The 113,275-nt window shown below is 38.2% G+C and overlaps 1 protein-coding gene across 6 annotated transcripts; it reads left to right on the top strand.

The window, feature by feature from the left end:
• Positions 1-4,283: 4,283 nt before the first annotated feature.
• NSD3 (nuclear receptor binding SET domain protein 3) lies at positions 4,284-111,763 on the top strand. Of its 6 annotated transcripts, none has more exons than XM_064272800.1 (24): positions 4,284-4,723; positions 42,062-42,780; positions 55,443-55,514; positions 55,821-55,983; positions 63,052-63,206; positions 65,006-65,521; positions 67,379-67,505; positions 71,236-71,336; positions 73,663-73,708; positions 76,592-76,722; positions 77,108-77,236; positions 78,040-78,166; positions 84,193-84,390; positions 84,825-84,998; positions 89,395-89,541; positions 92,865-93,048; positions 96,550-96,752; positions 97,422-97,534; positions 98,150-98,419; positions 105,079-105,195; positions 106,928-107,069; positions 108,292-108,398; positions 108,903-109,107; positions 109,536-111,763. In XM_064272800.1, the coding sequence occupies exons 2-24, from the start codon at positions 42,106-42,108 to the stop codon at positions 109,775-109,777; spliced, it is 4,344 nt and encodes a 1,447-aa protein (XP_064128870.1). In that variant the 5' UTR covers positions 4,284-4,723; positions 42,062-42,105; the 3' UTR covers positions 109,778-111,763. The 6 variants fall into 6 exon arrangements, with proteins under 6 accessions (XP_064128870.1, XP_064128872.1, XP_064128871.1 ...); XM_064272802.1 differs by having other exon boundaries at positions 105,079-105,162; XM_064272801.1 differs by having other exon boundaries at positions 92,892-93,048.
• Positions 111,764-113,275: the final 1,512 nt, after the last annotated feature.

Consider the following 113,275-nt stretch of genomic DNA (forward strand, 5'->3'; position numbering starts at 1 on the left):
GTGTTGTTTATGATTAGTAGTTTCTGTAGAAATTTCAAAATCTCAACATTACATATGTTATATAATATATATATTATATATTTATAACGACTGCAAGTTTGGAGGCGCTTCAGTTCCTAGAGGCGTTTCCTAGTTACCAAAAAAAAAAAAAAAAAAAACCATTTTGGCGGAGTCAGTTTCGACTCATAGCAACCCTACAGGGCGAAGTAGAATGGCCCTATATGGTTCCCAAGGAGCGGCTGGTGGATTCAAACTGACCTCTTGGTTAGCAGCTGTAGCTCTTAACCACTGCACCACCAGGGCTCCCTTAGTCATCTAGTGCTACTATAACAAAAATACCACAAGTGGATGGCTTTAACAAACAAATTTATTCTCTCACAGCTTAGGAGACTAGACATCCAAATTCAGGGCGCCAGATTCAGAGGAAGGCTTCCTCTGTTAGCTCTGGGGGAAGGTCCTGGTCATCAGTCTTTACCTGGTCTAGAAGTTTCTCAGTGCAGAGACCCTGGGTAAAAAGATGCACTCTGCTCCGGGTTCTTCTTTCTTGGTGGTAATGAGGTCCTTCTCCGTTTGCTTTTCTGTCCTTTCATCTCTTGTAAGATAAAAGGTGATGCAGGCCACGCCCCAGAGAAACTCCCCTTACATCAGGTTAGGGCTGTGACCTGAGTAATGGTGTTGCATCCCACCCTAATCCTCTTTAACATAACCTAATCTCATCTCATTACCCACAGGCAGAGATTAGGATTTACAACACATAAAACAATTACATCAGATCACAAAATGAACAACCACACAATACTGGAAATCATGGCCTAGCCAAGTTGACACGCATTTTGGGGAGACACAATTCAATCCATGACAGATGGCAACTGAACCATCTTGGGAAAGTGAAAGATTTAGAAATATCCCTGTTCCCCAGTTATCTTTTTCCATCCATTTTATCTGGCATTAGAAGGAAGACAAAGATGTTAATGTCTCTACCCTAAGCCCAGACAGCAAGAAATCACTTTCTCAGGGAGAATACTTCTCTTAACATGTGCGCTGACCACAACCTTACTCATCTGGGCTGTACATTTCCAAGAATGAAAGATGGAAGGTATTAAATTTCAGTAAGAATTGCAGACTGCTTTTAATCCATAAAGCATCCGTCAGCTAATAACCAATGGGTAAACTGTTAAATAGGCAAAACTTTTCAGTTTGGCCACTAGAGGTCTCTTTGTGCATGTCTGATGCACAACTTTCCACATACAGGTTTCACTTCACCTTCCATGTTTACCAGAATTAACAAAATCTACAAAGCCTTGGTCTCTTTATCTTTCCCTCCCTGAAAATTCTCAATGGTAAATTCTGAGCTCTAAAAGCCTAGGTATAATTTTCACATTAATCTTATTTTTATAAAATCACTGCACTACCAAGTACCTTTGCTTTCCTGGAAAAAATCATAAAGGACACAAAAATATTCCTCTCAGTTCCCTGGAAGACATTTTATAGCAGGAAATATTCATGTATTGTATTCACTTACAACCAGGCACAGTGAAGATCATTAAGTATTCATACACCAGATGAACGAGCCCATGCTCGGTATTTGGAAAGAGATGGGCTAGGTTTTCTACCACAGCCATATGTCAGCAATCATATTCCGAAAGAAGAGTTAAGAACCCTTCCTTAGTAAAATCCATTTGTTCAAAGCCAAGTCTTCCACCTCCTGTTAACAGGTCTGGCAATTTTTTCACTGTCAGGATGAGTGACTTATCCTGTAAGCAGTTTTGGGAAGTAATCTTTAGAAGAGCCACAAACAAGCAAAAAAATTTCGTCTTTATAATCCTGTCCCCAAGAATTGTGCTAGATTGCTGTCTTAATACACTGCTTTTTGATAGATAAGAGAAAGCCTGTTCTGGATCTCAAGATGTTAGTTTTTGAAAATGTATGTCATTATTTCTAACAGCCATTTCCTTACACATAAGGAACCTGGTGGTGCAGTGGTTAAAGCAATTGACTGCTAACTGAAAGGTCGGTGGTTTGAAACCACAAACCACTCTGTGGCTGCAGGAGAAAGATGGGGCAGTCTGCTTCCCTAGAGATTTACAGCCTTGGAAAACTTATGGGGTCGCTATGAGTCCAGCACTAGTGGGTGGTTATGAGTTGGAATTGACTTGATGCTACTGGGTTTGGTTCCTTACATATGGCTACAATTCAATATTATTAGCACTGTATTTTCTAGTGTTTTGCAGGAATGGGCTGTGCATCTACTTGATATAACTTCAATTTTAAACTCTTATTGTGAACGTAACTACTCCCCATGGCCGTGCAGTCAATTCTGACTCATAGGACCCTATAGAAGTAGCTAAAATAAAATCCTTGGGGACAACTTATCAGATTCTCCTCAAGAGGAAAATCCAAATGCCAGGTCAAGGCAACAGTTTATCAACAAAGCAAGGAGGGTGGAAGAAGGATAGAGGTATAAAGGATGATAAGAAGAAAGGATCTAATTTAATCACTCTTTCAAGGAGATAGGATCAAACAAACTGGCTTAGGTGACCCCTTTTGGCTGTGTTCTAAAAAGACATTTATAATAAAAACTGTGCTTTTGTTGATTCTCTTAACTTTTGGAACTACACCAGGATAGGTTTAAAAATATTTAATGATTATAGTAATAAACAAACAAAAAAAATCAGACGCACTGCCTTCCTGTCATAGCGACCCTATAGGACAGAGAACTGCTCCACAGGATTTCCAAGGCTTTAAATCTTTAGGGACGCAGACTGCACATCTTTCTCCCACGGAACAGCTGGTGGGTTCCAACCACGACCTTTTGGTTCGCAAGCGAGTGCTTAACCACTGCGCCACAGGGCACAGGATTATAGTAATTGGAACTTTCAATTTTCAAGATCATATTTTGTGTCATTAACAAGATCATGTTAAACACGAATACATAACTAGTAATAAGTTAAAATAACTGCTCCCCAGGAATCTTAATTTCGTGTTTGAGTGGTATTTAAAAAGAAAAATATCTGGAATTTCTTGTAACAGAAATAAATGGATCCAGTAATATCAAGTCTACTGAGAGGATAACGTTTACAAGCGATACGGTTCTACTATTCTCAAAACAGAGCAGAGCGTGCGTTTTCTTCATCTGATTGCTGCCCATTTTTTCCTTTGTAAATTCTCGTATCTGTGCTGCAACGTTCCAAGTCACTGCCACCAAACCCCACCAAATAGGATCAAATCTGTACCCTCCTACAAGGCGAGTTCACTGCATCACACACCTAGGGCCTTCTGTTGTGTTACATGAATTTCCTAGGATGCGAGGGCTAAAGGGTTATGGAGATTTTTGAGTCCCTCTTCCTTGCGTGATCTCTGTCTAGGACAAATGCCCTCATATTCCTCGATGCGAAGGTCTGGCAGCGAGAGCAGCAGAGGGCCCGGGCACGTGACCGGCACGGAGTCCTCTGGTCCCTCGCGGTCCTGGATGCAGTCGGCGATGACGTACTCCGTTACCCACAAGCCTCTGGGCCCGCAGTGCGAGCAGGAAGAGACCCCGCGAGCCGAGCTGGGTGCCTGCAACAGAGGTCGGGGCGCTTCCTGAAAGAGGCTGAGTTGCCGCCCCGGCCTACTAATACTTGCCATCGGGGGAGCCATCCAACATTTACTTCCAAGGCTGAAAGGGAACTGCCCCCCAGGGCTTAAGTCTTAAATTGCTACAATAGTTTCCAGATGTAGACCGATGTGGAATAGGGAGCCCATCTCTGACAGCTGTCGGACAGAAGACAGCCAAGGAGGCTCACAAATTCTTCTTTCCTGGTCGTCTTAACAGATTACCCGTTTGTAGGTTATTTCAAACACCTAGGAATTGTATAGCAGTGCCACTCTGAGTAGCATATGGTGTTTAATATGTGCTGTTATGTAATAAGAGCACAGAACACGCGCGAGCACAGTTTTACCTCACAGGCCCAACCTTTAGCCTGTCTTTTCTCTCGTCTGGTTTGTTTCTGTTTTGTTTCTCTCCTTAGCCTAGTTCTCTCCTCTTGCCTTTATCGCCTGCGGTCTCGTTTCGCGTCTAGACTGGGGCGGCTCACATTTCTGGTTCTCGCTCTGCCCCGCCTCCCCGCCTCGCTGACTAGCCTCTTCCTCCTTTCGCCACCTCCGCCCCAAGCCCAGGACTGCATTTCCCGGCAGGCGCCGCGGCCAGCGGCCAATGAGGGGCTGAGGATTTGGCGGCGGCGGCGGCGCCCCGAGAGCCCGGGCGGGGGAGCTTTGTGCGCGGCGGCGGTGGCGGCGGGAGCGGGCGGCGGCCAAGACGGAGGCGGAGGCTGAGGGGGGCTACCCACGGGTCGCCGCGGAGAGTCGTGCGAAGGCGGAGTCGAGCCCTGGGGACCCTGCTGTCCCGGTCCGACCGCTAGCGACGGGCTCCTCCTTGGCAGTAGCGGTTGCGCGCGACCCCTCATCCCGCCACCTCCCCTTCCCACCCCACCTCCGCAGCTTTCCTTCTCCCGCTCCACGCCTGGCCCGGTCCGGCCGTGGCCCTCCTCGGTGCCGGCCGCCATGGCTGAGGCATCCGGCGCGGGGGAAATCTAGCCCAGGGATTTCATGCGGCCTAGCTTGATTCCGTCTCGTTCCCCCGCGGCCCCGGCGGCTCCCAGCAACCCAGCCCCACTCCGGGCCTCCGTGTCTCTCCTGTGATCGTACTGACACGGCCGGGGGGTTAGAATGGAACAAACTGAAGGTAAAGTGCGTGTGCGTGTGTGTGTGTGTGTGTGTGTGTGTGCGTGTGTGTGTACGTACCTACTGGAAGGAAGAGCTGAGGAGGGAACGACAGGGAGGGGGCGACCTAGGGATGGGGCACAGGGAGGGAGAGAGACCCTGGCGAGGATGGGAGGGGAAGCGGGTGGCCCGAAAGGTTTAGGGGGGAGTCTAGAGAGAGGAGCAGATGTCGAGGTGGTGGGGGCGGGGGGGGGCAGGGGAGGTAGGATTGGGGTAAGAGATGGAGTGGTGTTTAGCTGGGAATTGGGAGTAGAGGTGAGATGGGGGCGGGGATAAAGATAGGAAAGGGGGAGGGACAGGGAAAGGGGAGAAGAGGAGTTAGGTTTGAAGAAGATTAGAGATCTGGGTGGACAGAAACGGGAGTTTTGGTAGTGGGGTATGGAAACTAGAAGAGCCTGAGAGAAGGGTATAGAATTTGATGGAGAAATGGGGTTTCTAATGGGAATCATTAATGGGGCATCTCATGGCAGACACGAGGGGATGGAAGTGGAGGGGAAGGTGGATTAGGAAAAGGAATGAGGAACGATTGAGAGGATGCAATACGAAGATAGGAATTAGACTCAGGAAACTGGAAGGCATAGGATTGGGATAAGGAAGGAAATTAACTGAACCACGAGAGGAATGAGAACGATTGACCAAGCATCAAAAGAAGGGAGAAAAGAAGGGGATGGGGGCTGTTAAAGAGTTAGGAAGGGAAAGCCTTTTGTTCCCGTATTTGTGTGTATTCTCTGCCTTTTCTTTCCAAGGCTAAAGAATAGAGAAGCTAGTGGTTATGGTGTTATGATTGTTGTGAAATGGGGAGGTGTGGGTTTTACTGCTTGGAGGGAGGAGGAGATGTGTTTGTGTTATGGTAGGGAGATAGGGAGAGACATGGCCATAATTTGATGGTTTTGGTGAGGGAGTGAAGAATATTCCGATTTAAAGGGGGCAGGGGCAGCCATGTTTGCTGCCAGGCACTGCAGTGTAAATAAATTCCGTCTCCTCTCCGACATCAGTGTGAATCTGGAAGGGGCCCCTTTCTTTCTGTTCACGAACTCTTCCCTTTACGTTTTATGTCATTTAAAATTATTCTTAACCACCAAAGGAGGTAGTGATGTTTTCCATCTTGTATATTTTGCAGCCCCCCCCATCTTTTTTTTCTTTTTTCTTTCTGGTTGCAAACAAGGCATGCTGGTGAACAGTGTAAAATTTAACCCTTTTTATAAAATTAAAACGAGATTTTATTACTAGCTGAAGGAATCATTTCCTATTCAAATATTTCAAACATGATCATAAAAAGTCTTTTACATATTGGAAATTTATTTGTTTCAGAAACCTCAGAAGCAGTCAACATGTTTTCTGCAATTCTTTAAGTAAACAAGGAAATTGCATGGGTTATTTTACTTGGGCTTGTGTCTTGGCGGAGCGTCGTACGGGGATGAGAAGGGGTAGGAAGACTTGCCTGTGGTAGATTATCTGCGTGTTTTATTTTGAGTGTTGGAAGATTAGATAGGTGTGCATTTTAAAAATGGAGTTTCTGATGGCTCTTGCTTGTAGGTGATGGGTGTGTTAAGAATAATGTTTTCTTTTTTTATAAACGCTCACCCTCCCTTATCCTTTTTGCTTTCATTTGGCTAGCTCAGTACAGACTCCAAATGCTAGTTTAACACAGTGCAATGATCTATGAAGTAGGCATGCAGTCCTTAGAGCCTCATTGAGGTGCCAATGACTTTTTAGTGGGAACTTCAGGTCACTCTCAGGAAAACTACAATAACTTCTTAATGTGTCCAAATGGAACTGCTTGTGTGACTTGAAATACTCTTCTAAAGGCTTCAGTCCTGACAAACTTAGCAGATAAATTGTTATTAAATGTTTTAAACATTAAAGGAATTAAATGTGTTTATGTGAACTTTTGGTTTTGATTTATGATTTTATTTGGGGTAATCCAAACTTTAATCCATCATATTGGTATTAAAAGTGTTCTCTAACCAAGAAGGCCTGTTAAAAATATGATGAAAACCGGTTGTACTACATATTGATTTAATCTGCCTTAGTGGCCACATCCTCTCAGTTGTAAAGAAGCTTAGGATGTGTTCTTGATCTGTTGGAAAAAGTAAATGGAGTAAAGTTAGAGTGCTTTTAGTGTAGTCTAGATTTAAAATTTGGAGTATTTTGATTTAATAATATCTAGCCTGAATTTTTTTGAAATTTCGTGAGAGAAAATTCCATTCAGAAATAATAGAGATTTCATTTTTGTATCTCCCACTTGATTGACATGCTATTTGTAGTTAATTGGTAAATTATGGCCGTGAAGTATCTGTGCCATAATATTTTAGAAAAATGGGATGTATATTAAAATAGAAGAAAAATAACATTGGAGGACTGAATTACTAAAAAAAGAGGTAGTCTTATGTATTCAACATTCTGTAGAGATCGGGGTTCCCTTCTCAGCTGTCCTGAGTGTTCTGGTTCTTGGACAAATATCTGTATAATGCAGAAGGCTACTCTAGTCAGATAATTTTCTTAAAACCCAAACTTTGACTACCATGTTCATCAGCCCATTCTCTACCTGTGATAGCTTTCTTTGAACCTTAAATTAACAAGTGCTCTCTCTTGTACTGATCAGATTGAATGAGTTTTAGGTAGAGGAAATTGTGAGATGATAGTTTCTGAATGAACTCTCAAGCCTCTGATTCTAAGTACATCAGTTTTTGGAGTTTATAGTAATATTAAAAACCATACAAATAGCTACTAATAGTTATTGTGCTTTTACAATGTGCTGTGCTAGGTATCTTCATGGTCTTTTTCCCTCCCAGCAGTTTTATGAAGTTGGTACTCTTATCTCCTTTTTACACATGGAGAAACTGGGTCTGTATGTTTACAGATGAAGAAACTGAAGTTAAGTAACTTGCTAAAATCACACGGATGGTATTTGAACCCAGGTCTTTTCTAATTACAGATCCTGGGTTAGCAGACCTTTACTTTTAGTTTCTTAAAAATTTCCTAAAAGTAATATGTGTTCATTATTTAAATTTCTTTTGAAATATTTATAGAAGGCAAAGAAGTAAAAAAAAAAATTAACTCCCCCATCCCACTGTGACAGCCACTGGGAAGTTTCTTGTGTGTCTTAGAAATTTTCTGTGCTTAAATATGTACATCTTTCTTAAAATATGTATATAAATGGAGTTATAAATGCATTTTTGCTTAATTTGCCTTAACAGGCTCTCTGTGAAATGTTTTCAAACCGGCACCTATTTTCTTAAGGGCCGTATAGTATCCCATTGTTTGGAATATTGACATTTAGGTTGTTTCCAGGTTTTTGCTATTATAAGTAATATAGTAGGTCCTGAGATAAGTCTCTAACATCCTGTTTACCTGGAAGAGATATTGTCCAACTACTTTATTTTACCAGAGAGAAAGCCAAGGCCTAGAGAAGTTCAGTCCCAGGTTTTGATGACAGACCTGTTACTTGGCTTTTTACACCATGTCACATTACCTCCTTACTATGAAAGTATTTGATTTTTTTCTGTGAAAGCTCAAAGTGAAGGGGAATACTCAAGGTTAGGGATATTTAGTTTGAGCTCGAGGAGAGTAAATTGCAGTGAAGCAAGGGCTCTTGTTTGTATTTTTCATGCCTTGTCCACTATGTTGTACAGATATACGGACAAAATGTTTTTACATGCCTAAATGAATCATGTGGAAGTTATCCTGAAGTTTGTGTTTTGTGTAATGAAGTGGTTTTTGGCAGAAATTTTCCTGTTTTAATAAAATTAGCAATGAAATAAAAAACAAGAGCTTCATCATAGTCTTAGAAAACAACTTGGAAAGAAGATCGAGACACTGCTACTTAACGTTTTTTAAAATGAGCTAAATATACCTCGTTGAAAAAACCAACAACAAAAATTTTAGCAGGCACTGTTGATTATTTTGTTTATTTAAATTATCTTTGCCTATCAAGAAGAAAATGAGTTACCATGGATTCTTTTTTTTTTTTAAACAAAAAGATAGTCTTGTTTATTTACACACATAAAATCATTAGTTTTTTTAAAAAATTAGAATCTGGTATCTATCCATAGAATCTATTTCTCAGTGTGATGGTTTCAGTTTTGTTTTTGTTTAAGCAGTCTTTGTTATTTTTTGAAAGAGCAACTAAGATGATTTATACCTTTGTTAATAAACTACATGTCCAGCATTTGAGCATTTCAATGAATGGTGAGCGTTATTTCTGCAGGCTAATCTTATTATAAATATTATTAAGCATAAATTTAAGAAATTGATTATGACTAACACATTTTCTAAAACGCTTATGAAGTTTTGTTTGTTTTAGATTTTTAGCGTTGACCTTAGTACCTTGATAAGTACTTTTAAACACTTCTTTATTACGTCATATCTGTATAGTGTGGCATGAAAAGAAGGTAAAGGCATATTTTAAATTTTACAAATTTAGAAATGCTCAGTTTTTACTAGATGGATGTGTGTTGTTATTTCTAAAGTATGTCTGCTTATTGACAAGATCTTGAATTTGAAAAAGCTTTTGGAAGAAGAATTCTTAGCCTGTTTTTAAATTTTAGAAGCGAATCTGTCGTTGACGGATCAACTGTGATAACTCTTTTTCCCTTCTAATATTTTCTTACTAGGATCCCTTTTCCATCTGGAATTAGGGCTATATTGAGGAGAAAGGGAGTAAGAAAAGATAAACTTTAACGTTTATATAGCTTCCGTTTTAATAATATGTAAAAAGAGAAAGCATATCTAATAATACCTTGGATTTATTTATATGTCCCCTTCTGAGATGCTTGGAAAACTTCTCACACAATAACTTGACTTTCCTGTTTTCTTTCTTTTTTAAAAATATAAAGTTGGAAAGTACAAGAATTGTTTAACACAATTTACAGATGGGAAAATCGAGATTTCAGGGACTCCTCTGGCTGTCCTTGAAAAAGACATTAAAAGACATGTTAAGTAGATAAGGCCTTCAGATTTTAGTCTGATTACTTTTGTTTTGTTTTTTTAAAACTACAGGGTCGCTATGAGTCGGAATCGACTGGACAGCCTTGGGGTTATGTGTGTATGTGTCCTGATTTTTTCCTTGCAGCTCGCATTATCCTTATTATAATAATTAAGCATTAAATAACAAAGTATTTTTCTACCATAGGATATACTTTTTTCTTATTTTGGTGTAAGTTATGGGCACACTTCCTGAAATATATAGGTAGATATTTTATTTTAGGGGATATTTGGGAATTTTTATTGTTGCTGTTGTTGTTGAGGATATGCACAGCAGAACATACACCCATTCGACAGTTTCTATGTGTACAGTTCAGTGACACTGATGACATTCTTCTAGCTGCGCAGCCATTCTCACCCTCCTTATCTGAGTTGCTCCTCCCCCATTAACAGAAACTCACTGCCTATCTGATCTTTTTTTTTTTAATATTTTTTTAGATTTCTTTCTTTTATTGTGCTTTAAGTGAAAGTTTACAAATCAAGTCAGTCTCTTATACAAAAACTTACGTACACCTTGCTATGTACGCTTAGTTGCTCTCCCCGTGATGAGACAGCACACTCCTCATCTCCACCCTGTATTCCCCATGTCCATTCAGCCAGCACCTGTCCCCCTCTGCCTTCTCATCTTGCCTCCAGACAAGAGCTGCCCATGTAGTCTCACATGTCTACTTGAGCCAAGAAGTTCACCCCTTACCAGTATCATTTTCTACCTTATCGTCCAGCCCAACCCCTGTCTGAAGAGTTGGCTTTAGGAATGGTTCCAGTCTTGGGCTAACAGACGGTCCGGGGACCATGACCTCCAGGGTCCTTCTAGGCTCAGTCAGACCACTAAGTCTGGTCTTTTTACAAGAATTTGAGGTCTGCATCCCACTGTTCTCCTGCTCCATCAGGGATTCTCTGTTGTGTTCTCTGCCAGGGCAGTCATTGCATGTAGCCAGGCACCACCTAGTTCTTCTGGTCTCAGGCTCATGGGTCTCAGGTTTATGTGGCCTTTTCTGTCACATGGGCTAATAATTACTTTGTATCTTTGGTGTTCTTCATTCTCCTTTGCTTCAGGTGGGTTGAGACCAATTGATGCATCTTAGATGGCCGCTTGCTAGCATTTAAATTTAAGAGATGGACAAGTTGCTGGGATTTTGTGGGTGAAACAAAATTTAGTTTATCAAATTGATTTGAGATTAAGAGGATCTTAGAATAGTTAGAAAGTGAACATCATGTAACTACCACTCAGGTAAAAGGCCCTTTTAAGTAAAGCTGCAGGGGTAGCTTCATTGGTTTACTGGTACTGCCCTGGTGGTCACTGGACCTTATGCTAATGTCTTTTTTATCATGAGAGCCTAAAAAATTCATAACCGTAAAGGGTCAGTGAATGTAAAAATGGAATGTTGTTGTTGTGTACCATCAAGTCAATTCTGACTCATCGTGACCCTATATGACAGAGTAGAAGTGCCCCATAGGGTTTCCTTGGCTGTAATTTTTATGGGAGCAGATCACTGGGTCTTATCTCACACCGAGCAAGCAGTTAACCATTGTACCACCAGGGCTCCTTAAAAAAAAGTAAGAAGGAAAATGGAATAGCCAGTTTTTATTTGTTATTGTCAAAAGGGATATCTAGATAATGAAAAACAGCCTCCTAACCTTTAGTGTAAAGCATTTAATGATTTGAAATCTTGGTGCCTTATTAACAAATGTGGAAGACAAAATAATATTAAGTCCTGTAAGAATTATGCCATTGTATACAAATTCGTTTATTTTTTGTTCATCTCTGTTGCAATTTTTGGCAGGATTCAATGACTATCAGTTTTAAAGTGCAAACGCTAAACAGTGACTTTTGCTGAGAAAATGTCAACTTGCTTATATTGTTATTAATCTCCTAACTTAAGTATTTTATTTAAGAAAAATTAGTTTGGCACTTTTGCTTTGATGGTAATGTAACCACTCACTAAGTATTAACCTAAAAAATAGTCAGTAGTGACAATCTACATTTGGCCCTTCATCCTTTGTGCCTTTTGTATATTACCATTTCTGTATTTTGGCCAGGTAGACCAAATTTCTTTTGAAGCTGGAGAAACTTAACTTGATTGTGCTTCCTGGCCTTCTAGGCAATTTTTTTACTTGTTGAAACCTAAAGCAAAAAAAAAAAGGAAAGGTTAAATGTTGACTCTTAATGGTGGCAGCAGAGAAATTTGAATTTTTTTTTCCCATTGACTCCCTGCTGAATACTTTGAGAAAGACAGTTGTACAACACATCTGCATACATAAATGAAAGCCTTTATTTGTTACTAAAATTTTGCCACTTAAGCTGTCTGCCTTTTTTGATGATCTCTGTAGGAGCCAAACGCGTTACAATATAGTATTTCGTGTTTGATTGTGGTTAAGAGCTTTTCACTGTGCTTTAGTGTATCCTTGAATTCCTTCCTATAATGCAATAACATTCTTTACTCCCACTGAAGATTAAATATATTCCTTGCTAATTTTTGCTCTGCAAAGATGATAAGCAGTGATTTTAAATCTTGAACATATGTATTGAATTTTCTCAGATGTGGAAGCAAAAATGACTTGAGATCGTTATTTAAAAAGCAAAAGTTAACAATTGGCTTTGTATATGAAGTAGAGTTAATATGCTTTTGGTTGCTTCGTGGTTTCTGTATTGTTACCAACTGAAAATTAGCAACTTGCCAATGTACAGTTAGCCTTGATCATTAGAATTTGGTTTATTGTGTAGTAGAATCAGTTAAGATATGAGGTGTATATATGCAGGCACACATATACACACATGCACACACATAATACCCCTAAGAAATGCCGATGGGCCTTGTTAATTTTTACTTGTTAATGAGAAACTCGAACGTTTCCAAAGTGACTGCTGGTTTTAGAATAACTTTTATTTAAGTTATGAAAGAATTGTTAATTGTAGAGAAATTGAAAGCCTTGAAGGTATAAAGAAAATTAAAATGACTTGAAATTATACCAGCTGGAAGTAGCTACCATTAATATTTTGTTCCGTGTTCTTCTGGTATTTTTTTTCTTATGTGTACGTGTTGTTTTTTTGTTTTGGTTTGGTTTTTACAAAATTTGAATTGTTTACCATTCCCCCTGTTGGTAGTTAGGCAGTTGGCAATTTTTGGATACAATTTGATAAACATCCTTACACACTTTTAAAAATCTTTATGACTGAATTTACTGCAGTAAAATCTTAGATATTAAGAAATAAAATTTCAAAAACTTTTGATACATATTTCCAAATGGTTCTCCAGTAAAGGTTTTTTTTTTATAACGGCTTTATTGAGATACAATTCAGACACCATATTATTTGCCCTTTTAAAGTGTATAAGTGATTTTTAGTACATTTACAAGGTTGTGCAGCCATTAACACAATCAATTTTAGAATATTTCCAGAAAGATTTTAATCAGTTTAAATCCCAGAAATATCAGAAAAGCTTTGTTTTTAAAAAATTGCACTTATTTGTGACTTTTAAAAGTATAGTACAAATGTACAAGAACACAGTAGTTTGTGTGATACATGCTTTATTTTCATTTATGAATGAGATTTTAGAGAGTCGTGCATGAAAATAACATACTCATATGTTCCATGTTAGGAAGCCTGACAAAAAGTTTATGGAACAGAAGTATGAGGAATTATAAAATCATTTGCCTGTCTAGTCAGGTACCTTTATCCAGAGAGCATTGTATGTGATTTAAAATACCTTTCTTTTAATTCAACTTTTATTTAGAAACACTTTATTTTAGAAAATGTCTACGGAAAGTGTGATTTGCCCCTATAGTTATTGTAGTGAGCTTGTCACATCATGGGAAGTATGATTTTCTTTTTATTAAGAGAGGTTTGCCTTACCCTAACTGCTCTTCACCCCTAAAGTTGTTCTGTGTGCCTTAAGCCATTTAGCAAAACTTTTTTTTTTTTTTAAATAGATGGGCAATAGAGTGTACGGGAGTGTTAAGGAGACTTGAGCTCCTGACCTCCTTCACCTCTTACCACTGAGCTTCAGTCTTATTTCTGAATGGAGATGAAAATTACTATTTCTTGGAGTTACAGGGATTCAATTTAGAAGTGTTGGAGTGTGCCTAGAACTGTACCAAGCATGTGGTTGATAATACATGAATTTTTTAATGTAAGAAAAGGGAAGTATGCAAAATTAACTAGTTGCCTGTTTAATGAATGAAAAAATGAACTCAGTTGGCCTACACTCACGTTGGTAAAAGTTAAATGCTAACTAGTACTTGGACAGCATCTTTGCACGGAGGATTCATGCTTGTACACGTATGAACATGAAGTGCCCTTTCCCATCTAAATTTGCTTCTGCTGTTGTTATTATGGAACCCTGGTGGCGCAGTGATTAAGAGCTCTGGTACTAAGCAAAAAGACCAGCAGTTCGAATCCACCAGCCACCCCTTGGAAACCCAATGGGGCAGTTCTACTCTGTCCTATGTGGTCACTATTGTGGGAATCAGCTCGATGGCAGTGGGTTTGGTTTGGTTTGAGTTTGTTGTCATTACAAATTTGTGATGGCTGTAGCTTCAGCAAAGATTACTATTATGATTAAGCAAATAGGTAATAATGTAAAATTTGAATATATGGTGCGAAGTTCCTAATGTCCTAATTTTTATTGCTTATTTTAAAAACTAAATGTTGAAAACATTTGGACCTAAAATACCAAAGTGATAAACCTGCTGAACCAAACAAACTGATCTTTATAGCAAAGATAAGCTTATTGAATAATTATTTTAAATATTATTATTAATTTCTTAGTACTTTTAAAACTGTACATATAATCTCTTTCATAATTCTCTTTTTACTTTGCTATGGAGAATGGAGAATACAAGGTAAGTAAAGGTGAAATTTGAACATTTGCAAAATTTTAAGAACCAGTGTCAGAAACCATTTTCTTTTACTGTAACTTTAAAGCCTGTTGAATAAAAAGGTAGGAGAACAAGTGGAAGAACTTGTTAGTTTACTAGATTTCGTAGTGTATGAAACAAGATGACTGAGAGAAATTATGAGTCTGTAAAAATGAGTCTGTAGCTTGTCTTAATTTTCAGTCAGTACTCTTGCCGTAAGGGATTGGAAAATAATTTAATGTAAATTTTTTTCAAGTGGTAATGCCAAGTCTGTTGTTGCTGGGTGTGGTCAAGGAAGAAGTAAAGACTGTTGAGGTTAAACCAAAAAAAAAAAAAGAGCAAATAGATAAGGGAAATAGGGTGTTTTACTAGTGAGTTTTGTATTGGTAACAGGTGGTTCAATAGTAATGTGGTTTAGTCAGGAAAAAATAAGAACTACAAAGCCACCTAAAATGTCATGTAATTTATTGGAGTCAGTCAAGTGAAAATTGTGCCATTAAGTTTAGTGACTGGGTTTATGGTCATGTTAAATAAGATGTAGTTATTAGTATTTCGTTAACTAGATATGTTCCAGTTTATGCAGGTCACTTCCTAATCCAGGAGGGACTGTCGTCTTTCTCTTAACACATTTTTAATGGGAAATTTTAAGTGAAAGTTGTAGAAAATATTTGGGGTAAGCCAACACTAAGTGTGGATTAGTAACAGTTATAGTTTTTAAAATAGTTTTGCTTAGCAGTATAAACACAGAAAAACTAAAAAATAAAAATTAGAAGAAAATGTAGAACTTCTCTACTACACCTTGATTACTTAGTTTGAGAATTTTGTAGAGAGAAATATGGAGATCATGCTGATTTTACTGCCTAAAATCTTTTTTATGTAGAAAAGTGTTGGTTGTGAATTTCATGTAATTATTTGATATTACAGGTCATGAACATCTTTAAGTAATGCTAAGTATTATATGTAGGACTTTAATGTTAATTTTTTAGGTCATATATATTCATGTTGGAATGAAAATCCAAGCCATACATTTATGTATTGGTAGTTAGGAATTGCAGCCCACGTCCCCGTTGTTTGGGGTCGTTTCACGTGTCTGGATCACCTGATTTAGCTCCCACATGGGGTATAGATGAATAAACGAAAGCCCAAAGAAGTCACATCTCCTCAGAATTTATGCAGTTAAGTTAGAGGCAGAATCAGAACTAAAATTCAAGTCTCATGATAGCCAGCAGAACGTCAGAGTACATGCATCTGCTTTGTGGGCATTTTACTTGCCGCTGGATTTATTTGAGTTGTCCTATTGTAGCATGCGGGTCTGGTTGCTGAACTGTCCCTCTTCTGTGACTTTCTAATGCCAGTTTTACTCTTTATAGCATCAGCACTATTCACTAATTTCTAAAAAGATTTTATGATTAACCTGATTTTTTATGAGCTTTAATTATTGTTTGGGTCAAATTTGGAAAATAATTTGAATCAGTACTGTTCAATAGAATTTTCTGTCTGTACTTTCTAGTATGGTAGCTACTAGCCACATACGGCTGTTGAACAGTTGAAATGTGACTAGCGTGACTGAAGAATTTAATTTTAATTCATTTAAATGTAAGTAACCACATGTGGCTCGTACAGATTTAGATACTCTTTGGTGAAGGGAAAGAAGTAGAGGTAGATGTTATTTTCACATTCTTTGCATTTGTGATTACTGTACAGTATTTGTGTGTGTGTGTTGGGTTGGGTTTTTAAAAATCTCATTTTTTGAAAATACTCAGTGTCTTAGATAGTGAATAAATCCATTCACAGGAAACAACATCAGCAGTAGTTGCTTGAAAGCTAGAGTATTTTAAAGAATTCTTTTAACTGATGCAGTTATTAATAGTCTGTAGACTCCTGACCAACAAAATGATTTAAATATGGAATGTATTGCCATCATTTCAGTAGTATTCTGGACTAGTTATGTATGGGTAAACAGTACTTAAGGCTTAAAATTTTATACTACATGGAATACTTGACTCAACTTTTTGTTTAAATCTTTTAACTGTAGCTGTATCTCAGAAGCCACTGAAACAAAATGAACTCAGAAGGAAATAAAAGATACCACCTGATAAACATCTCTTCTCTTGCCTTCCTCCATCTTTTCTGTATGACTAATTCCTGGTTTTCATTCCATCATTGTTGTTATTCTTAGGTTCTGTCCGACTCATAGCAGCCTCATGTGACAAAGTAAAATTGTTCCCTGTAGTCTTTACAGGAGCAGATCGCCAGGCCTTTCTCCTGCAGAGTTGCTTGGTGGGTTCGAACCGCCTACCTTTCGGTTAGCAGCTGAGCACTTAACTGTTGCACCACCAGGGCTCCTTTTGATTCCATTATAGTAGTCCTTCTTACAAGCCCGCAGGCACTATATCATATTTTCCTGTTTTATAGTAGCTTATCACTATCTGAAATTTTCTTGTCTGTTTCAGCTCCATGAAACCTGAATCTTATTTTCTTTGATTTCCCAAAACCTAGAATTGGAGCCCTGGTGGTGCAGTGGTTAAGAGCTTGGCTGCTCACCAAAAGGTTGGCAGTTCGAATCTACTAGCTGCTCTTTGGAAACCCTATGGGGCAGTTCTACTCTATCCTGTAGGTTCGTTCTGAGTCGAAATCCACTCAAAGGCAACAGGTTTAGAATAGGGCCTGGTACATAATTGGTGTACATTCTGAGCCGTATCAAGAGTCCCTGGGTGGTACAAATGGTTAAGCACTTGACGACTAGCGGAAAGGTTGGTGGTTCAAACCCACCCAGAGGCACTTTGGTAGACAGGCCTTATAATCTGCTTCGGAAAGGTCACAGCCTCGAAAGTCCTGTGGAGCAATTCTACTGTGCTACATGCGGTTGCCAGGAATTGGAATTAACTCAATGGCAACTAACTACAACAAACCAAAACCAAAAAACCAAACCCAGTGCCATTACAACAACAACGTACATTATTTACCTTTACAAAATAAATTTCCACTTAGAAGTTATTCATTAGAAAAAAATATTGGCTTCGTATAGTTCTTTGAGAGGCGTTCCTTTTTTTCTTCTTAACTGTGACTTATATATATATTTGGAGCCCTGGTGTTTAAGAGCTCATCGCTAACCAAAAGGTTGGCAGTTCAAGTCCGTCCGCCATTCCTTGGAAACCCTATGGGTCATTTTCTACTCTGCTCTCTAGGGTCGCTATGAGTCAGAATTGACTCAACAGCAATTTTTTTTTTTTAATATATATATTTAAATTAACGGATTTTAAAAATTGGTTAGTATACTACTGCAAGTTTTCTTTCTCTCTATACATAGTTTTGCAAAAATCAGCCACAAAATCCATTGTGGGCTGGAGATTTTGGTAGTCAGAAATTAAAAATCTTAAGTACAGTGAGCATCTTAGGAATTAAAGACCCAATAACGTATTATTGTATTGTGTTCTGCATGATAACGGTTTTACTGCCATTGCATTACTTGCATCAGATCTAACTAGAATGAAAGTAAACTCCAGAGCATAGACAGCAGCTGGTGACTGCCGAAACAACAGAAACCATTTACATTTCTTCTGCATGCGTAAAAGGTGACAGCAACACCCCATCGCAGTTAAAATCTAATGGGTTTTCCTGGCTGTCCAGGGAGAAATTGTAGGTCATATGAGCATGTTCGTATTCATCCAAGCCCAAAGCCCAGTGCCATCGAGTCGATTCCTAGATAGGATTATTTATGGGACTCGGGTAAGACTTCTTTTTTAAGTAATCATTTCTGTTTTAACCCTGTTGCCATCGAGTGGATTCCAACTCATAGTGCCCCTATAGGACAGAGTAGAACTGCCCCATAGGGCTTCCAAGGCTGTAAATCTTTACGAAAGCAAACTGAACGTCTTTCTCTTGCAGAGCAGATGTTGGGTTCGAGCCGCAGACTTTTTGGTTAGCTACTGTGTGACCAGGGCTTTTAGGTTCCCCAAATCTTAGGTTAACAAACCTAAGGGAATTCCCCTCTGCCCTGTTACATGCTTTATAGGAATGTTAGTGAAACTAAAGAAGACAAAGCGAGTGTTTGGAAATGGTTTCAGAAGAGCCTCCATATTTGGTTCCTGTTGCTAATGCAACAAATTACCGCAAACTTAATGGCTTTAAAAGCACAAATTTATTCTTTTGCAATTAAGAGGTCAGAAGTCTTAACACACGTCTCACTGGGCTAAAATCAGGATGTCGGCAGAGCTGTGTTCCTTTTGGAGTCTCTAGGGGTGAATATGTTTCCTTGCCTTTTCCAGCTTCTAGAGGCCATCCACATTCCTTGGCTCACGATCCCTTCTTCCATCATCAGAGCCAGCAGCATAGCATCTTCAGATCTCTCTCTGACTCTGATCTTCCTGCTCTTCACTTATGAGGACCCTTGAGATTACACTGGGTTCACCCAGATAATCCAGGATAATCTTTCCATCTCAAGATCCTTAATCACAAACGCTAAATTCAGTTTGCTATATAAAATCCAAAAACCAACTCCATTGCCATTGAGTCGCTTTTGACTCAGTGACCCTTTAAGATAGAGCAGAACTGCCCTGTAGGGTTTCCAAGGCCATAATCTGTATGGAAGCAGACTGCCACATCTTTCTCTCGTGGAGCAGCTTGGGGTTCCAGCCGCCAGCCTTTCGATTAGCAGCTGAGTGCTTAACCACTGTGCCACCAGGGCTCATTTTTGCTATATAAAGTAACATATTCACAGGTTCTAGGTAATCCTAGACACCTCTTGGGGGGGTGCACATTATTCTACTACAGCCTTTATACAAATTGAAGGTGCTAGTTAATTAATTGTAATAATAGGGATGTTTTCTGAAGCAGTAAGAATTGTTTTTTCTAAGTTAATAGAAATGACATAAAAGTAGTTCAGTGGTCAGTGACTGTATAGCATGTGGTAAAGGTCATAAAGCAAGACTGCCTGGGTTTGAATCTTGGCCCTGCCACCTGTTATATGTGTGACAAGTCATCAAACTTTCCTCATCTAGAAAATGGAGATCCTAATGACCTACCTGTAAGGGTTTGTCTGAGGACGGCATGAGGTAATACTTGTGAAGCACTTGGAACGTCACATCAAAAGTGCTCAAGAGATTGCTTTAATTGAAATATCTTTATTTTCCCTTTGAAATTTCAGAGACATATGCAGATTAAATCTACATCAAAAAAAAAAAAAGAACCAAACCCAGTGCCGTCGAGTTGATTCTGACTCATAGCAACCCTGTAGGACAGAGCGGAACTGGCCCATAGAGTTTCCAAGGAGCGCCTGGTGGATTCGAACTGCTGACCTTTTGGTTAGCAGCTGTAGCTCTTAACCACTATGCCACCAGGGTTTCCTAAATCTACACATATAGGTTAAAACCTGGCTGTATTCCGAGTTGTTGCAGGGTTTTTTTGTTTGTTTGTTTAACATTTTGAATACTCGGGCAAATGTACCTATTAGCCAATAAAAACAGGGTACAAGCGGAATGAATATTTCCTTAGTTTATAATTAATGAATTGCTTTTTTTCTTTTAGAGAAAAACTTTTAAACAAAGTATATGTTCGTTATAGAATCTACAGAGAAGCAAAAGACAAAGCAAAAATAAGACAACAGAAATTACCCATAATCCTGTTCAAGATAGCCTTCCTTTACATTTTAGTGAACATTGTTCTAGGGCAGTGGTTCTCAGCTTGGGGTGATTTGGCAGTGTCTAGAGACTGTCACAACTGGCGAGTGATGCTGCTGGCATCTAGTGGGTAGAGGCCAGGGATGCTGCTAAACATCGTGCACCAGACATACGTTGGCCACAAAGAAGTATCTGACCCTAAACAGTAGTAGTGCTGAGGTTGAGAAATGTGTTCTAGGGAATGAGCTCACTGATAAGTGTGTTACCTGCTTTATCGAGTTCTCAGTCGTCTCTTTGAATCATGGATCGCCTACCTCTTGCTTAGTGGGGTTACATAAATTCCAGACACTGAAGACCAAGTTTGATTTTGGTAACTCATTTTGGCTCTTGAGAAATTTTAGTAATTTTAGAGATTGGTATGACACAACAGTTTGATGGGGTTTCCAAAACAGTTTTCACACTGAGATTGCATAATTTTAGATGATGAAGTTGGTCCTATAGTGGCTAGTACTGTGAGGTGGCTTTTGACAAAGCATGTTTTCTTGTGCCTTCGTTATTTTGTTGGAAATGAAAAACGAGTAAAACAGCAGCAATTAATTTCCTTTTGTTTTTTTCTTAATGTTACTCAGAGATGCCACAGATACAGAAAGGCTTCTCATATAAATTGATTTTGTGTTTAGCATAGATTTTCTCTTAGTCTATGAATGATACAAAAAAGGAAGTCATTTTGTTAGAGTTCCAGAGTCGTCTTATCATGCATTATGTTCGACAGTGAGAATGTTGTGTGACGGTTTCTCTTTCACCCCATTAGTAGTGACTGTAGCTTTTATCCACTGAAACAAAAGACAAAGCTTCATTTCATAATATACCCACTGTTTTGGAAAATATGAATCATAACATGTTGTCAATAGTTTATATATGCGTGTAGGATTATTATTAAATTCATGGTAGTGAGCTTCATATTAATTATGGTTATGTAAATGTTTAAAGTTTTCCTGGAAAAAATTTTTTGTAGTCAGCCTATGACTCTTTTGGGTGATGTGTTTATAGTCTGTATTTCCAGCGCTGGATAAAATATCTTCTACTAATTTTTTTTTCTCTGATGGAGAGTACTTGCTAAAATAATAATAAAAAAAAAAATTACTGAATTTTTGAAAAAGTTGGAGCAAATGTCATTTTGTTGTGTTTTCCTGCTAGTGAGCTGATTGATTGTCTGCTGCTGGTTCAGTTTTGTGTTGGACGTGTAAATAATCACACTGCAGATATTTTTAATCCTTATCCATGAGCTCTTTGTTAGGAAGGAAAAGACAAATCTGTAGTCAGTTCTAAATGCGAGCTGCTAAGAAACAGCCCGTGTCTTTTCAGTATTAGTTATTTAATGGTATTGACATATATTTAAATTGTTAATTCAATCCTGTTTAAGATTGATTTGCTCTTTGATAACATACCAGGCACTGTAGATGGCTCTGGGGGTACAGAGATGAACTAATCCCATTTCTCAGCATAAACTTCCAGTCTTTCCATATTCTCTGACAGCTAAGCTATATTTATTTCCCTGAATTATGCAGCGTGCTTTCATTAAATGCTCATGATTGGTTTTGTAATATATCAAGAAATGCACTTCCAGTTATCTAGATCATGTGAAAGTTGTGATATTAAGAAACCAAAAATGTTTGTAACTGAAACTCTTTTGAGTGTTGATTTACTGTAGGTCTTTGGGAAGGAGCTTCTTTCCCTTCTACTACAGGTGGCCACGGTAAGTCGGAATGGACTCGATGGCATGCAGCGATAGCAACACCGTAGTTCAGGAGTTGTTTTCTAAGCTTAGAAATATCTGAGATTTTGCTGTATCCTCTTCCTGTTCCTGCATCCCCTAGCTCTCAACCCTGGATATTTTCCTTTGTCGTGCAAGGCACTTGTCCCTTTCTGTCAGCAGGGACTCTTGTCTTGCTGTCTGTAGTACTTAGAACTTGAGATAACATAGGCACTCAGAATGAGATGAATAAATGAATCTTATCAAGAGCAATTTCTTGACCTCATCTCCAGCACTTTCGCTTTATTGACTTTCTCTCTTCAGTAATAATGTAATCACATTGCAGGGATCTTGTCTGAGTTTTCATCCCTATAACTTTAGTCCCCAAGCCCATTGCCGTCGAGTTGATTCCAACTCACAGCAACCCTATAGGACAGGGTAGAACTGCCCCATAGGGTTTCCAAGGAGTGGCTGGTGGATTACATGCTCAATAAATATTTGTGTATCAGGGAGGGTTGTCTGGGTTGGAGTAGGGATGACCTGGCTGTAACGTTTGGTCTCCTTCCCATTGTAGCAGCAGCAGAATGGGAAGGAAGGAGGAACTGGCATGAACCTCTGCCCAACCTTGTCTCAGCCTACAGAGGGCAATTAACAGACAGCAGCTGGTATCCAGAGTTGGTGTAATAAAGTATTTTACATTATTTCTTAGACAGATGTTTTGAGATCATGTTCACTTAAACACACACGCATATCTATCCATCCATACACATACACATGTACACCCACATCCTTCCTTAGGTCGGGACGGCCCTGTACACTGTATTAAGAGCCGTGGTAGAAGTATAGGTAGGGTGCTATGCCAGCAGAAGGAGTTTCTTGGCCCAGCTTCAGAAGGTGTGCGAGGGGTGGTCTGTAAAAACTTTTTGGAGTATTTTATATTTTAACACATCTATATAGAATCTTTTTAAGAAATTTATTGTGATGAAAATATACATAAGAAAACATTCGCCACCTCAGCAATTCTTGCATGTACGATTCGGAGACATTGAGCACATTCCTCAAGTTATGCATCTATTCCCACTCTCCTTTGCCAAATCACTCTGCCAGTGTTAACATAAACTCAGGGCCCCCTAAGCAGAAATTTCCCCTTCTTCCCTCCCTTCCCCCCATAGTAAGCACTGATAATCTTTGGTTTCTATATATTTGCTTTTTTTGTATGAGTGCGATCATACAGTATTTGTCCTTTTGTGACTGACTGATTTCACTCAGCATGATGTTTTCAAGGTAAATAGAATCTTAAAGGACGAGAGAAGATGGAGGAAATGCTAAAATGGTGGAGGGCAAGGCGGGGGAAACTGGAAGCAGCAGGACAGAAAGCTGGAGAAGTAGTCAGGGACCAAGTCATGAAGGGCCTGCTTTTTGGATTTTATCCTAAAACGCTGGGGAGCCGTGGGAGGTTCTTAAATTGAGGGATTTTTTGTTTTATTTTTAAGTACCATCAATGCCGTAGAGTATGGATTGGAGGTGGACAAGATTAGAAGCAGGAAGAACAGTTAGGAAGTTGTTCCTCAAATCCAAATGAGAAATGATAAGGCAAAGCCACTGAACGTAGCAAGAACTGGGCAGATTTGGAAGAAAGTTGGAGGGTAGAACCCAGCTTTGTTTTGTGTACTTCAGTTATCTTTTCCCAGTCTGAGGGCTTTTCTTTTCACTTGTTTATGGTGTCTTTTGGCGTACCACTTTTTAAATTAATATTTTTCTCAATATTTCCTTTATGTTTTGTACTTTGTGTGTTGTTTAAGAAATACTTCCTCACCCTGAGTTCCTAAAGATCCCCTCCTGTTTTTGCTGTTTTTCCTAAAAGCTTTTAAATTTTACTTTTTGTATATGGTCTTTATGCCACCTGGAATTGGTTTACTGTATGGTGAGGATCTAACTGTGAAGAAGCAGTTGTCCCAGCACCATTCACTGAGTTGTCTCTCCTTTCCTCACTGATCTGCAGTGCTGTTTCTGTTGTATACCGAGTTCCCAGACAGGGTAGCCTGGGGTCTGTGTGTAGGCTCTCATTCTATTTCATTGTCTATCCCTTTGCCAGTGCCTCACCTTATATTACTTAGAGCCTGGTGGTGCAGTGGTTAAGCATAAGATGCTAACCGAAAGGTCTACAGTTCAGATCCACCAGTCACTTCTTGGAAGCCCCATGGGGCAGTTCTACCCTGTCCTGTAGGGTTGCTATGAGTTGGAATTGACTCGACGGCAACAGGTTTGGTTTAATAAGTATAGAGGTTTTCTTTTTTAAAAAAAAAAAAAAAACCACATTTAAAATGTGTAGACAAACCAGGAGTTCTTCGAGTGGATATTATAGACTTTATTGTTGAGAAGCATACATAAATGCTTCCTTGGTTTCCTGTAGAGCCTTCTTATTTTTTTATTGAGAGGGAATTCACATACCATGAAATTAACCGTTTTGAAGTGTACAATTCAGTGGTTTTTTAGTATATTCACAAGGTTGTACAACCATCACCACTGTCTAATTCTAGAACATTTTACCACTCCAAGGAGCCCAGTGGCATAGTTAAGTGCTCTGCTGCAAACCAGAAGCTCTGTGGTTCGAACCCACCAGCTGCTCCCTGGGAGAAAAATGTGACAGTCTGTTTCTGTAAAGATTACAGCCTTGGAAACCCTATGAGGCAGTTCTACCCTGTCCTTTAGGGTCACTATGAGTCAGAATCGACTTGACAGCAGCAGGTGAACGGGTTCATCACTCTGAAAGAAACATTGTGCCTGTTATCAGTCATCTTCCATTCCACTCTTCCCCTAGCCCTTGGCAGCCACTCATCTTTCTGTCTGGATTTGCCTGTTCTGGATGTTTCACATAAATGGACTCATGTACTGTGTGGCCTTTGTGAGAATCTACTTTTATTTAAATTGAGTAAAAATAATAAATTACCAGGACATTCTATAGGATTATTGTGTCTTTAAGATAATACGACCACAAAAAAAAAAAAACTGTACCTCAGTGGGGAGGTTGTTGTTCGTTGTTGTTAGGTGCCATCGAGTCGGTTCCGACTCATAGCGACCCTCTGCACAACAGAACGAAACACTGCCCAGTCCTGTGCCATCCTTACAATCGTTGTTGTGCTTGAATTCAGCACTTTGTTGCGGCCACTGTGTTAATCCACCTTGTTGGACGTCTTCCTCTTTTCCGCTGACCCTGTACTCCGCCAAGCGTGATGTCCTTCTCCAGGCACTGATCCCTCCTGACAACATGTCCAAAGTATGTAAGACACAGCCTTGCCATCCTTGCCTCTAAGGAGCATTCTGGTTGTACTTCTTCCAAGACAGATTTGTTCATTCTTTTTTGGCAGTCCATGGTATATTCAATATTCTTTGCCAGCACCACCATTCAAAAGTATCAACTCTTCTTCTGTCTTCCTTATTCATTGTCCAGCTTTCACATGCATATGACGTGATTGAAAATACCATGGCTTGGGTCAGGTGCGCCTAAGTCTTCAGGGTGACATCTTTGCTCTTCAACACTTTAAAGAGGTCCTTTGCAGCAGATTTGGCCGATGCAATGCGTCTTTTGATTTCTTGACTACTACTTCCATGGCTGTTGATTGTGGATCCAAGTAAAACGAAATCCTTGACAACTTCAACCTTTTCTCCGTTTATCATGATGTTGCTCATTGGTCCAGTTGTGAGGATTTTTGTTTTCTTTATGTTGAGATGTAATCCATACTGAAGGCTGTGGTCTTTGATCTTCATTAGTAAGTGCTTCAAGTCCTCTTCACTTTCAGCAAGCAAGGTTGTGTCATCTGCATAATGCAGGTTGTTAATGAGTCTTCCTCCAATCCTGATACCCTGTTCTTCATATAGTCCAGCTTCTCGTGTTATTTGCTCAGCATACAGATTAAATAGGTATGGTGAAAGAATACAGCCCTGACGCACACCTTTCCTGACTTTAAACCAATCAGTATCCCCTTGTTCTGTCCGAACAACTGCTTCTTGATCTATGTAAAGGTTCCTCATGAGCACAATTAAGTGTTCTGGAATTCCCATTCTTAGTAAGGAGGAAGAAGAGAAAATCACCAGTATTTATTTCTGTTTTGTTTTTATTGTTCAAGTACCAAATTCACATTTTATTTCTCCCTCATTTATTGAAAAGTCACCAATTTTATATCTTTGCTTACTTAATGAATAAATGTCATATGGCAAGTCCTGTTCTAGACGGGTAAACTCTGTTCATTTCTCCTAAGTTTATTTATATATACATGGAACAAGATTACTTTGATTGAGATATACGTTGTCAGTAACTGTTTAAAAATGACATGATTTGCTTTGTATCTTGGTTGATAAGTGAGTAAAATCATGTGAAAGTATAAAGGAATATATTCTCTCCTGAACTGTGTATTTTTTAAAGCAAGTAGATTTTCCACTTTAACCCAGAAATTAGTCAGCAGTCTAGAGTTCTTTTTAAAAGGCTACCTTGGAAAGTACCTTTCAGTCAAGATACCCTGAGAAGGTTAACTAATACAGAACATTTATTTTACACACTAAAATTCTGTAAGCCCTTCGTGTCATTTGGAGAGTTGGTGTTTTGTTAGTATAATTGCTGAAAACAGTGCAGAAAAGAAAATGTTTTCCCCTAAATCATAGCCTTAAACTTTCAAAGAGTCCACCTTAACCAGAATGGTAGTAAAGCTCTTCAGATGATTCAGGATTTTGACCAGGAGCCTTTTCAAATGTTATAATTTTGACAGCCTCATGTTTTTAATTTAAAAAGAAGTCATAGGAAAGCTAAGAATTCCTTAGGTACCTACAGAGTTAATGGGGTCCACGGTCACGTAAATGGTTAGCGTGCTTGGCTGCTAACCGAGAGGTTGGAGGTTTGAGTCCCCCCAGAAGTGTCTTGGAAGAAAGTCCTAGTGACCTGCTTCCAGAAGCAGCCCTGGAACCCCTGTGGCTGACAGTTCTGCTCTGACAGACGTGGCGTCGTAGTGGGTCGGAGTCAGCTTGACAGCAGCTGGCTTGTTTTTTAAACTCATTTTATGGAATTAAATATTCTATAATGGCCTTAAAGTCCGAGCGGTCCAAGTGTTTATATTACCTTGGAAATTTAAACAAAACGCCCAAACTTCAGCCAGAAATAATTAGCCTCTTTTTATACTGTGGTTAAAACTTAAATGTATAGATATAACTACTAAGTGTATAACACTTGAGTGCTATTCAAAAGTACTTTATTTTTTGTGGATAAAATAGTAAATTTTATAATTTGTTGTGGAGGGAACCAGGAGAATCTAAAGACAACCATTTCCATTTGTAATTTGTATTTCCTTGAGAAAAAATTTCAAGCAGGATCCATTTTGTTTGCAAGATTGACGTTGAATTATGCAGTCACTGTACCAAATTCAGTTATTGTTTTTTGTTTATAACAAGGGCAGCCTGTTAGATTAAAAAAAAGAAAAAAAAGCCAAACCAGTTGCCATAAAGTTGATTCTGACTCATAGCGATTCTAGCTGCTTTTAGTGAATAAAAGGTAAACATTGTTACTTATTTCCTTTTTGATGCTGTAGAGGTGTGGTCAGGTTCTTAGAACCAGGTGGTTGGTTTTCTTTTTTTTTTGCCCACCACCTCTCCTCACCCCTCTGCTTTTTGTTGTCGTTTGTTTGTTTTGTTTAGTTTCTTTGTGAAGTTAAAATAGCTTTCAAAGAAAGAGTACTCTTCATTTTTGGTGTGATTTGCCTCCTATTTAGAGGGTTGTTGTTAGCTGCCGTCAGATGGCTTCGACTCAGGGCACAGCAGACCCACACGCACAACAGAACAGAATGCTGCCTGGTCCTTTGCCATCCCCATGATCGGTTGTAGGTCAGACCATTGTGATCCATAGGGTTTTCATTAGCTGATATTTGGACATAGATTGCCAGGCCATTCTTCCTAGTCCATCTTTGTCTGGAGGCTTCACTGAAACCTGTTCAGCATCATAGCAACACATAAACCTCCCCCAACAGAGAGGTGGTAGCTGCATAGGAGGAGCACTGGTTGGAATCGAACCTGGGTCTCCCTCACGGAAGGCAGGAATGCTGCGACTGAACTACCACTGCTCGCTCGCTCTCCTTTTTTTTTTTTTGCTGAGTTATAAAGGTGTATGTTTGAGCTATTTAAAAATGTTTATCTCCTGCTTACTTCCAAAAAGGATGAGTGGCTTACAGTTTTAAAATAGATTTAAGAAAACAAAGATAATATGCCTCTATCATTTATTATTATATTACTGAAAATTAAATAATTTTGAAATTATGAAAGCCACAACTTGCAATACAAAATTAATAGTTTATAGTCAAAGGGTCACTCTGACGATATGATTAGATTAAAATATGAATAGAAAGCAGCACCAAAAAGAACAGAATCTCTTTTAAAATACTGGCATAAGGGGATCTTAGTGTTCTTCTTACAGGTTAAGCATGTTTTCTCGAGGCTTTACTTTATAAAGGCTCTGGTGTCACTCTAGCAAATCCGTATACAGAAAATAATGGACTATATTCTTTCAAAAATTAACTTCCCCTCCCCCCATTTTCTTCTTGGTATAGATTTGGAAAAAAAATAGTAAAATGAAAATCTCCCTTGATCCTGTTACCCAGAGATCTTTACATTTGATTAGTGAGTATGAGTCATATTCTAAAGAGGCTTTTGGGGGGGTATGTGTATATGTATTAAGTTGATCTCAAATACAGGATTTGATTTTCAAATATTACATGTTAGAAATCAGTATATTAATATATTTAATAGCTTTCTTTTGTTAAACCTCAGAGAATCCATATTTAAGCTTGCCTTTATGTACTGCTTTTTGTTTTTTGGCTTTAAAACAAAATGAACCTCTAGTTTGTCAACATCTTGTGTCTTAAAAAAAAAATTGTAATGTTCTTGCTGTAGAAATTGCCGGGTTTTCAAGAAGCCAGCATGGTTGGTTCATGACTGTAGACTGTCTGCATGCACTCTATTCCTGTTACTATGGAAACACATTCAGACTGGATTTATCATAAACCTTGAGAAATGCTCCTTGCAACAGTTTACATAAAGAAACATCTGGGTCCCTTGTTTATCCTGGGGTAACGGAAGACCACCCTCTTCCTCTGTGCTCTGAAAATCATGTTATATTCTACCGTGTTTCTCTAGCTGTAGAATTCTAATGTGGAAGTATACAGTATGTGTAGTTTCTTAGTATGGTTGATTCTGTTTACCAGAACACCTTTGGAAAATAAAGATTGATGTTCATGTCGATTCATTTCACTATGAATATGAAAATTGTATTTTGAGAGCTTCCACATTCTGAATTTCAGATATACAGTATTAATAAAAATAAGGTTTTAAATTGTATTTTGATAGGAGTTTTTGGTACATTTTGGTCTTTGGTTGGGTTAATAGACTTCCCCCGAAAGTTCATTTGACTTCATGCCCGTCTCTTGGGGCTTTAAACTTTGCAGGCAAGTCTAGCTCAGAACTAAGGAGAATCCCAGTATTGGCTAGGTAAAGCAGTTGTCAGTCAGATTTTGCTGAGGGTATTACCTGTGCAGGCTAACTGCGTTTATTATTCTGAGTCTCCATGGGAAGATCTTCAATAGCTCTTTAAAGCATTTCATTTATATGTAATAACTCCTTTAAGTTTACACAATTCACTGTAAAAGATTTATTAAGCCCCTCCTGAAATGTGGCTTTGGGTGCTAAGATCATATATAAAGGAATAAATTACTTCCTGATCTTAAGAAAACTCACAAAAACAAATTGTTTTATGATTAATTCTAAGGGTGTCTTAGAAACACGGAGAAAAGTTACTCAGACTAGCTTAGAGCTTAAGTGACCACTTCTTGGAAATGATTTTCTGAGCACAAAAGATGGTTAACAGTCAACCAAAAAAAGCAAACCCGAAAAACAATAGGTACAAAGGGCACATTTGCCATATTGTTATTAGGTGCTGCTGAGTCAGTTCCAACTCATAGTTGACCCTATGTGACAGAGTAGAACTGCCCCATAGTGTTTTGTAGGTTTTGGAAAGAATATGGCCTGTTATTTTCTGTATATGGATTTATAGAAACCAGAGCCTCTATAAAAACTTGAGAAAACATGCTTAACCTATAAGAACGCTAAAATCCCTTTATGCCAGTGTTTGAAAAGAGACTCCTTTCCGGTGCTGCTTCCTATTCGTATTTTATTCTGATCACATCATCAGAGTGATCCTCCGACTATAAGCTGTTAATTTTGTGTCGTACATCCAGACCAAAACAAACCTGGTGCCGTTGAGTCAATTCCGACTCATAGCAACCCAGTAGGACAGAGTAGAACTGCCCCATAAAGTTTCCCGGAATGACTGGAGGATTTGAACTCTTGATCTTTTGGTTAGGAGCCGAACTCTTAACCACTGCACCACCAGGGCTCTGTATTGCACATAGGGTTTTCTAGTTTTTATGGGAATAAGTCTCCAGGTCTTTCTCCTATGGAGCCACTTGGGTGGGCTCTACCTGTCAACCTTTCAGCTAGCAGCTGAGCTCTAACAGTTGCATCACCAGGGCTCCTTTCACATTTGGCACAGAAGATAACATAAGAAAGGTACAGCGGTATGAAGTCATAATGTATACAGTAATTCCCAGTAATTTGACATTAAACAAAACAAAAAACCCCACTGACGTCGAGTCATTTCCGACTCACAGCAACCCTGTAGGACAGGGTGGAATTACCCCATAGGGTTTCCAAGGCTGTAAACCTTGAAGGAAGCACACTTGCCACATCTTTGTCCGGCAGTGTAGCTGGGGCATTCGAACCCCTGACCTTTCTGTTAGGGACCGGGTGCTTTAACCACTGCATCCCCAGAGCCTCTAATTTGACGTTACCAGAGTTCAAAGTGATTGGAGGTTGGAGAGGTAGATGGGGACCTTGCCTGGAGGGCCTTATGTGTTCTCTGTCTGGTAAAGTGCTTGGGCTTGTTCTAGGCAGTGTTGGGGTGGGGCACCATTAAAAGATTTTAATCAGGAAAGCCACATGATTAGGTTTACAAAATAAGTAACCTAGGAATGTATTTAAGGGATAGTTGGGTCTGAAAACAGAAATGGGTAATTTATGTGACACCTTAGAACCACTTCTGATCCCTAAAGATCTAAATCTACATGAAGAATTTTGTAGTATAATAAATACAATGTTTTCCTTTTGTTATTGAGAAGAGGCTGATGTTTAAATATAGAAAAATGAGCATATAAGTTTACCAAGTAGAATCCAGCGATATGTAGGTTCTACCAAAGAGAATTGTTCATCTTAGGAATTTGTTACAGTAAATTATTCAAACTGTATGTTAAACAGGTATTTATAGACTCGAGCTGTTCCTTTAAAACAGGTGACATGATTCCTCTCCCCTTATTTATTTATTTTTTGCTCTTCCCAGATTTAAGGATTCTGTAAACTTTTCTATTATCTCTCCCACCATGAATAAGTTGGTAAATAAGTAAAAAGCCTGAAAGCTTTAGCTGATAATGTTTAACTTTCTCCCCTTTTAAAACTGTCAGTGGACAGCTTCAATGAAATTAAGGGAAAAGTCCTCATTGATTGATTTAGTTTATTTATTTATTTTTTGACCCAGAAGATTTGGTCAGAAGAAAAGTCCAGCAGAAATTAGTGTTTTCTTGTGGTGATTTAATTCATTTGGAATTAAAGATTAGAATGGGTTAAAAACTAGAATCCTTACTTAGTCTCCTACCAAATTGTTAACTCTGGGGAGTGGGAGTGGGGAGCTGTGAAGTGTGTTTTGGCTTTGGTTTGATTTTGCTGGTATTCACTTCACGTGCTTAGGGACTGTAGGAAATGAGCCTACTTGTTAAGAGCCAGTGCGTGGAGCACAGGGCCTGTGTTGGAAGCCTTCGTTTACTACAGGTGTGACTGTGGGCAAGTTACTTAATCATGCTGGCCTTGACTTTTGTTTGTGAAATGGGGGTAGTAATACTTCCTCAGAAGGGTGTTAATAAGGAGCCCTGGTGGCCCAGTGGTTAAAGTACTTGACTGCTAACCGAAAGGTCAGCAGTTTGAACTTACCAGCAGCTCCATGGGAGGGTGATGTGGCAGTCTACTTCCTTAAAGATTTACAGCCTTGGAAACCCTATGGGGCAGTTCTACTCCGTCCTGTAGGGCCGCTGTGAGTCACGTTCAACTTGACACAGTGGGCTTTTGGAATACTGATGCATGGTAAGCTCTCAAACATTAGCACCATTATTATTATTACTTTAGTAATAAAAACTAAAAACATAACCATCTTTATCAGGGATCTTTAAAGGACAAAGATGTTGAACTTTTGGTGGCTTGTACTGAGTGGTTTCAAAAGCAGTGGATGAAAAACACCTCACTTCCACATCCTCCCTGCCTTTCGTGGCTTAAACGCCTCCTGCATAGTATTGTTCTTTTCTCTTCAACTGTCTGTTGTAATTGTAGTGGCAACGCAATTTAATTCTTAGTCACCTTCTGTTTCACATTGTTTACTATTTTATAAGTGTTTATCTTGTTTTAATAAATACATTGTAAGTGCCCTGGCCAGAGATCATGTTTTTCATAGGTTCTGTGTCCAACATAGCACTGAGTGATAATAATAGCTAACAGTTGTTGAGCTCTAACTATATGCCAGGCACTTGTAACTGTATTTCGTGGATCAACTGTTAATTCTTACAACAACCATATACAAGCGTGCACAGTTTCTGGATAATGAAACTGAGGTTTAGGGAGATTGAATAAGTTGCCTGACGCAGCTAACAAGCCTCGGACGGGTTTGAACCCAGCAGTTGGGTTCTGAGCTTATACTCTCAACCACAGTGCTCACTAGACAGCATCCTAATCCCCTAAGGTCTTAACCATTATATCTTTTTTTTAATTACCAGAACCATTTTCTTGATTATATTATTAGGATATTGGAGGCAAAATATGAAAAAAAGTTGCCCTGTTTACTCTTAGGCTTTCTAGAAAATATAACAATGTGGATCATTTAGCTTAGTTGGTCAGAATAACGTTGCCAAGATTTATCGCAGGTTCTTATGCCTTAGGAAGCAGTAGCTTTTTATTTTCAGTGCTCCTACTGTACATACCTCAGCCAAATTATTTGTTTTTATTTTTCCCCAGTTTTTTATTTTTAAAAATTTCCAACTTTCAGAAAGGCTGAAAGAATGTCAGTACTTAGATGAAACAATTGTTAATATTTTGCTTCATTTGCTTTAGGTATATATATGTATTTTTTTATTCTGAACCATTAGGAGTTGTAAACTCTATGACACTTTATCTCTAAATATTCCAGCATGGATCTCCTAAGAATAAATACATTTTCTTATATAGACACAACCGTTATCATGCCCTTGATAATCGACAACAGCTCTGTCGTTTAACAGCCAGTCCATATTTAAATGCCGCCAGTTGTCTCTAAATGTCATTTTTATACTATATGATTTTATTTATTTTGTTGTTATTGTTGAGAATGCACAGCAAAACACACCAATCCAACAGTTTCTACTTGTGCAATTCAGTGGCATTGCTTCCATTCTTGGAGTAGTGCAACCATTCCCACCCTCCTTCTTTGAATTGTTCTTCCCTCGTTGACGTAAACTCACTGCTCCCTAAGGTTCCTGTCAGATCTTTCTAGTTGCTGTTGTCAGCGTGATCCCATATAGATAGTTCTTAAGAGCACATAATGCTTAAGGCAGACTTTTTTACTGGTTAAGCAATTGACCTGATGGCAGTGGGTATTGTTTGGTTTTAAGAAGACTTCAGGGTAAATTTTTGGTTTAAGATTTAAAGATTATCTCAGGGCAATAGTTGCAGGGGTTTTCCAGCCTTTGTGGCTTCAGGAAGCCTGGAGCCATGGGAATTTAAAATCCTATTCTGCATTTTCTCCCTTTTGATCAGGATTCTTCTATGGAATCTTTGATCAAAATGTTCAGTAATGCTAGCTGAGCACCATCCAATTCTTCTGGTGTCATGGCAAAGGAGGCAGTTGTTCATGGAGACAGTCACACATTCCGTGTCCTTCTCCTATTCCTGACTCCCTTTCTTTGTCTGTTGGTCCGGGTGAGTGAGTAGAGACCAATTGTTGTGCCTTAGATGGCTGCTTGCAAACTTTTAAGACCCGAGATGCTATGCATCGAATTAGAAATATTTCTGTCACTATTAGTACCTCTTTTCCCCCTCCCCCCACCCCTGGTAACTGCTAATAAACTTTGGTCTCTATACATGTGCCTTTTCTTGTCTGTTTATATAAGTGAGGTCATACAATATTTGTCCTTTTGTGGCTGACTGATTTCACTCAGCATAATGTCTTCCAGCCCCATCCATATTATAGCGTGTATCAAGACTTCATTTCTCCTCCTGGCTGAATAGTATTACATTGTATGTACGTACCACATTTTGTTTATCCATCTATTGATGGGCATTTAGGTGGTTTCCACCTTTTGGCTAATGTGAATAGTGCTGCAGTGAACATTGTTGTACAAGTCTCTGAGTCTCTGCTTTCAAGCCTTGGATATATACCGAGGAGTGGAATTGCTGGGTCACATGGTAATTCTATTTTTAGTTTTTTGAGGAACCACCACATTGTTTTCTACAATTGCTGTACCATTTTGCATTCCCACTGGCATTGGGTAAGGGTTCCAATTTTCCCACATCCAATATGCCTTTTTTATCTGTGTGTGTTTAAATCCAGGGTTCAAAGTTCATGCATTGCTTAGGTTGTTAAATCTTTTTTTGTCTCTTTTAATCTGTAGTAATCCCCCCCTCCCCCCTTTTTAAATGACATTAGCTTTTTTGAAGCACCCAGGCCACTTTCTTAGGGAATGTCCCATCTTCTGGATTTGTCTGATTATTTCCTCGTTTTGAGATTCAGTTTAAATATTGAGAAGAATACTTCAGAGATGGTGATGTGATAATGTATCTCATCATGAGGTACGTAATGCCAGGTTGTCCCACTATTGATAATGCCACATTTAAGGAGTTCTTTAAACTGGTGACTGCCAGACCTCTCCATTGTCCATATTTTGTTTATAGTTAGTAAGTAATCTGTGGGGTAACAGGTATTTAAACTGTCATTTCTCGTGTCTCATTTTTTGCTCAACAACCTTATAGTGAGTCCCCGTTTTCTACAGATGAATGTTTAAGAATATAAGAATGTTCTTGCCGTTATATCCTTGATATAACCCTTTTTGTTAGATATGTGTTTTGCAAATACTTTCTTCCTGCCCATACCTGCCTTTCTATTTTCTTAGTGGTCTTTCGAAAAGCAAAAGTTTTTAATTTAGAAGTCTGTGTTATCAGTCTTTTTCTTTTGTAGTTCATGGTATTTGTGTCCTGTTTTAAAAATCTTTTGCCTAACCCAGTGTAGTAAAGATTTTCTCCTGTGTTTTCTTCTAAGAATTTTATAGTTTTGGCTTTTATATTTAGGTCTGTGAACTATTTTTAGGTTTTTGTGTGTGTGTGTACATGTGTGTTTGTGTGTACCCAGTACCCAGTGCCGTCGAGTCGATTCCAACTCATAGCGACCCTGTAGGACAGAGTAGAACTGCCCTATATGTTTGTGTGTGTATAATGTAAAATAAGAGTTAAAGGCCAGCCTCATTTGTTGAAAATATTATCCTTTCCCATTGCATTACCTTGCTGCCTTTGTGGAAGATCAGTTGACCACATAACTGTGATTGTTGATGTTTTATTTACTGGTTTGTTTATTTAGCAGACAAATGGAGGCATACTAGTTATGAGCTCCTTGAGACAAGGATTCTTTTATTAGTTTATTAACTGAACAATATTGAATGTCTAGCATTGAATAAGACACACTTGGTTCCTGCTCATACAGAGCATGCAGTTGAGTAGGGGAAACAAGTGAAAAATGCGAACACATATTTGTATAATTACATATTGTCGTAAATACTGTAAAGGAAAAAAAAAAGCCTTAGTGAAGAGAATGAGCAGGGGACTTGGGAAGGCCTCTCAAGGGATTACGTGTGTTCTAGGTAGTGGCAGCAGCACATGTGAAAATGCTGATTGCAAGAAGGAAGTTGGCACATCTGAGAAACTGAAAAGAAGCCAGTGTGGTTAGAGAGCAGTGAGTGCCTCAGAGAGTGTTGTTAGATGGTTTCAGAAATGTAAGCTGAGGCCTGCCCATGCAGAGGCTTGCTGAGTATGATAAGTAGTTTGGAGTTTATTTGTGTACAGAGTATGGGGAAACAGACTATAGTAGGCAGGAGAAGAAACATGGAGACTGAGAAGGTAGCTATGAAGCAGACTAAGTGGGATTTTGTTATGGCTTGGACTGGAGAGAGGAACCGAAGAGATGGAATGAAATAAACAAATTTGAGCTTCATACTTTTGAGATAGAACTTAGGCGATTTACCCATGGATGAGATACGAGTGGGAGTGAGAGAAAGGGGCGATGTATCAGATGATTTCCAGGTTTTGGGCTTGGGCAGCTGGACAGATGGAGGTTCCATTTTTTTCAAATGGGGAAGACTGGAGGAAGGACACTTTTAAGTAGAACAAAATTTAAAAGTTCATTATTAGGCATTTTTTTTCTTAGTTTATTTCTTATTTATTTATTTTATCGTACTTTAGATGAAGGTTTACAGAACAAACTAGTTTCTAGTCAAGGAGTTAGTAAACACATATTGTTATATGACATTGGTTAACAATCCCATGATATGTCAACATTCTCCCTCCTCAACCCTGGGTTCCCTATTACCAGCTTTCCTGTTCCCTCCTGCCTTCCAGTCCCTGCCCCAGGGCTGGTGTACCCCTTTAGCCTTGTCTAAACATTGCTTTCTTTAATACTTCCTCCATTCCTCTCTGGTTAAGAAATTGCTGAGGTGCAGAAAGAACCTTTACTACAAGGCTAGAGAGACAGTGGTTTCAGGGGTTCGAAGAGTGCTTTGGAAGAATTAGAAGATTCCCTTTGAGCTCTGGAAATTCGCAGTGACTTAATCCCACTCTCCTTTCTGATGGTGACTTTGGATGACCTCGAGCCATTTCGCTGGGCTTAAGAACCACGAGAGCTGCTGAGATGTTGGTCAGTCTCCTTGAACACATAAATGTGCTATTACCGAGTCCTGAGGTTTCACAGAAGCACAAGGCGAGAGGATTTTTTTTTTTTTTTGAAAGTGGAATGATATTGCCGACTCCTTTTTATTTCCTTCCATTTTCTGAGTTGACTGCTATTAGATTGTTTTTGATTTCTGTACTCCTCAAGTCAGTCTTTTTTTGTGTTGATAGAAGTTTCAGGACCTCTTTCCTTTTCTTTGCTTCCCCTATTTCTTTGTTCACTCAACAAATGTTTGTAGCGGTCTGAGGATGTGCCAGGCACTTTTCTAGACTCTGAGGATACAGCAGTGTCTAGACAAACATCCCCATTCTCATGGAGCTGATATTCTAGTGTAGGTGGAGGCAGATTATAAACAAATAAATAAATACACAGAGTGTCAAATGCAGTAAGTGTTCAGCAAATAGCACGAACAGCATGTGCAAAGGCCCTGAGGCAGGTGCATGTCAGATGTGTTTAAGCATCAGCCAGAAGGCCAGCATGGATGCAGCTGAGTGAGTCAGGAGCACTGGGAGATGAGCTCTGAGAAGTCATGGGGAGCCATGGAGGGGATGCGGCTTTAACTCTGAGGTGGGAGCCAGAGGACGGTTCGGAGCAGAGCTGGGCACGGCATTATTAGGCATTTTAAGATGCTTGTAAGGTACGAAGGGAGCTGCCAAACAGGCTTTTGTAGATTACAAAAATGGGGCATATTGGAAAAAAGTGGGCAGTTTGGATAATTTTCAAGTTATGAGGCAGCTACCATGCCAGGAGCACTGTATTGTAGTTAGAAGATCTGAGTTTTACTCTTCTGTTCCACTTTATTGGCTAAAGGGCGATAAAAGTGACTAAAGGTGAATCATTTGATCTTTTTGAGCTCCATTCTTTCTCATTTATAAAATGGGAATAATGTTTTGCTTCATAGGATTAAACTAAGTGTAATATATGAGCGAGACCACATTTTATGGATATTTGGTCCAGTGAATACTCAGAAAAGTTCATTTGTGCACATGTAGTTTTGGTTGATAAGAAAGCGTCAGATTATGGAAAACCTTGAAATGCATGGAGGGGATTTGGTGTAAGAGAGAGCATTAGAGTTGCTTAGTAGGGGAATAGATTTGTCGAAGCTCCATTTTAGGAAGCACCATCGTACTGCTTTGCAGGAAGAAGCTGGAGGCAAGAAATAACTGAAAAATTGGTTGTTGTAGGCAAGGGTGGATGTTGACTTGGGGGTAGAAATGAAAGAACAAATCAGAAGGATTTCAAAAGGAGAAACTACAGTTTGCTCAACAACCAGTTTTATGACTTGACAGAGAGGTTTTCTAACCTGGGAAGCTAGAAAAATGGTATGGGAAATGACAAATTTGAGATAGTTGAAAAAGCTGAGGTAGGGAAGGGATGGTATGTTCAGTTTTGACTATATGATTCTGTAAGTTATGGTGCGATTGTCCTTAGGTAGTTGAATATTCTCTGATATTGGGGTATTATGGAAAAGAGCACAGGATTGGAAGTCAGGAGGCTGATTCTTTTTCAGACTTCATCACTAATTAGCTTCGTGGTCTTGGGAACAGCAGCATCTCAAGGGTGCACTGTACTTAAATGAAGCTAACACCTGTCCTGTCAGCCTTACAGGGTTGTTTTAGGATCAAATAAGAATGTGCATGAAAATACTCTGTGGTTGGGAACTCCTATATAATTGTAAAATAGTAATATATTTACTTTCTTAGTTCAAATTAAAATGTAATATTTGGTCCTAGGGCTGGGGAAGAGAGGAAAAGAGGGAAAATATCAAACTTCTTGAAGGTTTGTGTTTGGAACTAAATAAAAACATCAGAAACCTCAGTCTGAATGAATATATTTGCCTGAAAACCCCTGTAGACTATAATTTGGGAAACTAATCTGGAAGCTGGTCTTGTATATGACAGTTATGTAAACCAAAAACACAGGTTGCGTCTTGTTAGATCTCAGTACTTAACTTGCCTTCAACTTAGAAATATAAATGAAAACATTTGAATTTTACCTATTAGTTGTTCCATGTGTGTTACAGAATTTTAGAACATTCCCTCTTATGTCTGTTGCTATGAGCTATACATTTTTGCCAAGGGTCAAATTAGGGTAATATTTTAATTCTTAAGCTATATAGAGAAAAATGATCCCTATAACATTTATCAGTATTGACCAACCAAACCAAACCCGTTGCTGTCGAGTCAGTCCTGACTCATAGTGAACCCTATAAGACAGAGTAGAACTGCCCCGTAGGGCTTCCAAGGAGTGGCTGGTGGATTCTAGCTGCCGACCTTCTGGTTAGCAGCCTTAGCTCTTAACTGCTGTACCACCAGGGCTCCTTATCACCATTAACAGTATGGTATACTGGTTCAGAGCACAGACTCAGGAACCAGACAGGGGGTTGAATCCCAGTTCTACCCAATTAATTGCTAGCCCTGTGCACTCGGGTAGGTCATTTAACCCCTGTATGCCTCTGTTTTCCCACCTGTAAATGGAAAATAATATCTACTTGATGATTGTTGGGAGAATCAAATATAGCCCTATATGTAAAGCAGAGTCCCTGGGTAATGCAAACATTTAACGTGCTCAGCTGCTAAACAAAAGGTTGGAGGCTTGACACCATCCACAGGTACCTTGAAAGAAAGGCCTGGCAATCTACTTCTGAAAAATCAGCCATTGGAAACCCTGTGGAGCACAGTTCTACTCTGACACACATGGGGCTGCTATGAGTCGGAATTGACCTGACAGCAACTGGATTAACCGGTATGTGTGAACACTTAGAGTGGTGCCAAGCACATACTAAGCACTATTTAAGTGTTAGTGGTGGTTATTATGTTATTTTGGCAGTGGCCAAGGAATAAAGTACATGACAAGAGAAACAAATCCTTCTCTTGGAACTGATAGCTGAGGGAAACAGAAGTGGTATAGTGGTAAAAAATCAGGGACTTTCGAGTCAGATGTGTTTGGATTCTTATCCTAGTTCTTCTTTGCTTTGTGGTTTAAGCAGACCATTTAACCTATCTAAAGCTCAGTTTCTTTTACCTGTCAATCAGGAAATCATTATACCTATCTTGGAGAGTTGTGAGGATTATATGAGATAATGTATAAAATGCCTGACCCAAAGTGGAGGCTGAGAAAATGAGAGTGCTCTCATTTCCCCTCCCACTGTCCTCCCCTTCTGAGCATGTTTGATTTTTTGTATGCTCTGTTATTCATTTGCTTTCAATTTTAGAACTAAAATTCTTTCCATTTGCTAACAGAATAAACAGCAGCTGTTTAATTGGATACACCGTGCAAAATGTATTGTCAGCTTGTGTTTCCCCCTTCCCTTTGCTGTTTTGAGTTACTTGTTTTATTATCACTATCGTAACTCTTGCTAGAACCAAGATGACTGACATTATTCATCAGTCATAGAACTGAACTGGGCTGTAGCTTCGGAATCCTCCTTCACAGTATTCCAGGCAGCTGTTGTTACAGGAGTGAAAACCTTTCTGCCGTAGAGCTTTCTGTTAGAATGGAATTATCAAAATATCTGGACTGTCCATTAAGCCGCTGTCTTGAGATGTGGACTTGGCAACCCTTATGACAAGACGGTGTGGTCTTGTAGCATTTCCTGATAGATGCTTATCTATATCATCATAACATTGTTACATAATGTGGGCAAATTAGGGCACCTTATAGCAGAGGTGTGGGAATTATAAGAGGGAATGCAGTGATTCCCAACCACGAGTGTACATCCGGATCAGCTGGGATGTGGTGTTAATACTCATGCCCCAGGCCTTATCCCAGATTTACTAAATCAGAATCTTGAGGAGATAGACCCTGACGTGTGTATTTTCTAAAAACGCCCAGATGATTCTGCTATAGATACTACTGGTTAAAAACAACTGGATTCTGGCAAGTGTGTAGAGAATCAGACGCCCTGATACACTATTGGTGTGCATGTCAATTGGTACAGCACAGCTTATAGAACAGTTCTGAGGTATCTAACAAAATGTCAAATTGGACTTATGAGAATACATATATGCACAAGGATATAGTTTCAAAACGGTTTACTGTAGACCTGTTATAATATCAAATAATTGTGAACAACTGAATGATTATCAGTATACAAATGGTTAAATATATAATGGTAGATACCCCAGTTGTTTGGAAACCCTGGTAGTGTAGTGGTTAAGTGCTACGGCTGCTAACCCAAGGGTCGGCAGTTCAAATCCGCCAGGCGCTCCTTGGAAACTCTACGGGGCAGTTCTACTCTGTCTTATAGGGTCGCTATGAGTCAGAATCGACTCGATGGCTCTGGGTTTGGTTTTTTTTTTTTTTTGTTTACCCCAGTTGTTTACTGTGCAACCATTTAAAGAATGATGTGTATGCAAGCTGATATAGAATGATATCTAGAATATATTGTTAAGTTAAATAAGCAAATCATAGAATAAAATTTATTTTCTGTGTAAATACACAGAAAAAGATTTGGAAAGATTTGGTTATCTGTGGCATAGCAGACTAGGAATGGTGGAGTGGGGAGAGGAATAGGCCTTTTTACTTTTGTATTTAAAATATTTGCAATGAGATTTTATATCATTTTTGTAATTAAAAAAAAAACTGGACAAAACATGGATAATTTAAAGGAAGCTTATATGGAACCTAATTTATATATGTTGAGACACTGCTTATTTTGCAAATACCAGTTTTAACCTGAAACATATAACCTTTAACTTGGGAAACAGAAATGTCAAGCTATTTTGCCTTTTTTCAAAGAGGATAAAATGTTTTTGCCAAAGTTGTTGTGAAAGTAATTAAGAGTTTCAAACAGATAAGCATGTAAGATAAAAGGTATTTAGCTTGTGTCAGAATTGTATTGGTTACTTTGTTTTAGAAATATTTAGTGCCTGTGCACATCTGGATATGAAAATTGGGTTCAGAACATTTTAGATGAATCCTTTTTCATTTGACTAACTGGTAGTCTGTAAGGATATTAACACCTTTTAATCCTCTCTTTTAAAATTTTAGGCCCGATGAGAGAAAGGGAAAATTAAGGATGCTGGAGCAGAACAATGGATTTCTCTTTCTCTTTCATGCAAGGGATCATGGGAAACACAATTCAGCAACCACCTCAACTCATTGACTCCGCTAACATCCGTCAGGAGGATGCCTTTGATAACAACAGTGACATTGTTGAAGATGGTGGCCAGACACAGTATGAAGCTACCTTGCAGCAAGGCTTTCAGTACCAACCTACAACGGAAGATCTTCCTCCACTCACAAATGGTTATCCACCATCAATCAGCATGTATGAAACTCAGACCAAATACCAGCCATATAATCAGTACCCCAATGGGTCAGCAAATGGCTTTGGTGCAGTTAGAAACTTTACCCCCACTGACTATTACCACACAGAAATTCCAAACACAAGACCACATGAAATTCTGGAAAAACCTTCCCCCCCACAGCCACCACCTCCTCCTTCGGTACCACAAACTGTGATTCCAAAGAAGACTGGCTCACCTGAAATTAAACTAAAAATAACCAAAACTATCCAGAATGGCAGGGAATTGTTCGAGTCTTCCCTTTGTGGAGACCTCTTAAATGAAGTACAGGCAAGTGAGCACACAAAGTCAAAGCATGAAAGCAGGAAAGAAAAGAGGAAAAAAAGTAACAAGCATGACTCATCTAGATCTGAAGAGCGCAAGTCACACAAAATCCCCAAATTAGAACCAGAGGAACAAAATGTAAGTTGAAACATCTTTTTGAAAAATTTTGTAATCTTTCACATTTATAGGAAGTCCCAAAAGACCTTTTCAGTTTTTATCTCTTCAGATATAAATATTTTCTGATAATTTCTTCTAATCCTTAGCAAGGTGCTTGGGATATTAGAATTGGTACTGAGTCAGTATTTGTTGAATAGATTAATGGACATCATTAGAGTTAAGAAATACTTTTAAAACCTGTCACATTAGGAATCTTGCTGCATGTTTCTTTGTTCTAATAGCCTTCATTATTCTTACTTGCTTAAAATCAGTTCCTGGTTTTTGAAGATGAAGATGGAAGACAAAGAGAAGATGGTTAATTATATTGGTTTTTTAAAATTATTATTATTTTAGATCAGCTTATTTGCCAGTATAGCTTAGATTTAACACTCATTGCTAATGTGTTCATTACAAAATAACCTGAAGTAATAGAGGAAATCTTTTCATTAAAATCAGGTTTAGTACTTATATATATTGATTAAAACTTCAGATGCGGTTTTTATAGAAGTCATCCTTTATAGGTAACTTAAAGTGCATACTGCTGAATTTTTTAATATCTGGGGGTTCAGTCTGACTTGCTTAATAATAATAATAGTATTAGCATATAACAAATCAATCGTATCTTGAATGAAGAGCCTTTAGTTGGTATTCTCATACATTATATGAATTGCAGATGTTTTCTAGACATTTAATTTGGGAAGAAAAAAATTAATATATTTTTCTGACAGTTGCCTGCTTTTATATCTGGAATGCCTGCATATGTTAATTTGTTATCTTCTGTTTAAAGAAATATTTGCTTCTTACCAACTCACCTTTTTTTGTGTGTTTGTTAATAAATTCCACTACGTCATATAACTCAAATGTGATCTTTTTCTAGAGTAAGGATCACAGTGGTTCTAGACTCTCACAAGTCTCAGTGTGCCATTTCAATGTGTTTCCTCATTTTTCCATAGTTTTCTTTTTATTCGTTTAACAAATATTGAGTACCTAGATGTGCCAGGCACTGTTCTAAGAATTGAAGGTATGGCAATGAATGAAAAGGAAAGTGTGCTTATATTCTAGTGAGAGGAGCCAGAAAATACATACATACATATATACACACACACACCTACATACGTAAGCTCATCTAGTATCAAGTGTTACGAAAAAAATAAAACTGGGTAAAGAGAAAAAGAGTAAACCAGGGTACTTTAGCTATTCAGGTGTCATAGTTCTGCTTCCGTGAATTAAGGCTTGGGAACTGAATGACTTCTGAAATGCTTTTTAATTTCTTATGCCATTTATTAAGTACCACCCCCCGCACACATATATGCACACACACATAAGACCTAGCTCATGTGAGTATCTTGTATTGACTGTTATTGAGTAAATGAATTAATAGAAGGAGAGAAATTGTGTTTTGCGCTCCAGATATATTCATTGTGATATTTCTTTCCTACAACTGCAATGGAGAGATACAAGGTGCACTTTGCCCTTTGGGAATCACAAAATGCGTAAAACTTAAATTCAGTTTTAACTTAACTAGTTCCTGAGAACGGTCGATCTTGCTTTTGCTCTGGAGAATCCGGCAAATAGGAGAATATCCAGTTTTACTTATTAGGCTAGACTTTCTGCCTTTATTGATAAAGTTAGTTAAAAATATATCTCAAAATAGAAAAAGGATTGGAAGCAGTTAGAGGCAGGATAAAAAGTCTGTTTATTTTTCATATCTGCTTTCTGCTTATCAGGGCAATGATATTTCTAGTAGTCATGTGCAATGAGATTTAAAGCCAATTCTGTGTTTAATGGTTATCTGCTATGCCTGGCTGTTTGTGTCACTTAAACCTTTAGTTAACTGTTACACCCAGGGATTAGAATACTTAGATATAATGTAAGAATTTTGGTTAATTTTGTTTTCTAGTGAATTATGCTGGGCATAATTTATTGTTTGCTTGTTTAGAATCTTACCACATCTTGGAGTAAAGGAACATCAATTTTGATTGAAGATACAGATGTGGAAAGTGGCATTGATTGCTCTGAATATGACTAAGACCATTGTCTGGAAGTTGAGTTTTGAGGGAAAAATCCAGTATTTTTTCCTTGTCATTTCTTTCTTCCTCTTATTCTCTTTCTTACTTCTTTTCCTCTACTTCCTTTCTTCCTCTCCTCCTCTTCCTTTCAGAAAGTAAAGTGACAAGCTAAATTCGTGTTAGTTGAATTTTGATTAACTAAAATTTTATCATACATGGGGGCAATTACCAGTTTAAGAGATGGGTACCATAAAAGTCTTACTCCGCTCTGACAAGGGTGCATTAACGCTAGAGTGCCCAAGGCTCTTGCTTTGTCGTTAGTGTCCTGCTGTTGCTCTACAGATGACCAGTGATGTGTACAAATTAATCTGTATTGCAATCTTAACATATTTAAAAAAATTTTTTTATTGTGCTTTAAGTGAAAGCTTACAAATCAAGTCAGTCTCTCATACAAAAATTTATATATACCTTACTTATGTGCTCCTAATTGCTTTCCCCCTAATGAGACAGCCCGCTCCTTCCCTCCACTCTCTCTTTTCGTGTCCATTCCGCCAGCTTCTGACCCCCCTGCGCTCTCATCTCCCCTCCAGATAAGAGATGCCAACATAATCTCAAGTGTCTACTTGATCCAAGAAGCTTATTCTTCACCAGCATCTTTTTCTATCCTATTGTCCAGTCCAATCCCTGTCTGAAGAGTTGGCTTTGGGAATGGTTCCTGTCTTGGGCTAACAGAAGGTCTGGGGCCCATGAACACCGGGGTCCTTCTAGTCTCAGTCAGACCATTAAGCCTGGTCTTTTTATGAGAATTTGGGGTCTGTATCCCACTGCTCTCCTGCTCCCTCAGGGGTTCTCTGTTGTGTTCTCTGTCAGGGTAGTCATCGGCTGTAGCCGAGCACCATCTATTTCTTCTTGTTTCAGGGTGATATAGTCTCTGGTTTATGTGGCCCTTTCTGTCCTTGGGCTCATAATTACCTTGTGTCTTTGGTGTTCTTCATTCTCCTTTGCTCCAGGTTGGTTGAGACCAGTTGATGCATCTTAGATGGCCGCTTCCTAGTTTTTAAGACCCCAGATGCCACTCTCCAAAGTGGGATGCAGAATGTTTTCCTAATACAATCTTACATATTTTTAACTGGGTTTCCTGAACTTGAAAAACATATATACTGCTTACTTCAGGACTGTCGGCTTCAGTGTTTTAATTTTTGATAACTTTGTGCCTCCTGGTTGTCACTGGTGGGCCAAGCCTTTGGTGTTTAACGTCACGGAGGGCGTAGACGTGAAGATGAATCCTGACTCCAAAGCACAGCCCCCCTCTTCCCCCATGATGCCTCAAGGAAGTGTAATGGAAACGGTGCTTGGGAAAACAGTTTGAAATGATTGTCCTTGAGCTGGATTTGTTGTTTGTTTTTTTTGTAATATGTATTTCTTAAAAGCCCATTCATAGGTTCTCTTTTGAGTCAACAAAATTTCATCTAAAATAACACACTTTAAAGATTTCACCTGCTCTTTTTTTAAATACTTGGTCTGCGAGTATTTCCTCCCAATTCAGAGCCGTTTAGCCTTCTAAATAGCGACTGTTACTTGGAACAACCTAAGTATATCTTCTCAACAATGAAAGTGTGTCCAAATATCTAGGCAGCAGGAGACCTGAGATCACTACTGAAATTGTATATTTTGTAAAGCTGCTTTAGCTGTTTTTCTTCCCGCCAAATTAGAAACATGTGGAAGTGTTTCTGCATTTCTTCCTACTTGGCAGGTGTAATGCCTCAGGCATGTGAGTATAGGCCCTATTCAAACAACAGTCTTTGACCAACCATCAGCTGCTCTTCAATGGGCGTATCCACTGAGGCTAGTGTCGTTAACTCTTAGTTTGCCATTTCCACTTATAAAAAGCCAAGTGGCTGGATGAGTCCCATTAACACTAAATCAGAGGTGATGTTTAGTTCTCTCGTCTCAGAGTATTAGGCTTTCAAATTCTTAGAAACTGTTCCAAGATGTTCTTTTTGTACCCATTTTTTAGTTTTTAAGACCATTAACTTAAGCAGGTATTCAGAAAGTAAAAGAATAAAGTGTGAATAAGTTATTCCCTTTAAAAATTTTCTTGTTGCTTTTAATATTTACGTAAGTCTTTTGTTCTTTTAGTGACTATGATTTTGCTTAATGTTTTAAAATTTATTTTGGTAATATTACTAAGAGTTTGAAATTCTGCTGGATTTGATGCATATTGTAGATCTTTTTTTTATTTTTATTGTGCTTTAAGTGAAAGTTGACAAATCAAGTCAGTCTCTCATACAAAAATTTATATACACCTTGCTATATACTCCTAGTTGCTCTCCCCCTAAGGAGACAGCACACTCCTTCCCTCCACTCTCTATTTTCGTATCCATTCAGCCAGCTTCTGACCCCCTCTCATCTCCCCTCCAGACAGGAGATGCCCACATAGCCTGATGTGTCTACTTGATCCAAGAAGCTCACTCTTCACCAGTATCCTTTTTTATCATTTAGTCCAGTCTAATCTTTTTTTTTAATCCCTGTCTGAAGGGTTGGCTTTGGGAATGGTTCCTGTCTCGGACTAACCGAAGTTCTGGGGACCATAACCTCCGGGGTCCTTCTAGTCTCAGTCAGACCATTAAGTCTGGTCTTTTTACGAGAATTTGTGGCCTGCAACCCACTGCTCTCCTGCTTCCTTAGGGGTTCTCTATTGTGTTCCCTGTCAGGGCAGTCATCTGTTGTAGCCAGGCACCATCTAGTTCTTCTGGTCTCAGAATGATATAGTCCCTGGTATATGTAGCCCTTTCTGTCTCTTTGGCTCATAATTACCTTGTGTCTTTGGTGTTCTTCATCCTCCTTTGCTCCAGGTGGGTTGAGACCAACTGATGCATCTTAGATGGCCGCTTGCTAGCATTTGAGACTCCAGACGCCACTCTCCAAAGTGGGATGCAGAACGTTTTCTTAATAGTTTTTATTATGCCAGTTGATTTAGATGTCCCCCGAAGCCATGGTCCCCAAACCCCTGCCCCTGTTATGCTGGCCTTCAAAGTGTTCAGTTTATTCAGGAAACTTATTTGCTTTTGGTTTAGTCCAGTTATGCTGAGCTGTCCTGTATTGCGTGTTTTCTTTCCCTTCATCTAAAATAGTTCTTATCTGCTATCTAATTAGTGAAAACCCGGCTCCTTCCTTCCCTCCCCATTCTTGTAACCATCAAAGAGTATTTTCTTCTCTGTTTAAACTATTTTTCAAGTTCTTATAATAGTCTCATACAATATTTGTCCTTTTGCAACTGACTGATTTCACTCAGCATAATGCCTTTCCAGATTCCTCCATGTTATGAAATGTTTCACAGATTCATCATTGTTGTTTATGGATGCATAGTATTCCATTGTGTGAATATACCATAATTCATCTACTCATCCGTTGATGGGCAGCTTGGTAGCATATTGTAGATCTTAATGAATTTTTTGAGTTTTAATAAAAGTGCTAGACCAAATGTTTTTTAGAAGGACTTTATTCAGGATAATGTAATTCATTTTAGGTGCTCTCTTACATATTTTTTTCCTGTTTAAGAAACTTACTGTGATTCTTAACTGGAAAATAGGTCTTTCCATGTGGAATCACCTAAAAATATAGAAGAGTGGTATATACTCATAAAACCGTAGTTTAAAATTAAGATGAATTCAACATTAAGGAGTGCTAACTTACTGTCATCTTTTTTTCCTGATGCATTCTCTTCCTAACAGAGCAACAGTATTTAGTACCAGTAAAGGTATCCTCTGCTCCTCCTTGATTTAAATCTGTTTTAAACTTGCCGCTATCCTGTGAAAAATACTGAAGGAAAATGGATTTTATACTATTTTATCTATTGTCATTTTCTGACTCTAGTTTTCTTAACTCCTACACATTGTCTTCCATTGACCATTTCTTCTTCAGAGTTTTTCCTCTTCTCAGTTGGTGTTTGTGATACTATGCTGTCTCTTGATTTCTCCTCTTTCTTTTGAGCTCAAAGTAATCAGTCTCAAAAAGCCTACCAGTATTTCCGTATTGCTCACACATTAGCACGTTTTACAACATGTATTTCCTCTCTATCATTGCAATGTCCTTATGTGACTTCTTTTTCTTTCTCTTATTTATATAGTGTAGAAAACTTAGAATAAATCTTCTTGGGCTTCTTTCTATCCCAGGCTGCTACTATCATTTTAACAGTGTTTCAAACTATCCTGAAGGAACCACCAAAAACCTGAAATAAGCCGAAAAACCAAAACATAAAAAGACAAGACTTTTGACTTGGGGGATGTCTAGGTCAATTGGCATAACATAGTTCATAAAGAAAATGTTCTATATCCTACTTTGGTGAGTAGTGCCTGGGGTCTTAAAAGCTTGACAGTAGCCATATAAGATGTATCTGTTGGTCCCAGCATGTTCAGAGCAAAGAAGAATGAAGAAGGCCAAAGGAGTAATGGATCACATGAACAACAGCCTCCACCAGCCTCAGGCCAGAAGAACTAGATAATGCCTGGCTACCACCACCGAGGACTCTGACAGGGATCACAATAGAGGGACCCGGGCAGAAAGGGAGAAAAATGAAGAACAAAATTCAAATTCACAAAAAAAGACCAGACTTACTGGTCTGACGGTGACTGGAGGAACCCCCCAGACTAACTCAGAACTGACTCAGAACTGAAACCACCCCCAAAGTCCACCTTTCAGCCAAAGATTAGATAGCTTATAAAACAAACAATAACACACATGAGGAAGTTGCTTCTTAGTTCAGGTAAGTATGTGAGACCAAATGGGTGACATCGGCCCAAAATCAAAGATGAGAAGGCAGGACAGGAAAACTGGATGAATGGACACTGAGAACCCAGGGTGGGAAGGGAAAAGCGGGGAGTGCTGATACATTGCAGTGATTGCAACCAGCATCACAAAAAAATTTATGTATAAAATATTTGAATGAAAAACCAATTTGCACTGTAAACTTTCACCTGAAGCACAATAAAATTAAACAAAAAACCCCTGAAATTCCACTCAGATATTTCAGCACAAAGCACAGACCACATTCTTACAACTGGGCATTTAAGAAAAGACGTGTGTACTTTATTCAGATCCTGCTGTGAACAGTCCAACTGCAAAACATCACTTATGAGACAGTGGAGAGATATGGATCCCAGGATATTGATATTATGACTTGTACTGTTAAATTTTTAGGTGTGACAAAAAGAATCATTTCCTGTAAAGAAACATTGAAATATTTCTGGATGAAATAGCAGGATGTTTGGGGAAAATCATTTAGTGGTTTTGGGACAGAAGGGAATTAGGTGGGAATTTAGATGAAACAAAGTGAGTTAAGGGTGGTTATAACCAGGGTGATAGACGTATTAGGGCTCATTGTCCTTTTTCTTCCTTTGTGTATATTTAGAAACCCTGATGGCATAATGGTTTGGCTGCTAACCAAAAGGTCAGCAGTTCGAATCTACCAGGCTCTCCTTGGAAACCTATGGGGCAGCTCTGCCCTGTCCTGTAGGGTCGCTATGAGTTGGAATTGACTCGATGGCAGTGGGTTTCGTTTTTTTTTTTTTTTTTTTTTGGCGTGTGTGTGTGTGTCCATTTGAAATTTTCCATGATAAATAGACTTTTTAAAAAATGAATATCACAAGTGTAATACTGAGCTAAAGAAGAGAGTGCACACTCTATGGTTCTGTGTGTATAAAGTTGAGAAGCAGGCAAACTCGTGTACTATGTGAGAAGCCGGGAGAGTGGCAGCGTTACCCTGCTGGGGGTGAGTTGTGAAAAGAGGGGGCAAGAGAGGATTCTGGGGGGATGCTGGAAGTATCCTATTTCTTTATCTGGACCACAGTTATAGGGATTTGCCCAGTTTGTGGAAATTATTTTGAATTGTACAATTTTGATTCGGGGACTTTTCTGGATGTATGTTATAGTTCCATAAAATGTTTTTTTGAAGTATTTTTTTTTTTAAAGCTGGTATGTTGGGTGATGGTTACACAGGTGTTTATTGTTATTAAATTCGTTAAATTACACATTCATGGTTCAGGCATTGTATGTGTGGTATATATTTCACAATAAAAAGGTTTTAAGTACAGTCTCCGTTTCCTTAACCCCACGACACCACTTGGAAAACAAGGGAACCTACATTATCATTCATGAACATTTGCTTTCATTTCTGTGGCCTGATCTGTTTCCAGTAATAATAGCATTTATTGAAGACTCACCAGTAATGATTGTTCTCGCTGTATAATCTCTAATTCTCTAACCACCCTGAAAGATGGATATTATCATTTCTAATTTATAGGGAAAAAAAAATGTTGTGGCTCAGAGGAGTTAAGTGACTTCCCTAAAGCCACAGAGCTAGTAAGCCAGGACTCAAATTCACACATACCTGGCTTGTAACGCTATGTTTGTAGCTCCACTTCACCACAAAAATTAAAAACAAGCATCAAAAAAGAAAAAAAGACATTTGAATGACAAAAAGGTTCTGAAGGAAACCCCGTCTTTAATCCAGAAAGGGAAAACTGTGCATGGGTTTCAGATCAACTCTTACAGGAGAAGAATGTCGTAAAGATTTCTTATCTATCTGCCTTCAGAAGGAGTTACAGAGATCTCTATGATCTAGACGTCATGAAGATCGTGTGCTGGAGGGCGACTTGTTTTCTTGGCGACATGTGTGCTTCCTCAGGTGGCCTTGTCTTCCTGCTATAGATTGACTGGAATGAGAAGCCTTTTTGAAGGATTAAGCTACATCTGTAGACTGAGATAAAGCTACCCAGTGGATCTATGCAAGCCGTATTTCTAAACTATTTTGTTATTACTCTAATGATCAGGGAAAAAAAATTTTGTTCATCTGAATATACATTTTTCTTTCCTTAAGTTGCTCAGTAGTGTGTCCTGCCAGATTGCATATTCATGGTACCACCACACAAGAATCTGATGAGTTAATTTTGTGCTTGTCAACAAGCTGCCACTATCTTTTTCATCTGGACTACCACAGTAACCTTCTAATTAAACTCTGCTTCCACTCTTGCTCCCTTCCAAAATATTCTTCAGGTAACAGCCAACATGATCTTTTTAAAACATAAATTGATGCATGTTAGTGTTCTACTTAAACTTCTTCAGTGGCTTTTCATTGCACTTAAAATAAAACCCAAGCACTTCAACATGGTTTACAAACCTTTCATAATCTAGCCTACCTCTCTGCTCTCATTTTGTAACCTCTTGCCTCCTTGGAGGCAGCTAAGCAAGCCCTGCCTCATGTACTGACCTTATTAAAGTTTCTAACTTTCTTAACCTCAAGGGCTTCATACATGTCACTCTCTCTTACTGGAGTGTTCTTTTCCTCAAACTAATGCCTTTTCCTTTGAGTCTCAGACTACAATTTTTATCTAACCATGGACACACACACCCCATTATTTTTCTTCATAACACTTACTTTCTGAGTGTTCATTCGTGTTTTTTATTTGCTCCAGGAGGTCAGGTATCACATCTGTTTCACCGTTGTATATCCAGCTTCTAGAACTCTGCCTGGAAAGTCATAGGCACTTGAATGAGTTATTGGTACTTAGGGTTTGGGATATTAGCCTGGCTTACATAAAATATCATTTTGCTTACAGTTAAAAATCTTTTTATAACAGTGTCTTAAATATCTTGAGTTAATTGAATGATAATTTTAAGTAGCTTCTAGAACTAGCCACATTGTTTTAGCAGAATTAAGACCAAATTTAATGGCTACGCTCCCTCTTTTTAAACCATCTAAATTATTTTTTTTCTGTCAAGTGAGAAATTTTAGAAATATTTTAGATTATATAAGTAATATGCTTTTTACAGAAACTTCAGATAAAAGTAGAGAAGACCTTTCCTTACCTTTTCCCTGATCTTACTCCCTAGAGATAACTGCTATTACCAATTTGGTGTATATGGTACCAAATATTTTCAAGGTACATACAGATTATTTTTAAATAAAAAGTTGAATGGTTTTGATAGATGTATAGATCGCCGACATCAGTTAATACTGAAATTATCATCCCTCTACTTAAATTTTTTTCATTTTGTGTATTTCTGTAGGATAGGTTCCTAAAATGTAATTGCTGGATTGAAGAGTGTACCTATTTTGAATTTGGAGAGATACTTCCAAATTCCTTCCTAAAGGGTTGTAGAAATTCACTTCCTAATAAAATATTTGTGAGTTTTATGCTTAGAGAATGTAATGTTTATTGTAGACACTATGGCAAATGTAGAAAAGCACAAGGAAAATAATATCACTTAGTCCATCTCCTGGTGATAACCTTTTATATCCTTGTAGCCTTTCTTTTTTTTGAACACTTTATTGTGTTTTAGGTGAAAGTTTACACAGCGACTTAGCTTCCCATTTAATAATTGATACACACATTGTTCTGTGACAATGCTTGCTATTCCTGCAATGTATCAGCACTCTCCTCATTTCCACCCTGCCTGGCCGGTTTCCATCCTTCCAGTTTCCCTGCCCCGCTTTGCCTTCTCATTTTTGCTTTTGAGCAATTCTAATGAGCACATTCCTAATGAGTGTTATTGTTTATTTTATAACCTAATCTATTATTTGGCTGAAAGATGACTTGGAGTGACTCCAGTTCCAGGTTAAAAGGGTGAATTAGGACGGTAGTCTCGGAGGTTCCTTCAGTCTCTTATTAATCCAGTGAGTCTGGTCTTTTTTTATGAATTTGAGTTTTGTTCCACATTTTTCTCCCATTCTAACTGGGACCTCCTATTGTGTCCCTCGTCAGAGCGGTTGGTAGTGGTAGCCTGGCACCATCTATTTCTTCTGGTCTCAGGCTAGAGGAGGCTGTGGTTCACGTGGGCCATTAGTCCTGTCGACTGTTTGCTTTCTTGAGTCTTTGGTTTCCTTCACTCTCCTTTGCTCCAGACAGGAAGAGACCAGTAGTTGTATCTTAGATGGCCACTTGCAAGCTTTTAAGACCCCAGACTGGTCACCAAACTAGGATGTAGAACATTATGAACTGTTATTCCAATTGACCTGGATGTCCCCTGAGACTATGCTCCTTAGCCTTCAAGCCCAGTAACTCAGTCCCACGAGGTGTTTGGATATGTCTAAGAAGTTTCCATAACTGTACCTTCTATAAAAAAAAAAAAACCTTCTATATGCTCTATTATATGTATGAATATGTGTGCAACACATACAAATATGTCTGTACAAATGCCCCCAGCTGTACTTATATGTGGATGCGTGTACACACTGTCTTTCACCGATATAGCATGTGTATCTACCTGTATGACCACTCACAAAATTTTTGGTTGTTATAACTGTTGTTGCAGAATTGTTTATATTATAGCATTTACGGTAGTCATCCTTGATTCTTGTGTACCTCAGTGTCTTCATTTACCTTCGTCGTGTTGTGCTGACTTCCCCCATATTGTGTATTGCCTTTCCCTTCACCAGAATTAACACTTGTCAGAAAAAAATTATTTTTATTTTTTTTTTTACTATCTAGTGAGTGAGTCTCCCCCATCCCCCTCCCATCCCTGGTAACCATCAAAGAACTTTGCTTTCTGCATTTAAACCTATTCTTGAGTTTTTATAAAAGTGATACCGTACAATACTTGCCCTTTTGTGATTAACTTCTTTCACTCAGCGTAATGTCCTCCAGATTCATCCCTGTTAAAAGATGTTTCACAGACTAATCATTATTCTTTATTGTTGCAGAATATTCCATTGTGTATGTGTACCACATTTTGTTTATCCGTTCATCCGTTGATGGACACCTCGGTTTTCCCACCTTTTTGCTATTGTAAATAATGCTGCAAGGGACAAGAGTACACATGTGCCTATTTGTGTCACTGTTCGTATTTCCCTGGAATATTCGCCTAGGAGTGTAATTGCTGGATCCTATGGTATTTCTATTTCCAGCTTTTTGAGGAAGTGCCATACCATTTTCCATAGTGGTTGTACCGTTGTAGTCTTTTATTCTGTGCTTTGCTTTTTTTCAAGATTGGAATCATACTATACAAATCGTTCTGCAATATCCCGTTTTCGAATAACATTGTATTGTTATTTTCACATGTCATTTAAAAACTTATATTAGTGCACTATTTATACTATGATTTATTAAACTAATTCTTGAGTTTTAAAAAATCTAGATTGTTCATAATATTTTGGTTTTATGAATAGCATTGGGATACATATCTCTGGACATTTATATTTTATATACTTCTCAATGCTTTTTCAGTATGCATTCCTAGAAGTGGATTTTTTGGATCAAAAAGGCTTTTCGTACATATTGCCAAATTGCTCTCTAGAAAAGTTCTGTCTTACTAGCAGTCTCAGGGTGCCCATTTTTCTTCACTCCAATAGGTTAAAAATAAAAATTAAAAAAAAAAAAAAAGCTGCCCGTTTAATTAGAAATTAGACTTAAAAAGTAACAGAATAAGAAATGGGAGATATAGCTCCGATGTGGAATGGGAAAGGAATGTTAAGACATTACATGAACTGTGTAAGTTGTGTTCTTACTCTGTATTGTTCAGTTAATAAATGGCCTTTATTCTCTTTGCTATTTAGTTTTCTTTGATTCCTTTTGTGTATGTCATTAGTATTTGGTTTTGCTGCCATTTTATTCCACTCACCTATACCTTTCCACCTAGAGACCAAATGAGAGGGTTGACATTGTATCAGAAAAACCAAGAGAAGATCCAGTACTAAAAGAGGAAACCCTGGTGAGTTGCTTTATTGAATACTGCCTAGCCAAATATGGTCTAAGAAGAATGCGAAGTGATTAAATTGCAACACATTGTATTATTATAGTTCTGTATATGTTTATTTCAGAAGCTGCACTGAACTAGATATTTTCAGTAAATTATTTTCCTCTTCAAATCTGTGACCTTTTTTTATTGATCATGTGAGTTCTCAAGATGCCTTATCAACAAAAGAATTCAGCCACAGAAACTATCAATCCTATTTTTGATATTTCGGATGGGGTTTTAATTTCTCCATTAATGAAACTTTATGACCTTTTCCTATAGGTTCAGCCAATACTGTCTCCCGTTCCAACAACAGAAGTGTCCACTGGTGTTAAGTTCCAGGTTGGCGATCTTGTTTGGTCTAAGGTGGGAACCTATCCTTGGTGGCCTTGTATGGTTTCAAGTGATCCCCAGCTTGAGGTTCATACCAAAATTAACACAAGAGGTAAGAAATGTTAAGTAAAACATTGGAAGTAAAGAAAAACAAAATTTAAATGTTGTATATGAATGTAAGAATACACAGATAATCTGTATTCTGACACAAAAATGCATATATTGATCTGTATCAGTTTGTAATGACTAGTGAAATAATTATGGAGTCACTGGGTGGTATAAAGGAAACTCTGGTGGCGTAGTGGTTAAGAGCTATAGCTGCTAACCAGAAGGCCAGCAGCTCGAATCCGCCAGGTGCTCCCTGGAAACCGTATGGGGCAGTTCTACTCTGTCCTGTAGGGTTGCTATGAGTCAGAATCAACTTGATGGCAGCGGGTTTGGGTTTTTTTGTTTGTTTTGTTTGGTTGGTATAAATGGTTAATCCACCCGGCTACTAACCAAAAGGTTGGAGGTTCAAGTCCACACAGAGGCATCTTGAAAGAAAGGCCTGGCAATCTACTTCCAAAAAATCAGCCATTGAAAACCCTATGGAGCACAATTCTACTCTGACGCACTTGAGTTTGCCATGAGTCGGAATCAGCCCTATAGTAACTGGTTTAGTTTTTGATTTGGAAATAATTAGGGTCACCTTAACTTGATGGAAAGCCTCTACAACTGATTTAGGCTGTGTTTTCCCTTATAACATCTTTTGTTTGCTTTATAATTTCTTTCAAGCTTATTTTTTTTAAAGACTTTCATATTTCCAAAAGAAAGCAGATGGCTAAGTGGTAGGTAAGATACCTTATATGAGCTTAATAGGTATTTGGACCAGAGCCGCCTTTGAACATTTTTATTTCATCATTGACTCCTCTGGGTTGGGTAGTAATTTTTTCTCAGACAGTTGCATTTCATCCTGATAAATCTTGCTGAATGCTTTTTTCCACTTCCATTACATTTTTCAGTTTGTAAGTTTGCTGCGCACATCCTTATAAATTTGATCTGACATACAAGTATAGCTTAAATCTAGCTATGTAACATAGAATCCTATCCTAGGAGTGTTAATAAAAATCATTAAGGAGAGGTGTATTCTAACTTTATCTCTATTCCTCTTACTGGGTTTGACCAAAATATGATGTGGATTGGATTTCTAAGTTCTGGCGTTTGGAACGAGCTTGCTTAATAGCTAAAGGAAGGTTCGAGCTTGTAACTTATTTCTAGATATTTGCTTTAGGAACTTTCTCTTGTGTGTGGGTTATGGATTATCCTTCTTTCTTGTCTGTGACAACTTTGTATCTGTTTTTCTCTCGTGTTAAGCTTTCTGTCGTGGTCCTTGTCCACTGTTAGGAGGAGAAAAAGTGTCTGTTCATGTCTGGCAAGTCGGATTTGTGATAAGATTGGCCATATCTGTAACCTTGTAGTACCTCACCAGCAATCTGTCCTGGTATGGAAGGCAGTCCAGCTTGGTTATCATTTTGTCATTATAACCTGCTGATTAAAGCTGATTAACCTGCTTGGCAGCATCAATGGTGCATAAGTAAAAAAATCAGCCTTGTTGAATATTTACTTTTGTGTAAGGCACTGTGTTAAGCAATTCTTATGTATTTTCTTATGCAGTCCTCATAACAGTTAAAATATGAAATAGCTACTATTGTCCTGTGTTTCAGATAGTAAATAGGGTCTCAAAGGAATCTTATTCCCTAACCTCAGCTCTTAAACGTATGTTAAAGAGAAAGTCATTGAATTCTCCTGGTCATAATTTAGAGTTTGCAGGGAGGCAGTCCTAGTTCTTTCATGTGTATTCCAAGAGTATTGGACTAGTGATCTCTCAGTCCTTTCCAGCTCTAGCAATCTGTGGTTCTATCAGTGGAAGAAAAAGGAACAGGGATTTCCCAAGAGGACCAAGCCTTCTTAGATTAAACAATTCATGTCCATATCTGGGCCTCCAGAGCTGTCTAGGAAATTCCATCATGTGAGAGTTGTGAACTTAAATTCTCTCCTTTTAGAAAAGCATCCTTTTGAGATTATGTAAAGACTTTACACATTTAATTACTTTATGAAAACCTGCTAATTTCAGATTTTTTTTTAATGGGATACAAATGAAAGCACAATTTGTGTACCATCTGTATTTCAAAGAAAGCATTTAAATTTAGTTTTATTAATGAGCTTAATTGGGTCTGGTGGAGCCCTGGTGGTGCAGTGGTTAAGCGTTCGGCTGCTAACCAAAAGGTCAGCAGTTTGAATACACCAGCCACTCTTTGGAACCCTGTGGGGCGGTTCTACTCTGTCCTGTAGCGTTGCTATGAGTCTGAATCCACTCAACGGCAGTGCCTTTTTTTTTTTTTTTTTTTTAAAACCTGGTCTGGTACCCCTAGGCAAACTCCTTCTCCTTTAGTGCTGGAAAAACTGATTTTGTGTTACTGAAGAGATCAGAAATCTGAGAATTTAGGTTAAAAAAAGATCATATTCTGATTAATTTTTCAATTTTCTCTTCTTCAGCAGTAGTTTTTTAATAACAGCTTTATGGAGGTATTATTTACATACCATAAATTCATCCATTTAAAATGTACAATTCAGTGATTTTTGGTACACTCATAGAGTTGTGCAACTATTACCACAATCTAATTTTAGAATGTTTTCTCACCCCAAAAAAGAAATCGTATATCCATGAGTAATCACTCCCTACTGCCCACCACCTCCACACCCCGAGCCTGGGGCAATCCCTGATCTACTTCTGTGTCCATAGATTTGCCTGTTCTGAACGTTTCATATAAATGGGATCATACAACACGCGGCCTTTTGTGTCTGGCTTTTTCCCTCAGCGTGATGTTTTTGAGGGTCATCCTGTCGTAGCATCAATCAGCACTTCATTCCTTTTTATTGCCAGATAGTATTCCATTGTATGGACCTGCAGTGCACTCTTAAATGGAATCATTTCGGACAGTTTTTTTTAAAATAAAAAAAAAAAAGGCGTGAAACAGTTTTGTTAATTATGTTCCACACGTGATGCCAGTGAAGCATTTTGTTTGGCTCATTATCTGAGACCCTTTGTAAAATCTATCTGAGCTATATGTAGTAATAATTGTTTCCATATTGTTACTCAGTATTGTTACTAGGGTCTTACCATTGGAAAACATGTTTAACGGTTTTCATACATAAAGACATAGTAATTCTTTGTAAGCTCATGTTGAAAGAAGTTCTGGATCACATTTCTATATTTTAAGTTGTATTTCATTGTTTAGGTCTCATTTGAAGTTTAAAAGTTAAAAATTAAACGCTTTTTCTGTTTATAAAGATATTACAGGCTCATTGGGGAAAAGTCAAACTTTACAGAAATTTATATGGTGAAAAGCAAAAGGTTCCATGTTCACATCTTCCAGATGCGTAGCTACTATTAAGCTTTTGGGGGTAGCTCTTTTTCTCTATGCATATTGTAAACAACGGTTTTTACTCAGAGTTTGAAATGGTGTCACATGATACCTGTTGCTACTTTTACCTCTAACAAGATTTTTTTTTTTTAGCTTGAAACTAGATGGTTTTATTTTTGCATTATTTTTCTTACATAAAATATTTCCTTAACATTTTTCTCTGGAAAATTGATTCATTCTTCAGAGACAGATGTGCTTGTTTACTGGTCTTTCAGGTTTCTAGGTTTTCATTTCACTCCTATAATTTTCCAGCCAGCAAACAGACTGCCGGCAAATGGGCAAATACTTGATTTGTTTCATCTTTAGTAAATGATTTAATGGAGGAAGAAGTTGAAAATGCAGGTTAAAATGAGATTGTGTTAATTGTGAGCTTCAGTTTTCATGTTGTGGAATATAATTTAGTCCTTGTGATCTGTTTGCTTCTGAATAAATAACTGACTTTTTGTAGCAGATTATATCTGTGTTCTTTTAACCCTGCTGTTACCTATACCTACCACCCTATTCTCCAGACTCACTAGTTTAGGTTGTGTTTCTGTTTTTCTCTTTGAAAACCCTTGGACTTTTGATAAATTTCCTTTGATTACTTATAATCAGATTTGAGGTTGGCTCTTCCTTCTCAAATTAGATGATATGGAAAGCCGAGTTGTATGTGTGTTTGTTCTCTCTTCTCATGGGATATTTTACAAATGAAATAATCTGATTTTGAAATAATTCCTTAGATAACCTCCCCCCTTTTTTTCTGGTTGCCATTGAGTCAGCTCTGACTCATGGCTACGCTGTGTGTGTCCAGGTAGAACTGTGCTCTGAAGGTTTTTCAGTGGCTGGTTTTTTGGAAGCAGATGGCCAGGCCTTTCTTCTGAGGCACCTCTGAGTGAACGCAAACCGCCAGCCTTTTGGTTAGCAGCAGAGCGTATTAACCGTTTGTGCCACCCAGGCACTCCAATCTCCCATTAGTATCTAATAAAAGTAAAAATTATCGAATCCAAGATATAGTTGATCTCAGATAATTAATTCAGCTTAAGCCTACACCCACATTCTGGATCCCCAGAGAAGACCAGTTCCCATATTTTTCTCTTGACCTGATACTTTCTTCTCCAGAGCAGGAACTACCTGTGGTAAAGGACTAGTTTTTGTTTTTGTTTTTTAATTGTCTGTCACCTAAGGCCAATACTTCTGTAAAATACGATAAAAATTAATTGTTAAAAAAATGAAAGGCCCTCTTCCCCCCAAAAAATACTTACTACAAGACCCCTGATCATGCTTCTCAATGTCACAGCAATGTCAAATTGCTGTCATAGTTTCTACATACTCATAACTTGTGTACTAATTTTTTCGCAGACTGACTTATTCTGGGAATCATGTTTTCAGAGTAGCACTGCTTTAGAATAACAGTTCTCAAATATTTTGGTCCCAGGACCCCTTTTACTCTTAAAATTTGAGTATTCCAAAAAGCTTTTTTTTATGCGAGTTATATCTATTCATATTTTTTTTAAAAAAGTAATATTCTACTGTGTTTTCAGTGAAAATTTACACAGCAAATTAGGTTCCTATTTAACAATTACTACACAAAGTGTTTAGTTACATTGGTTACATTTTTCACAACGTGTCAACATTCTCACTAATTCCATTTTGGACGTTTTGTCTTTGCCTTAAAGTAATTGTTGGCCATTTGGTCCCATACAGATGATTTTTAAAGGTACACAGTTCTCACTTGTAATATTCTTTTTATTATTCTTTTATTTTAGGATTCTTTTATTATTTATTTATTTATTTTATGATTTTATTTGTTATTGTTTTACTATCATTTATTTATTTTTTATTATTATTTATTGATTTTATAACTCTTTTTATTTTATTTTATGAGCTAAAAGGTGACCTTGGGGTAGTTTTGATTTAAGGTTTATGGAGTATCGCAGGGCAGTAGTCTCAGAAATTAAAACTGAAAACTTGTAAATATTTACTAACTCATTTTAAAATGTTAACATTAAATTTTTATGAAAAATAACATTCAAACAAAAGTATTAATGAGAAGAATGATATTGTCTTATATTTTTGCATATCTCTTTAATGCCTGGCTTAATTGAAAACAACTAAATTCTCCTGTCTGCTTCTACATTCAATCTGTTATGATTTATTGTTTTGGTTGAAGTAGATGAAGATAATTCAGCCTCACATAACTGTATAAAAATTTTAGTTGGCAAAAATAAAGAGTTATTTTAATAGCATTTTCAGGTAATTGTGAATATTTTTCTTTGATATCACACCAAAACTCAACAAGTTGTTGGTTCTTAAAGATTAGTTACAATGTGGAATCTGAAATCAGACCAGTGACTTTTTTTACTTCGTTATGTTAAAATCCGTTGCAAAAGCCTTTCTTGCACTTTGAATGGGTCTTTTACCTTGCCTGATTTCATAACATCATGCACTGGTTGTTTAAAAAATATTGGCTTACTGAGTCATGCAGCGCTCCCAAATGTTGACATGTTCCTATATACACATCACATTCATTAATATTACCAATTATTTTATCAGAAAATTTTTTGAACATTGGGAAGCAGACAAGATCATAATGACAAATACAAGTTTTCCAAAATTCTACATTTTGTTTGAAAGTTGAAATTTTAATATTGGCAACAAATACTATCAGTTGTTTCCCTCGAAATGACAAGCCTGCTTTGTTCTTTTTTGCGAAAATATTTGCCAGATACCCAGGTTCATATCACCATAGTTTGTCAGTCATTCCGTCAAGTAAAAATGGTGTTACGTGAAAAAGCAGCCAGTTCACCTTTCAGCTCAAATGATCACAAGTACTTTTCCTCAAGACATACTTCAGTATGCGGAAGTGCTTTATGTATGGTTCCCATTTTGTCACACAGAATATTAAAAACGCACATACATAAGGGTCGAGATTTAAGAAAACTAATATTTACTGCCTCATTATTAAGTGAAACTTTTTTTTTTTTTCTTAACTGCCCGTGCATGGCTGTGAAGGCTACAGGGACACTGGTGCAGTTTGGTGCCACTCATTGCCTTTATTTCTGCAGGGATACCAGCAGTCTTATCCCCTGTTGCTTTTCCACTGTCAAGTGCAGATGTCAGCATAGTGAAACAGGCAGATAACATCTTAGTATTATTATGATAATAGTTTTGACCTTGCGGGACCCTTGAAAGAGCCTCAGAAACTCCCCCCACCCAGTCACACACCCCTCCAATGGTCTGCATACCATACTTTTGTGTAGTTAGAAAAGCAGTTTGACTAGTAGTTGACTTTTAAAAAGTCCAAGGAAACATACATTTTTCTTAGGGCAACATTGTTTATTTGCACCCATATTGATTTATAAAAAGGTTTGAAGCAAGTAAAAAAGATTTGTATAATCAAAGTAATAAATCCGATAATTAGCAAATTTCTATTTTTCTTTCTCTTAAAATTTACTGTATTAATTTTAATCATTTGGGGGTGGTTTTTATAGTAGCTATTATTTATTTATTTATTTGTTATTATTTATAGGGTCGCTATGAGTCGGAATCGACTCGACGGCACTGGGTCTGGGTATTATTTATGTAGTTGGTAAATGCTGGATTATGGCTTTGGACAGTCTAAAACATACATATTTTAGTAAGGGTAATACTGAGGAACCTGGGTTAGCTTCATATTTTTGGCAAAACATACAGGGATGTTTATGTTCTGAGTTATTAATAAGAATTTTTACTTACAGGTGCCCGAGAATACCACGTCCAGTTTTTTAGCAACCAGCCAGAGAGGGCATGGGTCCATGAGAAGCGGGTACGGGAGTATAAAGGTCATGAGCAGTATGAAGAATTACTGGCTGAGGCAACCAAACAAGCCAGCAATCACTCGGAGAAACAAAAGGTAACTGACAACATATTAGTATTAGTCTAGCATGGTTTCTAAAGGTCTTAATAATTTAGTAGAATTTTCCATACTTGAATTCAGACAATTGTTAGAATGATTTATTTTAGCTCCTTTAAGTTCCATTCAGTTTTAATAATTTTATAAAATATTTATCAATTTATGCTACATAAACAATGTTATAGTACTATTAAAAACGCTGCCTGCCTGTTTAATGATGCAATGTTAGATTAGATTCTATTGTGAGTTGAATTAATGTGCGTAAGCCTACTAGATGCTCGGGAAATGTAAATTTTGTCAGGGATTTTTATCCTTCTCTCTATTTAAGCATCTTGTCATAATTCCTCTCAAGTCTTATTTAGCAGAAATGTTTTCTAAAAGTACACTTTTTGAAATATTTAGTGAGCACCTACTGTGAGCTAAGCACTGTTTTAAGCATTACATTTATATTATCGACTCATTTAACCTTCATAACAACCTGTAAGAGATAGATACTGTTGTTCTAATTTCTGCAGATAAACTGAGGCACAGAAAGCTTAGGTGACTGGACCAACAAGGTCATACAAATGATGAAACTAGGATGAAGTGAAATACGTTTGATGTGGTGGTGGATATTTTAGAGTTTTAACATGAACTTCTGATAATGTCTGGTTGAGATGTTTAAGCTCAGCTAATTTTAGTGTGAGTCTCTTGTGATTCAGAGGCTTGTCTTTTTTTTTTACATTTTGAAAGCTAAATTTTAATTGCAGAATTTTGATTCATTTTATCAGACTTAGATTTTACAGATTTATATATCAGTATCCAGTGTATGGAAACCCTGGTGGCGTAGTGGTTAAGTGCTATGGCTGCTTAACCAAAAGGTCAGCAGTTTGAATCTGCCAGGCAGTCCTTAGAAACTCTATGGGGCAGTTCTACTCTGTCCCATAGGGTCGCTGTGAGTTGGAATCGACTCGATAGCAGTGGGTTTTGGTTTGATCCAGTGTATACTATACTATCTCATAGTTTTATCAGCTAATTTCTGGCTATGTCGGTCTAGTCCCCTGGATAATTCCCAGTTGCTTTGGCCGTCACACATACACACACCTTTATTCAATTCAAAGTTTTTTTTTAATCTCTCTTGCCAATTCAAAGTCTTCTGATCAACCCTGGACATAGAGACATGGAGACCTATAGAAACTGTGATTTGAGTTTATTTTTTCTCTCACATGGATGGCTGCTCTCCTGTGTCTTGTCAGCTTTCACGTGCTTCTCAGGACTTTCTCCTTTTACTGCATTCTGGCCCCTGTTTCCATTAGGATACAGACTAGCAGCACAGCTTCAAATGCCGGCTCTCTGCCAGTTGCCTTTGTTATGATCTCTGTAGTCCCTTGACCTATCCTTTTCCCCTTAATATGGGGGAGAAATGGCTCCTTTGGGGTGTCATTTTTAATGTTAGTGCTTTACTGGACACTGAAATTATTTCTGCATTCTATTCTTTCTTCCCTTTGCCCTTATTATTGCTAGTTTTTTAAAATAAATATGATGTCTAAAGAAGGATGTTTCCCTCTTTGGAGACTTGTCCAGCAGAGTAGTCAGCAAAGGAAGGATAGATATTTGGGAGTAGACCTTCATGTCACCTCATGGTGATACTCATTTAGCAAAGTTATGGAGATACAGAACATTTCACTTCCCTAACTGAAGAATCTGAAAGTATTCATTTCATATATACCTGAAAAGGTAACAGGATCACATGAGAAATATGCATTTATTTAAATGTACTTATTAAAGTATCTTTGATAATGCCTGTATCTTTTTTGAAGATTCGGAAACCCCGGCCTCAGAGAGAACGTGCTCAGTGGGATATTGGCATTGCCCATGCAGAGAAAGCATTGAAAATGACTCGAGAAGAAAGAATAGAACAGTATACTTTTATCTATATTGATAAACAGCCTGAGGAAGCTTTATCTCAAGCAAAGAAGAATGTTGCCTCCAAAGCCGAAGTTAAAAAAACCCGGAGACCAAGATCAGTGCCGAACACTCAGACAGAACAGACCAATACAGGGGAGGCGGCTTCCTCACCATCAAGTACTGAAATTCGGAGACACAGCCAGAGGCGGCACACGAGCGTGGAAGAGGAGGAACCACCGCCTGTTAAGATAGCGTGGAAAACAGCAGCAGCGAGGAAATCCTTACCAGCTTCCATTACAATGCACAAAGGGAGCCTGGATCTGCAGAAGTGTAACATGTCTCCTGTTGTGAAAATTGAACAAGTGTTTGCTCTTCAGAATGCCACAGGAGATGGGAAATTTATTGACCAATTTGTTTATTCAACAAAGGTATTCCCGTTTTTGTGTTTTTGTGGAAGGTATTTAATAAATAATCAACCTCGGCATTAAAAAACAAAAAAAAAACCAACAGAAAGATATAATTTAAATATCCTTTGTGTCCACTGCATTTGAAATGTTGCGTCAAGTACTCTGTTTAAGACGGGGCAAAAAAGAATAGGCAAAAGAGCTATTTTTTTTTTCTCTTTGTTTTGTTTTTTCCCTTTGTAGTATCCCATCTGCACTATATTAATCTTGAGCTGTGCAGCCAAAATTGAGCTTAGCTCCCTGAAGCTGTGAAAAAAACTGGACACTTTGCCTGTTTTTAGTTTGTGTAGTCTTAGTTGCAGAATGTGCTTCATATTGAATCATTTTTGTCAGTTATCTGAACTAATTGTTGTCTGAAAAGCCACTGTGATAATTGGACCTGCTGACCTGTTTGGTTGCACTAGCTGTTTGGTGGGCCCATGTTAGTGTGGGATGTCTCACTGCATTTTAGGGAAATACCAGCGCTGTGTTTGTTCTCTAGCTGAAGTAAAAATAGCCTCTTCAAACTGAGTGCATTCTTCAGTCAGCCTTGGGGGGTCTGACGTGTGGCACAGAGGGTTAAGCACTTGATAGCACTAACTGAAAGGTTGGCAGTTCGAATCCACCCAGAGGCACCTCGAAAGACGGGCCTGGTGATCAGCTTCCAAAAGGTCACAGCCTTGAAAATCCTGTGGAGCACAGTTCAACTCTGCGAAGTGTGGGGTTGCCATGAGTCGGAATTCTCTCCATGGCAGCTGGTTGATTAGCCCACCTCAAAGGTGGTAGAATTCTTGCCTTCCATTGGGGAATGCACCTTATATGCCTTGTGCACAGCCAGCACCCATCTGTCAGTGGAGGCTTGCATGTTGCTATGATGCTAAACAAGTTTCAGTGGGGTTTCCAGATTAGGATAGACTAGGAAGAAAGGCCTGGTGAGCTACGTTGAAAATCAGCCAGTGGAAAAAACCCTGTGGATCACAACAGTCCAATCTATAACTAATCATGGGGCTATACGGGACCGGGCAGTGTTGTGTTCCCTTGTAAATGGGACCGTCGTGAGTTGGGGCAGACTTGGATGGCAACTACCAGCTACACCAAACTACCTGGAAAACTTTTAAGTTGCAGTACCTACTTGATTCTCCTGATATCTTTGAATAGCAAATGAATACTTTGTACTTTTTTTTTTTTTTTTTACTGCAAATTGCCTGCATTCTTGGAGCAGTTTTACCTGCTTCTGGATATACAAATCAAACTTTGTCTTACACACACACTCCCAAAGTGGTATTGAAAGGAAATCCACAATAAATCTGAACCTTTTATATATATATATATATATTTAGAAACCACTCCTTCTATTTCCTTGGGTTAAAAATACCTAAAATGAGACAGAATTGCAGTTGACCTGCCTTCTGCCTGCTCCATTTGCTTATTGAGTACACATTTTGGTCACCATGAATGGTGTATTTCTGTATGTAAGAATATTGTCTCTCAAGACGTGTTGAGATTTTTTATCTGTGTAGTTGGGCACTTTACCAAATGAAAATAACTAGAGTTCTCATACTGTGATGTGTATAAAGGGAGATAACTATTCAGAATCAGAAAGTACTTTGGTTTTGACAGAAAATTATGTGGTGCAGGTTCATTTTTAGTGATCTTCATCACTTGGACTTAGACAAATTGGTTTTTCTCCATGATCTCATTCTACATTTTAGAATATAGCCCAATAATTAGCAAAATTGTTCTGAGGATGGGTAAGGTAATAAAATGAAGGATGTTATAAAATTCAAGCAATTTACCATTTGCCTGGTAATCACCTACTTTTTACTTTGCCTTATTTTAAAGGGAATTGGTAACAAAACGGAAATAAGTGTCAGGGGGCAAGACAGGCTTATAATTTCTACACCACACCAGAGAAATGAAAAGGCAACTCAGAATATATCATCTCCTGAAGCAACATCTGGTCCTACAGGTTGGTATGAATGAAGAGTACGTAGACCCATTTTGGGAGGTCATAGGTCTGCTCTGCTATCACGTAGCTGTGTTCCTAAGAAACTTTCAGTAGTCAAAAGTCAATTTGTATTAATAAAAGAATTATAAAAGTAATTCTTTCAATAAGAAAAAATGGGTTAGGGGCTAGAGAACTTTATTCATAGTAACAGGTATTTTTCCTGTAGGAATTCCAATAATGGGCAGATTTTGTAATTAAAAGAGTATAGCTATAAAGTCCAAACATACCGAGGTAAATGCACCATTTGACTCTCTCTTTCTGTCTCTGACTGAGAATGAGCTTTACTTTTCTAGCACTGTTAACACATTCTTACCATTTTCTCCTTTGTCCCGCATTGAAACAAAGTGGCAGATGCCAGCCCTCTTCATTCTTCTTAGGTGTGCTAGAGGTTAGTACCTGAGGGTCCTAGGGCCTAATTCTCGTATCATAATCTATTCTCTGACAAACAGACACGTGAATTGAAAATCCAGCTATGTTATTCCTGCTTAAAGCAGAAATACCTATGATCAGTAAGATGCTTTTGGAATGTTCAAAGTAATTTTTATTACGAGACTGACTTACTGCAAATCTTACAGTTTTAACTGAGCCTGGCAGGTTTGGTTTATATTAAAAGTATTACATCGGTAGTATTTCTGTTGCTTCATATAGCCGTCAAGAAAAGAGTTGGGTATCAACTAACTTGATCATTTGGAATCTTAATTTAGAGACCAAGTTTCACTTTGGTCTTTTTAAAAAGGTTTTTGAAATATAAAATCTGACCAAATAATTTTCTGGAAGGATTAAAGTTTTAAGACCTAAGATCTTAATCTTGAATTGGTAGTAACGCAGGCAAATCTGTGATTGAGTGGCATTAAGGGGTAAATATTTTGGTAACGGAAATGTTAAGTAAGATTCTAATTAGTATATGAGCTAAATAAAAACAACCTGCATTCCAGAAAAGACTTGGGGGCTACCTTTGTTTAAAAAAAAAAATGTGGAGAGGGGAGATGGTGGCAGAGGAGGGAGACGGGGCATGTTAAACAGCACACCTTTATCCAAAATCAAATTAGGAAAAGAAGCTGAATTAAAGGGAGAGGTGACTGTCTCGAATCAGATTCGCAACTTTTATCATTTCAAGATACTGTAATAAAAAATGAAAGCATACTGCTGACAGAACGAGTAAATAGACTTAGATTTTGCATTAATTAGCCATAATTGAAAATGTGTTTTCCCATCTTTGAATATTAAAATAATCTTTTGGTCTCAGCTTTCTGTAGTTAGGTGTATCAGTTTTGTTATCTCTCTTTCCACTAAACTATTGGTAATTTGTCTGAATTTAAGTGGGATACTGAGATTAGAAGAATATTTATTTAAACATCTACTTTTTCCTAATTAATGAGAAAGTACATTTTTCATATATATTAGACTGATCTTAATGCAAATATTTTACTTCTGTTTTTTAACAGAGCTTTTGTTTTCTTCCCCAGACAACTGAAAGTTTTACTTTCATGTAGTCTTTTAATTATAAGATTAAAGTTATGCTATGGATTTTCTTCTTTGATTCTTTATATCTAGAAAAAGCCTTATTTCTTCCTTAGACTGGCACATAGAATTTAGGTTGTAAATTATGACTAGAACATTAATTTCATGATGGGTGCCCTAAAGCTTTGACCTTGGTTTAGTTACCAACTGTAGTTAATAAGCATATTTTGTCCTGTAAAATGACCATTTTGCTGCTTGTGAAAATTAATTCAGTAGTTGAAAAGTTAGAAAAGAGACTTGTTCTTCCTTCAAGAACCAATTGCATCATCATGTCAGTTGGTGCTAATTATGTAGGGAGAACTCTTGAGGGGTTTTTTTTTTGTAACTAGGGGCTACATCACATGTGTGGCACAGACACATGTTTCTGTGGCTTGAAGAATTGCTTCTGCCTTCACACTAGATTTCTGGGCTATTTTTAAATCCTGAGATTCTTCCCTCTCCTCCCCTAGAACGTGAACTTAATATTTTTTAATGGTTCTTAAACCTAGTAGAATGGATGTGTTCTTTGGGTAGCGTTCAGAATAATTTTAAGAAGTCATGTTGCCTTATCCTCTATGAGACTAAAGATTACGTCTCCTCTACACTTGGTGGAACAATTTTTGTCATCCTCAGAGCAAGTAAAGATTTGTTTTTAAGCAGCTCCGTTTTCATTTTCCTCTTCCCTGGTAGATTGACTACTGAGAATATCTTGAAAAGTAGGACTCTTTGGGATCCTCAGGTTGGTCTCTGAGGGTAAGGTATCTGCTGTCTTGGTAAACATTTTCTCAGTGTAAGGAGGAGAGTGACAGTAAAGGAAGGAGCCATCACCTTTATCTGTGACTTCTCTGCTAGGAATTGATTAACCACAGCTCAGAAATAATATATTATCATCAAACTACCCACCCTTTCCCCAAAACAAAGTAGTGGGATCATTCTTTGTTTTGACTTTGAACTAAGATAAGGGAAGCCAAGAGCAACGAAACCAGAAAGTTTAAAGGAAGGTTATATTGAAGTAGCTTTGATCTGATTTTATAGGAGGTTTTAGCAGCTTCTTTCTGTGGCAAGTGAAGGGTGATTATTATCCAGGAGGACTATTTAGGTAGTCCAGGCACTGAAAAAGGAACCCTGGTTGCACAGTGGTTAAGTGCTCAGGTTGGTGGTTCAACCCCACCAGCCACTCCATGGGAGAAAGATGTGGCAGTCCGCTTCCATAGAAATTTCAGCCTTGGAAGTTCCATGAGGCAGTTCTACTGTGTCAAATAGGGTCATGGTGAGTCGGCATCTACTGGACAGCGACAGGTTTGGTTTGGTTTTAGGCTCTGAAAAGATGGAGAAGAGCTGCGCTGAAGGTATTGTTCCTCCGCAGTCACAGTGTGAAGTCATTCCGACTTAGTGTTCTTTCAAAAAGTCGTGGTCTCCAGTCTCAGTTTTATCCTTTTCAAAAATGGGGTCCATGAGAGTTTCCTTCTGTTCACTTTTAAACAGTTTTACTATTTAAAAATTTTAGTAGTTTATTTTAGCATCTAACTTGGAAATGCTTGATAATTTGTTTTAACTTTTAAGTTTCCCATGGGTAGTTCTTTATAAAGTATAACAAGTCCCTTAAAAGTCAAATTAATGGCTAGGTTTTGGGTCACATTTTTGTGCCTTTCCCGATGTTTTTACCCTTTGGTTGCTAATAAAAATCATAAAAATAGCAAAACTTATATATAAGTGCTAACTATGCACCAAGCACTATTAAGCACTTTACATTTAGAATTACTTTAATTCATTTGTTAAAATGCACAATCTGTAGGCCGACTGAATTTGAACCAGTAAAATTCCTAATGTCAGCTTCTTAATAAAGTCATTCTCATTCATCCCTTCAATTACATTTACCTAAAGGTATTTACCTGCGTTTAAACCATGTCTGTGCTGTTTTAACTGGACTTTATAATTTTTTTATTCAGTTCCTTTTATTTGTATAATTTAGTATCCTTTTAAATCTCAGTTTCAGCTCATCGGCCTTTAGAATTTGATCTATAAAAATGTTTATGTATTCCCTAGTACTTAACAGCCTTTTCATGATTTATAATTAAAATTCCAAAATGTATCAGGTAAGAAAAGCAAGAAATTTGGTCCTGTCTTAATTACTTAAATGTCAGGATATCTTTAAATGAGTTTTTATTTGTTTGTTTATATCACCTCTTAGGCTCAGTAGAAAAGAAGCAACAGAGAAGATCAATTAGAACTCGTTCTGAATCAGAGAAATCCACTGAGGTTGTGCCAAAGAAGAAGATCAAAAAGGAGCAGGTTGGCTTCCTACATGTAGAGAGTTAAAACATTGTATTTGTAAATATTGTAGTTTATATTGATATCCTAAAAGAAAGAAAACTCCCTCTGCCCCTACTCCCCACCCCAGGTTTCCTTTCTGGACTCTTTCTGTTTTTGTCCTGGTGGGTTCCAGTGCCTGATTCTAACAAAACCATCCTGTGATTCTGCTTCAAGCATTTTCATAGAAAAACAGTCAGGCTTCAGGAGATGGGAAGCCAGTAGTGCAAGACTCTTAAAGAACCCCTCACTTATTTTGAAATTTCTGTTATGAGCAAAATGATTTCATGTTTTTTATTTGGAACCATCATTGAGCCTCCCCCCTTTTGTTTTGTTTTTTTAATTTTGATTTAAACTGCTGATATGTATTGTTTTTATTTTTTAACAAATCAAATTAATTTATGAGAGTTATATTTAAGAAGCATAATCATAGATGATCTGGTTTTCCTGTTGGTATCACAGATTTTTTGGAATGTTATTTTCCTGCAGTGGAATGGCACTCACCTGTAATTAGATTGTCAGATAAATTATATTTAAATTTTTTTTAAAGGGCATTTTGACTGATGGGTGTGAAACCAATGTAATCAGTGGGATAATGTACATGTTAAATTACCTTTTCAAAGAAATTTTTAGAAACCATTGCTGCTTGAAATTAAACTCACAATCAGAATTTTTGGTAATTTTTTTAAAGTGAGAGAGTATCCATTTTTATATCCCGGATAGCACTATCGAACAAAAAAGAATTCTGAGTAGAATTAGTTCCAGTAAGCTTTGTATTTTTAAACCACTTAATATGGAAGAGTACAAACTTCACTATTTTAATTATTTCCTTATGATTTTAAACTGTACTCTATGGTATCACCAAGCATGTAAAACAGTTTTCCCAGAAATACTCAACTAAAAAATAAGTAATATACTAATTCATTTACCATATTAACTTTAATACTTAGGAGATTATATTCCAAAAAATCTTTCTAAGCTCTTGCAAATCTGCAGTATTCATTATCAAAATTTCTTGTGATTTTTGCCAGCTGGTTCCCACATTCAGTCTGTGATCAGTCAGTTTACAATTAATAAGCAAAATGAGTTAAAAAAAAAAAATGGGTCAAACAAATTGTTAATGCCACTGTGTTATAGTTAGTAGTAGAACAATACCAGTGATTGTTTAGAAGATTTTATATTTGTATTACTAATTGTATCTTATAAAAGCGCTTCTGTTGTATGTTTTTTTACCTGTTGTAAAAAAAAATAAAGTTTTTTAAAAAGCTTAGAACAATCCTTAAATATTTACAAAACGTGTTTCAACATGCATATTTCACCACATCTTAAAGAAACATAAAATTCAATTCATAGCTTAAACAGGAACTCCTCCAACAGCACCCTTTTTCTAATTCCAGTGGTTCAATCCTCAGATTACCATGTGTTTTACATATACATAAGGAGCCTTGGTGGTGCAGTGGTTGAAGCGCTCGGCTGTGAACCAAAAGGTGTTCAAACCCAGAACCCACCAGCCACTCCACGGGAGGAAGATGTGGCAGTCTGCTTCCGTAAAGATTTTCGGCCTTGGAAACTTTATGGGGCAGTTCTACTCTGTCCCATAGGGTCGCTATGAGTCAGAAGCGACTCGGTGGCAGTGGGTTTGGTTGGTTACATATACATGGGCAGAATAACTTCTGATCTCGCTCTTCTAATGTAGGATCAAGACACTGTGCATTAAACACTCAAGAAAGCGCTTTTGCAATATCACAAACTTATTTTCTTAAGTTTGTACTAGCAGCAAAAGTATTGAGCTTCCAGCTGTATGCAGCCCTGTAGCACTCTCTACAGAGAGGGTCCTGATTCCCAGCAACTTAGCTGTGAGTGCAGGCGCGGAAGGGTCTTAAAGTGGCGTGAGTTACATTAACCTGAGTATCATAGTAAGTAAAAATTTATCCTAACATCTTTGGGGCGGGAGGGGTTTTAGCAGCATCGGGGCTGGTTGCAGAAACAACCCCTCTCCTGCCTCCCAGACGGACACTGAAGAAAGTATTCTCGTTCTCTTCATATAGTAAGGGAGTGGTGGGAAAAGCCTTTGCTAGAGAGCATGTGGCTGTGTGTTGTCACGTGGTATTCAGCAAGACAGCTAGCATATAAACCCTCCCTGGCCTTGAGACAGAGAACTTCACCCAGAAGATGGGACTGGCTTCAGATTTCAGATACATTAGTAATCAGTCATCGTTACTTAGATTGATGAAAGTATTATTCTTTTCCTCTGTTAATTAAAAGTGGAAAAATTCCTTGTTAATCCTGTGTTTTTCTACCCATACAGGTTGAAACAGTCCCTCAGGCTGCAGTGAAGACTGGATTACAGAAAGGTGAGTTAATAAATAATGTTACTTTGCATTTCCTTGATTAAAACCTATTTTTAAGAACTACTTATTTGTACTTCATGTATTTTTGTCTGTCTCTGTAAATCATTGTTGTTGCTCTCCAGTCAATAATTTGTGTGAAATTGCAATATTCCCCAGTGTTTGTGTGTGTGTGTATGCGACTTTTAGAGTTGATCTTACTCTGTGCCTCCATGTGAAAAAGTCTTTAACTGTTTTGGTAAATTGGAGAACACCATGTAGACTTGATACCATTTCCAACTTTTCTCCATAAGATTCCGGGGTTTCACTGGTTGATAAACTAGGGATGTGACGAATCCACTTTTTTGGGTATTCGACTGAATACCGAATAGTAGCTATTAATGTTTGTCAAACATGGACTATGACAAATCAGACAAGACAACCTGATTGAAAAAATCTTGCCACGGTTATTTTTACAGTGCTGTAAAATCCTTTTGTAAATTGAAATGATTCATAGCATATCTATGGCCACTATTAGATGACCTTATGCAAATCTATTTGAGATATGCACAAAGTTTAAGAAACCTTAAACTTATATCTGTATTTTATGTGTGCAATTTGACTACAGTACAAACTCCATAGCATGATTCGTGCGTTTTTGGTGAGATCATTCAAACTGTATTTAATACCTGTAGTTTACTCTGGGCAAATTGCATTATTTAAAAATAAGAAAAAAATAAAAAAACACCAGCCTCTCTGCATTCTCGGGGAGAAGTCTGCAGCGATGGTCTCCGTGGAGATCCTCAGCAGAACTGAACAGCCTCCCGGAGGGAACACTGCTTGGCGGAGCTCCAAGAAAAGACATCGCGATCGCTGCGAGATTAGGAGGCCTGATTGCGTTGTGTTTCCACCATTCCACAGGGTCGGCGGACCGGGGAGTGCAGGGCTCTGTCAGATTCAGTGACAGCTCCGTCTCCGCAGCGATTGAGGAAACTGTGGACTGAGATTCCTGTACAATTTCATCCCAGAAACTCCAGACTTGTAGTCTCCATGCAAGATTTCTTTGTCGGCGGCTCGATAAACAGTTTCTTTGTTTTCGATTTTGATTTTGCCAATCATCATTATGGGCGTTCTCCTGCCTGGTTTCTTCAAGACTCTGAACAATTGCTTTAACATTCAAATGATTTTTTTTTTTCCGGTCTGAGCTGGATGGGTACAGCTTAAATCATGGGTCCAGCCTAAAAACCACCGTTTAACTTACACTGATCAATTTCAACATGGACTGTTTTTTTGTTTTTAAATAAAGCATCATTAATGCACATCTGCAGGGTTTTGCCAAACAGCCCAAACTGTATACATTACAATCATTAAAAGCTCTTATTTTTTTTAATATTAGTGCCGTTATCATGGAGAACCGCATGGCAGCTGTCTTTGGCAGTCTGTCATTTTTCTAGCATTTTCAGAAACTCGTCGGAAATGGCGGTACCTGTGTTTCCCTTCGAAAGCCTCTCAGTGCAGCACTCTGTTCCTCTGTTAAAACTCCTTGTTAATCCAGTGATCTTTTAGGCCAAGGAAACATTTTGTGGTGGTGTTCTGGGTCCATACACCAGCAATGAAGGAGATAGATTTGCGTACTTGTGTTTTTTAATCAGCGTTACCATGGGCAGGCACCCTCATTTATAGATGTCAGGAAACAGTCAGTGAAAACCTTGTAGAATGGGATGTGATAACGAGGTTCCAGTAACCCGAGCAGTCTAACGAGGCCCACATCCTCCACCACAGAACATGGCTATGTACCAAGTGCTGCTCTCACTCAGCCTGTTGCGGATCTTCAAGGCCTCAGGAGACTTGTTTCTCCGTGGTCTCTTCTGGACTGCACACTTCCACCATAGCTTGCTGGGCTGATCTAGATGTCTGTTTGTTGTATGGAAATTTGGGGGGAAAAAAAATCCAAAACACAAAACTGTGGGTTGAAATATTCACCATCTCCTTGGTTCCTTGGTACTCACCGTGTCTGCTCTGCACATTTCATCGTGGCTGTTTCTGTATAGCCTATTATACTGCATTAGCCCAAGAGATTGTTGCTTTGTAACTTTTTGCACTATTGTTTTGGCTGGATTTGTATTACACACAGTTTTAAAAAAGAATTCCACACTATTCTCTGCCTTTTTTTTTCCCCATATGTATTCCTTCCCGCACAAATTCCACACAGAGGCCTCTCATCCAGCTCTTCGTGATTTGGCTCCACCTGAGCACTGATTGTCCATTCACAACCCTCAGCAGTGTGCCTCCTAAATAATATGACATATGTAGATGTGCCGCAGCACTTGTTCATGGTCACAATAAATACCACTTCACCAAGGAAGTCTCAGATGAACAATTATGAGCATCCAAAATTTATTTGGGGGGAGATAATCAACTGAATTGCAAAATTTGGGGGAAAATGGCACTGTCCGTGTACGAATCGAATACAAATCAAAGATTTGTCACATCCCTAATAAAAAACAAGATGGAGATGTCTCTGCAACCATATTTGTAAGCTACACAGTGTGTTGGGTTTTATGTCTTCCCCCTCCAAATTGAATGGTCCTTGGATTGCTGCAAATCAATCCGTCCTGCAGTTTCGATAGGATTGGTTTTTAGGTTGGAACTTGGGCTCTGCTGACTGAAAGAAAATAGCTTTAGAGCAGGAGCACTGAAATAAATGTCTTAAGAGAGCGGATGTAAGTTAAATCAGTCACTACCAGGAAGGTCAGAAGCTTATGAAGTTTTGACTCGTGACTTCAGTGTTACAAAGAGAGCTGTGCTTTTTTCACACTAAAGATGAGTTTGGGGAAAGAAATTATTCTCCCACAAAAAAAAAAAAACTTTAGCACTATTTTAGGATTAATTTCAGTGTGTTATATTAAGGTGCCAGCGAGATTTCAGATTCCTGTAAACCTCTAAAGAAAAGGAGTCGCGCCTCCACTGATGTAGAAATGACTAGTTCAGCGTACAGAGACACATCTGACTCCGATTCTAGAGGACTGAGTGATCTGCAGGTAAATATGTGCAAGCATCTGGGCAAAGGGCTCTTTTTTACTTTGCAAAATCAAAGTCATAACATGTTTTGCCTGACTCATTGGGGGAAATCGGGGCATTTTTAAAATACACGGAAGGAAGAAATGACTTTGGTTCTTTTGTAACTTACAAGTGTCTTAATTTTACTGATCTCTTATAACAGAAGCAGAGTTTTGTTTGTTGGCTTGCTTTTAACTACAAGGTCTCCCAAACCACCAGGCATATGGTATCCATGGGTTTTAGAAAGAAAGAAAAAAGTTTGTAGTAAAGGTCTAGTTGAGCAAGGCTTGCTAGGCTTTTCACAGCACCTAACTTTGAGGGAGGTGTTGATTTGATTTTCTTAAAAATGTGCTGTTTTCCACATAGGTAAGCTTTGGAAAGCAAGTAGATAGCCCTTCGGCTACTGCAGACGTAGACATCTCCGATGTGCAGTCGGTGGATTCAAGCTTGTCAAGAAGCAGCTTCGGAATGACTAAGAAGGACGCCGTGTGTCAGGTAGGCGGCTCACCAGTCCTGTGGCTTGAAACAACGGCCGTAATGTTCTTCCAACGATATACTTACCTTGTGTTGAAGAAGGTAGTATCTTTGCAAATTATGATGTTACATTAAAGCTACAGATCTAAAAGTCATTTCTGGCTCTTTCCTTTTTGAGTTGCAATAGTTACTCATATGCAAATGCAAATATTGTGATAACACTGTTATTAATTGTAAGTAAATGGCAGGTGACTCATTTCAAAACATTTTCTTAAATTTGAGTTGATACTAACTTTTTGAAAAACATGTATTTACCTTTCTTGGAAAATACTGCTTTGCCCTGTAAAGGAAAGTTAAAGTGTGCAGACCCCGAAGAAGAAATCATACAAGATCAAGCATGACTTTTAAACCTCATGTGACATTGAGTCTGAAAATAGGCGTCTAGTTCAGTGATTCTCCAGGTGACTTGCAAGGACCAGCAGCATCAGCATCTTCAGGAAACTTGTTAGAAATGCACTCTCTTGGGCCCCACCCAAGAAACTTTTTACGTCAGAAACTCTGGGGGCGGGGCCCAACAATCTACTTTAACAAGCCCTTAGGAGCCCTGGTGGCAAAGTGCTCATGAGCTTGGTTGCTAACCAATAGGTTGGCAGTTCGAATCCACTAGCCACTTCTTGGGAACCCTGTGGGGCAGTTCTACTCTGTCCTCTAGGGTCGCTGTGAGTTGGAATCAACTTGACGGCAGTGGGTTTAGTTTTGTTTTTTTGAGGTGATTCTGATGCACGCCAAAGTTTTTTAAACCACTGCTGTTTGCCATATGACAGATCTGTGAAAGCACTGGTGACTCTCTGATTCCTTGTGAGGGAGAGTGCTGCAAACACTTTCACCTGGAGTGCCTGGGACTGGCATCACTCCCTGACGGAAAGTTCATCTGCATGGAATGTCAGACTGGTGAGCTTTTTTTTGGTGGTTCTGAAAGATGGATTGGGAGGGATGTGCAATGCCGACATCTTCCATGGCATCTAATTCTCTTTTACTTTTATCTAGCTTATTTATATTCTCTCTTAGCTTATTTCAAAGGAGCTCTGGTGGTATAGTGGTTAAGTTAAGCACTCAGCTGCTACCTGAAAGGTCAGCAGTTCAAACCCACTGATTGCAAGTAGTGAGCAGTGTTGTCTTATCAATGCCTTTACCATAAAAACCATAAAACTTATCAATTCATTGAGATGTATTTGTGTTTTATCTAAAAGGTTACACAAAGTATGTGAATTGAGTTATTTTTCAGATGAAGGATTTTTGTGCTCAATAAATTAAAGTTCTTTGACTTTAATAAACTGGAGTAATTGTCGATCGTAAACTATAACCATGGTGATTGTGTTTTTAGTGGAAAGATGGAGCTACTGGAATTTTATTTTTAAACTTGAATCCAAAATATTCACCATTTATTTCTTATCCTACCAAACATAGACTTTACCATAATCATTTACCATAATCATTGCCGTCGAGTCATTTCCAACTCATAGCAACCCTATTAAAAAAAAAAAAAACCTAGTGAAGAGAGGAGAACTGCCCTATAGGGTTTCCTCAGGTGTAATGTGTATGGAAGCAGAGTGCCACATCTTTCTCCCACGAAGTGCTGGTGAGTTTAAACAGCCGACCTTTCCATTAGCAGCCAAACACTTAACCACGAACCACTGTACCAACAGGGCTCCAAACGTAGACTACCACCTATTAAAGTAATGTGTAGAGAAAGAACTATGCAAGTTTACGTTTCTTTTATATGTAGCCATGGGTCTAGATAAAATCACGACAAGCAGAAAGTACAGTCGTTAAATCTGTAACAAGGCACGTAAAAAACCAGCTGAAGATGGCGTGGTGATGCTTTTAGGGACTGTGTTTGTGTTCTTTTTGTTTTTATTTTAACTATGAGGAACTAAGAGCCAATTGGATATCAGGTATATATGATACACTGATCTTACCCTTGTTATGTCATTTGATTCCCATAACATCATGAGATAGGTATTATTATTACTTCCATTCTACAGTGGGGGAAACTGAGAATTAGAAGGTTTAGTACCTTGCTCAAAGTCACAAAGATAACATATGCAGAAACTGGGATTTAAACCCCGGCAGCCCAACCCTAGAGCCCTTGCTCTTTACTGTTGCCTTCTACTGCCTTGGCAAAGTGGTGTGGCGATGATACGTCATATGCCCTAATAAACACGCACGTATACACACCACACAAAAAACTAAACTATTAAAGCTGTTTAGAACATATAACATATTTTTTCCTATACAAAATGTCATTTTATTCATCACATTTAGAGTCTGCAGTGAAACTTTGGAGCAGTTTGCCAAATATATCTGCACGTTGTTTTATTTGGCCCTCAGACTGTGTTTTGAATTTTTAAATATGGAGTGGGCACATATTCCTGGTTCCCCACATTCCCTGTCATTCCTTCTTTCCTGTCACTTATGCAGGCCAGTCGTTTATGCAACCTGCCTAGTCCCTTGAACCAGTAGAATCCTGTCAACCAAGGTTAGACATAATCTCATTTGATGTACAGCTATTAGGAAAGGAGGGAAGTTTGCTTGAAAAACAATTCTGTGCTTTTGGTTTATTTATTTTCCCATTAAAACTAGTTTGGTGCCAGTTTGGTACACTTTTAACGTATTAAGAGTGAAAACTCAAATTCTGAAGCCATTGCTCAAGTTCATTTACACACTTTTCCTTTGTTTATCAAAAAGATGAACACTGTACATATGGAAAGTATCACAGGATACATGTCTGATAAAGTCCTGTACTTGCGCTTTCTGTTATTTACCACAAATGTGATTTCTGAAAGAAAGCATTGTCATTTGCCCTGTTGAATAAAATCAGTAACAAAAACAAAACAAAAAAAAGACTAAAAAAGGGACCATAACAGGCAATTTTACTATTTACTTTTTCTTAATGAAGACTAGTTCCTAGTGAGAAGGGAGGGAGTTTGGAAGCATTTACTTGATAGAGCTCTAAACATAAATCTTAGAGGGGTTTGCTATTTCAGCTCTCTGTTAATGTAACAATTTTACTATTATAACAATTTTCATCAATGTTAAATTTATTTTGACTGTTACATCAGTGAAAGCCTAACTTTCATTTTTATATAGATTTAATTTTATCCATTAAGCAAAGCTGCAAAGTCAGACCTCCTGCTTTTAAAATATTTTTTTAATTTCTAAGTTATTTTTAAAAGTATACTATTGCTTTTGTTTCGATATGTATGTTAAAATAGAATTTAAAATTACATATATGCAATAGGACAATGACACAAAACCCTATTGTGCTAAATATTTCTACAACAAAACCAGTCAAAAAAATTGAACGTCATAGTTGTAATTACTCATTTTTGTAAGGCAGCCAATTTGTAAAGATTAGGTATTTACAAAATCAAAGAACAACAATACAATTCTACTAACTTTCTGTAAAAAACAAAACTAAACCAAAAAAAAAACACCTATTTCTTGTATTTTTTTCCTTAAGATTTCTTGTAGGCATTAAAAGAGAAAATGGGCAAAAGACTTGAATACTTCCCAAAAAATGGTATTCAGATGGCCAATAAATATATGATAAGGTTGTTATAATTTGCAGCTCTTTACAACTAAAAAATTTTTATAATCTTTATTGACTTTCATGAATTATCCGTTCATGTCTCTTTTTCCATTTATGTTTTAGGGTGTTAATGGTTTTCTTATCTCTTTTAGCATTTTAAATTTATTTCTGATTACACAAATAATGCATAAATACATTGTTATAAAAATTACAGCTCAAGGTGAAGACACCCTTTTTACTCTTAATCCTAGGCCCATACTTAATTCTAGCCCCAATCAGTGGTAATCATTGTTATCAGTTTGGTGTGTAACCCCGTAAACTTTTTTCTTTCCCTCTCTCTCTGTGCATAACATTTGTGTATGTATTGTAATAAAAATATATTTTTCTGCATCTTCTTTTACTAGTTTGTCTTGGACCTCTTTTTATGTCACTACAGGTATATTCTATTTAATTGCTGCATAATACTCCATAATATGGCTATATCAGTTTATTTAACTATTCCCCTGTTGAAAAACATTTGAGTTGTTTTCAGTTTTTTGCAATTACAAACAACACTTCAGTGTGTAAATGTATAAATCTGATGCAGATATCAAGAAGTGGCATTTTCAGGCCACAGGAAGTGAATGCATTTTTATTTAATGAATACTGCCTAATTGCCTTCTAAGGTAGTTTTTTCCAATTTAAGTCCTACCGGCAGTATATGAGAGTACATGTTTCCCTACATCCTTATCAACAATTGGTATTAGCAGACTCTTTACATTTTTTCCTATTTGATAAGCTTTTAAAATAATACTTATTGTTTTAATTTACATTTACCTGATTACTAGTGAAATTGAGCTTTTTTGGGGGGTTGTTTTTATTGGCTATTTGTCTTTTCTGCTTTCTCTGAGTTGCCTGTTCATACCATTTGTACATTTTTGTATTAGGCTGTTTTATTTTATTTTCTATATTGATTTATATAGTTCTTTGTATGTCTTGTTTCGTTTTCTTTGCTTAGATATGCTGTACGTGTTTTCTCCATATGTGAACTTTTTATATAATAAAATGATCTTTCGTCATCTCTGTTGCATATATTTTTCCACATCTGTTTGTCTTTTATGTGTTCCTTCTTTTTTTCTGTTCTACTTTCTGTTGATATCTGGTCCTGGACCTTTCTTTGTTGGGTGGCTTTTAATTATAGTTTCAGTTTCTTTAATAGTTTATAGAACTATTCATATTTTTGTATTTATATATATTTTGCCAGTGTTGTTAAGTTGTATTTTTCTAGGAATCTGTTCTTTTATCTAAATTTTCAGATTAATGGCAAAAATACAGTGATTTTTTTTTTTATTAGCTTTTGATTAGCTTTTGTAGCGATGTCCCATTTTTCTTTTCTAATATTGTTTTTATTTGCTTCTTTCCCCCTTTTTTAATTAGTCGTTCTTAACCAGGGATATGGAGTCCCTGGTTGGTCCAAATAGTTAAGCACTCTACTACCAGCCAAAAGACTGGCCGTTTGAACCCACCCAGAGGCACCTTGAAAGACAGGCCTGATAATCTGTTTCTGAAAGGTCACAGCCTTTACAACCCTATCTGACAGTTCTGCTTTGACACACATGGGGTCACCATGGGTTGGAATTGACTCGGTAGCAACTAACAACAACAAAAACCAGGGGTATCAGTTTTATTACTCCTTTTTCAAAGAACCAACATTTGGTTTGTTAATCCTTACTACATATGTTGATTTCACTTCATCCTTGAAGAACCTTTTCACTGAGTATAGAATTCTGGCTTGGCAATTATTTTCTTTCAGTCCCTTGAAGGTAACATTACATCATTTTCTGGCTTCCATTTTTCTCTTTCAGTCAGCTCTCAGTCTTACCGTTAATTTTTTGAAGTTAATGATTTTTTCTCTGGGTATTTTTTTTTTAATTGTGTGATTCCATTTATATGAAATGTCCAGAATAGGCAAATCCAGAGACAGAAAGTAGATTAGCGATTGGCAGCGGTCAGGAGGAGGGAGAATGAGGAATGACTGCTAATGGGTACAATGGGTGTACAAGGTTCCTGTTTGGGGTGATGAAAATGTTCTGAAATTAGATGGTGGTGATGGTTGTATAACTAAGAATATTTTTAAAAACCACTGTATACTTTAAATTGGCTAAAATGATGAATGTTAAGTGAATTTTATGTCCAAAAAAATAAAAAGAATCAGTGACTTATAAAAACCAAACCAAACCCACTGCCGTCGAGTCGATTCCGACTCATAGCGACCCTATGGGACAGAGTATAACTGGCCCGTAGAGTTTCCAAAGAGCACCTGGCAGATTCGAACTGCTGACCTCTTGGTTAGCAGCCGTAGTACTTAACCACTACACCACCAGGGTTTCCCAGTGACTTATAAACTTCCCTAATAGAGTTGGATTTTAAGAAATCAGGCAAAATCTGGTTATGGGTAGGTTATCTCACTCAGAAAAACAGCCCTATAATAGACCAGTATGCCACACCTGTGCCCAGGTGGTTGTCAAGTCTGACTTGAAAAGACATGCTGTCAGCCATACCTGGCACTGCCCCGGTTTTTGATTTGGGTTGGCCAGGTGGTGACGGTATCATTCTCTCACTCAGAGGAAACCAGGGCTTCAAACCAATTCGTTTAGGTTTGAACCCCTGCTGAGAATTTGCATTTCTACCCCAGATATACTGAATCAGAATCCACATTTTAACAAGATCCCTTCCCCAGGTGGTTCTTTTTTTGTTTTGAATATTTTATTGTGGTTTGGGTGAAAGTTTAGAGAGCAAATTAGTTTCCCATTCAGACATTTTCTATACGTTTTGTTTCATGACAGTAGTTGTAGTCCCCTCAAAGTGACAGCATTCTACTCTGTGGGGACTTGTAACAGTTTTTCTTGGTCCTTGATTTTCAACAGTTTGAATATGATATGCCTAGCTGTAATTTTCTGCCATTTTTATTAGATGTATGAGTTTTCATTTTGTGTCTTTTACGTACAGAAATTGTAAGTGATTATCTAATGGAATCTGTCTTTGCTTTGGTAATTCTTTTACTTCTGTGTTGGGAAGACCTCCTTACTCCCAGCTCCCAAGTGTTGAAAAATTCTGTTCTGAGTTTTTTGTGGAATCAATTTTGGTATAGAGTGACAACTGGAGATCTAAATTGTTTTCAGCGTTGTATGCCCAAATTGATAATCAATTATTCTAGCAAAACTTATTAAATAATCTTTTCATTTGGTCACTTACTTTAAATGTCCTTTTTATGTTAAATTCTTACATATATTAGTAGAGTGTTTTTTATTTGGCCCTCAGATTTGATCTCGGTAGCTGCGTCTACTTAAAAGGAATATGCTTTGATCAAATTTTATTTAATCTGTGCCCCTCACCAATTTTCCAGGGCAGCACCCGTGTTTTTCATGTAAAGTGTCTGGCACAGATGTTAAGCGTTGTTCTGTTGGTACTTGTGGGAAATTTTATCATGAAACCTGTGTCCGCAAATTCCCCACTGCCATCTTTGAATCAAAAGGATTCCGCTGTCCCCAGCACTGCTGCTCTGCCTGCTCCATGGAGAAAGATATCTACAAAGCAAGTAAAGGTAAAACTCGGCTAAAAAGGGTGGCAAGGCGTTCTCCTGTTTGTTCATCTGCACGTACAACAGTTCAGCCACAGTAGATACCATGTGAAGTAAGGGTTAGGTTCTAAATTTAGACCATAGGAAAACATTCCATAATGTTCAAAATTAGCCATGAAGATCCTTTAGGCAGGTGCCATACCTGAGGCCACCATCTCTCCAGCACTGGAGCAGAAAAACTTTTCTTTGGATGAGTATTTGGCTTTCATTTAGGGGCCATGTAGCATAGGAATGACAGAGACAGACTGATAAACATTATTTTTATCTTACTGTATAACCCACATTGTATAGGAACCCAGAAAAGCCCAACTCCAAAATACTTATTTCATATCCAGCTGATGCCTTATTATATATATATATATATATATATTTTTTTTTTTTGACTTGCCTTTAAATAGGCCGCATGATGAGATGTTTGAGATGTCCAGTCGCCTATCACTCAGGAGATGCTTGCATTGCTGCTGGAAGCATATTTGTATCCTCCTACGTTCTCATCTGTAGTAATCATTCCAAACGGAGCAGTAATTCTTCCTCTGCTGTAAACGTAGGCTTTTGTTTCGTTTGTGCAAGAGGTGAGTGTCATTCCTTTATTTTTTCTGAGTTCATCACCATACTTGCCCATTAAAATAGTCTCAGCCTTGGGAGAGAACTGAGGTCATCTAGCACAATCTCCACCCACTGCAGAATTCCATTTTGTAACACCCCACTTCCTTATATAGTATCTTCTAAATAGACTTTATTCTTTAGAGCAGTTTTAGGTTTACTGAAAAATCGTACAAAAAATCATCTTACATCCATGTGTGGTACATCTGTGACAGTTGATGAACCAGTATTGATTATACACCATTTTTAATTAAAGCCCATAGTTAACATTAGGGTTCACTCTTTGTGTTGCATAGTTTTATGGGTTTTGACAAATGCATAATAATGTCATGTGTCCACTGTTACAGTATCATACAGAATAGTTTCACTGCCTTAAAAATTCCTGGTCTCCACTTACTCTTCCCACCCCCTCAAACTCATAGTTGTACTGTCTTCTTATAGTCCCTTTTATGACATTAGACATCCAAATTGTCAGAATATTAATTCTTCTGTAAGTGAAACTAAAATCTAATTCTTTTTTTTCTGTAACTTAAAATTATAGATAAGTTCTTAGTTTTTCTCTTTGGAGCATCAAGGAGTTAATCTATTTTCTGCAAACAATTCTTCTATTAGGACTTAGACCCATCGCATGGCAGAATCTTTAATCCAGAGCTTTCAGCCAATTGAGATTTCGCTTGGAAGGCAAGACTAGCACATTTATTTTTCAATTGCTTATGTTGTATTTTATCATTGTGTTTTGGTCTGGCATTAACAGAGGCCTGATGGGACACAGCCAAGCCAGCATATGTCATGGTGTTATTTAAGAGCCAGCAGTACAGGCTTTCTTACTTGCCAGCTGTTGCTACTGAAGTGTGCCAAGGGATTGATCTGGCCTTCAGAGTAACTAATAGTACTGTGTGCCTGAGGGGGTCAGTGAACTTGAGTTCATGATAAATAGAAAATAGAACTACTTTAGTTGAATATGATACAGGGTATCCTGCTTTATCACAACTGTTAAAGTATTATAAAACATTTTTAGTATTTATTACGCATTTTAGAAACCAACTAATATTCCCAAATGCATTTTTTTTTTTTTTTAATTTACATGGTTCCTCAGTTTTTTTTTTTAACTTCCCTTATTGTGAAATACTTGAAAGAACTCTAAAGCACATCAGACCTGTTAGTCTATACTCGACTGAAGATGAAGGAGGGTTTTTTGGGTCTTGGATTTTGGTGTTTCTTTTTTGTTTTGCTTTAGGTCTCTTAATTTTGTGAAAGTATTGTAAAATCTTTTTTAATAAAGAGTTTTGGTAGTATGGTAGATCTTAGGTTGTTTGCTTTTGTGTATCTCTCTTCTTTTAAAATAACTTAGAAGAGGGGGGCAGTAAAAGATTAATTAAATAAATGGTGAGTCCTGTATGAAGCAGCCAGCTGGGTCCATTATACACATGACTTTCAGTTTGCCAGAGTTTTGTAAGCACATTGGGCTGTCTGCCATTAGAGGAGGAGCATAGTGTCTTGCTTTACTAGAGCAATTAAAACTGTATCCAGCTTTGAAACATGGCTGGTAAGTGGAGGAGTAGGTCTGAGATGTTTCATGCCACATTGCTATTACAAGTACAGAAAGGAATTGGCTAGGCAAGAGAAATACAAAGGCATCACTAGTTTCTTCTCCATCTCCCCATTCCTAAGGAAGAAAGATTAGGAAGGAAATACTGAATTGTCAAATTAACTTTAGAGACTTTTAAACAAATTAACGGTGGTGACTGACATAAAGTCTCTGTCACTTTGTGAACACTTTCTATTCTGTCATTCCTGGGCACTTATTTTTACTGGCGGTATGTAAGCATACATTACTGAGCCAGCATTTTAAATACCAGGTTCATAACTATATTATTGGCTTACCTTGAGGTACATTCTGAATCTAGTACTATCAGTATATTAACCAGAACTTTTCTTCTGTTTCATTCAGTCGTTGGGAAACCTAGAAAACAACTACTTTCAAGTATTTTCCAGTTAGGACTGGTAGAAAATGGTCCATCTGGCAAGGACCTAGCTTTTTATTAAACTCTAGGCATTTTGTTAAATTTAACTTATATGCCTTGATTAAAAGTTTGAGAATAATAAAAATGAGGTGGAAATTCATGTTTTGGCAACAGAGTCTATATTGCTTTTTATCAATTTGGCAATTATTTTGAAAGATTTATTGTATTTAAGTGCAGATTTTAAGCAAGATTATTTAATTTCCAAATATTTTAGCTGTGCAACTTTATGCAATAAACAGAAACCTCATTTTTCTCTCCAGCATTCAAAAAAACTTATTCTAAACAATCAGATGACGGGATTTAAAAAAGCTTAAATCTACAAGTTTTTCAGAAGTAAAGTGTATTCTTTTATCAGTATTTATAGAGGCCACCCCCCTGCCCCCGTCACCTTTTTGAAGCGCCGTAACTATAGTAAATCCACACACAGAAAGAGACACTTCACTCTCGTATGTTTTGGAGTTAGAAAACTTAGCTTGCTTTGAGTTTGCTTCTTGCCTCATACAGAATTTTTTCCTCCTTACAGAGAACTTTTGAATTGGCTATCAGTTGTTTAGAATTACTGAGCTAGTCTTAGGGATGGAAAATGTCTAGAAATATTTTCAGAAAGGCTTAGAGGCCCACTGCTCCCCTCCCCACCCCCACCAACTCTTGGTGCGGTAGGAAATGTTCAGACATTTTTCAGTGTTTTTTGTGTATATTCCTTAGCATTTCCTTTCACCTAGAGAGTGGTGTGAACTAAAAGTTAATTATCTTTCTTTGTAATGGTAATTAATTAGTAATAATAACAGTTCATTTTGCATGTGTAAATCAAACTGTAGTAGACACTTGATCTACATGTATTGCCGGAATTGCCCTAAGAAGTTTTGTCCGGATGCCCATTTTATATGGATGAGAACACTGAAGCACAGGTTAAACAATTGAACCAAAGTCACATAAATTGTGAGTGAAGGACGGTGTTTGTACCTGTTCTTTCTTATTTTAAAGCCCGTATTTTCTACACCACACTGCCTCCTTCTATTAAATGTATGAAATTTATTTTGACATTGCCTGACTTTTTTTTGTTTGAAGATTATGTTATTAGCAGTTTCAAGTTCTATTCTGTCATCTGAGTCAAAGATATTTCTAGAATCTGTCTCAGTGTAGGATAGCACCAAATGAAAATAATACCCACAGAAAAAAGTAAATGGTCACCCATTTAAAAACAAAACTCCTCCCTCACCTCAAAATGACCTCTAAATGAAACTGCTGTCATGATTTGCATCGTAAAATCCTAGGTCTGTATAAATTGACCAATGACAAAGATAGAGACATTTTCCTTGGCTTCACAGTTACCTAGGTTAAAGAGTGAACTTAACGGGGGTTGGAAAGTGGGAGGAGAAAGGAGAGACACAGGTTGTACCATGTCTTGTGTTTTCTTCAGATGGGATAGATAGCTGTACTAGCAGATCAAAAGGACTGTTTTCTGAAACCCTTAAGTTGGTAATCACTTTATATTGTGGGAGGAAAAATTTTAAATGGTTTGCATTTCCTCAGTAAAGTTTTGCAAATTACAGCTTCTTTAAAATCATGTATCATATTGATAAAGTTTCATTATCTGGCAGAGAAAGCTAACATTTATTTGAGTATATTTCAAGATATGAGTGGAGGAAAAGAGACTCAATCTGCCTCTTAAGCGCTACTTAAAATGTCCAGGGTGTATCAGGCCTACTGTATTGTGTAAATGATTCCTATTTCTAGTTAATCAAGTGATGTGTCATTTTGATTTTTGGGTTGTCATAACAGTATTTCTAAATATTAAGGAATGTAGCTTTGTTTTCCTTAGGGGGCTTTCAGTGTGATGTCGATGCAGTTTACAACTTGAAATTAATTTAGAGTTTTCATCTGAGAAACGTAGGTTCCCGTATAGGATAAAAAGGAGCCCTGGTGGCACAGTGGTTAAAGCGCTTGGCTGCTAACCAAAAGATTGTTGGTTCGAACCTACCAGCCACTCTGCAGGAGAAAGATGTGGCAGTCTGCTCCCATAAAGATTACAGCCTTGGAAACCCTTTGGGGTAGTTCTACTCTGTCCTGTAGGTTTGCTATGAGCCAGAATTGACAGCGATGGGTTTGAGGTTTTTTTTTTTTTTTTCTTTGTACATAGGGAAAAAGCACTGAGTAGCCCAAACCTCCTTTAATAACTGTAGAAAGACTTTTCTTTCAGGTCTTTCTTTTTCTTCGTATTCTCTTCCCCACCCCCAACTTTAAAGCACAGCTACATAATAGGTGTTGGTTTGTTTTTTTCCCCTCATGGAATCATGGGTAGTTTCATTGCAGCTCACCTCTTTCTGTTTGTTTCGTATAGGGCTGATAGTTCAGGACCATTCAGACCCCATGTTCAGTTCATATGCCTATAAGTCCCACTACCTACTGAATGAATCAAATCGTGCTGAGTTGATGAAATTACCTATGATTCCTTCTTCGTCAGCTTCCAAAAAGAAATGTGAGAAAGGTAATAATCAAAATAGTTTCTCTCTCGGTTTTATTTTTGCATTTACTTTTTTTTTTTTTCCTTTCTCTTTTCTTTTTGTCTTTTTTTTAAAAAAGGGGGAAAATGTATGCCTGTCAAGCGCCATCTGTTGCTTTTGGTAGATTCTGCCTTGGTGGTTGTGACTGCGTCTTCATATGGCTGGCAAAATTATTTTAAAGGGCTTAAAATAATTCCATTATTACAAATTTTTACCTACTCTTCCCCTTGAATAAATTCTCACACATTTCATGTATCTGTGGGTTATTCAGATTGAAAGACCAGGGTTTTGTTTCGTATGAAAGAATATTTGAAGGGCTCTTTCTCTTTTTGCCTGATGTAGAACTACCTTACATGTTAGAATAGACAAAAGTCTAATTTGTTACTAACTTTCAACTAAATAACAAGATAGGTTATTAAATAGAAGGAAACCAAGATACTGATACTTAAAAGTTTGATTTTCGAATACATTTTATTGTTTCTTCAATGTTGTGCTTAAGAAAGATGCCACAAGAACTAGTTGCCCTTCCCTTAGGAGACACTGGTAGGCAGCTGGTTGAGGGTAGCTCAAATACTTGGTGTTGGAAGACAGCCCAAATGAATCAAAGAATTGCTTATGGATAGTTTCCCCACAGAGAATTAAGAGCTAAATGTATTTTTATATTCTTCCAGTTAATTTAATCTATGGAAGAAAACCTTATCTTGTGTTTAGCTTTACCTAGCCTACTTCTGATAAAAGAAAAAGGAGGTTTAGCAGTCATGTATTATTTGGGGAGTTATTATCTCAGGGGGTAAAATAAACGAGCTTAAAAGGTGAAGGCCTTTTCCTGTATACATTCCCATTATGGTCTGGGGCCAGTTTCAGAATCTTTAAAGAAAAATTAATTCATAACTGGATATACTATATATGTATAACCACCCAGTCCCATGTATGTATAGTAGGTATGTATGAAATGGGGCTTTGGTTTCGTTCTTTGTGCTGCTTGCTGCTCTTTGTCAGACGTCTGAGGTGGCAACCCAAGACTAAAAGTATAATTAAGCACGTTGATTAGAACCTATGGAGAAGCAGATTGTGGAGAGTATTATTTTTTGTGTTTCCATTGAAGTCAGATGATATATCATCTTATTGGTGATACCACCTACTTCCAAAACAAAGACGGACATAAATCTGACGTATCCCATAAGGCAATAAAATTAGACTACCCAAGGCATTTGTAAAATGCTTTCTTTTCCTGCTGGCGCCTTTATACAGTGAGATTAACTTCATTGTTGCTGACTTTGTTTTCAGTACTCAGTATTGACCTTGACATAAATTGAAATTATTTTGAGCCCTCTGTTTGCTTAGCTTGAACCATATCTTACTCCTCTTGCATCCTAAAGCAGTTTTCTTGCATAGCACCAAGGTGGATCATTCATATATATTTTTTTTTTTTTCTATTTCCCTCATGTATTTTTGACATCTTTGTCATGATTCTCACTGATGATTCTGGGTCTGTATTTCCTCTGAATTAAGACTTAAAATTAATGACTATTACATAATGTTAAAAATGGCCAGCCCGACTTTCCCTATTCAGCTCTTTTGGGCATTATCATCTGGCCTTCAAAGCTGTTTGCAAAGACTGTTCTCCCTATTGGTCATGTCTTTTCAATGGAAAGATGGATTATCTCATTTTACTTTAAACTTACAGAAGAATTCCCTACCTAGCCTTAGAGCACTCAGGCAGCTAATCTCTAGGTTGGAGAATTGGACCAGTTAATTCACATTCAGATCTGCAGACAAAGGAAAAAATCCCAATGGTTGAAGTAAAAGCTTTTAAGCAGAGGAAATATAGTAATTTAACTCATCACTGATTATAAGTGGATTTTCTTTTTGTTTTATGTTAATCAGTTAGAAGTTTGAAAGTCTATGTGAAGACAACATTTGATAGCAAACACTTAAATGGTTGGAGCATGTGATTTTGTATAGTCGTATAGAGGGCTCTTAACCGTTCGCTTTTGAGACATTCAATCTTTGTATACTCATGGGCTGTAGACCTGATTTTCTAGTGGAAGAATGGTTTTTTTTTTTTTTTGGTGGCAAATGTCTTTATTATATTTCATTTTCAGTGGTTAACAACCTTCTTTGTCCTTGCCTATGTTGAAATACATATCAAAAATACTTAACCCTTTTTCCCCCAAAGATATCTTTTATTTCTTTGCATTTAAAGAAATATATTGTTTTGTTTGCCACACCTGTTTTGGCCTTAATCCAGAGAACATTTCGCATATTTAAAAGGATAGGCTTTTGCTAGGGAGCTGGGAAGGAACCATTGTGTGTGGCACTTCATCCTACAGTGATAGTTACTCACTGTTACGCTATAAAGCAGTGGTTCTCAAAATCGGAAAAGACTGATGTGAACACAATTTTTGAACTGTGTTTATTATTTCTGAAAACCTAACAGGATCACACATTTGCATAAAATATGGCTGCAGGAGTTTCTTTGTATTTGGCTATGACTTTAACAATTTAATGTGATAATCCTAGTTTTTGTTGTGGTGACCAAGAGCTCTAATTGGCAGCTACATATTTCTTCAGTTAGTAAAAAAAAAAAATTGTTACTTTTAAAATGCCATTTTTTTGGATGATAAAGTATTTGAAAACATGTGGATCCATGAGGAGGGGAAAGGGGATCCTTGGTGATGAAAAAGTTGGAAACCACTGCTGTATAGCCTGTTTGACTTTATCGTCACTGAAAAGGTAATGATGATGTAACCACCAATTCAACAAAGTGCCTTCCCTTTTTGGTTTTTTATATGGGAAACCGAAAGAACTGATCAACCTCTTGCCTGTTTTCATTCTTTTTAATTTTATTGCAAAGGGATTTAGTTAACTGTAGCACTGGATTAAAATACAGAGATGACTGTTGCTTTCTTTTTGACTCCGAAGGAGAGAAGAAAGGAGGTCACTACACATTTGTTTGAAAGATCTGCTCTCAGGTCTACTCAGTCTAACAGTCATATGTGCCCATTTTGTTATATGTTAAGGGTTTTAGCTGCTTGTTAATCTGATTCCTCAATAGCCCACATTTTAAAGGGATAAAGAGTACAGTGATGTTTTTGGTGCTCTGCAGAAGCTTTGAGTTTCTGGCTACTGAAGCCCTCAAAAGGCACTGAAGTAGATAAATCTTTTCCTTTGCTCTCTATTTTAATCCATCACTATAGACTTGGCTCAATCCCTTTGTTATTCTCCCCCAATTTGAATCAAATTTAATGCACTTAAAAGATAACTTACTCTTTTTTCTCTCTTTTTCTCTTTCCTCTCTTCTCAGTTATTAAGACTGTTTATTTGTTTCAAGGTGGAAGACTGCTCTGCTGTGAGTCGTGCCCAGCTTCCTTCCACCCGGAGTGCCTGGGCATAGGCATGCCAGAAGGCTGCTGGAATTGTGATGACTGTAAAGCTGGCAGGAAGCTACATTACAAGCAGATTGTTTGGGTCAAATTGGGAAATTACAGGCAAGTTTTTGTAAGGACAGAGAAGAAGTATTCCGTCATTGTTCAGACACAGGTTCATAGTCTGGATACAAAGTGGTAGGAGACAGGTAGAGCAGCCCAGAGCTAAAAAACAAACCGACCAACCAAAAACCAAACCCACTGCTGTCAAGTTGACTCCGACTCACAGCAACCCTGTAGGACGGAGCAGCACTGCCCCATAGGGTTTCCAAGGCTGCAGGTCTTTCTGGAAGCTACCGCCACATCCTACTCCAGAGGAGCCGCTGACGGACTCTGACCGCCCACCTTTTGTTGAGCAGCCGAGCACTTTAACCATTGTGCCACCAGGGCCCTCTAGCACAGAGCCACTCCCTTAAAAAAGAAAGACAGACCAGAAACAGGTTTTGCAGATGATTTGAACAGTTTGATTGCTGTTTGTTTGTTCTTTGGATTTGGTTAGTTGACTTTTATTTTTCTGTCCTGAAAGTCACTTTACACTAATGAACCTAGGTACTAGTAGGTCTGGTTGCTGTGAGTCTAAACGGACTTGATGGCAACAGGCTTTACGTAGACGGTGGAGAAAAGGTTTCCTTTGGGTTTTAATTAGATTTATATTGACTTCTGATTTCTAATCAAATCAAAAGATTACATCCTAGCCAAGAAGTATTTGGGTTAATAACTCTCCTTGCCCTTGAATCTGGTCCATTTTAGTTCTAGCTAGAAGCCCTAAGCTGTGTGTAAGAAGAGAGATTATTTAAGAGCCTTTAGTTCTTAAGGGAATGAAGTGAGAAGTATGTGTGATTGCCATTATTTTAATAAAACTTTCTCCTTTTAAGGACCATGTTTTTAACAAGCCTTCACTGAACAGGTGTATCGATATATTTTTAAAACCCTCTGCTCTACCTTTTGAGGCATATGTTCATCATTTTACTAGGAAAATAGATACTTTTCAAGACAGCACAGTAAAATCCTGTTTTTTGATTAGAATCCTAAGTAAAATGTATTTCCATAGAATTCTGAGCATATTGTCATTTTTTAGCAAGGGCTTTTTTTTTTTTTTCCTCTAATTTGACTAAGAAAGAAATGGGCACATGCTTTAGATATGCTGCTAGCTTACCTATTTAATTTTAAAAACTTGAGGGGCATTGAGGTTTAAGACCTTGTTTTTAAAAAAAAAAAAAAAAGACAGGATGTCTCCAAGTTCTAAAGAAAAAGATTGGCAGTTTGAGTACACAAACAATTTAAATGCACGTTAAAACAGATTGTTTTTTTTCAATTAACAGATTGGCAGAGGTTTGAAAGATTAGTCATTTTGCATTCGATGAGGGCATAGAGAATGAGTACTCATTGGAGGCCAGTCTGGCATCATGTATCGAAATCCCAACTCTGTATAGCCTTTGACCCAGCGCTTCTACTTCAAGGAGCTTATCAAAAGGAAGACAGTTGGACAAGCAGGCAGAATTGTGTTTATAAGGATGTTCATTGCAATACCATTTATAATTGCAAAATTTGAAATAAAACAAATGCTCAGTCAGCAGGGGATCTGTCAAATAAATTATGGTGTATCCATGAGTTAGAGTCCACTCAACGGCAACCAACGACAACATCTGTATTGTCGGATACCTCGAAGCCAATAAAAGGATAAGGCAGGACTGTATGGTAACACAGGAAGTTATCTGTGATATCTGGTTGTTTAAAAGGACTACTAAACAAGATATACAGTACGTTTCCATGTGTTTATGCAACAGCAACATAGATCTGTATAAAACATGTTTTTAATACCTGAAAAGAAATACATTTAATGTTTTTCTTAGACGTAACAAGATTATCAGTAAAGACATTTCTTGCTTTTTCTGTTACACATTTCTGCTGTATTTTAATTTTTGAAAGAAGTACTTACTGCCTAATTTAAAATATATTTCTTTCCAGAGTAGGGAGGGATGTGCAGGGTTTGACAATTAATAGATGAGACGTCCCTGGGTGAGAAATACCTAAGACAGTATGGGAAGCTTTTAGATCTTTAAATAAATTTCAGAGTATTTCTGTGATGAAAATGTCTTTGACTTAATTTACCTACTTAAATTTTAATCATATTACATTTTAAGAAGTCCAAACCAATATTTGAATTCAGATCATAGCCAGTGTGATTTTATATCTAGGTCAGACTCTCCTTGTATATTTCTATCCATGAACTAACTCTTAATGTATTTCTTTCCAGTCAGGCCCAGCTGGGCCACATGAAGTTGTTTATTTTCAAAAACTAACTACTCTCCAATGTCAAGCTTCCTGGGGGAAAATAGGAGGACCTGAAACAAACCCTAGGAGAAAATGTGCCTCTTCCTAAGTGACCCTAGTGAATGCAGTAATCATGTACATGTTTTATACCTTAAAACGGTTTTAGAAATAGACAGCGTAACCATTTCCGAGCCTTCTTTAGGGTAAACCAAATACTGACCGCATGAAATAATGTTTTCTTTCTTTATTTTAACAGTTTGAGCCTGGACTCTTACCCATGTTTTTAATTAATTCCTTGATGTAGAGCAGGGTACCTTTGAGATGAAACTTATTCAAATTCTGCACTATAAATCTGGGAGTGCAGCCACATCATTGTTTACCTTCTAAATAATATAGTATTTGTTAAGTACATGATTATTAGGCATATGTAAAATGAAAGACTGAAAAAATTTAAGCTGTGTATATTTAGTGTTCATACTAATAATTTTATAAGCTACGAATGCCCACTTGAGGATCACCATGAGTTGGGCCCATTTTACAGCCTTTTAGCTTCAGCCTTCAGTTCTTGACTTACGCATAGCTGGAGACCATCAAATGCTACTCGCAGATGGTTTCATTTAGTGACGGCTGGGCTATTCAGTCATCATAGCAGGAAACAGTTATGTTTTCATTCTGTCCTAAATCCCATGTTTGTTATCATTAAAGATGAATTAAATTTGGAATTTACATACTGATATAAAACCTAGAACATGTGACCAAAAGGTGTTTGCCTTGGTTGATTAGTTTCAGAAAATGCTAATGTGGTTGGGGGTGGTCGTTCTTTACTGTAGCACCAGATAACTCCTGAAATGATTCTCTGGACTACTAGAAATTAATTTTACCTTGAAAGATAATCTTGGTGTCTAAGTATGTCATGCTTGGGAAAAAAAAAAAAAAATGACTTTTTTTTAATTGCAATCGGGTTTGGAATAGTATTGGTAATATTCTAATTCTTAAGCTGTGTGGTGGGTTCAGTGTTTTTATTATTGTGCTTTTTTTTTATAACTTATACTTACAGATATATCATTTTGTAAATATGAAATATTAATTTTTAAAAGAAATTGGATTGGCTATTAGAGCCTAGTTTGGTTAGTCTATGCTAGCTGTATTAATGTTTTTAAGTAGTGTGTGGTTTGGGTAGGATTAGAACCTAAGTGAAATTTGCAGGATACAGCCTTTTCCTTCCTGCCAACCTTGTAAAGAATAGTGTGATTTTCCACCTTCTGAGTCTAAGATTTCTTTTGTTTTCAGATGGTGGCCAGCAGAGACCTGCAACCCCAGGTCTGTGCCACTGAACATCCAGGGCCTTAAACATGACTTGGGGGACTTCCCTGTGTTCTTCTTTGGTTCTCATGACTACTATTGGGTACACCAGGGCAGAGTGTTCCCTTATGTTGAAGGAGACAAAAGCTTTGCTGAGGGACAGACTAGTATTAACAAGACGTTCAAAAAAGGTAAGTTGGATGATGTTTACAGTGACTCAAAACTAAGACTCCATTGTTGATTTTTCAACATCTCCCAACTCGCATATGACGTATTTCTGGCATTCGAATATTTCACAAAGTGTTGTGATTCAGCATATGTAAGCTTCCAATCACATTGAAACCAGTTTTAAAAATACATTTCAGTACAATAAATGGTGCTGTGTATGTGAGAGGAATTTCTTCAGTGATCTCTCTACAGACGTAAAGATTATTCTGGAAATATCCTTTGCCACAAAAGGATAGTGAAATAGCTTTCACAGTGAATAGCAAAATAGCTTTCACAGTGAGTTGACAGGAAGTTTTGGCTTTCTGGGTAAGGGTAACATGAACTTAAATCTAGTACTAGGTTAAAAAAAAAATGCTGTTAGGTTCACTTGGAAGGCTCTGATCATTGAAGTAGATAGAACCTCTTCTCTGAGGCAGCAGCTTGAACAGAGCAGTGTTCAGCCATAAATGAGTTCGATCCTGTTTAGCGTTACGTTCTGCTGGTGATAAATGGTAATGGCCAGAGTATAGTTTTAAAAAGGGCATCTCAGGCCAGATGCAGTGCAGTGGAAAGGCAGTGGGAAGCTACTCTCCTTGCAGTTTTTGTTTGTTTGTTTTTTGGTATTTATATCCTTTGCCCTGTTTTATCGGCAGCACTGGAAGAAGCTGCAAAACGTTTCCAGGAGTTGAAAGCACAAAGAGAAAGTAAAGAAGCACTAGAGATTGAAAAAAATTCAAGAAAACCTCCTCCTTACAAACACATCAAAGTGAGTCTTTGCCCATGAAAACACTGATATTTGACGTGCAAGATGAAATGCATTACTTCATTAGTTGAGAGGCCCTTTTTGACTTGTGAGAAAGTTTGCTAATTATCATCCATTCTTCTGTATAACAAACTGAGAGCTTCTGTTGGAAGCGTCACATGGGAGCCATAGCCCGTGGCTGTGCTGTGGGGGTCAGGGCTTCGACCAGCCCTCTCACCCCTAGGAGTGACACGTCTGATGTGAAATCCTGTTCACTCTACCAGGCCGTTCTGCAACCAGATGGTTACATAGGTATTTAGCTCCCCACTTACAGAGAACGGCGGACAAGCGTATTTTGTCTTATTTTTAGTTATGAAGTTTCCATCCACCAGTGGAAGGAGACATAGACAGGATAGATAAGTGAGAATTCACGTCAGGTTTTGATGTTTTTGTCAGCTAAGGACAGGCAGTAATTATTCCTAGCTTATGCATGGGGAAGGGAAGACAGAGTTTTCTTGGAGACACCACAAGGCGGTAGCAGAGCCAACAATAGCAGGGATGTTTTTGGTGTTCTGTTCAAATTGCTAATAGATGATGCACCTCCCTTCTGCTGCCCCTCATCAGTGATTCTGTTTCTAGGCTAACAAAGTCGTAGGAAAGGTGCAGATCCAGGTTGCTGACCTGTCAGAGATTCCCCGCTGCAACTGCAAACCAGCCGATGAAAACCCATGTGGCCTGGAATCTGAGTGCCTGAACAGAATGCTGCAGTACGAGTGCCACCCACAGGTGTGCCCTGCCGGAGACCGTTGCCAGAACCAGTGCTTTACCAAGAGGCTCTACCCCGATGCTGAAATCATCAAAACAGAGCGAAGAGGCTGGGGCCTCAGGACCAAAAGGAGCATTAAGAAGGTAGCATTTGAGGGCTGAAGTGGGGTGGAATAGCCCAGGACCTTTGCCTTTTAGGGGTCCTTCAGTAGGGTATAAGAAAAAATATATAGGGATTTATGGCAAATTCTTGAAACGTCCCACATTGAGAGCTTGGCACTCCTTGGGCAAAGTAAGAGTGGTAGGAAGAGGATAAGTAGTAAGACGAACATAAACTTTGAGTGTGCTGTGATCAGTCGTAAAAAGGAAAAGGGGCATTGGTCGGTTTCTGTTTGAGATATGTTTTACTTGATAAGCTAAATAGATGTAAAATACTTCAGTAAACGCAAAATAGTAAAGTGAGGAAAGTGCTGCAGTAGGAACCGCTCCAGCGTCATAATCCATCAGCCAGGGAACCGTGGCCAAGTCGCTGAGCTTCCCTGAGCCTCAGTGTTTCATCTGTATAGTGGGCACAGGAAGCCCTGCCCTACAGCCAGGGAACCGTGGCCAAGTCGCTGAGCTTCCTTGAGCCTCAGTGTTTCATCTGTACCGTGGGCACAGGAAGCCCTGCCCTACAGCCAGGGAACCGTGGCCAAGTCGCTGAGCTTCCCTGAGCCTCCGTGTTTCATCTGTATCGTGGGCACAGGAAGCCCTGCCCTACAGCCAAGGAACCATGGCCAAGTCGCTGAGCTTCCCTGAGCCTCAGTGTTCCATCTGTATAGTGGGCACAGGAAGCCCTGCCCTACATTTTTGAAGGTTCTCGTGAGTCTCAGATAAGGTTACGTATGGAGGAAAATTTGGAAAAAGTTAATATCTTTAACACTTAAAAATTATCTTCATTTTTACACTCAGAGGCAGTTTTTCAAAGCAGTCTTTGTTTAACACAAGAAATACGTGTTCAGTGTAGAAAAATTTTTAAATGTAAATAACTAGAAAAAGAAATCATCAGTAAATCCTACTCAAACAGTGGCCCTCAAACTTTAGAGTGTGTGAGAATCTCCTGTGGCCCTTGTTAAGAACAGCATCTTACTGAGTTAGAGTATCTGGGGTGGGCCTGGAATCTGTATTTTAAAACAAGGCCCTCCGAACCCCACCCCTCCCTGCCTAGTCCCATCTCCTTCACAGAACTTGGAGATGTAATCACTGAGAGAATATGGACCTAGTGGGAATTTAAATTACTCTTGACACTTCTGCACCTTTTTAAAAATCACCTTTGTATTTAAAAGGACACCATCTGAATATAGTGAAGAAAAGTCAAACAATACAGAAAAGATAAACAAACAAACAAAAAAAAACCAGTCCCGTCGAGTCAATTCCGACTCATAGCGACCATATGGGACAGAGTAGAACTGCCCCATACAGTTTCCAGGGAGCGTCTGGTGGATTTGATAACTGCTGACCCTTTGGTTAGCAGCCCTAGCGCTTAACCACTACGCCACCAGGTTTCCACAGAAAAGATAGTAAGGAGTGGAATTCCTCCTTCATCCCTTTGATTCCTGGCTTGCTCGCTAGAAATAACTGTTGTTAATAGTTTGGTATGTAACCTTTTAGAGCTTTTTCTGTGCAGTTATAATTATAAATAACGTATTCCTATATATACCGTATTTGTAGGGTTTTTGAAATATAAATATGATCATACATCTTATTCTTTTTTCCCTCCCACTTAATAGATCCTAAATACATTTCTATGGCAATACATACAGATTTCACCTCATTCTTTTCGACAGTCTCGATGTATCCCCTAGTGAGATGTACTATAATTTATTTAACTATTCCTTAATAAATGGATACACACACAAACACAGTTTTTAATTCTATAACGAACATTCTTGGTCATCTATCTTTGTGTACCTATTTCTGTAGGTTAGATTGCTTGAAATTCATTCACTCAGTACATATTTATTAAGTTTCTTCTGTGTGCTAGGTACTATTGTAGGCACTTGGAAAACAATAGCGAATAAGGCATAAAGCCCTTACCTTTGCGAATCTGCTGGACGCCATATAATATAAGCAGATATATAATGTTAAATACCAGGAAATGGTGCCCAAAAAAATTAAGCTGTAAAAGGGAATAACTGGTGATAGGGATTGTATTTTCCATTGGTTGGTCAAGGAAGGCCTGAGGAGGTGATACTTGACCTGAATGTGTAAGGGAACCAGCCATGCAGATATCTACAGAGGAGCATTGCAGACGGGAAGAAAGCAGGTACAGAGGGCTTAGTGAACTCTAGGAACAGCAAGAAAGCTGGCCCACCTAGAGAGGAGTGAGCACCCAGAGAAGTGGTAGGTAGGAGACAAAGTGAGGGTAGTGGTCAAGGGCTAGATCATATGGGGCCTTATAGACCATGGAAGGGGAAGCTTCTGGAAGATTTTAGTAGGGAGTGACTTGATCTGACTTGGTGTATTAGTTTTCTGTTGCTGCATAACACTATTACCACAAACTTCGCAACTTAAAACAACACACATTGCATTTTCTCAGTTCCTATGGGTCAGGACCTGGCAAGGCTTAGCTGGGTCCTCTGCTCAGGGTCTCACAGGTTGCATTCAGGGTGTTGAACAGGACTGGGTTCTTGCATGATTCTTGGCAGAATTCTGTTTTTTGCGCTTCAGCATTGTTTTGCTGGCTTTGACCAGAAGCAGCTCTCAGCTTCTAAAGGCCATCCATAGCTCCTTGCCACATGGAGTTCCCCAACCTGGCCACTTGCTTCCTTATAACCAACAAGGGTAAGGGAGAGAGACCAGGAAAACGGACACTAAATTCTTAAGTAACCAAATCACGTAATCACATACACCCTGTCACCTTTGCCATGTTCTGTTGGTTAGAAATAAGCCACAGGTTCCTGTTCGTATGTAAGAGCAGGGCAGCATGAACACCAGGAGGCAGGGATGGTGAAGGCCACCTCAAGAGTATCTGCGACACTTGGGTTTCATATGCAGAACTTTGGCTAAAGTGTGGAGAATTTATGATAAGTGAGAAAGAGTGATGAAAAGGATGCCATTAGAGTAGTCCAGGAGAGAGATGGTGGTGGTTTGGATCACTAGAGCTGTAGATGAGCAGAGAGAAGTGGTTGGATTTCTGGTATTTTAAAGGTAGAGCCAGTAGGATTTGCTATGGATCGGATATGTGGATTGGGTTGCTTGGGCAAAGACCATCTACAATTAAAATGTTATATAATGTAAAAGTGTTGATATTACTCTAATGCCGTGCATGTAAAACATACAAATTTTTACCTACGATTTTTTTGTTGTTGTTGAGGGGGCTATATAGGACCATCCAAAACCCATCCAGTTTCATGTTGTGTTCCAGAAAACCAAACCCATTGCCATCAAGTTGATTCCTACTCATAACAACCCTCTAGGACAGAGCAGAACTGCCCCCATCGGGTTTCCAAGGCTGTAAATATTTATGGGAACAGACTGCTACATCTTTCTCTGACTGGTGGGTTCCAACAGCCGACATTTTGGTTACCAACCAAGCACTTCAACCGCTGTGCCACCAGGGCTTCTTCTCATATTAACATTCCTTTAGTAATAGTTGTATTTATTGTGAAATATCTTCTAAAAGAATTTATTAAGTTAATATTATAATCAAGAGAACAGAAAATACAACCTGGATTATTCTACCTTTTAGCACTTGAGAGATTGCTAACGTAAGGCAACTAGTCTTTTACAAAATAGCTAGAAATATAGTCATTGAAAAGCATAATCATAAAGTCTTTGAAGCAACATGGAAAAAATTTTTGGTACAGTTAGGGGGAAAAAGTCAACTCTGAAATTGAATGTACAGAGTCCCTTTCTTTTCACACATAACAGATTCCTGAAAACATGTGCCAGAGTCAAAGAAGAGACTTCCTGTTATGAAGTGGTTCCTTTCTCAGAAATTAAAAAAAAATTTTTTTAAATACTAAGTATACCCTGCGTTTTAGCCACAATCATTAAGGACAGATCTCCAGCATTTTAAAAAGTTCTTTCTTTTATTATTTTTGTTCACAATTAAAGTCACAGTTAATGGTTTTAAGTTCAGTAAGCAGCTCTTTGAGGCTAAAGATTTGTCAGTTTTAGGGCATCTAAAATATTTCCATCTTTATTCACAATAATATCAAATTTATGAGGCCTGCACTTCTCATGTCTGATATCAGTAGTTTAATTTTTCTTTATTTGCTCATTTTGTAGAATAATAAATATAAACCATGATAAATGGTTTTCAGGCTTTTAAAGCCCCCAGGTCATTCCTTCAAGTAAAATCTTACGTTGAATCCCTGTATGGGAAATAGAGGAAGTAAAGCTGATTTGGTTGATGCTCTGCTCTATTGTTGTATGCCGTTGAGTGGATTCTGATGCTTAGCAACCCTATAGGACAGAGTAGAACTGCCCCATAGAGTTTTCCAGGCTGTAATCTTTACGGGAGCAGATCACCAGGTCTTTTCTCGTGAGCAGTGGCTGGTGGGTTGCAACTGCCCACCTTTGGTTAGCAGCTGAGTGCTTAACCATTTCACCATCAGGGTCCTTCCCTGCTATATAGGTTTCCGTTAAAGAAAAAAAAAGTGCCGTAAATTGGTTAAGTATAGTAACACTAGGTGGCAGCGCACCCAAGATGGTAATGCAGTCTTCTTGTACCCCTGACTGCAGTGCCAGCGTATAATAGTGTAATGTCAGAGTCCACAATGGATGTATGAAAAGGCTTTTAAGACTGACAGTGCACAATACACAAATGTGTACAACTGCCCTCTGTCCTCCATGAGAAAGGACTGGAAGGAAAAGTAGAGAAAATAAGCCCCTCTCACAGCCTGGCAGTTGTAGATGAAATGTTTTTCGTTTTCTCACCTAATTCTTTGTTATAGCTTGTATAATAAGTACAAATGGGGAGAGAGAAAAAACTAGAGGCCATGTTTTATGGTGGCCACCCCTCACCTGAAACAAGTATGTAGCTCCTTTAAGCCGACTGGTGTTTTTCCCTGATCTTGCCAACGACAACCTGCTGAGGGAAGGGACTGATGCATTGGAGGTTAGGGTGGTTCCTTCCAACCTGATCTTTTCCAATGTCCTTTCCCTTGTAACAGATAGCAGTATTTGATTTTTATCAATAGAAAAAAATTAAGTATTTTTAAGAACATTGGCTATGTTCTTAAGGGTTTACTAAAATGAGAAAATGTGATACAGTACTTTTCTGTAGGTTACTGATATTTATTCTCAACAGAAGGGCTAGTGAAAATTTGTGTGTGAGGAGGGAACGAAAGTCTGGTAAAACAATAAGCTAATATATTTTTATTTGTTTCTTGAGATAATTATTCTCAAAAGTGTGTTAGTAAGACTGGCAAATCCTTTAGGTAACGCCGTTGTCCTAAATTAAATCAATGGTGGCTTTTGAGGTGAAAGAGTTAATGTTTATAATTACGTAATCACCTTATGGCCCAGTAAACACGCTTGTAACCCTTTATCCCAGAAAGATGAAAACTTCGGTCCACACAAAAGCTCTTGTATGAATGTTCATCGCAGCTTTATTATAACAGCTAAAACCTGGAAACGGTCCCTCCCAGAGAACTGTGGTGCATCTATACTGTAGGCTACTGCTCAGCAGCAAAAATAATGAACTATGGATACACACAACTTGGATGGGTCTCAAGGAGTTAGGCTGAGTTTTTTGTTTTTTTAATCCAGTCTCGAAGGTTACATACTATATGATTCCCTTTATATACTATATATTTATATGCTATTTATATACCATTTATATAGTGTTCTCAAAATGACAGCATCATAAAGATGGAGACAGATATTGGTTGTGGGGATTAGGGATAGGACGGTAAAGCCGCAGCAGCACAGCGCTCCCTGCTGGTGGCACAGTTCTGTGTCTTCACTGTGGTAGCGGTTACACAAATCCAGACGGGATAACGTTGCATAGAATGATGGGTTGGGTTTGGTTTTTTAATACACACACTCTTACACAAATTACTGCATGTAAAATTAGTGAAATCTGAATAAGGCCTGCGGATTGTACCAACGTCAGTTTTCTGGTTTCAGTATTGTACTGTAGCTATGAGAGATGTTACAATTGGGGGAAACCGGGTGAAGAGTACGTGGAACTTCTCTCTACTATTTTGCAACTTCTTGTGAATATCTGTAATTACTTGAAAATAAAAATTTTTTTTTTAAATAGAATTAACTTGTTTCAGATTCAGATCTTTTCCAGGTCTGTAAACTAGTAAAAATCTGTTTTACTACAGCTTCTAAGGCTGGAGTTAGCCTTATCACCAGGTCCCAGTAATACCCCACCATGATAATCCAAAAAAAAAAAAAAAAAAAACCATTGCCATCGAGTCAATTCCGACTCATAGTGACCCTAAAGGACAGAGTAGAACTGCCCCTTAGGATTTCCAAGGGAGCACCTGGTGGATTCGAACTGCTGAGACCTTTTGATTAGCAGCCATAGCCTTTAACCACTATGCCACCAGCGTTTCTGTGGTATCACTTGGAAGTAGTGAAGTAGCATTGTCAGCAAGAAAAGGCAAGCAGATGAGCACCTTTTGATGCGTTTGCACAAGAAAAACGGTGTCACGTGAGTGCCCATGAATTTAAAAAGACCATTGTTTCTAGGGTTGAAAGTTCCACTTTTTGTTACTTTTCCTGGGTTTTACCTGTGTTGTTAAGGAATGCTTTGCAGTATAATGCATTGATTTTACATTTCTGTGTCCTGTGCCTCTCTGCAGGGTGAATTTGTAAATGAGTATGTTGGTGAATTAATTGACGAAGAGGAATGCAGATTGCGAATCAAGCGCGCCCACGAGAACAGTGTAACTAATTTTTATATGTTAACTGTTACCAAGGTAAAATTGTGGTTTTGTTTTTTTTTTTCTCTTTCTTTCTTTGTAACACAAAGGGATATAGATTTTTGAATATGTTTCATTGTTTTAGGTTGAACTCAGTTTCCTCTAATTTGTTTTTTTTCCCCAAGCAAATTATAATTGTTTATAGTAGCCAATGTGCTACCTACTTGCTGCTGTTGGGTTCCCTCCAGTCAAATCCAACTCCTAGTGACCCCATGTGACAGAATAGAACTGCCCCTTAGGGTTTCCTAGGCTGCAATCTTTATAGGAGCAGATCTCCAGGCCTTTTCTCCCTTGGATTCGAACCGCCAACCTTTTGTTTATCAGCTGAGCACTTAACTGTTGTGCCACCAGGGCTCCTTGCTACCTAGTATAGCGTGCTGCTTATACCAGAGTACAAAATGAATGACTGAGCCAGCATCTGTAGTGAAAAGATAACCAGGAACAGAGTTAACATATCTGGAGTTTAGTCTCGGCTCTTATTCACTGAAAGGCCTGGGCCTTAGTTTTTTGTTTGTTTGTTTGTTAGTTTGTTTGTTTGTTTGTTTTTATCACTATTACAGTTTTGTTTTAGCAAAAATTCTAAATTGTTCTGTGTACTTGTTTAAAAATGAGTTAGAAAAATAATAAGTGCTGTCATGTGAAAAATGACAGAAAAATATAGTAAAGCTGCTATTTTAATATGTGTAAGACCTATTTGATGCGCACCGTATCCATTATCTCGTTTAATTTCTTCAACAGTCCTCAGATTCACAGGGGACAAGAAACGGGCCAGTAATGATAAGTGATTTGCTGGCTCTCCTATTACAGTTTAATGAAGAGCCAAGACTAGTACTCATGTTTCCTGTGTCCCAGGCTGTCTCTAAACTGAGAGTCAAAATATCATTACAAGAAATAGAAATCATTTAAAAGAAGTATTATTTGTACGGATGTTTCATTATTTGAAAGTTTTTTTTTTTTTTTTTTTACAACTTTGACTTCATAAACATAAATTAAAATGTCATTATTGATGATTGCTGGAATCTGGCTCCTTCCATCCTATCCTCGCTGCAGTGGCCCCTCGAGGCCTCTTGATAACACTCAGGACGCTCCATCCTCTGGAGCTGGTCCAGATTATCAGAGTCCAAACTCAGGGAGCCTAAATGTTCAGCTTTTTACTGCATAAGTGAAAACAGAGCAAATAGATGGCTACTGGAGAGGTACCCCACACTGTAGCCCTCCCATCAGTCACATCTCTAAGTCTTCTTTTGGAGTATGTGGCGGGGGGGAGGGCAGGTTCTCATTTTGCCTTCTTCCCACTTTGTGGCCTAAACGCCCATCTGTCTCCCCCATATTAGTGTTGCTTCCAGTATAGAGCCGAGGAGGAGAGCTGACAACAAACACCATAGTTCTCGTTACTGGTAGTTATCTGAACATGGAGCTGTCTAATCGGAAAACACCATTCCTAAACCCACAGCCAGCTAATCTTCTAAGTAGCGTTATTCTGTGGTCTGTTTTTTTTCTAGAAATGAACTTAAAAAGGAACTAAATTCCTCCTTATCTCAATTACTTTGACTCAGAGGTCATCCAGTGAAGAGCCTGGTCAGTGGCACAGGGCGCATCACATCTTCAGAGCTGTCCGTTGTCAGACATCAGCTGGGAGCAACACGCTGCCACCTTGGGACTCTTGACTAAGTTCTTAGAGTGTTTTACTTAGTTTTATGTCAAAGGTATCTGTCTTTTCTTTCTCAAGGACCGTATAATCGATGCTGGCCCAAAAGGAAATTATTCTCGCTTTATGAACCACAGTTGTAATCCAAACTGTGAGACACAAAAGTGGACAGTGAATGGAGACGTTCGAGTTGGACTTTTTGCTCTTTGTGATATTCCTGCAGGTAAGAACTCTACCTTGCTCCTCAACCCCCTCTCCCAAGGAAGAAAGTATGTCCTTTGAAGACAGGGCATTGTTTTTTAAGGCTTGATGTGTGAGTATTTATTCAGACATGATAAAGAGTTATAATAGTTAGCATTGAGTGTTATTTGCCAATAAGAGGTAAAAATCTATAACATACAAAAGGGATCTTAGCAAGAGCCTTTGTGTAAGAGAGGATGTTATAAGATTCTGTGTGTCTACAATCCTGTTGAATTAATTCTCCAAATTATTGCTGTCCGTATAATGCAACCAGATGTTTAAGCTTTTGTTTTTTTTTTTAATATTAAAAGTAATTAGCCTGTGTTACCATCAACTTGCTTTTCTTTTTTACTTTGAAATATCAATCTGCCTCAAATTAGACATAAAAAGCCTCTGAAACCAGATCTGTTGCTTTCATTTCTCCTTACCCATCCAGCATTGTAACAGCCCAACTTAGTTTCTGCTTCAAGTTTATAGAAAATGAGTAAGAAGGGCAATGCTATAGCTAAAACAGATTTAAAATATACTTCTAGAATTCAATGTGGATTGTTCAAGCCCAGCTTAAAGAAAGCTGGCGAGGCCCTAATGTGAATCCCTGGATCTTTGGTGTATGCAGTAAACCTCCACTGCAGAACTCTTATCTATCCATAATAAAAAGCATTAAACCCAGTGCCGTCGAGTCGATTCGGACTCATAGCGACCCTATAGGACAGAATAGAACTGTCCCATAGAGTTTCCAAGGAGCGCCTGGTGGATACAAACCTCCACTGTAGAACTCTTATCTATCCATAATAAAAAGCATTAATTACTAGAAATAGTATTGTCTTCATACTTCCATGGTCAGATTTGTTCATTTAGAAGCTGGTATAAATTAGCTTTGAGAAAGAGGGCTAAACTAGAGCCAGTATAAGCAGATTGCAGATTCTTTGTTCCTCTTACGTTGTTTTCAGCCACTTCTATGAAAAGGAGATGACTTCTCTTTACAATATTTATTTTCACCATAATCATTGGTGGTGGGGGGGTGTTTTCCTTTATTTTTTCCCCCTTCTTTTTTTTTCCATCACTGTCTTCAGTGTGGTGGAAGATGAGGAGGGGAAAAGTCTTCATTACAGAATGATGTCTCTTTTTTTCATTAGGGGAGTGTCTGTGGCAGCATTTCTCTGCCCGTGCCTTGAGGAGGAATAATTATTTCTTTTATGTTTCAGGGATGGAGTTAACATTTAATTATAACTTGGATTGTCTGGGCAATGGCAGAACGGAGTGCCACTGTGGGGCGGATAATTGCAGTGGTTTCCTAGGAGTGCGGCCAAAGGTCAGTTGCATAGTGACATCAGTTGTCTTACCAAAAGCTTAAACTCTGACTTTCCTCTTACTAAGGTCTGTGCGGGTCTGAAAATGCATTTGTATTTCTGGTTGAATTTGCAATTAGCAAATTCCCCTTCAAAAACTAAAAAAAAAAAAAAATCATTACAATATACTGAAAACCACTGGATGGTACTCCTTCAAATGGTGAGTTTTATGGTATGTGAATTATCTCTCAATGAAAAAATAATTCAGAGGTTGTCTAAACATTAATGGGTTAAAGCTGCTTGGATTCACCAGCATCCCTGCAATTTAAAAAATAGTCCCCTACTGAAAAGCCAGTGAAAACCAAGCCTTATTTTTATTATCGTTACAGGATGAGAATTCTCATTTACTGAGGTCATTGAACAACAGACGCATTTAAATGCATGTGAGGTTGTAGGGCTTTCCTTTGTATGTAAAGCCTCATACACAGCCTACCATCATTAAAACTGTGGTCCTTTTTTTCTGCCAGTCGGCATGTGCGTCAACAACTGAAGAGAAGGCAAGAAATGCTAAGTTAAAGCAGAAAAGACGAAAAATCAAAACAGAGCCAAAGCAGATGCACGAAGATTACTGTTTTCAATGTGGAGATGGTGGAGAGCTGGTCATGTGTGACAAAAAAGACTGTCCCAAAGCATACCACCTCATATGCCTTAACCTGACTCAGCCCCCCTATGGTAAGCGAGAACTTCTGGACCCTTTCTCTGGCCTGCATCTTTGCCAGCTGTCTGTAACTCAGAAGATAGTCTGCTGTCCTTAGGAGGCCATGGAATGGGAAGTGTTGACTAGAACGAGAGAACAAAAATTTTGCTAATGAAAAATCTGTCTCCTTGCAAATTCAGGATATCCTGTGGACCAGCAAGGGTTGGTTTATTTAGCATTACCATTGGTGGGTAATTGGCACCTGTGGCGTTGGGTTTGGGGCAGTAGCCCACATCCGTATTTAATAGTACACCTAGACCTGTGTTTGGCTGAAATCTGGAGTTGTGTTCAACTGGATTCAGTCTCCAGTGAGAGAAGACGGTGGGAACTTGGGTTTGTAATGGGCAATCAAGGCAGGCACTGACTTGGATTCTTTTCCTCCTTCCTCCCGGCCATGCATTAGGCAAGTGGGAGTGCCCGTGGCATCAGTGCGATGAATGCAGCAGCTCCGCAGCTTCGTTCTGTGAGTTCTGCCCACATTCGTTCTGTAAAGACCATGAAAAAGGAGCTCTGGTTCCCTCTGCACTGGAAGGCCGTCTCTGCTGCTCTGAACACGACCCCATCTCGCCTGTGTCACCAGAATACTGGAGCAAGATAAAGTGTAAATTGGAATCACAAGATCGTGGAGAAGAAGTAAAGGAATAGATGGGTGGTGATTTCCTTTTCTCTTTTTTTTCCCCCCCTCCTTATTTTGTTTAAATGGAAAAAAAAAAAGTAAACAGACAATGCAGCTGAAAAAGAAGAGACGGCTACAGTGCAGGCAGCCTTTGCCGCCTGCACTGCCTCGTTGGAGTGCAGATGCAGAAACCGGTTCACACAGGCAGACGTGGCTGGCGGGCTCGGGTTTTTGTTCGGAGGGGATTCTTTTGTGGAGGGTTAAATACTCTTTGTCTTTTTCTTGCTCTTTATCGAATGCTTCAATGCCTTTGCAACTGGAAAAAGAGATGTCTTCACGTTTAAGATAAGAACAAAGAGAAAAGAAAATTTTGCTGATGAGGTAAATTTAAAGTTTAAGATGTGTTCCTTGAGTGTATAAAACAAAAGTAGCCATCATTCCTTTATTTATTTTCCTTTCTAGGAATTTTGAGTAGTGTAGTTCAAATAGTCTAATCAGTGTATGTGTGTACGTAGGATTGAAGAAAGCCCTCCAGAAAAGGGTATGAAGATCTTTAAATACCTCTTCACTGAGGAGTAGGTTGGCTAACTTCTTTTTCCCTTCAAGATGTTTTTTCACAGTCTTAGAGAAGGGCTCTATGGAAGTATTGAACCTGGCCCCGTGAAAACAAAATGCCTCAGTGGGTTTTTCCCCTGTGGTCTTAAACTAGGTGGGCTTTGTGATTTCATAACTTTACCTGAAAAGGTACATCATGTGGTTTTTAGTTTGTTTTTTGTTTTGGAGGAAAAAAGGAATGGATGTGCTCACTGGTTTTGAAATGTTCTCCATGAAATGGCGGGTTTTTGGATGGCGTGCATTTATGCAGGTCTAAATGCACAGCTGGAGTGGTCATTCCTATTATCCTGACATACTGATGCAGGCAGCTAAAGGGACATGAAAGGCGCAGACCAAAAGTGGGGTCAGATAAGCCCCATTTTCTGTCCAGTTTCATGTAGCCCCTGGTCTGACTTGGGAAGAATTATGGGTGTTTTATTTTCTGTCTCTGCTTCCCTCTCCTAACCAGACATTCCTTTTGTAACTGACCATTGAATCATGTTTCCTGGTGAAAAGGACACAAATGAATTTGAATAGTTCTTTTTGGCTGAATTCCTAAATTTGGGGGGCGAAATGGATAGGGACATCTCCAAGTCGTATGTAAACAATTTGTATGTAGTAATAAAAAAAAAAAATTTTTTTTTTATTATCCCATACTTCAGATTGCCCCCATTGAGTCAGGGGAAGCACTTCTACAGGGTTTATAAGAGCCACACAAACACTTCGTTTTAGGAAGCACTTGGGGAAAAGTCCCAAGAAAGTCAGTGTTAGTCAAGATGGTTGTCTGTGTTGCATGAATCTCACAGATGCAAGTTTGCCAAGATGTCTGCCCACAGAACTCAGTTGCTTTTAATACATAGGAATATGTATATTCTGGTATGCCCCGTATGAAATAATTAGTTATGTCAGACGTTGTTGTAACACTGTACTAAGTAGAAGTCTAGGGTTAGCTTGAGTGAGCGTTTACTTTCTCTGTGAATTTTGACTGCTTACCATTGCTGGTACCTGGTAGCATTTCTTTTCCCTCAAGTCGTACCTAGTAACCTTATAAAGGTAGGGAGGGTAGATGGCTCCACCGTATTCCTTCAGCTGTGTCAGTGTGTTCCTTTTATCAGTTTAGAGCTCTTCTCTGAAAAAAAACCTGTTTAGTGCCTCTTTTTGTTTCTTTTTTGGTACGTAAATGTGCAATTGTACTGGATTTTCTCTTTTAAAAAAACAAAACAAGCAAAAAACACTACAATTCCTTTACTTAAGCTCCTAAACTGCCATTTGCCTAATTGCAGCAGTAACTCTGAGGTAACTTATTGGGCCTCAAATAATTCTGTTGATTAGATATGGTCCCAGAAGAAAGAGCAAAATGGAAAATGCTATAAATGTTACCAAATATAATTGCTACAAGTAACATGAAATACAGCGCACCAAAACACTAATCTTTGCTCTTGAGCAATTATGTAGTTTGATGTTGTTTTAAAAGTAATTTAAGAAAATCTAGGTTTTATTCTACTACAGTTTTATCTTACATATGTATATGGTAAATGTTTGTTTTTATAAACTTAATAACATGAAGGATTTCCTTTAATATTCCAAATACATCTCTTGTTGAAATAGGATCCAACATGAAATCTTATCTCCTTGCTTTGTTTTGGATTAGTACTATTTACTATCTGATAACTTTTATATGGTAAGCCAGGGTATATTCTGTATACTGCAAATACCTTAGGTTTAAGTATTTTTATGCAACTTCTTCATTGTGTCACATTTTGTTTTTCTGTCTATAACATAATTCTGCTGAGACTTTTTTTGGTATGCCATTTTAGTAATCAGGGTAGAAAACAAAATAGCTAACCATAGCTCTAAAGTCCTTGTCCATGAGTGTTCTTTACTGGTCTAAAAAGTAGTTTTAATGGTACCAGTGCCAAGGGGCTCTCCCCACACCTCCACAGTGTCGCCATTGGCCTGTTTGGTATCACTGTAAATGCCCGTTATAGACGCAGTAGGGAGAGCAAGTTGTGCTTGCTGGGTGCGTATGTGGGCCTGCACCGTGCTTGCCTGTGTGACACCAATGGAATGTTCCAAAAGACATACTGCTCCCTCATCGTCGGAAGTTAGTGCTTGTTAACTTTGAAATCTGTATGTGGTCAGAGCATTAGCCAATGGTTTTTAGACTCATTCAAAATGAAATGAACACTTTAAAGTAACATGGGATAATGGTGTTTTTTTTGTTTTTAACCTCATGTTAATTCTTTAAAGGAAGAAGTGAGTGTAAAGTGTAAGACCATTGATAATCAGCATAAAGCTTCAGAAATTGGATCAATCGCAGCTAAAGATGAAACCCTGAGAAACCTTCCCTGGTCGCTGTGCGGTGGAGGGTAGGGCAGGACCAGGCCAGAGAAGGAGTCGGGGGAGCTGTCTGCCCCTGGCTGAGAAGGGTGAGCTGGGGCCTGTTCCCACAATGCGGAAGCAGTTGAGGCAGTGATTCACGTCATTAATATCCAGTCAGGGCTAGAGTTAGGGGTGAGGTGGGGTTTTTTTTGTTTGTTTCAACAAATTCCCACTCTGTCTTAATTCTCAAAATCGATCAGGCCAAAACTATAGAAAAGGAGCCCTGGTGGCGCAGTGGTTAAAGTGCTTGGTTGCCAACCAAAAGGTCGGCAACCAGCTGCTCCTTGGAAGAAAGGTGTGGTGACCTGTTTCTGTAGATACACAGCTTTGGAAACCCAATGGGCAGTTCTGCTCTGTCCTGTAGGGTCACTGTGAGTCAAAATCAACTCGACAGTGGGTGGGAAGCTAGAGAAAAAGGAGCCCTGGTGGCACAGTAGTTAAGTGCTCAGCTGCTATGTGAAAGGTTGGCGATTTGAACTCACCCAGTGGCTCCAAGGAAGAAAAGACCTGGAGGCTTACTTCTGTAAAGACTACAGCCTAGAAAACTCGAT

This window comes from Loxodonta africana, chromosome 19, assembly GCF_030014295.1.
Source record: "Loxodonta africana isolate mLoxAfr1 chromosome 19, mLoxAfr1.hap2, whole genome shotgun sequence".
NCBI classification, from domain to species: domain Eukaryota; kingdom Metazoa; phylum Chordata; class Mammalia; order Proboscidea; family Elephantidae; genus Loxodonta; species Loxodonta africana.

What these genes read in the sequence shown, in the direction of transcription:
- NSD3 (XM_064272800.1), top strand. Translation starts at nt 42,106, where the DNA reads ATGGATTTCTCTTTCTCTTTCATGCAAGGGATCATGGGAAACACAATT. An exon ending in AGAAGATCAAAAAGGAGCAG is followed by an intron (nt 71,337 to 73,662) that starts GTTGGCTTCCTA and finishes CTACCCATACAG; the next exon opens with GTTGAAACAGTCCCTCAGGC. An exon ending in GTCAAATTGGGAAATTACAG is followed by an intron (nt 93,049 to 96,549) that starts GCAAGTTTTTGT and finishes TTTTGTTTTCAG; the next exon opens with ATGGTGGCCAGCAGAGACCT.